Raw genomic sequence first — 139,593 nt, forward strand, 5'->3', positions numbered from 1 at the left:
ATTTAAAGTGCCTCTAAAGTAAAGCATGTTCACTGAAACCTAAATAAACATGTTGGAGGTCGACATGTTCCTAAACTGAAAATGTAATAAAATGATTTTGAAGAAAAACAGGAGCAGGATAAGCCTAGGTGAAGGTTTTTACAGTTTTATGTGACGGTTTCAAGATATTATTGTTTTCCGTCTATAAAACACCAACCACTAACCACCCCCCCCCGACAGCCTTAAATGACACATCACTGTGTCATGCCGCTGTAAAGATTGTGGATCAAAGTTACCTGCTTGAGGTAAAGATAATCCTGCGGCTTCAGCAGGTGAAACTCCTCCCGCTCGTCTTTGGACGCTCCCACCAGCAGATAGTAGAACACGTGGTAGTTCCTGCAGGTCAGAGGTCACAGGGCCCAGATACAGTCGGTCAGGGCTCGTGTTATTCACTCAACACGTCGCTGCAGGCCTGTGTTTTGAGTGAGGTCTGCTGTTTCTGACCCCTTCCACAGATCATGATGCAGGTATGACGGTGAATGGACTTTTTTTATAAAAAGGCTTATACATCTTTCAAAAGGCTTTACAGGGCATTCATATTCATATAGAGCTTTTATACGCAGCCCTCTGGTTGGTGGACGACCGGTTCGATCTCCTGAGCCACAAGTGTTATTGACAATTCCAGAATTTGTCCATTCAGACACACATTCATACAAGGCTTCTATTCATTACATTACATTACATTACATTACATTTCATTTAGCTGACGCTTTTATCCAAATCGACTTACAATAAGTGCATTCAAACCCCGAGGGTACATACCAAGGACGACAAGAATCAAGAAAGTACAATTTCTTCAAATAAAGCAAAACTACAAAGTGATATAAGTAAGTGCCATTTAAGTGCTACTAAAGTGTTAGTTTCAAAAAGTTGTTAGTTTTTTTTTGTTTTTTTTTATTCAAGGTTAAGTCGGAAGAGGTATGTTTTTAGTTTTCGGCGGAAGATGTGTAGACTTTCTGATGTCCGGATGTCAATGGGGAGCTCATTCCACCATTTAGGAGCCAGGACGGAAAACAGTCGTGTTTTTGATGAGTGTTTAGCTCGCAGTGAGGGAGCAACGAGCTGATTGGCCGAAGCAGAGCGGAGTGAACGGGGTGGGGTGTAACGTTTGACCATGTCCTGGATGTAGACTGGACCGGATCCGTTCACAGCATGGTACGCAAGTACTAGTGTTTTGAACCGGATGCGAGCAGCCACTGGTAACCAGTGAAGGGAGCGGAGGAGAGGAGTAGTGTGAGTGAATTTAGGTTGGTTAAAAACCAGTCGAGCTGCTGCTCTATCACACGCTGATCACAGTCAGGGTCAACATGGGGTTCAGTAGCTTGCCCACACATGTATTTTGCCACAGCCGACCCTTGTTGGCAAGACTGAGTAAGGTTGGTCTCAGTAGAGATTCATTTCCATGCTCAGATTTTCCGTTAAAATGTGAGTTCTTTCCCTGAGGATTTGAAATGTCACCTGTCTTCATCTTACCTCTCCGTCTTATCTCTGGACACCAGGCGGCCCTTCTCAAGTAGGTACTTTTCAATAACTGCCCTGCAAGAAATACAGACACACACAGAGGAGAGTGTCAACAAAGCCTGCGACGCTTCGCCGAGGTTGCCAACATTGACCAATTATGACATGAGAAGAAAAATTTGCTTAACAAAAGACATCCTCCAAAAATAAACAGAATCGCAGATGCCTGGAGGATTCTTTTAAAAAAGGAGCACCGGAGGTTGTGGAGGATAATAAAACTGGCCTGGCCGCCTCACCCTCTGATGACACCGCTCTCCAGGTAGTGGAGCTGGATGAACTTCCCGAAGCGACTGGAGTTGTTATTCTCGGCAGTCCTGGCGTTGCCAAAAGCCTGTTTGAAATATAGACAGCATAAGTTTCCACGGAAATGAACAGACACATTTGTCACAGACACTGGCACCAAAACCTAAACACTGCAAATGTCCGCTGCTCAGAGGAGCTATAAATTAAGTCAGTTCGGTGTGTGGATGGTGGAGCGTGTGTTCCACGAGCAAAAGAGCAGAGATGGAGTTGGGAAAACTCTCTTCATGAGTGTAGCCTGCGAAGAAACGAAAAGAGAGTGACGGATCCCTACGTACTAATAAGTATTAAGATTATACAATAGGTACGAGAATTGTGGGAAATAGAAAAATGTTGTAATAAGGATGTAAAAACATAAATCTGAAATGATATAAAACACTTTTTTCCATATCTTAAAGTTGTTTGTCTGATTTTAACAATTTTCCTAAGAACTTACAATTGAATCACATGATTTACAACCTCACCACTCTAGGAATTCACCTGCTTCACCACATCAGATTTCAGTCTTCCTGATTTGCCTTCGTGGACTGTGATGTGTTTAAACAATGCAGTCAAACCAGGAGAATCACATCGGGCACATAATGAAGTGATGACGAGGATTAAATCCTTGAAGCCTCAAAGAACTTGTGAATGAAAAAACATTTCTTTTCCGTGTGGTGGACGAGTTCACTACACGGTGGGTACAAAACCCACGTCTCAAATGTGAGGATTATTCTCTCTTCTCTCAATTAATACATTAACAATTCAGAGTTAAAAGTAAGGAAATGTAGTTAAAAACATGTGTTGTCCAATTTACATCTCAAATAAACATTCAGTTTTAATAAAATAAAAATGAGGGAAGCAATAAATAAACAATTAATCCTGAATTTCGTTTGCAATCAATGAAGGATTCATTTAATTGTTTTATAACTGTCAATTTTAAATAACTGTAATAACCAAACCATTTATTATCTGATCGATTCAGCTCAATTATCTTAAATCAAACTCCTTAACTGTGGTTCAGACTATAACTATATTTCGTCATGTTTATTTGAAGACCGAAAAACCTTGTGATTGTTTTATTAGCCCTTGAGAAACAATAATGACGGTAATCAGTCAGTGAGGCCCTCCCACAAACATTGCACAGTGTTTTATTGTACGACACACTGGAGACAGTATCCAAGGTTCAATACCAAAAGCACAGGAGACTCCACCCAGGTAACATCAGTGGGTAAAATGACACTTCAGCCTCTGCTGACTCTGGATCAGCCACTACTTCCCAAGATTGAACCTTTCCTAAATGGTAAAGAAAATTCCCAACTGAGCCCAGGTCTGTCTCCAAGCATAATCCTCGTTCTTCATTCCTGTGAGAGCTGTGCGGAGAGTCGTGTCTCAACCCGCCGGAGTAATGTCTACACAGATGGTGGGACAGGTCTGCCATCTGCACTGATCACACACTGTAAAGCTCTGAATCACTGGAATGTTCCCGTGAAGCTTTTTGCAAACGCACCGAGGTGAAGGATTTCATTTTCAACCAGCTCGATAAAAGAGGGTAGATGTAACGAGATAAGAATGAAAGGAATGTGGAGGGGAAGGTGATGGGAGAGAGAGAGAGAAACAGGTGTTTGTCAGGTCCCAGTTTGGGGACTGGTTCCTCTGAAGGACATGATCTTTAAAGAGAGGACGGACAGGCTTAGAAGAATCCTCCTGATTTACAGGAACACAGACAACAGATCATTCAAAGAGTCAAAGATTTGCATATTTGTCCCCAGAAATTCACCTGTAGGAAACAAGGGGAATACCACCAGGGGTAAAAAGGTTCCATATTACGTGAGTTTACAGAATGAGATGTGATAACTAATACTTTTTCAAACTGATTAATTAAGTTAAGGTGCCCAATAGGAAGCTTATTCCAGCTCCTCAACTGTGACATGTCTCTGTTTCATATCAACATGAATTAAGCTTTTTTAACTGCTGTCGAGCTACTTTAGATTTTTCCCAATTTCCTGATGCTTTATATCTTAAATGATTAATTCATGCACAGAATTAATCATCTATAAAAGTATAATAAAAGGTCATTGTTCTATTTAGCCCTTATCGTTACCACATCTGTTTAGCTCTAATACTCACAACTCACGACTAACAAAAAAACAAGAGGATTAATAAAAACCACTGATGGAATTCAAACCCTGAATCCACTTCAGTATTCACACACTGTTTTTCATTCATTTAGTTTGGTCCCAAACTTTTAGCTGTGAGCGATCAGCACTGGTTTCACAGGAGCAAGGCGATTACCAGTTAAACCACAGATTTATCCAGAACTTCCTGAGGCATTAAGGTTTTATAGACGACATGTTCTTCCTGCTTTTTCTTTCCCGTTCTCTGAGATCCACATTAAGACCGTGTGTGGTTTGAATAATTACATTGTGATCAAGTCTGCACATCCCAGAATCAGCACTGACTTGCTTATTATGTGTCAATACTCTATAGTTTTTAGCCAATAAGATAATTTCATTATAATTCAAAAGCACTGTAACCCATAATATCAAAACCACACCTGAACATAAACAGGTTTCACACCTATACTTTGGTTTATGTTTGAAGTGATTGAAGCTTTTATATTCTTGTGTCTTTTTGCCAGTTTAAGAGCTTTTCCCAAATGTCCCTAAACACGAAACACAAGGGAGCACTTCCTGTTCACGATCCCTCACGGGATTCATTGAAATGACCAAAATAGTTTTCAATAGTATTTGGTTCATTTCAGAAATTGTTAACGTCCACCATACATATGCTACTACACAATAAAAGTCAATTACATCATTTTACTGATCCGTATCGGTTACAGAGAAAACACAGTATTATTATCATATATACTGTAAATCTGTTATCCCTGAAGTATTCAGCTATAGAGCCTCAGCTGAACTAAATATCTTACTCACGTCATCTATTTGTCTTTATTTCTGTCACTACAACAAACCGAGGCCGACTCCTCTTTGCTTTGAGCCCAGAATAATCCCGTGTTATTCCTGTTTGCGTTTACTAACAAAGCCCGGCTCTCGTCCTCTGAATCCGACACTTGGCTGTGCCGACACCCACCAGAGCCAATGGGAGTGGTTGATTCCGAACAGTGAAAGCCTACATCACCAGTAAAGATGGCAGATTAGAAGTGACGGTAAAAGCAACGCGGCAGGCAGAAAGTGAGACTAGCTAAAACATGTCATATTATTTTTAGCCACCGAAGTATAACAGGCCCACATGGACAAGCAGGGGTTCACTGGATAGAGCTGATTTACTGGTTTAATGGAAATGCTTCGTCAGCTCAAACCTTTGGGGAGTTGATATCTGGAAGCGTAAACACTCCCATGGAGTCTTGTGATACTTCACATATATTTATTCTGGAAGATACTGGGGTCCAAAACTAAAGGTTTGAGATTATTCCCTTTGGATCTATCATGTGATCATTTACTGGCTTTGTGAATTAACGAGGATCTTGTGAACACAATCGAAGACTTTGGTACAGATTAAGGATCCTTACTCTGCCAAGGTCCAATGAAACCCTTATGAAACCACATTTAAATTCACTATTTCGCAACGTTGACGAAAGTGAAAACAAACTCCTGCACAGTCCTTGAGTCACACCGCATCACTCCACCAAGTTTTATGGAGAGTGGGTCAGTTGTTTTTGCATATTCCTGCTATCTCACATGTGGATAAAAACATAACCTGATGCAAATGCTGCAAAGTGGATTATGGGATACAGGGGGCTGCAAAGGATCCACCGGTGTTGTCAAACAAATTGAGACTAAGACAGAAGCTGCATTTCTAGCTGGAATATGTGGAGGCCATTCAAATGTGACAGAATATGCTTGTCAAAATGGGGAAAGGGGGATGAATGTGCTCTTGAAATGAAAAGCTAGGACGAATTTGAGATCTCTGGATTGACACACAGCGGGACTAAAGGGAGAAGAGGGGGGAGAAAAGGTGCTTTTGTGAGAATGGGGTTTAGGTAGAGAGCGAGGAGGTGATTTCTGCTTTGCTTTGTGGGTTTTCCCGCTAACTGGCTGAGCCTGTTCTGACACGTTCCCGTTTCTTTTCTCTCTCTGGTGCTCCCTCCAGGACAACGCCCTGCACATTCCCCCCGTGGAGCGCAGCTACAAACCTCCAGCCACCACTGCAAGGTGTCATCACTCCCTGGCTATCAAGTGCAATTTTCCACCTGGTTTTAATATCCCAAAACATACAATCAAACTTTGCATTACTCATTACTTGCATTCTAAAAAGAAGCCCAGAGTACAGTGGCAGTTTGTCTGTCACTCAACTTTGGCCAGAGCTCATTTAATGACACATCAGAGGGAAAGATAAGGAAGCTACACTTCTTAGATTTCCGATTAGGAACAAGTTTCACAGGGTATGACTCATGAATGCAAAGGAAATCCGTAAATGGCAAAGCAGAACGTCTCGAGAAACACAACAACCCAAAAAACTTCATTAGTGCATATGGAAGACGGCTTTGGATCGATTCCTCTATTCTTATTATATTCTTCCTATATATTTCTTCATCGGGGGGGCTTGTTCTGCATTTTCAATTTGCCCTAAACAAAACAAACCAGCCTCTGCTCAGGTCTAACCTCTGACTTTTAGGAGATGAGCTCAAAACAACAAAATGCCAGTGAGATCATTCTGCAGAAAAATACTTAATAGAAGGAAAAGCCTGTCCGTCTTGTTCAGAAAGGGGAGGAATACATATCTAGTTTCAGGTCCCCTGGGATTGTGTGTGTAGGGGTGTGAACAGTAGCTATAGGACCAGGATCTCTTATGTGAAAGCTTAGCTGGTGTATTGATGAAGAGACAGAGAATGGATTCAAGCACAAAACAGAAAAAAACCAGGCTCGACAAGTCTCCACGCCTTCTCCTGCAAAACGGGTCACATTTACTGGCAGATACAGTGGATTTAATTTAGGTATAAAGCAAAGAGTCACATGCTGCGCTTTCAAAGTATGAACCCTTTCAGAATTTTGTTTTTTGGAATGAAGTGAAACAAGCTGATGTTTCCAGTTCCCACTCCTTGATCTGTGCCCTGAGCAGTGAAAACAGACTGACAACAGGGAAACTGAGAAAGAAATTGTGTTTTTCCTGTAAAACACAAGTTCTGACGAGGCGACATTAAAAGTTCCCTTTAAAAAAAAACATCTGTCCTAGTTTCATGTCGGTTATTTGAACTTGTTGTGTAATTTAACCGACATCTGAAACAGAAAGCCGAGATCTGAGGGAACTGTGGCTTCAAGTTCCTGACACTGACACAGCTACTGTGGAGGAGAGCCACAGAAACAACAACGACACCATTTAACCTAAATGTAAATTTAAAGTTGTGTTTGCGTTTTGAGTAAGGTTCATTTGAGGAAACTATGAAATCAAAAAGTTGTTGATCTTGTTCATGTCTATGGCTCTTGATGTTCATCCATCACCTGTGGCAGTTTAGCCCAGAAATACACAACTACTATAGGAGTCAACCATGGAGCACACGGCAGCTTTTTGTGGGTATTCTTGAACACAATCATGTTTTTTTACTGCAGGAAGAGGAAAACACAAGGGTCTGGATTATATTTCCTGTATTACAAGAGTGGATTCTGTTTATTTTTAACCAGAATAGCAGTGATTAACATGTACGGAAAAGGCTTTGACACTAAAGTATAAACTTTATTCATGAAATAGCTTGTTTCCACAAACTCATACCACCATGACTGTATGAGGTCAGGATGGAGGTTCAGTTAGTGTCCCTCTCTTCATGTCACAACACAGTTAATCCAACAAGATCAAGACTTTTGCCATGTTTGGAAAAATCCCACGATTAACTGAGTAATTAAATCTTTCAAAATGTGCATAATCGTCAGTTAGAGCTCTAGTTTTGAGAGTTTAAAGCTCGAAATTGCCACAAAAAGGTTCCCACATTTCCCTGAGTCATCAAACTGTCTTCTAATATTTGTTTTTTCACAATCAAAAGTCGTATTAAATTACTACAATGCTTTATCACTGATAACCTGAATCTTTTGATTGATTGTTATGCTAGGAAATCCGAAACTGCGATAATCGTGTGTTTGATACCCGTGTCAGACAGCGAGAAAGTCATTCTGCAACTACAGACGCAGGGGTCAGTGGATAATGGGGTCACCTACCTCCAGCAGCGGTCCCGCCCCGAGGATGGTCCGCTCCAGCCCGGTGGAGTACGTCTTCTGGCCCAGCGCGGTCAGGCAGTGGATGAGGTAACTGCTGCTCTCCGTCTTCCCCGAGCCGATCACTCCAGATATGACGATGCACTGGTTGACCTGCCTGCTCAGCATGGTGCGGAAGGCCACGTCTGCTACCGCGAATATGTGAGGGCTCAGTTTGCCCAGTGGCTGCTTCTCATACATCTTGATATACTTGGGGTTGTAGTAAACAGGAAGGAGCTTATTGGGATTGATGGCGATGAGGATGTTTCTGGCGTAGGTGTAGATTTTGAACTTGTAGAAGCGTTGGCGTAAAGCCTCCAGAATACTCTGCTCAGTCACAGCCGGGAGGTTGCAGAGGTCATCATAGTCCTCCGTGCTGCTCACTTGGTCGCCTCCAATGGCGGCCGGCTGCTGCTGCAGGATGAAGTAGTGGCCCTGGCTTTGAGGATGCCACCTCTGTGCCTGGGTTGGCCACAGCAGGACTCGCTTCAGAGGAACGTCGCCATCTTTCAGAGGCATCTCTTCTCCATCCCTCTCCCGGACCTCCAGCAGGGCGTACCTCTGGCTGGAGTCCAGCCCCAGGGTGACGATAGCGTTGTGGATGACGGACCTGGCATTGTCCCCGCGGCTCACCTGCAGGGGACAGTAGACGGCCGTTTCCTGGGACGTCCGGGGGTAGATCTGCACGACTCGGGCCCTTCCGTCCTGCTCAGGGGCCCCGGCTCCGTCTGTAGTGCTCATCCTGATACACAGACGCAGGCTTCAGCATAACTCACTGTGCCCACTCTCTGCCAGCCTCCACTGTGGAAACACACACATAATGAGATTAAATGAAATAGTTAGATGATGAAAATCAAACTGAAATAGAAACAACTAAATCCATGCACGACCTAATTTAGCATCCGAAACCTCCTTTTTACAGTAAAATTATTATTATTTAATTCAAGATGCTTCAAATTACCCCAGTGAAACGTATCAAGCTCAAACCTTTGCTTTCAAAATACTGTAATAACTGTAAAACTGTTGAATATTATATTTTCGACTGGCCTCTTGTAAATGGTTTCTGGTTTGGATCATTCAATCCACACTGAGGTGCTTCTGTCTTGCCCCGATCAGGAGATGTGTTCTCCCTCTTTGGATATTGGACAATGTCTGCATATGGTTTTTTGGTCTGGAGATTTATGGAATGTATGCTTCTGGCTGAGAGACAAGCTGTTTTTACAAGATCCAGGATCCTTTCTGGAGTGAATAGAGGCTGACGGGGTCCAGCTAGAGAAGTTGATTGAAGACATAGAGGTCATCAACTGACTCTTGATGCACTTCCTTTTCTCTGTCTTGGTTTCTTTTATGTCTTTCTTTTTCTTTGTGTATGTCCTAAAGACTGAAAGACAGTTTTTCCAGACTACAGTGGAGATGACAGGGCCCAGATCAGCTCTTGCAAGGGGTCTACATGGTCTAACATGGTTTTGAGGTACATTAGACGGTCATTACTTCTTCAATGTGTCCCCCTGTAAATTCCTTCTGTGTACTGTACTTTTTTCTGTCTTCTCTTTTCCTGTGTGTCCTCTGATATTTATAAGTTTTCTTGTGGTTGAAAACTCTGAGACTCAGTGAACATACTTCAAAGTACGGTCATTTGGCACAAAACACATTAAAACACTTTGCTCCCCCCACTTCCACACAGAGAATCAACCTGCTGTATCAGGAATTACCAACTTTTCCATTTTTCACCACAGAAAGTTCCCACACATCCACCCAGGGGACAAATGTCCAACGGTGACATCAACAAGTGTCCAACTGGATTCAAATGTCCAGATAAAAACTCACCAGACCGCTCATTGCATGTTGAAGAGCTGGAAAAGTCCCAACGACAGCGAAGGAGAAGAGGGGAGACGAGTTCCTGCAGCTCCAGTGAAACCAAGCCAGAGAAAAACTGAAACTTCCCTCACCTGAGCCTCCAGAGAAAAAAGGTGAGACAGGAAACTGTTTCTCGATCAGTTTCAAATCCCCTCCCAGAAGCTCACACAATGCTCACACGCACATATCGTGGGAGAAAACAGTTCTTCCCTGAAATCACAGTTCTTATCAGAGATGTGGGGGATCTGACGTGTCCACCGCGTTGCTGCCCCGGGTCGAGAACTTACTTCCTAGATTTACACTCACACGCACGCATACGCACACGCGCACACATTGACGAGTTGGAAATTAAGTGATGCCTTCAGGGACCGGACAGATGTTTCGCTCACAGCAGGTACAACTGAAAAGTGCAGAGGGGTTACGCAATACATGTTGGTAAACTTCCCATTGGCAGTGAACGTCGCACTCAAGCATTTTTATTACTCAAAAATATAGAAACGTTTATTAAAGTGTTCAAGATGGAATTTAAATATATTGTTGGATAATGGAGACCAAGTATAATTCACATGACATGAAAGCAGTTGGAAAAAAATAATGTTTTCAAAAAAGTATTAAATATTAATCTTTACGGTTCCAAAATTTAGATTTTCTAGTTCGTTTCAGATAATTTCAAAGTGGACGAGTTGAGCTCAGGAAAAGTTAATAAATTAAGGGGGTGTGGACAGAAGAAGCCATACAATAAAATCCTTCTTTAACATTTTATATATAAAATTCTTAAATACAGAGACTTATACTAATGTAATAAATAATGAAAATGGACTTAATTAATGTTTGATTAAATGTGGACTTTTGTAATGTCACGACAGTTCATTATTTTCCACCACTGTTAACCTGAATGTGCTTAACAGACCAGGCTTGATCAGGGTGAGTTGAGGGCGCCGCCTATTGGAGGTTTGAGGTATTATAAAAAAACCAGCGCACAGCAACTATCTGTATTTGTTACACACAGGTAGATGTAAACAAGTGACCTCATACATATTTGTTAAAGTTATAAAAATAGATTTATGTTTTTAAACATGTTAACATGCTCTGACACTACACACAGTGTCAAACCTTTAATTTGGTTGTGATTTCCCCACTTTTGCGTGCAAATTAAAATGAAAATACACTCATGAATACACAAAATAAATATAAAAACTGTATAAAGAAGAACTACTTCTTTCATTTAAAAGTTCTATATACTAATGACAACTTAAAAATGAAAACGACTAAAGGAAGGTGAAAATGATTGTGAAAAGACAAATATCGAACACTTAGAGACACAACATGACCACAAAGAGACATAAAACCACTATACAACAAACAACAAGACACGGAAATTAATTATCAGTGATATTATTTTCAGAAATAAACCGTCTGTGGATATAGTTATCACTATTATCGCAAAACACCATTTTCTGTGTTTCCACCATTGTGTTTTTAGTCCCACAAGTTACGACAGAAAACTGATTTTTGTCAAATTGGAAACATTTTAATCCTCAGCAAGGCACAGACAGAAAAATGTCTTGACTATTGAGAGACATTCTCCACCTTCAGCTGTAAAAAGATAATTATGTGAACTGCAAGAAAATTTTATGATTGTGAAACAGAAGAAAATCACCATGCATGACGAATAAATAAAAAGTCCAATCTATTGTTTATATTCTGACACTCAGTGAAATCAACAAGAAAATTGATACCAGTTCATTTTTTGAGCAGCATTTTTGTCCATGTCTGCAAGTTTTTTAATGAAGGTGGCCCAAGGGTGGAAAGTTCTGGTTTAAGTGACACCCTGAAAACAGAGGATATGTACTAAATCGATGGTCTGTCTTGTGATGACCAGTTTAGCTTCATGCTAATGCAGCCTCCGCCCACTCAGGTGCCTAATGAGAGCAGGGGTGTCGAGCCCGTATCAAACTGTACCTCAGTTTGGTGAAGAAGCTTCCCGACACAATGACAGCTTATTATAGTGTGAGGAATGAAGAGGGGGTAAAGTGTTACTCAGCACAAATCAGTTGCTGCTGATAACGACTGCCTGCCGACGCAGCCATATTCACCCACACAGGAAGACAAATTATGAGGCACACACACACACACACACACACACACACAGACACACACAATTGTTGCTATGTGTCACAATCACAAACTCATCACTCCTGACATATTCCTGCCACAGATTTATTAAATATGTCCCTGGTTATACTGATTATTCAAATGGAGGAAAGCTGATGGAGGCCTTGTTAGCACCAATGGTGTCTTTTGGATGTCACTCTTGTTCCTGCTGGACTGAGCCAGTTCTGCAAAGACACACTGAAACCAGTTCAGTAGGCACACGAGTACACAGCCGGAAAAAATGCCTCGTTGCAACATTCCCCCAAAATGATTGAAAGCACAGAATCGAGCGAGTTATGCTTCTATTTTTAACTCTGCACAGCAAAGAAAGTGCAGATTTGACACACACAGAGTAACACAATACGGAAATCATCTTATCTCAGAAAATGTATAAATGTGCATCATACAATTCATTATAAAAGTGACTAGATCCTCTGTCTTTCCTTGTCCATCTTCATTAACTTCCCATAAATCAGGTAATACACTTTTTGTCTGGACATGCAAATCCCTTTACAGCATTTTCTCTTTGTCGTACAGTGCATGAGATCGTTCTTTTCATTCTTTTCCTTCCCTCACAGCTCTGTGTTTCGATGTCCCGGACGCTCGGGTGTGCTGGGAGCCCCTTCCTTCATGTCAGACACTGAACTTAGCCACTGTGAACAATTCCTGTTAAGTTGAATGCTCACTAATGAGCTAAGTTCTGCATCTTCAGAAAAGTCATCGCAGAGAAGGAGATCGGAACGTTGTGCTTCTCATTCTGCAAGAAAAAAAACCAACAGCCTTGTACAACTCATAAAATTATACAGATTTAAATGGAGGTGCAGTCACGTGCAGCCCCGTAACAGTGATAATGTTTATCCAAATGAGATTCCAGCTCAACTTCAGGACAGAAGTCATTAAAGGGAGAGTAAACAGATAATTTGCTAATAAAAGTCTAATATATACTGACCACTAATAATGAATGGAGACATAAGAGTAATGGTCAGCTGAAGAGTCAGACCACAGTTTATTAATTTGAAATGCAAGAAATGAGAAGCTCTTTTCATGACCTGCATGTTAATGACCATTGTAAAAGTGAAATGGCCTCACATCCCTCCTCGATCGAGTGGTGGAAGAAGTTTTCAAAACCTTTACAGAAGTAAAATCAGGAAGGAAACAATGTCAAAACATTACAAGTAAAAGGTAAAGTCACAGATTAACAGCAAAAAGGACATAAAGTATGTAAAAGTACATGTATCCACGCAGCAGAGGGTGAGTGTCGGAGTTAGATTTTTACATTAGGTATAAGTGGATTATTAATAATGATGTATAAACATGTAAACAGCATTTAATGATGCAGATAGTCAAGGTCCATTTGGAATTTGAGGGGATACTAGGAAGGAATTTGATGTTTATTAGAATAAGCTTTCAACAAATACATTTAGTGAAGTAAAAGTTTAATATTTAAATGAGAACTGAGGTGAAATAGAAATTCTTGTAGACTCAAACCTCTCCTGGATGCTGCGTCCAGCGCACGGCAGCACATCCCTTGAAAGTTCAGCTCACTGCACAGTTCTAGGAGCTTAAGAGCAGATATCAGTTTTCTCTTTTCCCATCAGGAGTCTCTACGTTTGTCATTTGTACTCAGATAATTTGCCTGAGCCTCAGGACACAGGCTCAGTTTTCTGTTACAAACTGTTAGTCCATCCGAACAGTGGAGTCATGACATCACCGTCCGCTGAAAAACAACTCACTCACGCCATTCGGCCACCACAGATCCTGAGCCTTACACAACATGCACATGCATTACTTGTCTGTGGCTTCAAATGTTCATCTCTTCACTCCTGCAAGTTGCTCTGGCTTAATCACAGTAAAACAACAAACACAAGGTTAAGTGGAGGCATTGATGAGATCATTTTGTCAGACATTCTTAAGTCCTTCAGTCTTGTTACCAAAAGAAGTCATCATCTCAGACTCTGTCCTCAAAATAGCTTTGATTTCACACTCGCAGCGGCACAAACCCTGTAAACTCAACCCAGGGGTTGGATTAGTTTCAAGGGTATCAATGTCCGGGAGAAGTTACCTGAGCTCAGCTGCCATTATGTCATTATTCACCCCGTTTCTTGAGAAGAAAAGGCAGCTGCAGCCTTTGTCATGCGGCGAACTCCTCCTCTCCTGCAGAGAAGAAGTGTGAGGATGATCCATCTTTGGACGGAATGTGCAGGACAACAAAGCGATCCACTATCACCTGACTCGTTCTCAGGGGGAAAATGGGGAAGTTCTTATGAGTGGAAAAGTGTTTGGAAGAGTGGGATTGAGAAAGAGAAAATGAAGAGAACAGAAGGGAGGTGGTGGTACAGTGGAAAATAAGTGATACAAGCAATCAAGTAGTGTTATATTCTGTAAAAACATTCCTAGAAAAGAAGAAAAGATGCACTTAACTGCGTTGAGGTATGATTCCGACACATGCATAGGATTTTCATGTTTGTTGCATCTCATCCCAAATCCACCTCTCCTTCATCTGGTTGTAAAAGCACCTGTGAAAAGGACGAGCATCTCAACTTACCTGTGAGTAAACCCAGTCTGTGGTTAATGAGACAGAAGAGAAGAGGCCCTCCGTGTTGTTCGAGCCCTCGTCGGTCCCTGCTGCTGCCCCCTGTTCTCTGTTGCATGTTCCCAGCGCTGCCTTCCACTCCTCAAGCTGCTCTGTGTGAGGTGTGAGTGAACGAGGGGGGGGGGGGGGCATGTGTGGAGAAGAGAGGAGGCACAAAAGAGGGAGGGAGAAAGGGAGGGAGAGAAGGGAGGAGGATAATCGGACAGGTGTGGAATTTACACACTCCGCTGGTGGCGTTCACTGTTGGCATGTTTGCTTCAGCGTGATGACTCATCGTTCTTATGGAGGTGGGTGTGGGGGAGGCACAGAATGAAGTATAAAGGAGTGAAAAGGTTGTTTTGAAATGAACGGGATGTGTCAATGTTTCAGGGTGTGAGGAAATACAAAGTGTTAAAGGTTTTTAATCATTCAGTCCAATTTATTATCACATCATCTGCCTCATAGGGTTTAACAAGGTGTGACATGCTCTGTTCCTTTAAACCCTCGACTAGATTGACGAAAAAACTTTCCACAAACTATTTTAACGAGTGGGAACAACTGCAGCAACCTGACAGAGACCTGTGGACTGTCAGGAGTGCAGTAGATGTCAGACTTAACAGAGCACATCGACGAAATAACAGTTTTTAAAACATTCATGAGAAAAGCTAGTTTCTAACACAAATGGAGCGGGTTTTTTTCAGAAAGAAAAGAGATTAAGGGAGAGAGCTGGGATGTGAATCAGAGATATAATCACATTGCTTAAATAGAGACATTTGAGAGTTACAGACAAACAACCAAATCCAAGCAACCTGAATACCTGATCAATCCCCTCAATTCTTCTGGAGATATGTTGGTAAAATATCAAACGTAACCTCATCTTCAACGTTTGTTTTCTTATCTCTTGCATCTTTTTGTTTCATTTTTATTTCAAAGTGAGAGCTTTGATCAAACTTTCCAAAGTGCTGACGCGGGGATCGTAAATCATACATACCATCAAGCACAACTCTACTCTGCACTGATACGCTGGTAGCCAACTTAAATACCTTTTTGACTTGTGTGAAGAAGTTATGAGTTGCAACAGAAACATAAGACAAGAAGGTGGAATAATACTCAGATTCAGACCGTGGGTGTTCATTCTTAAACTTCTGAAAAAGTATATAATACATTTAATTAGTACTTTATACAGGCTACATGAAAAGTGAAATGATAAAACTGATATTATCACCAATCTCTGGCGTTTCTCTCAGCTCAACTTAATGTCGTGACAGTCTTTGTTTTGGTCGACAGCGTTATTGTTTTGGTTCACTCCCACCGCTCTTTGCATAGTTTTCTGCCACAGCCGGCAGCTGCTTGCATTTAAAAAGCTCTAAAAACCCACTGTGCAACACTTGGTATGCACCAAACAGCAGAAAGACAGAGTTAGCCACTTGTTTGTGAACACAGACGAGCTAAAGAGCAGGATCGTCCCCTCGTCAGGTGGTGGAGACCAAAAACTGAGCTGAAAGGAATGAACATTGCATCTGCAGTCATCAAAACTCCAGAAGATTGATGATGTTGCTTCATATCTATGGATGTTTAAATAAGCAACTATGTGCTATGATGTTTGCCAAAGAAGTCTAAAAAAAGTAGATTTTCTATTTCACCGAAAAATTATTTAACCAAATGAGAGAAGGAAAGTTTACTTATCGCAAACTTAGCTATAGCTGGTGTAACGATATTACAAAATGCAAAAAACAGATTAAGATATTGATTAAATCGTAAAAAAACATTCTTGGAAATTGACTCTTGCTCTCTCATTTTGTTTCCTATGTCCAAGCACTGCTCCACTGGTGTTCTAAGCCCATTGGAGGAAAAACTTGTAAACTCTATCTTGTAACAAAGAAGAGTGAATGGAAAACGTTCACCCTCCATCACATCGGGACCCTCGTGTCAGTCACCATACCCTCCGTATCCATCCGGCCCCTCTCTCCATCAGGAGGCTTGTTTTGATTTGACGGCTGAAACCTGACACGCCGCACCCCCGTACATGGTTGGAACGTGTCACTGTCCCTCCGCAGTTCAAAAGCAGAGAAAGGAGCAGGGAGGCCGTCTCTGGAGTTGTTGTTTTTCCTCCTCTGCCTTTTAAGAGCACTCTGCAGCCCGCTCCTCCCTGGCCCCTAATGCACCCGGTCCATTTAGCAAGGCAGAGCTGTGAAACCCAAGATCACAGGCCTGGTCAAAAACAATTTCACCCTCTGATTGAGCCAATATCCACTTTACACTCTGAAATGGGAATCCGATACGTGTTACTGTACAGGCACATTACACAAGTTCTCCATTTTACAGGTTGTTGCAGCTTGTCCTCCTAACAATGTCTGTCTTGTGAAAACCTGGACATGTTTATAATGTTTCCAGATACTCACAGATCTTTAAATGACTTCAACTACCAAACACAACCCCTGTTTTTTCCCAGGGGTTGTTGTTTTGGAGGAAGAGTTCACAAAGAGATGAGGCGGCTCCTGTGTGAAACCGGATCCGGTCGAGAGTGATGGGCAGCGCATGGCGGGGAGTCCTGGATGCATTAGCCCGGGCTAATGGGCTAGCTGGCTCCGACAGGCCTGATTGTCCATTATGTGGATGGAGGAGTTTGAAGGTAAACTGCTCTTTGGCTGCAGACGTCCAACAAGTCTCTGATCATTCAATCATTTGAGGCCGACTTCTAAAGCTGTGTCGTGAACTACGATGCAGATTGAGGGTTGTGGTTCTGTTGCAGGGCAGGCGTAGCTGTGATTATAAATTGTTATGTCTGTGTTAATTTCTGCTTTCAGCCATTCTAGGGACATTATTGCTCTCGGGAGAAAAATGTCTAATTATCCATCTATCCATCTATCCATCTATCCATCTATCTATCTATCTATCTATCTATCTATCTATCCATCTATCCATCTATCCATCTATCTATCTATCTATCTATCTATCTATCTATCTATCTATCTATCTATCCATCTATCTATCTATCTATCTGTTTACACAAAGAAACAATTCTCACAGCTTCACCAATGCCCAGCAGTAAGCGTTGAAAGTGAACAAGCAGACTTTCAGACCTCACATCCAATCTGTCACTTTTATCTAAATTGACATGAATGGTTCGACATCTCAGACTGTTTCACTGATAAAGGAGACAGTTAACAGTTTGACTAAAGGTGGACAATCGAAGGACTTTTTCTGTCCTTGCGCCGAGGTTCAGGCGTTTGGCACAGCTCTGCGGGGGGGGGGGGGGGGGGGGGGGGTGACAGTTAAAAAGGCCACAGAGATGGACCAGAGCCATGTGAAGAATCGCTCTTTATGCAGAGAGAAGTGGATTGATATGCAACCTATGCTGCGTGCACAGCCAATGGGTATTTTGGAGGGAGCGAGTTGTATAAGAGAGCAGCAGAGAAAGAGAGAGAGAGAGAGAGAGAGAGAGAGAGAGCACTCAGGCGCTGAGAGGCTGCTGTTGCATTAATCAAAAGCTGGAGGTGATAAATGCCTGAATAAGACTTTCAGCTGCCAAGACTGAAAATGAAGGACAGCACTCTTGGGTCAGAAAAGGTTGTTTGACTCTAACATCCATCAAGAAGTTTGGTAACGTCATTATTTCATGTTGGATTGCATTGTATTCTAATCATAAAGGATATTTTATATATCATGTGACATATTTACACGTGTTTTGAGATGTACTGTGTGGTAATTAGTTGGCAAAAAAGTATTTGTAACTTACTCACTGTTTGGAGCTCTAATCTCTTCCTGTAAGTGTGAACTTGCAAAACTCTCAAAGATCGAGACTGCCACCTATTGATCATGATGAGAATTCCAAATCTATTTTTAAGTTGCAAAGATCAGTTCTTTAGAAAACTATTTAAACACCGGAGGAAACACCAAACAAAGAGCAGCTGCAGGATCAGTAGAGATCCAGTCGCAACAAGACAGGAAAACAACATCTGTGAACACGACTGTCTGACCTTTGACCCTCCCAGTGGTCAGTGTGGGTCGGTGACACTTGTGCAGACCAAGATGTGAGGTTGTCTGCGCCACTCGTCTGCGGTACAAGCGGTGTCACACAGGAAATGCAAGGGAGGTAATTATAGTCAGTGAATCTGAAGTGAAGCTTCAAAGGACGTGTTTCAGTTTAAAAGTAGATAAATAATCACCCAGGGACGATCTCTGCAGAGGAGGAAACGCTCTGCACTGCTTTCAAACGGTGAACGTCTCAGGCTTGAATGCAAGTCTCTGCAGAGTTTTTGTCGAACAAATTCTGCTGATAAAATTGTGTGTTTAATATGGTAGCCATGAAGTGCAAATGACAACGATAAATGGGAAAACACAACAGAATTTGTGCAGGAGGAGGAGAAGGAGGAGGAGGAGAGGGTGAGAAAATCACAAAACACAACAACAAAACATAAAACTCAATAACAAATTAGCAAAACACAACAGCAAATCCCTTAAATCCACACACAAAAACATAAAACACAACAACAAATGACAAAACTGAACAACAAATAATAAAGTACAACAGCATATTAAAAAAATCACAATAGCAAATAATAAAACGCAACAACCATCCTTGTTGATAGCTGGTACCTCCCTTCACTGTTAGAGTTTAATTTGGTCGTGCTTTATTGTGTGTTTTGATTTGTTGTTGTGTGATTTGCACTTCAGGCCCACCGTAGTTTTTACTGGCAGCTATGAATAAATACATCCTCATAAATGCTGTGGATCATAACTGTGTCCCGATGGCGCCGCAAATAACGATAATTAGTTTGATTAAGCCTTTGATTTATGAAACACTCACACAAAGAAAGATGATGAATGTGTCTGATTCTTTTCTATAGTGAAAGAAACAGTTTCTTCCTGAACTGACTCACTTGAGTCTCAGTCCCGTTGTGAACTGAGACTCCAGTGATGGCACAGAGGCCTGAGCTTGGGAGGTTTCTCGTGTGATCTCCACCACAGATCTGACAGTGATTTAAAGGACCGAAAAAAAAGCCCCAGCGTTCACAGGACAATGCTCCATGAGAGCTACGGCACTAAATAAGATACTGCCACTTAGGAAAATAAGAGACGTTGCATAGCCGCAGCCAAGATTGAGCGTGGTGTCAGCGCAGTGTGTTAAAAACCACACTCCCAGTGCCGGGCTGATCCTGGAGATGGTTCAACCGAGGTCTTGCAGGACTGCCATCTTTTTTTAATGGCTGTTTACCAAGCATAAAAACCCTGTTGACGCCTTCACTGACCGTCAGTAGCAGCTCCGACTCAGAGGTTGCACGAGGACATGTCTGCAAGCTTTCTCCATGTGAGGTCGCCAGCCTTTTTAATGACGTGTGATCTGTGCTGGCATGAGTCATGACTTAAAGGTCCAGTGTGTAGGTTTAAGGGGAAAGGGATCTATTGGTATAATTTTAATTTAAAATAATCCTAGTGATGTTTCACTGGTGTGTTTCATCTAAATTGTAGGAAATGTTGTTTTCTTTACCCTAAAATGTGTCCTTTAAATTTAAATATGTTATATTTACGTCAGGAGTGGGTGATCTCTATGGAGGGGAAGGTGAGGTGAAGGGGTATTCAGCTGCGACTTGCAACTCCACCACTAGATGTCACTAAACTCTACATACTGAAGTTTTGAGCAGTGGTCTCAGTTTTAAATGGCTCTACAGTGAATCAGAAGATGATTTTCTTTGCCATCTGCTGTACATTTTTACTTTCTACTCAATAAAAGACACTGAGCGCCACTTGAAATATCCACAAAACAAGCCCTCATATTTTCCAGAGTAAAGGTTTTTGTTTGAGGCCGATTTAAAGTCATCATTTGCAGCAGATGTGAAACACTGAGGGGCAAATTAACATTATGACTTTAGCTGGTTTCCCTGGAGTATTTTGCACATTATCTGAATTCAAGCACCACAGATAGTGAGCGGCTGTCAAGTTTAAGTGGAGTTCATTGCTATTCATCTCAGAAAATGAAGGCTGGAGGCTCGACAGCACTTCCCATTTCACAGTGCACAGTTTCCCACTTCACCATCATCTCTGACTTTGCTGTGTGAAAGACACGCAGAGCTTTGAATGGTGCTGAATAAATGACTCAGCTGTTGTTCTTTCAGGGTGGGGGTGCAAACACGAGAAATTACTCCGAACAAACGGAACGGGCCTGATCTTGAAGGGCAGGGTAATGTGTTTGGAAAGTTGCTGCAAATTAAAAAATGGGATCTGACCTTAATCCTCTGTTTAATGTGAATTACAGCAGGATTTGTGCAGTAATTATGTCTCACTGGCATCTGAGAACGAGTTTATCAAATCTTAATGTGTCGGGTCTCTGCAGAGCCTCTGATTCCCCTGATGTGACGTGATCAGTTTTAATTAACTGGATCCTTGACTCTGTCATGTGAACGAACAGATACAATGTGCTTCCCTGATTTTTGGCTTGTGATGGTCTAAAAGCACTAAAATGGTTTTAGAAGCTGAGTTTTCCAGTGATTCACTAGAAGAAAAGGAAAGATAAAAGAAAAGAAAAAGGATTCTAAGTTAGATAACTTTTTATTTCCTTATGTTAGCTGTGCTGGTAACATGTTGGCTGTGTTTGTACATACCTGGCTTCCTGGAGGATACATCTTAACGACTTCTTGTCCTATTGATTCCATCTTCAGATGAAAGTTCTTAAAGTTATAGCCTGTAAAACATACTGGATGACTCAATGTTTATATTGTAAAATAAAATAAAAAAAAAGATTGGGTTGGTTAACATCATGCAGGAAAAGATATTCATGGTTCCCAGAGGATGAACCCCAGTGTCTCCCTCAAGCTACACCAGCAGTAGAACGTTTTTTGTGTGAAATATCCTAATATCTATAAGATGGGATGGCTCCCAGAGGATAACAAATCAAAATAACTTTTCATAGCATCACCATGAGGCGTAGTGTGATTTTGAGTAATTTAGATTTCATGTTATATCTCACGCTTTTTAACGGACAGTTTGATAAAGACATTAACATTAACCTTTGGATTCAAGAACATCGAGAGTCATAGGTTTGTTATTCTCCTTCTTCACAGTTCCCTTCAAGAATCACTCAAGGAGCAAATCACAAACTACTTCAACTTACTTCAAATGGAAGTATTTTTCTGTAATATTTGTCAAGGATCTTTTAATCCTCTAAAGTTGTTGTAATAAATGGTTGAATCCTTGAAAGTTTCTCTGTTAGATGCTGACCTTTACTCTGGTGCCCTCAAAGGCGAATATCTAAATTTCAAACGGAGAGAATCTGCTCCAGTCCCTCATTTCAATAAATTTAAGAGATAAACCAAAATGTTTTGTGCAGAAACATCCATGTTACCTAATATATAATCTTGATATTGAACATTAAGTCTTTGCATAAAAGGTAGAGGAACCCACGCTTAGTCATTGAAAAGCTTGTCAGAGTTTCACTTAGTATGTTTACAAGAGAGGTATATAAGTACTCAAGTGCAATTGTAAACAAATTGTTTTACATAAAAAACCTTTTCTTAATAGGACTCATTGTAATAGATTGAACTGTCTAACTATAAAATTACAACTTTATACATTAGTTAGGCATTAGTTATTATGAACAATAAATATGCTGTAATTAAATACATATGAAACCTTGCTGATTTTGATGTACAACAAAAATATAGTTTTAATACTTAAAGTAGATTTTGTTTCTCTCCTTCCTCCCATTATCCAGAATCGAGGACAAAATATCCTGGATACCAATGTTGAAGAAATCATTTTGGAGACAGAGTCAATAACGATACATGAACTTGAACAAATACTTGTCAGGGTCAGCTGTCAATCATTTTCATTTTCAGTGTACTTTTATAACATCAAATAACTGATTACAACAGAAACCTACCAGAAAAAATAGGACTTGAAGATCCTCCGATAAGTACCATGATCTACGAGAAAAACATTTCAATGTCTACCTTGACTTTTTAGATTGTTCCTTGTCCCATCTGCTAACATGGAGGAGGCGTATACTGCAGCCAGCCTCCAGGGTTTGATAGAGACACTTTGGCTTCCCATTCTGGGAGCCATCATGTCGTCCATCTTTATATACAGCTGATGCAAAATACCTGCAAAACTATTGACATTCCCATCAGTATCCGTACAGTGGAGAATCTCCCAGATTCATCACTGTCACTGTTCATCCTTGAAACAATACAATCTGTCAATCTGACATTGGTTTACATCAGTGTCATCAGTGTCTTGGTGTAAACCACACTATCTATTGCACATGGATCCGGTCTCAGAATTACTTAACACACATTCAAGGTAGTTTTAACCAAAAACATCCACTGCTGTATGTCCTTACTTTCTGACATCCCTCCCAATCTGTCCCTCCTCCCTCGTGGCCATTTAAATATCTAAACATATATTTACACCGGCTTTTTGCTGTGTCTTGTCCTCATGTCCCCACGGTGCATCTCACCCCAGCAGGGGAAAGATTAACACACTCTCTCCTCCACTTTCTGACTCTCAGCCATGGCAACAGCTTCCTGCGAGCCACCTCTGCTCTGCTTCTCAAGGCAACACTCACTCCACTCCGTCATTTTCCCGTCCATTAGTGCTTTTTGCCATTGTCGTTTGGATTTCAGGCTTTTTTTATTTATTCCTATAACAGCAGGTTCCCGCTTGGTGCCCTTGATGCTCAGCGTGTAAAGAAAAATTAGCCGCAGCACCCTGAGGTCTTTTAAGCTTTGTGCAGGTTCACAGTATGTGCAATGCATTGTGAGACAAGTTGCCTCTTATAACTCACTATGTGGAATCGTCTCAACAACCGTTCGTCCTAACAGAGAAGATGAAAAGTAGGAAGTCACTCTTCCTCTTGTGACAATAATTATCCAATCTTGTACAAAGAGTCGACAGCAGGGATTTGATTAATATCCAACCTCGTGTCTCTAAGAGCATCCGAGTCTCAACTTCCCTTTTCCAGAAACACAAATTAAACCTTTTCTCACAAAAAATCTATCCTGAGATTTGCATGTCACAGTATTTTTTTAGTTTTTTTTGTGGCATGATGCAATTGGGTTTCCTGGCTTGGGAAATAGAAATAGTTTTATAATCCCCTTTGGAACAACGCAACCATTGTGTTCCCTTAAATCAGGACATGCACTGATATAAGATGTGACCTCACCGGGCGTTGGATCTAACAGGGTTTTCTGTCAAATGGGCCCAGCGCTGTCACTGGTCTGGAAATCTCACGGTGGAGAATCTCTTCTGAATGCAGTTTTTCTGTCTCAGTCACCTCAGTTCTGCTTCAATGGGTTTTGGACATTTAAACACCTGAATCACATGTGAAAGCCCAACAGAGAGAGAAGGAAAACTCAACTTTAACAATAACAACAAGAAATCTTGCAAGAATTGGTCAAACTCTGCTCCCTCTTGTTCTCTGAGAGAGTCGCTGGTTATTGGAGAGGAAACTTTTTATCCCGAGGGCCACATACAGAAGAAAATACGAAGGTCTGGGCCACTCACGCCGCCATGCCCCCCTGCCCTGGAGCGGTGCGTTCAAGGGTACCCGAGGGTACAAACCCCGAGCAGCATGAATCGAGAAAGTACAATTTCTTCAAAAATAAAGCAAAACTACAAGGTGCTATAAGTTAGTTCCATTTAAATGCTACTAAATTGTTAGTTTCAAACAATTAGTTTTTATTATCATTATATTATTATTTATTTCTTTTATGCGGGCCAATTTAAAATGGATGGCGGGCCGCAGATGGCCCACGGCCGTAGTTTGGACACCCCTGGTTTAGAGTGAGATAATCTATTTTGGAAAAATGTATGTAACACACCAAATACAATCACAACAGCAAGGAACAAAACTATTATCTCAAAGCATTTACTGTATATATATTTAGGGGTTTAAATCCCTGCATTCATGTGTCTCCTTTAAATGGCGTCTCTGAAAAAAGTGGAAAAACAAATACACCCCTCTGGTTTCTCCAGTTCATTTTACCACACAAGGCCCTCAAACACAGTCCCCTTTTAGTCTGAATGGACCATGTGTCCACCCTGATGACGTACGTCTCGACCAGCAGGGACTTAAAGGTGTTTCTAACAGTTTAACATCCAATCTGCTCCATACGCTCAGTCAAACACCTTAGTCACACTTCATTCTTGGCAGCAGGGGGAGTCTCAGTGACTAAGCATGAATCTTGCCAGTATTTGATATTATACTCCATTTTTGATTCAGGTATCACTTTGTTTTGGTCGTTCCTGAGCACAAAACCTATAATCTCATTTCAAGGCAGCAGGACGGACGCTGTGCTGTGTCTGTTTCATGGTGATGAGCGCTTCTAAGGAAATTGCAGTGCAATACACACAATAGGAGATAATTTGCGAGTGAAATTAGATTGACCTCATCTGCAGACGCAGGAACTATTCATCCTCATCAACCCTCTCAGTGTGCAATGAATATGCAAAATTTCAGGCAACATAGATTTTCTTTATTAGAGTGTTGCAGCAGCGGCTAAGGAGAAAGTGCAGAGAGAGAGAGAAGCAGAGGAGTGCTGCAGTGTCACACAGGTGCTCCTTGTTTTTTATGTATTCAGCTTACATTGAAGCATGGACGTGAGCCGCTGCATGAATGATTCACGTTTTCCAATTCAAGACAAGACCCTGAAAATGTTCTGCAAAGTGAATAGTGATAAACAAAAGCTGGTATTGAACCCGATCACTCTTTAGCTAACAATCAAAATGGGTCCATAGAATATAGAGTGTCCAAAACTGTCAAAAATCTCAAGTTGAAAATTAATGTGTTTGAGATTTAAATTCAAAATGTTGTATAATTTAGAAAAGGTTCATGTTATAACTGCTTTTGTTTTGGAAATATTCATTAATTAAAGGAAGAAGGTTTCGACCAACATGTTTGTGGTGTAAGTAAAATAAAGTGCAATATCATTTCATACTGTATATCTTCTTATAGGTCAGGCAGCCGAGGGGATATTTACCGGTTTTGCATTTTCAATTATATAAACACAATCTGTTCCGACAGCATTTCCTTTTACAGCACAAGGTAAAGAGTAATATTTGCTTTTCATTTCTGGTATTTTACCTTTTCTTCACAGTTCACAGCAGGGAAAGAGAGAGCAGCGGGGCTGACATGAAACAAAGGCTCTCTGCCAGCTGCATGCACGGTAATGCATGTGTGTACGAGCCCATCGGGACTCTCAATCCTTTTAATATATAGAAAGCTTCAGCTAGAACAGAAACACTGGCTCAACTCGTATAAGGACTAATGCAATGTAACTTTAGATTGATATAAAAGGACTACTAATAAATACTACTGATTTAAAGTTGACCACAGCTGCAAAAGTTATGTCTTGAAGGTACTTTAACGTGATTGCAGACCCACTGAGGGATGGTATTTAAAATTCCAGGAAAATTCATTGAAAGGAATTTAAAATCAACATAACACACTGGAAGCCGGGGTAATGACACCATAATGTTCCTGTAGAGTCTGAGTAAGTCACAGACAAAACATCCATAATATCAACTTCGATGTAACTTGCATAAATCCAGTAACACAAGGAACAATTTGCATATCGTGGGATGCTGCATCAGAGGGTAAATAGGCCACAAATCATACGACACATCCCCGACACCATACTGAGCTCCTGTTATAGTCTCATTTAGAATCATCCATATGTTCTAATTAGGTCATCTTGACCCTGGCGAGGATGTGAGAGCACGGAGCTGCGAGTGGGGAAGTGTGGCTCCCATTCTCTACTTTGTGGATGCCCCGCAGTCATGCAGCGAAGCGGGGAAGTGGGCAGGCCGACACAAAGAAATGTGATGTAAGAGCCTCACAAGCTGGGAACTTTCTGAGGCAACTCACACACACACAGACACACACATGCTACACCCATCTAAATGTATGGGTGTATGACATCTTCAACTTTTTATATTTCTAATGGAGCGTGTAGCGAAAGAATGGCCCTGAGGAACCGCTATTGAAGAAATACTGAGATTAAGATGACAGGTTGAGGTGTTCCCGAGTCTCCTCTCATCGACTTGCTGTCTGGATCGTCTGCATATGGATGAGATACAAAGCGTCAGAGTGCAGTGCTTCCATTCAGGAGTGGAAAAGAGCCTGAACTGTCGCACTCAGGTGGAAACACTGCTCTGCTGATATTTTGCTCAAGTCAAGGACAAGTGGAAGTTTTCATGAGTTAACCATGATGCAATTTCAAAAGAGCCTGTTGGGATATGTTATTGTGGGTGGCTCCAACTCTGTGTTTATTAAGAGACCATGAAATATGTACAACAGCAGAGTACTAAGATCGATCAAACTTATGTACTCTAGAGAGATGACAGGAAGCTTTTTCTATTTGGTATCTGCCTCTTTTTTAACAGTATAATTTAAAAGTTTAAAATTTACAGATTAACTGAAAACAGACTGATTGATTTTTCAAGCTGCTATGATCAATACATTTACATTAACATTCGATCAAATGACTTGTGGGATTGTTCTTGAGTTCACAAAGAAAAATCAACTGCCTCGGCACTTCGGTGGAATGTTTTACGACTTTTCAACTCCTTGTTTTGACTCCAGGGCACAGAAATTTACAGTTTAGGCTCGAACTATAAACAGAAAGAAAAGATGGATGCCATGAAAACTCACCAAAAGTGAAGCTAAAGCGACTAGATGGCCAACTGGTGGTTTAGGGCATCAATCCCGCCTCCTCCATATTAGCAGCTGGGACATGGAGCAAACTAATAGGTCAAAGTCAAATAAATTTTTCTCCGAGGCAGTTTCATTTTCATTTTAGCTAGCTCTTCAGTTCACTATGATGTGTTTGCTTGTGTTCATTATACCAGTAAGTTTGGTTTGTTTTAAGTACTTATGAGATGCTATTCAAACAGGATGAAACATCATGATTGACAGCTGAGACTGACTCAGGATCTGTTGAGGGTGTGTATCAGATATTTCCTGCAGGAGCTGGTTGAGACAAAATCAGTTGGATGATTGCCACATGAGCAGAAGCAGAACTGCAAATGAAGAAAGTGTGTTGCCCTGTAACCGCTGCTTGTGTTTGCATGTGGCCAACGAGTTAGTTTCACAACTCGTTCTTCACTTCTTCAAACAGCCTGAACGAATCAGTCACTGGAGATTTGCTGCCTGAAAACTCTGCTTACTAACTAACTACTGTTTATCAGCCTTGTTTTACATAGATTCCCATCCCTCTCCTGTGAGAATATCTTCTATATGCGTTAGGTGTAGTCGCTGCAGCTTCGTTTCATCTATACAGCAGCACTGTTCTCAGCAGCTGTGGCTGGACTGCTGCTCATCCTCCTGCTGGGATGCATAAACCCTCTTTATCTTCCTATGTTGTGATTCCCAGGAGTTTATTTATTTTTTGCAACACATTGTTTTCAAAGCGAACGCCTGGATGTCCTCCGTCGCTGAGCCGCAACGTAAACACCTCATGCTATTTTAATCTCTCCCATTCATGTAGAGATTATAGTTATGTATAGGAGAGAATTGTAATGAAATGGATGCTCAGTCCAACATGGCTTTAACGCAGGGCTTTACATTTCTGACAGCACACAAACAGCTATTATATTGGGGGGGGGGGGGGGGGGGGGCTTACTTTCCTGCTATGCTGACCAAGCTTTGCTCAACTGTTGAGGTGACATCACTTTATCTGAGACAATGGCAGAAGTGGCAGGGACCGGTTTAATCGGTGGAGAGAGAGGCAGAAAAGACTCAGAAGCTTGGAAGTGTTCCTCTCGTACAAAAGCAGTGGCTCTGTCTCCTTGACTCAGAGGGCTGCTGGAAACCCCACCTCCCCCGGTGCGTCTCTCCTCCCCTCTCCTCCCCTCCTCTCTCGGTCTCTGGCCACGGAATCCCAGACAGTGTTTAATTGCAGAGTGCAAAGGCTTTAGTTGGGCTAATGAGCGGAGGAGCCACTTCGCACACTATCTGAGAGACTGAAAGCCCCGCATGGAGTCCCTTACCGGAGGAGCCCGGACCTCAGGTGGTGGAGGAAGAAGGAGCTCACAGATCCAGGTACTGCCGAGTATGTGAGGGAATAAACCAGAGGCAAGGGACAGAGTAAGAGGTGGAGGAAAAGAGGAGAGCAGGAGAGGGGAGGGGAGGAAACGGGAAATACACTGCCAGAGAGAGAGAGAGAAAGAGAGAGAGAGAGAGAGAGAGAGAGAGAGAGAGAGAGAGAGAGAGAGAGAGACTAGAAGCCTGCAGCAGCAAATGAGATAGAACAACGAGGCGGGAGAGGTAGAGAGACAGACAGAGAGAGGGAGGGAGAGGGGCCCAGTGTAGGAGAGAGGGCTACAGGGTAAGGAAGAAGGAGTAAGAAAAAGTTGGGAGAAGTAGGAGGGCGGTTGTCCAGGGAAGGAAAAGAACTGTAGCAGAGATAAACAACTGCAGGAGAGGAGAAGCAGCAGCAGAAGGAGAAGAAGAAGGAGAAGGAGAAGGAGAAGGAGAAGGAGAAGGAAAAGGAAAAGGAAAAGGAGAAGGAGAAGGAGAAGGGAAACAACAGACAGGAAGGAAGGGGAGGGAGAAGTCTTGGGTAGAGAGAAAGAAAAAAGGAAAAAAGAGCTGAAGAAAAAGTTTTCTTGTGGGAAGGCGCAGATGAGGAAAACAGAGGGAGTGAATGACTGGGCTGGAGAGAGCAGGGAGCGGAGGAAACCAGTTGTTTTTCTGACGCCTTTTCCACACAATCCTCTGGACTTCTTTGGACATGTACACAGAAAACGCACAATCAGCGGGACACCATCGATTTCTTCAGCACAAGGGCACCCCGGCACCCTGCCCCTGCCAGCACTGTGTCCACCGTGAGCAGCCTTATGGCCATCACGGTGGGCCGGGATACCGACCAGCATCAGCCAGACAGCCGGACCACCCATCTCTGGACTGCAGGAGAGAGGTCCAGGCTCCTCGGGTTAATAACGTAGGAGGCAGAGGTTTCTTGGTGGACAGGGTAGAGCTAAGCGGTCATCGCAGCCCACAGAGGAGGCCTGTGTTTGCAGCTCCCGGCCCTTGCAGTCAATCAGACGACTTTAGCCAAGTGTGCCCCTGGGAGTTGAACCCTGCCCAGTGGAGCTACGCACTGGAGTCTGGGGTGAGACACTACCCGTCTGTCAGAGAACAGTGTGGCTGTGTGGTGCAGGGTGACACCAGGGCGCACACCTTTAAGGCTGGGACGCCACATCCTCTTCCTCATCTTCAGGTCAAAGGTCAAGGGTACAGACACAGGAGGAGCGTCAGGTATATGTGCGTGGAGGAGGGAGAGGAAGGATGTGAACGCACCCAGGAGAACCATCACGTGGAGACGCACTGTTCCCCTCCAGGTCATTTACCCGTGCCAAATGGCCACTGTGGACCGAGGCCAGTGCTTTTTGAGGGAGGGCAGGAAAGAGATAGCCATCAGGACTGGGGCAAACAGAGGGGTGGATCAGAGGAAGGTTACAACGGACGCAGTGGCTCCCACAAAGGTTTCTTCCCCACTGAAGTCCCGCAAAAACACTTGAACCAAAGCAAACGGAAGGGGCCCTGCATCCCTCCCTCTGGCATCAGCAGTGCGGAAACCTCAAAACCGACACCCACCGTCGACCACCAGCACCGGGCTTCTGAGGCGGCGAAGCCAAAGAGGAGGGAGGACTCGGTGAGGGATCAGATCCGACAAGTGGTGACAGATCTGGAGGATGTGTTGGGGGGTTTGAAGCAAGTTCACGTGGAGATGAGAGAGGTAGGAGGCTCCGTCGTTATCCTGTCATTCTGTTTGTTGAATAGATATAGATGTAAATCGGGTGTTTAACCGCGATGGTCGGTGTCAGGTGCAGATGCCCCAACCTTCCACAGAGGCTCCCCTGGACATCGTCACGTTTAAAGTGATTAAGCCGCGACGCTAACAAAAGAATCACAGTGCAGATCAGTTGGACACAGGTTGTGTGTCTGTGTGAGCATGAGAGTGTAATCTGGTTGTGTGTGTGTGTGTGTGTGTGTGTGTACTTGCTGACTGCATTGTTTGTGACTCACTCACGGCCTCCTACCGAAGCAGCGATTGAGAACGATTTGCTCTGACCTTTTGCAGAACGCTGCCTGAAGTTGGCAGTCTCCCGACCAGCGCATTAAAAAGCCTGGCTGGAGACTGTTACTGAATTATGCCTTGCTCTTACAGCATCCATTTTGCATGCAGCTGTGGAATAGCATCGATTCACCACTGAATGCATCTGTGCGAGGCGAATACACGTATAAAATAAAATCATCTCTGTAATTGGGCATTCTGACAGTTTCAAAACAAAGCAAATCTGAGAAACAGCTTTGGTCTGAAAAGGTTTGGTTGAGTTGCTGATTGTGACTTCAGTTTTAGCACAGTCAGAGCTTGTGATTGTAAATACCGTTTGGCAGTGTTGTTGGAAAAAGAAAACTCACTTTACGGGTAAAATCTTGCAGTAAAATCATACTTAAGTAAAGTAGCAGAGGATTTATGAGCTTAATGTACCTCAAGTATTGAGAGGAAGAGGACTTGTATCTTGAAATCAGCCTGTGACCGTTTGGTTTAGTCCGCTTCATCTCAACGTGTCACCTGACAAATGAGAGGTCATGGGATGAGGGAGGGAAGAGATAAGAAAGTCCTGCTTCACAAATCTGCTGGAACCACATGTTTAATCTCAACAATCTTCTGCACTTTATCATATTGTTCCTTGTTAATTCCCTTTCTGAAAAAGTTACATTCAATTAAGAGTTTCCTTCTGAAATAAAATTGAAAATAAAGCGTCACGAAATGAAAATAAAGTTCAGGTAACTAACTTGAGAACAAGTACAGATTCAAACAGTACAGAATGTCCTCAGTTATTTTCCATCGCTGCAGTTTGGACACGTATTGACCTTCTTTATTATCATTCAGGTGGTCCAGCAGATTGATCGTCTCACCGCCAGTATTGACCTCAGCGAGGAGGTGCCCTGCAGCATTCAGGGGCTGTCCAATAACTCTGACAGCTCGGCTCATGCCGGTGACACCAGGGCGGCGCTGCTGCCCAATCACAAGCCTGCTGCAGTCCTGGCTTCGCCAAACGTCGACGAGGAGCGAATCATCTTAAGGACTAACTCTCCCTCCCCAGTCCACATGGCAGCTGTGGTTAAAACCAGCCGCTTCACCAGACCCAGCCACAGTAAGGATGCCAACCACGAACGGCCGCGTATGAACGGCCACCCGCCTCACCTGCACCCCCATTCTCCCCCGGAGCCCCATCCACAGACTCTGGACCCCAAGGTCATCATTGGGAACAGCACCTCCAGTTCAAAAACTCAGAAGCCTCCACCTTACCCTCAAAACGGGCGGTGTGGCAAGGGCCCGTACCCGCCTCCCAAACCTGCGAGGACCCCTGCCTACCTCGCGAGAGGCCGCCAGAGCACCAGCATGGTGTGAGGGGGGTTGGGGGTTGGTGGTGGTCTGCCCCGGTGCCAAGGGGGCCTGAAACATGAGACCCTGCTGCAGCGGGTGGCGGTCAGACGGGACCAGGCAGGGGAACAACTCATGGTGAGCTCAGATAACAAGAGGATGTTTATTTTTCTCTCTCACTACTTTTTTCAGTGTTGATGTTTCCGTCGGTGCTCGCAGCTGATGACGTTCAGCGTGTTTACTGGCAGCGTGGTTTTCAAAGTCAGTAAATGAATTGCAGCGTTCCTCCCAGTTACAGAAAGGGTTTATTGAGTGTTTGATGTATTCGTGTCTGTGTGTGTGTGTGCGTGTGTGTGTGTGTGTGGGGGCGGGGGCAAAAAAAGGGGGGGGGATGTGTCTGCTTTTGTTGATGTCACATGATTTCCCAGTCTTCACTACACTGCGAAATGAGCCTGTTTCGGCAAGTGAAAGGAGAAGGAAGCCCTTTTTTGTAGTTCCGTTTATTTTAGACGACATTGACAATCAGCCTGGAAGGTCAGATCAGCTGAAGTGAAACACACATTTTGAGGTGATAATATTCCATCACTAAATAAACTTGATAGCATATTTTAAGACTCTCTATCTATGAGACATTCAAGTCCCTAAAACTCAGAAGAAGATAATTCTGACTTTTTTGGTTTTACAGTGTATCTTACCATATCTTGAACTTTCTGAGATTTGGCAGAAGCTCAGTGTTTTTCTGGCACAGCGAGAACCTCGAGCCACTTGACTCCAATTATGTGACACAAAAGAGGAGTCATTATGTTTACAGGATGATCACGGCTCTGACTCACAATTGGGATAATTTACTGTTCGAGGGGCGATGACGAGAAATCAAACCTTTCTTCTGGTGCCCCACTCAGAAGTATCATTACTGACGGAACTAGAAGCAGAATTAATAACAAGATGACATCTGTAAAAAACTCCCTGCAGCACAATAGGAACATGTAGACGGCACATGCATGATACGTAGTATTCCCCCTTAAAAAAAAAGTCCACCTTTGCAGATGCTGCAGAGGCTGCGTGTTTCTGTACTTCCCTCTTGTGCAGAGTATGCGTTACTGCAATCTATTTTTCTGGCCTCTCAGAGTTGGGCAAGCACAATCTGGTTTTAATCATAAAATCCCAGTGGCCACGTGCCAGAACGGAGTGAGGCAAACTCCTGGTGTATTTGTGACATCCATATAAACAGGAGCACCTCCGCACAGCAGAGCAGCTCCCCGCCACGTCGTGCTGCAGCAGAGACGCACCGGCGGCGCTGCAGATCCGGGTCGAGGCCGACAGCCAGAAGAAAAGTGCCTGATCTCCAGACTTCATTCATTTAGTGAGACACGCGTTTGATTGGCTGTTAGTGCAAAGGAGCTTGTCTCTGAGACGACGTCCTGTCTTTTCACTTTCAGAGTCTTTCAGACATTCAATGCTGCCGACAAGGCCTGAATCATCCGAATTAGTCACCCAGTGCTGGTTCAGTGTTAGAAAGGCTGGCACAACAGACTGTGTGCTGAGCAACACAGACACACAAACACTCCCTTGTTTATGTTGTGAGTCGAGTAACTGTTGTGTTTGGTTTATTATTTATTAGTTTTACAGGAGGTAACCATTACCCAAGGGTACTACACACACACACACACACACACACGCACACACGCACACACACACACACAGACTTTTATTTGTTCTCTTTACTATTTGGATTCCATTAGCTCCCCCTAAGGTAGTTCTTAGTCTTAATAATGAGTCCATCAATAAACACTGATGACCCCTTTACAGTTAATATTACGTACTATATTCTACCATATACGATTACATAAAAGGTGAACTGGCAGAAGAAGAAATTAACAGTGGGAATTTAAGATGTTGAGTTAACAGAGTTTCTAAGGTCAGTGGTATGTTGAATAAATGAGTCCAAATGCAGAACATCAGTATAAAGATGGTTGAATGACAATTGTGGGTCCAGCAGACAATGAATCAGGAAGTGAGGGTTCCAGCCGGTGAAAGGTGGAGGACAGAGAGGAGAGATGGAGGAGAAGGAGTTGGAGGAACGTGATGAGATGAGCAGTGAGCATTGCAGATGGAGAGGCAGGCACGAAGCTACACAGTGCACTGACAAAAATGCTCTGTTGAATTTACTTATTGTTTTACGTGATTGCACAAAACAAACTTATTACATATATATATATATTTATTCTATTAATTTCAGTGATTAAAAAACATATATAGGGGTGATGAAGACCTGGGGTTGAAGCACTGCTGTGTCGACTAGCTGATGGACAGGTGATTGATGGCAGAAGGCACAGTCACTGGTGCCACATTGACCAGGACAGATATATTTACATCAGCCACGATGCCACTTTGTGGCAATTTGATTTGTCTTATTTGTGATTTAGTACGATTAAATTGCGATATCAACTGAAATCATGATGTGACAGTAAAATAAAGTTGACTACCTCTGACAGACTCACTACTGACGGACATGAAAACACTACAGTAACACAAGAGTAAGCCTTCAACCGATAATGCAACACTCTGCAGAACACCATAGTTATACTGGTACTAAATGTAACTATGTTAAAATATCATGTTACATCGAACTTGGGATTTTAAGAATTGGTTTTCAGTTGTTTAATTGTCCTCTCACCTCTAATTGTTCTTCTTTGTGTTGTGTTTATGTGCTTTTATCCTGTTTTTCTGCCCTCGGCTAAGTTTCTTCCTGATACCAAGTTAATCTGGACAAAATTATAACACACACACTCACTCACTGTCTTTCTTTCAGTACAGCAGAAAGTTTAAAAGAAAAATCAGAAGCTGTGTGCACAGTATGTGATTGGGGGGAGCAGCCTTGACTTGGAGCTTGTGGAGGCTCAGCTGAGTTCTGAATTTAAATTCTTATTTTTTTACCCCCCCCCCCTCTCTGTTTTTTCTTGTTATGATATTTTCGGCAGGAGCTGATGCCGCTGAGACGAGCTGTCAGCCGATGGAAAAGGAGCACGGCCTGAAGGTGGAGATATTTCCAAAGGGAAAACTCTCCCAGGAGTCGACCTGTGAGTGAGCGAGCGCAGCCGCACGGACGAGTGGCGCTCGAACCTCTCCGACGACTTATGCTTCTACTTTGAAATGGAGCGTAGTGGAGAGTTATAAAGATAAACTGTGAACTGCTGCAAATGCCCATAGAAACATAAAGGTATCTTTTCATGCCAGTGTTAATTTATTTTTTACTATTTTTGTTAAATTGAAGAAAGAAACAGCTGTGGTCAGGCAGCTTACACCAGTCTGGATGCTAGTGACTCTAATGGATGCTGTACCATCTAAACTGTTATACAGATATTTTACAATTAAAATAATTGAGAATGTTTTTCATGTGGTTGTCGCAGGACGAAAAACAGGGACAAGACAAAAAAGCTGGAAAAGCAGAGCGGAGCTTAACCTGCAATATTTTAGATTCCTCTGCACTTGTCTCATACAAAATCAATCTGACATCTCACTTATCTAACTCCAGAGATGTTGTGTTGACGGCTGAATGTCCCACATTTTAATGAGAAATAAAGGAAATGACGCCAGTGTTTTATCAACCCCTGACTCTGACAGATGATTTGTTCGTCCTTTGTGTGGAACAGAAGTTAAAGTGGAAGCAGGAATACTTCTCGGGCCGGTCTGGAGATGGCAGTGTGTGATCTCTCGTGGCCTTATTCTGTCGGGGGGGGGGGGGGCGCTCGCTGCCGGTCGAGCCAGCGTCTGTCTTAGTGTTTGTTTAAATCTTGTCTGAGACTTTCACCACTCTTCTCTCAAAGGCCCCTGCTGCCAACAGAGTGCACCGCCTCCCTCTGAGAACCACTACAACTCATCCACCATTAAAAAAGAGCAAAACGCTTCCCTTGCCAGTAGATCTACGATAACTAGTGTTCATATATAGTATGGGATAATTTTGCCCTCTGTACGATCATAATGTCAAAATTTCCATGATGTACGATCATTTTATCATTTTCCAACACTTCGTACTATCAGCCTGATGGTAAAATATGGATCACGTCTGTGTTTACGCATCTTTTGTCACATGATGTCTTTCCAGCCAATCGTCTCATCCCTTCTCACATCTTGTAGGATCATTTCCCTCAAACTACGATCATTTAAAACTTCTGTACAATACGTTTCATACCAGACCATTTCCCCCTCCGGCAACTGTGTCTCTCTTCATGTCTGCCCCACTGATGGAGATGTTCCAATGAAGGGTGACACATGCAAACTGTCACTCACTGTGTGTGTCTGCAGGCTGGATGAGCTGTGAGAGTAATTGTGTTAGGAGGGCGAATGAAAGAGTCGAAGGAGAAACGTTGAAGGTTGTTTATTGTCAACTTATTTATTGTCAAGAGCAACATTGAAATGGAAAAATGGTTTTATTGTGCGATGATTTGATAATAGTGCAAATTTAGGCTGCAGCTAAGCAGAGAAATGGGGAAGGATAAGCTAGAACTAGACTGCTGACCAAGGTTATTTTTGAAATGATCATGACCCTGCCCTAAATCATACATTTTTCAAAAGCCAGAAAACCAAGACAAGCAGCACATAATCACACATGAGGAGCTGGAAAGTTGGAGACCATGTTTAGCACGTTTGCCTGATAAATAACTCAAAGCAACTAACTCGAAAGTAACGCTGAAAATGTTCTAATGTTTTCAAATGACTTAATAATAAGATAAACATACAGTCAAATCACTATTTTCTCAGATACAACATCACAGGAGAGGTCTGTTTTGGCAGCTAGATAAAAGTGCTTTCTTAAAGACCATTCCTTGATGTATTTTATTTGAAGTCAAACTTTTAAAACAAACTTCCGAGGATAAGAGATGTTTTCCGAGCGCCGTGTGAACCCAATCGCAAAAACAACCGTCAATCCTCAGAGTGGTCATTTGAGAATCTGTTGGCCTGGATGGTTTGGGTGCAGCACATGAAGCCTGGTGGGCTTTGACTCAGGCCAAGTCTGGGCCTTGCTCCACGCCCTGTCTGCAGGAGCCTGTCAGACAGGAGGCACACGGGCTGAGCCGCTGGTCGATCTTTCTCTGCAAATACTGGAGTGATTCTGGAATGTCAGACGGAGATTCAGACCAAGAACAGCACCGACTCTGAGTAGCGCCACTTCCCGTTTGTCTCATCCACCCAAAAATAACACGAGGAGAAGGATGCAGTTCAAACCGCAGGTGTTGGATGCTTGTCCGGCGGAGTATTTGTTTCCTGATCTGTTTGGGGTTCTGGATGGAAACACTGCAGCTCCCTGAACAACCAGGGTCTTTGTGTCTGGGGCCAGGGTCGGATCCTGAACAACATGTAGGTGCTAACAGATCCCAGCGGCCTCCAGAGCCAGGCAGCGAGAGGAACAGCTTTCAGATCATAACATGTAAAACTAAACTGATTACAACAAATACTGTGGTTTGGTTTAATGACTAAAAAAACACAGTGGCCAGATTTTGGTTATATATTAATATATTCTTATTGACATAGGGCTCTATTATTTCATTTTAACAGATTTCTAAAACATGTTTATTGGAGACCAAATATCAAATCGACCGCAGCAGAGTATCAGCCGATTGTAGATATTGGTACTGGTGTATATGTTAAATCAGAAATAACAGCACAGAGATGCCAAGGTCAAGTTTGAGATCATTTAGAAACAGGATCTAAATTACAGTTGTATTTATTCAACAGAGAGCGCGGACAAATGTTAGTTTCAAGGAAATAACTTACACTGTAAAGAGGTGTTTGACTTTCCTCTGTTTCAAGTTTCAAACTGGCTCAGTGTATCGTATACTTGTGTGCGATGTTGATGATTCACTCTAGTTGTGATGTTGGTGACATCTAGTTGCAGTGAAAATCCTTTAATCAAGATTTTAACTCGATTAAGGAGCCGTTTTTACAAAGCACAATATATCACAAAGTACACATTCAACCCTTCCCTTATACTCTTTTCTTACGTATAACATCAGAGATAAAAGAAAAATACAAGATGCTTATAGCAACTGTCTCATTATTTTAAATTAAAGTTGCATGGAAACTGAAAGAAATTCGATTTTTATGTGGACGTTACCTTGAAATACAAAAACTTTCAAACTTAAAAAGGCAACATAAACTGACCAAATGAAAATGAGTCGGATTGTCTGTTTTCTCTCTCTCTAGTCAACAAAGTTTTTTTTTACAAAGACGATCACACATGGAATTCATTGTCTAAAACTCCTTTGTGTCTCGAGGCTCTCGGATTTGACCGGCTTCTTCCCTCAAGGCCTTTTAAAGAGAACAAATCCAATTCGAGGGAAATGAATACGAGTGTTTGAAGCAAGAGATGAAACATACACACACGCACACGGTCCGGCGGATCAGCAATCAAAGACGAGCAAATCCTTTGAGCCGTCCCTTCAGATACCACCCAAGTCATAATACCACCCAGGTCGAAAGAGAAACACATTTCATCATCAGTCCCACTGGAAGATAAGTCCTCTGTGTTTTGTCTCAGAGCTCCACGTCGTTGTCGCTCTCCACAGTTGCAGCTCTGTGTCCGGCCGGTTGTGCGATTTTCCCCCCGGGGGAGAGGAAGTGGCCCAGTGTGTCTGCCCTCCACGCCCTCGCTGGTCGCCGGCTGACCTCAGAGCTGCTCGCTATCTCGACGGGATGACAGAACTGCTGAGGAATTTCTCTGCTCGGTGCCTAAACCAACCTGTCAAGATGCTGCCTTTGGGCTGAGCGTGTTCCTTTGTTACGTCCCCCGCCAGCTCTCACGTGCCCCCCCCCCGCTTTGTTGAAATATGACCCTACAAATTCCAAACCCTGCCCTCGGTAACCTCTCCCAACCCGGCCCGCCGGCCTGCAGATGCATCCGGGAACTCCTCGCCACAGTGAGTTCAGTGTGTGCTGCAAACCCGTCCTCTCCTCACCTTACCTACCTGCACGCTGGACTGTGTTTGTTGAGGCCAAGCGAAAGGTGCCAGCCGGCCTTCTCTTTTCTTTTTTTTTTGGTTTCCAGCCTTTGCCGATGCTTGTGTAAAGCCAACGCGAGACTACGACCAGATGCTGGTGTGAAGCTGCACAGCTGAGCAAACAGTGGCTGTCTTCTCTACAGCGTGACATGTTTAAAATGACACGCTGGTCCAAAAAGGAGGAGACCAGCTGAGCACTGAGGAGCAGCCCAGCCCTCGTCACGTGATCAGCTTGTTATAGAACAGGTTAAAGTTCAACGGCCTTTGGATTTTTCAAACAGACATTAGAAGATGTGACAGAAATCAGAGGATAGAGGCAGTCATTAAAAAAAAATCTGGGTCTGATTCCTTGTTATCTCCTTCAAAGTGTTTTTTATTTCATCTGTAAAAATTCCATGGAAGGGTGGGGCTTGACCCAAGGAAGAACCTGAACCCATTACACTCTGGCGTGGAGCTGAATCCTTTTGGATGATTTCTCAGAGAAGAATTCATGAAAGCAGCAATGTTTTTGGGACTGATATTTATGAGTTGGGTGCAGATCCAAATAAAAATCTGGACTGAATTTAATTGTGGTTTCGTGAGGGGACTGTTGGGCCTTGAGTGCAGGTATGTGTTTCCACTGAGTGCCAGTCTGGTTATTACTGCAATTAACTTCAATGTAAAAAAATGTGTTTGCAATCCTACAATTGCAGAATCCAGACATGACTTTTTGTCAGTTGGATTTTTACTCTGGTCCAGATGGAAAAATCCTGACAACTGTTGGATGGATTACAGTGACATTTTGTACAGACATTCATAATCCACAGACACTGATGACATCAGTGATTATCAGATTTTTCCACCCATGTCTTTATGGGGTTCACATTTTGTTTTTTTGGTCAAATATGATGATAGCTATTTGAGAGATTGCTGTGAAATTCGATTCATATGTTCATCTTCCCCTGTATCGACTTGTTACTTGACTTGACCCCACATCTAGTGCCATAACAAGGCTTAAACTTAATTTGTAATACTTCTGATCCACAGTTTGACCAAATACCTGCAAAACTACACATGAGCCTCAGGTTAACACGGCTGAACTCAGATGGTGGACATAGTAAACTGAAGAGTTTCCCTCTTGTTGGACCCAGAGAAGTTCTACCCTCACAGATCCTTTGCTCTAACAGCCACTGTCTGTAAATATTGTCCTGAAAACTCCTAGACACACAGGAAAGGAGTCGACTAAATAGGAGTTGGGGGGGATTTTCCAGACTCTCAATAACGCAGACAATGTCCTCTGGCAGGGAAGCACCTTGGCAACTTCTAACATAAACCATTTCATTTGGGCTTAATATCCCTGGTTCCCTCGCTTTCTTAAGCTGAGACTCGGCTCTGCTTTGTTGTAAGTAACTCACATCTGTGCATTTAACAGCTCATACATTGTCTAGAGGCTGCATGGTTTCCAGTTGGATTCGAAATGGCCTCACAATGTATAAACCTTTTTTGGGATTGAGCGATTCGTTTCGTTTAAGTTGAAAGAAACATCTTTGAATGAGCTTCTCTCGATTTGTGCTTTTTCCTGCCATTTCTTTGAGCTGTTTGAAACAGTCTAGTGCCTCCTGCACAAACACATTTGTCTTTGGAGATATTCTCCGTTGGCTGTTTCAAACTCCCCCCCCCCCCAAACGATGTGGTGGATTCTGGGCCGGCATTTAAGAGACGCTGCTTTTTACATGTGCCGAGGAAGAAAGGGTGAGAAGAGGCCTCCATTCATCGTGCTCGGGCTGTGTTTTAGTGGATGTGGCGCGGCTGTAGAAGATCCTGCCTGTTGTGTCTTCACAGAGGCCTGTCAGCAAACATGCCGCCAGTGTCTGTCTGCGGGCCTGTTTGTCTCTGAGGCCACCATCGGCACGCACCGCTCAGAGGGAAGCTCCATTCACAGAGAGACACAGATCACCCTGCAGAGAGACTAGAGAAACAGGCCCCATTCAAAACCTGTGAGCAGTATGTGTTCTTTAATTGTCCTTTCAAAATAAAGTGATGCATGTGGTTATTATTTAGAAAAAGAACAGGGAAGACATTTCACTCCTAAACATCTTTATTGCATCAAATTTAACAGAATAAGATAAAAAAATTCAATAATATTCAAGCAATATCAACAGTTTAACATTTCAGTTATCAACATCTTCCATTCACTTAGATATACACAAGCAAACATTTACATGAACATACACCACCAACATACTAAAACTGCTATTAGAGATATTCATGATGATCAGGTGGATAAAGGTGATATTCTATTTCTTATAAAGATTCAAATAAACGATTAACATTGATTATTGTGTCCAGCTGTTTTAGGAAAAATATTTCTTTAAAAATGTAACTTATATTTGTGACTCATTTTTAAGATTTACTTTGAACGAATGTATCGTTGGCTTTTGGTCTTTTCATGAGATTTTTTGTCATGAACAAAAATACAGAATTGTCATCCTTCATATAAAACAAATGTTGTACGTGTCATAATTACATGAAGCAGAAAAATAAGACACAGACCAACAAATAGCACCAAATAAGCAATAACACATATGCATTCAAGTGTCGAAACTATACGAACACAGTACTCGTCTTTGTTAAGCCCAAAAGAAATATGTCATGAATCAAGCCATGTAAGTAGAAATACTAATTTCTGGTGATCTCACTTGTTTCATGTACAAAATTGGTGTAAACTTTTGCATTTAGAATCAATGAATGCAACATATCGGACTTTACGGCAGCAACATTGCACAAAGTAACAGTTTATTTATTTAACTCTTTGGCTTTTACACTTGTTGTTATCAGAGTGTTGATGCTGATGCAGATTTCAACCCCTGGAAAGATAGAAAGAAAGAAATGAGAACGTGTTCACACACAACAAACAACAAACAATGATACAGGATCCTACACCTGCAATCAGACTGTTTACAACTTCTATACATTCACTTTTTAATCCAAACTAAAATAAAGAACCATATTTCCAGCTGTTTAAAAATGGATTTATCAGATTATCTAAAAGGTATGAAAAGGTTTTTTCGGCTTCCTAATTAAGATAATTTTATGAACTATTAAATACAATGTTTTCATTAGCAAATGGATAATTATGAGAGTGTTTAAGCTGTTTAAATAAAGAATAAATCACATGCAGCGTTGCGTTTCATATAATCTCTCTACAGTACCTTGCTACTCGGCAGTTCCGCGTCTGAACATAAATTCCTGTGTACGTGATATCACATCTCACTACGTTGTTGGTGAAGTCCGACTCCAAGACGTGGAAATTGGGATTGACAGTGACCTGGGAAAAACAAAACATGAATGAGAGTTTGCTCTGCAGGAAGGTCAGTAAAATAAATCTCCATGCTGAAAAATCAAAATCTGAGAGATGTTCTGCAGTCGAGGAGTTGATATAAAGTCAAGCTGACACGTTGCTTACCTTCAGGATATAGTTTCCTGGAGGAACATCAGTGATGTCGATCCACTGACAGTCGATGTTGGCTGCGTAGACGTCGTGACATCCTGGGCTCAGGCCCTGAAAAACACAACATCCAAAACCATGAGCGTGGTTTGACGACTGTTTTCCTGCAAGTGCTGCAAATAAGGCAGATTTCAGAACTAAGTTATACAAACAGTTCTTGGACGTGAAGCTGTTACAAGACACCGGGACTGAAGAGCGGAAAGCCAGAATCACAGAGCTCAGACCCAGACAACAGATATAATAATATTCCAAATGTCTTCAGGATGTTTTGGGGATAAATCTGTTTTTTGTTAGAAACACTGGTCTCAGACGTGGAGCTGGAACATTTCTAGAAAAAACTAACAAGCTCTGGAGACTCTGATTGGTCCAAATTAAATATCTTCACTGTTTTAATGCGATAAAATAACGTTAGATCAAATATTTTATTTTAGTCCATTTCCCCATGAGTGTCAAATTAACAGTAAGAATTAACCTTTGTGCTAAAAGTTTTCACAACTACTCTGGTAAATCATCATCCATCTATCTATCTATCTATCTATCTATCTATCTATCTATCTATCTATCTATCTATCTATCTATCTATCTATCTATCTATCTATCTATCTATCTATCTATCTATCTATCTATCTATCTATCTATCTATCAGTCTATCCTTCTATATATCTACAGTATCTGCTACCTTTACCTGTGTGTGGGATGTGCAGGCATAGCGCCGCCTGAATCCAGGTTCACAGCCGGTGTCCTCGAGGCAGAAACTGGCCTTGTGTCCCTCGGCCACTTTACGTCCAGTAATGGCGTCCAACAGGTCGTAGTTACTGAAGGCGTCCATGCTGTGGTAGTGCCTGAGGACATAGGATGGATAGATTAGGATGGGAACTTTCTTTGAGACCAAAACTTTGACTGAATTTTGAGGGTGTGGTGTTTCTCTGTTATCAGATGAAAGTGGAGCTGTGCTAATCACAACATCTGGGTCCTTTCCCTTCATGTCCGGCTGTGTAGACTCACTGGTGACAGCTGTGCCAGTCCCACTGGTATCTCGGCTTGACGGGCAGGAAGTCAGAGGTACCTTGATTCTTCACTTTCTGGGGGAACCTCAGGAGGACTCTGAAGTCGATGTCTCGCACATCGGGTCCATAAGCTGACCTTGGATGAATCACAGGAGGAAATCGACGTATAAGCTGCGTTGGAAAGTGCTACTGGCCGAGCTCCCAGGGAACCAGTTGTTCCATTGCACTTAATGCTTTGGGGAAAACCAATCCAGAACATTTTTGTCTTGGCAGGACAAGATGTTGGAGAATCACTGCTCCACAATAAGGTCAAACAGGTTTTGTAACTCTATCAACTTAACATTTATCCTCAAGGACACTGAGATAATTCAAAGATATTCAAAACCACCGAAGAATTCTCCTCAATCCAATAAAATGTATCTTCGCCAAGCAGTAAAAACAAAGGAAATACACATCTGTGTGTGTAACGTCTGTGTGTGTTACTGTCTGCTTCAGTGTCTACGTGCTGTTGTGAGCGTGCTGAAGAGGTGAATCACTCCTGGCACCACAGATTACCTGGCCAGACAGTTCTCCTCAGCTGCACAGCGGAGCGCGTACATCTGCATGCGTTGGATGTAAGCACCTGCTTGGATGGCATACGGGTCCGGCACAAGGTCGGGGAGTCCTGCAGGAAATTAAAGGGACAATCCAAGTTTGAGATCTTGACGTTGAAACACACTCTGCTCACACTGAAAATAAACCGGTAAATTCAAGCAGCTGTTTGTGTTTTGTTGCCTTAATTCAGCATTTTAAATTCCTGAAGTGTCATTCTGGGATCAACTGTACCAACAGGATTGTTCCCGACTTGACATGAATCTTTTATCTCTCAGTGAGTGAGACAAATGGAGGAGATGAAACATTAAGAGTGAGGCGGTTTTATCCTGACTTATTCCCACTCTGACAGTGGTGGAGGAAGCACTCACACATTTTACTCAAGTAAAAGTTACAAATATATAGTCAGAAATGTACTCAGGTAAGTAACGGTACAACTTTAACTTTTCTACTCTAGTAACAGTAAGTACCTCTTTTTAAATATATACTTATTTTTAAAGTAAAAGTACTTTCAAAGTGTAGTCCATCCCCGAATGACTACCTCTTTACCAGTGAATGCTACACACAATGCATTGTAAAAGAGTAGTGGAGAAGAAAATAGAGATATTTGTATTAGTGGAGTAAAAGCCTGAAGATAAATCCACTTATATGCAGTACTAATACACGAAAAATGCAGTAATGAAGTTAATGTCCTTTGATCCATCCAACATCTGCCCATTGGACCATCATGTTAGTCTAGGATTTGAATCCATTGCTAATTAACAAGGATAAACTTAAAAATGTGACTCTTACCATTATGGAAATATCTTGTTCCATATCCCGAGTCGGGTGGACGCTGCGCCCCTGCCCTCTCTCTGCTGGGATACAAGTTGTAGAAAACTGAATTCCTGTGGTTTTTAAACGGGTTTCGAGGGTCATCGTTAACCATGTCGTCTCTGTTTGTGGTCGCCTCGCTGGAAGCATCCTCTGAGGGTGCAGGGGCCGGAGCGGCACCTTCAGATTCTCTCTCCAAAGCTGTGGGATATCCTGAGATGGATTGACCTGTCTGCCGGAGGATAGGAACAGCCTGTGGCACCGCGCGTAACTGTGGTGCACCAGGTCCAGGTTCTCCTCCAGCAGTGCGCAACGCAGGAGAGTCCACCCTCACACCTCCTCTTCTGCCGGGGAAATCAGCTGAAGACCCCGGTGTAGAAGCGTTGATGCTGTTGGTTTGTTCAGGGACAAGACGTCGTGCAACTGGATAACCTGCAGCTCTTGTTCCTTGAGGACGCTCCGGCTGCTGTCTGGCCCCTGACGCATGAGCATTAACCGGCACGAACGGTCTACCATCGCGCCCTGACGTATATGACCCTGCTTCTACACCTGGATCGGTCCTGATCACTCTGGACTCACCCTGCCCTGTTCTTACAAGCATCGTTCCTCTGTGCGCTCCGGACATCTGGCTCCTGGTGCCGTCCCTCCTGCCGCTCACATAAACCCTCGACTGGCTTCTGGAGCGAACCGGAGCCTGGTACTCTGACCCAGTGCTCATCAAACTGTAAACCTGTCCGTTGTTCTGCCATTGAACCCGGTGCCGCCAGGGCCCAGCCGCGCGCAGCTGCCCGCAGATGAGGGGAAGTAGTCCTTGGAAAACGTATAAAAGTAAAAGTGATCTCGCCATGGCAGTAAAAACTAAGTGAAAGTGAAATCCCTTCAATAAGTTAATGGGAAATAAATTAATGACATGTAGTGCACGCACGGATGTTTCTAGTTGGAAGGTGGATGGGAAGCAGGAGTGCGCTCTCAGCTCCTTTTACGCAGAACAACACAGCAGTTCTCAGGAGAGGAGACGAGAGGAGAGGAGGGCTCGAGTCTTTCCCCCAAAACTCATTTATCTAATTCAGCCCAGTTACTGATGCAAAGTCGAAGTTTCTCTCAAGAAGATTTAACCCTTCCCTGCCCGGGTTTGGTCCCGTTACACAAGCCTTACACAAGGGAGTTTGCTGAGTAAACTTTACGCACGGGTGTGAGCTGCAGTCATCTGAATGTTACCAGTCAACCTGCTCGTCTTCAAGGAGCAGAACCTCTCCACTGCAGAAACAAAGAAAAGGGTTTCTGTTGAATAAGGTTTTTAACATCGCTTTCACATCGGTCGTCTTCTAAATTAGAATCTGCAGAGAAACAGATTCTTTGAGTCTTTGATGTATAAGACTGACTTTGAAAAATTGGATTTTATTAGTATTTGGTTTGACCTCGTATCATTAAATGGTCTGAAATGAGTTTCAGTTTATCAAAATCGAAAAACACAAGAAGTATCTGATGATGCGTTTTAACAATTCTACTCGGCTCCACGGTCCCATGCAGGACTACATATCCACCACACGGTGGCAGGCTGCATCTACATGTTACCCTCCCTCGGTGGAGCGTTCATCGTCAGTCCTACAGATCCCATGAGTCCATTTAAAGAGATCCTGTAGTTTAAGGCTTCACTGACTCTGTAGTGAACAAATCTTGTTTCACAGTCACACAGTCCAACAATGTTTTTATTATTTCTTTATATGTTCTGGCCCAGTTTCAATGTTTTAAACTGAACAATGCAAACAAACTCCAATGTCATTTTAAAACACGAATGTTTAAAATGAAAGTTTGTTTGACCTTCATTTCTTCTTTGATTTAGTCTTTTTGTAATTACATTTTTGTCTCTAACTGAGATTTGTTGACATCAATATAGATATAAATATTTGTCCTTCCTTGAAATACAGAGATTGTACTTTTATGTCTGTTCCCAGAATCCAGTCACTTATTATTCATTGACCATTAACAGGCGACCTCATAAAGTTATACAGATGGAGCTGTTGAGGTTTAAAGGTCAGTTCACTACGTGCAAAAATCCACGTCGACACAGTGAGAACAGAATAAAACAAAAAGTGAACAGGTACTTTTAATCACTGGCCCCTTAAGAACCATATTTTACTATATTTCTATGTTTCTATGTTTCTTTTGTACAAAACAACAACTTCTTACCCTGTTAGGATAATGATGCATCATATTTTATAGGCTGTTATAGTTTCTGCATAGTAACTCGAAGTTACAGCTGCCGAACAGACAATGTGTGATACATGTGGAGCAGAACATGGTAACAGCACGTTTTACAGCACTTTGCATGTAAAGTGCTTTATATAATACATTGAAGCATTTGAAATGAGGAAAATGACAATTAATAGAGCAGTACAAGTTAAAAACAAAGAAATCAAAAGTTTAGAAACATATAAGTACACAACAGGAGGGTTCTTCAGTGTGGTGACCTCGGAGATTTCAGATTGAGAGTTTGTGCAGCATGTTGTGTATTTAACCGAGCAGCTCAAGTACAAACATTACTTTAACTGAAGATTAAAGATTATTGGCATGACGCTGCATGGTATGGGGTCACACACACAGAGGAGAATCTACACCCTCTGGTCGACAGAGGACTCCAGCAGAGCTCTGTGGTTGTCACCTCTCACATGCAGAATCACGGGGAGTGTTTCCTCTGCCAAATAGGGCAACATGGTGGTGAGGCAGCGTGCTTTTCTATTCTCAGCTGAAAAGAAACCCCACCCCTGCTGCAGAGCTCGGCTCCGCCCGGCTCCAAACCAGATTTATAAGAGCGGCAGATCCTCGGTACTGGTTTGGCACAAGACTTCCCGAGCAGGACATGTAAACCACAAAATTTAGCGAGTGAGTATTAACGTTGAATTTAGTCTTTCTTGTGTGTCTGAAGTGGAAGTAAACAAATCACAATAAATGTTGCCACAAAAAAAAAAAACCTTAATGTTTTCTGTAAATTAATGTTGCTTGGAAATAAAATAAAGTTTCTGGTTGTTTTCATGGTGCTCAGCAGCAGCAGCAGCAGCAGAACTCTCCCTGAGTGAAAGACTAATTCTTGTACGCTTTGAATATATCTGATCCCATGAATCTAGGTATCCAGGCTTTGCTTCTTGTGAGATTAATCGAAGATGATGGTCTTAAAATGGTTTTACCACAAGAAAGCTTCTCCTACAAGGATTATACCTGTTGTCCTCCCCCCCGAGGCCTCACACTGCCAGTCTGAGGAGTAAAATGATAGATCCTGAAGCTTTACCACAGATCATGGGGAGACAAGACAGGTGAGACGCTGACAAAAATGTTTGACGAGTAAAAATGATTCATCTTTGGACAAATCTCAACTCATGTGGATACTTAGGTTCCATCCTGAAACACGGTAATGGAAAAACGTTTTTAATAAAGCTGAGCTGATTTTTGCAATGTGACCTGAGTGGAAATAGAAAAGTGTGATGAATGGTGAATTTCATGTGGTTTGGCAGCTGCAGCTCGGCTCATCCTCAGGTTTCTTGTGACCCGTGTCCCGCTCCTGTTTGATTAAGCTTTGCCAGAGTCAGCGAGGTCAGCTCTCCTCACGTTTCAGCTCCGAGCAACATGTCACTGTGTCCGTCCTCACGCTTTCATTTAACTACACGTGACAAGTTAGTGTTGAGACCACTCGACACGTGAACCACCGACTCAAACTTTACACAAATTCTGTCAAATGTCAAATCCGACAAGTCTCGGCCTTAAGTTTTGGGACGTGGCATCAGTTGTGTAAGTAACTAAGTACATTACAAAAAGTAATACACCAACAAATTCAGTTGTAATATTGTACATTAATGCAAAATATGAAATAATATGATATGATGTACTAAAATGTAAAGTAATATCATATAATTTGAAATGATATAATATATAATATTTTAATATAATATAACTTAATATAATACAATATAAAACGATATTATAGAATATATTAGAATAGAATAGAACAGAACAGAATAAAACAGATTAGAATAGAATTATGTTTTGAGACCAAACATTTGGATAATAATGATATAAAAAAAATATTTTAAGTAATTAGGAAGGCTAGACAATCCTGAAAGCAAGTTGATATTTAACTTTGTGTTATGTTGATTAAACAGTTAAACTGTCAGTGTGATTTAAGACCACCCTCAGTGGGTGTAGTTTATATATGTAGCACAAATGAAATGTGTTAAAATTATGTTTATATACTGGGTATGAATAATATTTACGAGGGGGGGGGATTCAAAGTCAAGTGTTGCACTTTAACCAAGTCACTTGTTCCTGTTTGTCTCAGTGCGGCAGCCATAAATATTTCTGTGGCACATTCACAACTGTTCACATGCCTCAGGGGTCCTCACTCACTCATATGAGAGGGGGAGGACATGTGATAGCCACTCATCTCCAGGGTCACTGCCTCACCACCCTAATCCTAATATGGAAACCCCAGTTTTAACTTTGGGGGGTTTCCATGGTGGCGGGTGACGTGGGACCACATGCCGCCCCACAAGGTTCTGCCCCCCCGCCTTGAGGTGGCGTGAGGGGACTGGCCCCTGAGTCAGACCCGGCTGTGCAGCGTCAAGTGGGTGTGTGTGTACTCGTTAAATATACTCCCCTGACACCCCAGACCCTTATCCCAAATATAAACTGACAGAGCTGCTCCAGGCCAAAGTGCTGGCATGTAAAAACTCTCAGACACGTATCACAAGACCCCGACCCCCCCTGAACACACCCTTGGCCCCGGGATCGGGTAGAGTACAGTGAGAGCTTTTCAGGGATCAGAACAAACTCAGATTCAGAACAGTAATAATAAAGAGTAATAAACTGGAAGAGTATCTTTGACTGTATCTGCTCGGATTATAAAAAACCTTTGATTTGTTAATCATTTGTTTTACAGTTATGAAATGAAACCCTCATGGTCCCAATATAATATATATAATATATAATCTCAAATATCAATAAAACTTGTGGTTCTATGTCTCATGTGCCGCCTGTACATCAGTGTGGGTGACTTTATAAAAGGACTTTGGAACTTTTGAGGAAGTTGTAACTTTGGAAACAACAGTTGGAAAGTAACTAAGTACTTGATTATTATTTCCATCTTACAAAACTTCAATCCTTTTACACACTCAAGAAGGAAACTTTCAATTACCCTGTTTCCGGAGTTTGTTTTCACATTAGCAGATATTAAAAAGAAACACAAGATAAGCTTATAAAATACATTGTTATACTTTGTTATGTTACACTAATATTATTAAACATAGAGTCGGTCGACTTTTGAATTTCCACTGAAGAACCATTTCACCTGTAAACTTCTTGGATGGATTTTATACTCAAAGTAAAAAGGTTATTTAATATAAAAGAAATATTAAGTTTGATACAAATTCTTCATTTCCCGTTGATCATTTCGTTTCCCGGCCGCTCGGTTAGGACCAAGTGGATGAATCTACTTTAAAAAGTAGGTCAAGCTAGTTCCACCTCGAGTGACAAGTGCAAATAAAAGCACTATATGTTGATTGTGTGGCAACTTACATACAAGAGGGTTAAGGATTAGTTCAGGGCTTAATGCAAACCCCACTGACCAAGCTGCAGCAGGAAGAATAATAAACTAATCTAATGTTAAGTCTTTAGTCAAAGCTCACAACTGCTTTCAACGTATAATGATGTCAACTGTTTATCTTTACTTTGTCTTTAAGTTCTTAATAAAGTGTGTTTGAGCTCCTTCTAATAAAAAGAACAAAAATCGAAAAAATAAAATCCATTATCGTCATTAATCTGTAAGCAGCAACATGAGAGTAAATCCAGTCTCCTTTCAAACGACTGGTTTTCAGTGTGGATCGTGAATGTCTTTAACATTGTGACATGAGGTGTTTTGAAACTTATTCACTGAATCCTTTGAGAAATAATTCATGGATCTTAATTAACTAAATCACGTTCTTCCATGGGACTGATGTTTATGATCGTGTGGGATTTGGTGCAGATCCAAATAAAAATCTTTCAAATTTGACTGTGTTTTCATAAAGAGACATGTATGCTCCCTGCTGAGTGAAGCTCTTATCACGTTTATGTTTCACATTGTTTCAACTGACATTTGAGTTTATGATTTTCCTTCCTGTTAAACAGTGTCTCATTGTCTGTTCGGAGGAATTCTTCTATCTGAGCGCTGTGTGTCAGAAGCTTTTTATTGTGGCGGTTATCTTTGTGATAAGGAGACTCGGTCAAGAGCTGCAGGACGTTGTGAGTCACCCTCAGTGTTTGTGTTGTAAAACGTGAGATTTATGACCCTGGAACAAAACATGTGAACAAAGTGAATGAGTGAGTTGAGAAGAAGAACAGGAGCCATACGGTGGATTCAGTCATTTCTTTATGTTTAATAACACAAATCGTTCCTCCCAATGGGGATTTTGACTTCAATCTGATTTGATATCTGCCCCTGATGTTAAACACCGGGGGAGTCAAGAGGTGGTTCATCATTTTAGAAAAAGTTACAGGATTATAGAAAACAAAACAACTTCTGTCATTAGTTCTTAATAAGTTACATGATTGACTATTTACAGATCAGACTAGAAGAACCGAGCTGGTGTTACACATTTACTTTAACATCATATTTACAAGTCTATACACAAGTCCGCAGATGTCCCCGTCCGGCTGCAGAGAGAGAAGAGGAGAGGAGTTACACACTCTGAATAACACATGTGTTGTTCAGCTGTCACAGTCCATTCATCTCAGGATTCCTTGTACCTATGATTTGTTGAGCAGGGAGTTCTGAATGCTTTCATAGACGCTGTTGTAAATGGCTTCAGTAGATGTCGTCCCGTCGAGATACTCTGTGCAGAGACAAATCAGAAAACGATTTGAAACATTCTGCTTTTATTCTGACGTCCAGGTTCGTTGATAGGAAGATGGAGTAATGTGTGAAACTGACATTTAGTTGTACAGGGGAATAATCGGTTTAACAAACCTAATGAGTCGCAGTTCCTTTCCATCTCATTCCTGTGTTTCAAGAACATGGGCCAGACGTGGCCGTCGAACAGGCCGGGGGGGTCGGGGACTGTGTATGACCTTGTACTGCGGGAAACATAATAGATCAAGTCATATTACAACCTGAACTTCGTGTCCAACACTTAACTGGTAGTTGTTACTGAAGAGCTCGTTACCTTCTCCTCCTTTTGCACTCCTCACGAGGAATGGCAATGTAGTAACATTTGTCAAAGGCGTCGATCAGAGGCCTGCAGGGAGGAGCTCAGGTTAGTGAAAAGCTTTAGAGGTCAAGATGTCAAATCTTTCAGTGTTAGTGAGCGGGACACACTTGTAGTTATAGATGAGGAACCCCTCGATGATGAGGATATGGGTCCCCTTCTCCTTCGAGTCGGACTCCTCGGCTTCAGGTGATAGGCTGACCCCGTGCGAGCGGGCGAACTTCACCGGGTTCTCCTGCCAGCCCTTCACTGTGTTAACCATCGCCTCCATGTCCAGGGCGCTGATAACTGGAGGTAGAGAAAAGAGAGGATCTTCACCACACGTGCAACCAACGCTGCTCTACAATGTGCTTGACACTAGTCACCAGCAGTGAATGGCTGTAGCATTCACACAATAGATGACATTTCCAAAGTTAGTTTTTTAAGAAATGTGCAGGAAAGAAAAAGTACATTACGGCATGGTTTTCCTACACGGGAAATCCATTCTTACCATCCCACTGTCTAAAGCCGTCCTCCCCGACTTCTATTTGATCGGGTTTCTGAAACAGTCACCAATAAAACATTGCTGCAACCTAGTAACCAGTTGGAGCTGATCACACCTGGACAGGACAAGTGAAGGACTCGTCTCCACCTAAAGGAGCGAACGCTGACGAAATTTTGAGTTTATCCTCAATAATGTCCTTAATGTATTTCAAAAAACTTTGCTTAAGGGTGGTGAGGCTCTTTATAGGACTTTGTCGGAGAACTATCGTATTTAATAACTAAAACTAATCTAAGTCTCAAAATCCTCTTTGAGACTTAGATTAGCGATCTTCTTTTTTTTATTTCGCTTTTATTTTCTTTCCCGAGGTCTGCAGATCCAGACACCACCCTTATTCTCTTTCTCTCCATTTTATATAATGTGAAAAAAAGTCAGTGGTGTTGATGAGTTGTCGACCGTCCCTGAATGCATCACGAAGAGATACCATTTTCTGGCTTTTTTAATAATTGTAAAAAACTATTTAAAACCAAATTGTGTTTATAGTCATGCAAAACGTTGGTTGCACAATTTGCAACGTGAACGGACTGAGTCACTTTAAGTGGGGACGCTCGGCCCTTTCATTGGCTGTCCAGGAAACAATCAGCCAGAGGCATTACTAGGCTACTGCGATGGCAGCACATCTCAGACTGGAGCACAAAACGTCCTCAAGGCTACATCTTATTTAACAAATGAAATATATCAAAAATACTTCTCTTGTTAACTGAAGCTTAAATTAACAGAATTCAAAATAGTAGTTATCGTAGCATTGAATTGAATGTTTACTGATTTTTAAATCTGAACTAAACGGTCATTTGAATGGATCTTACCTTGAAGAAGTCATCCTGATGCACGACACAGCAGTTAGGTAATGTCTTTAGAAGACTGTTTGTCAAAGTGGTCTTCCCACCGTTGGTCACTCTGCAATCAGAAAAGATTTGATGCCATAAACACGAGTCACACGTTATTGTTTTTTAACGAGCAGGTGAATCGGTGAAATGACACTCACCCTCCGATGCCGATGATGAACTTCATTTTCAGCTGTTGTGTGTGTGTGTTGGTCACTTGTGGAATTCAGTAAATAAAAGAAGGGAACCCGGCCAAACCAAACAGTCTCTACCAAAGGCTTCAATTGAAAACCTTCCCCTCGCTCTGTTCCACAGACGTTCCCTCCTTTTACTACTTCATTGATAGACAATCTCCTCGCCGGGTATATATATGGATCTGATGCAGCGTCACGCCCCCCCCAAACCAATCAGGCCTCTCCGTCCTGCAGCCAGTCAGCTGACGCTCAGCCTGGAGCCCCAACGAGCGGGGGAGGGGGGGGGGGGGGGACGAAGTAGGAGCGTCTCATTTGCATGAAAGCGGATCCCTGCTTTTCCACCTGCTGTCCAGGGGGGTCATCGTGAACACTTGATAGATTGATAGATCACACACCCACCAGAGTTCTTAGACGATTAAAGAGAAACCAGTGATGTGACCGAGATGTGAAACGTAAAGTTAAACCTTGTGAGAAGCTTGACTCCCACGTGGTGCGCCTGCAGCTGTAGATGGGTGACCACTACAGTCTGGAGCTTCTGCGATCATTGTGAATTTGAGATAATTCTGAAAAACTCCAAGTCTTTAAGACAAAGAGATTTTGTCCAAGAAAAAGTTTAATTTAGAAATGAGGAAAAAGTCTGTGAACAGCACAATCACTAGGATTCAGTGTGGTACAGGCCCGGGGTGTGTGAGTCACACCTTGTCCCTGACACATCTGTATCACAAAGAAACACAACCTGGGTATTTGGCTTTTCACACGGAAAAAGTGTCCGTGCTTCGACAGCTCCAGACGGGTGAAAACCAGAAGCAGCCGGTTATATTTAGACGGCTGTTGTGAGTCGGCCTACTGTGTCACACACATATTTCTGATGCAACCGGCCGGAGAGCATGGCCGCCAGCTGTGTGACCACGAGTCACGGCCGCATGTCTGATAGCAGCTTTTCTTTGAACGTGCAGAAGCCCACTGCTAATCTCTCGCTTTCCCTCACACACCTCACCGGATGTGTGCGGTCTCACCTTGTGTTGTGTTACAATCTTTTTTACGGCCTCTTATCTCAGTAAGCGTAGGTGTGAAGGAGAAGCTGAACTTGTGTTTCACAACTCAAGACACTTTCACATGAGTAGAAGTGATTCGATGAATAATTTTTCCCTCTTAGATAAAAGTGGTTGTCAGTCATGAGGTTGTTAGTTGTTGGTAAACACAGGAAGTTACGTGTGGGTAAAGAATTCAGGATAATAAAACTGCCCTACATACGCTCAGACACACTATAGGACCCCAGAGCATGTGATCCAGTATGTTCAGCATGTGGGGAACATTCTTCTTCCATCTAAGACCAACAGGACAAACCTTCACTTGAGCCCTATGTTGACGTGTACATTCAGAGTTTGACAGTCTTATCACCCTGTTGAACTGGGAAGTTGTCAAATTTTCTTGATTTCCAAGCCTTAAAGGAAAAGATTGACATTTTTTGAGGACAACATTTTCACAGACTCTAATAGGACTCTCATGTTTCTGCAGTAGTAAGTAGTGAGACTGTACAGTATATAAATATGGACGCTGTTACAGTGAAGCCAAAGTGTCTCCATCGCCCCTTTATGCCTGGCTGCAGTAAAGGTCATAAACCCCACCTCCTCCTTCTTAGTCGATGTTGGCTTCATTACTGCATAATGAGGGTAAATGAGCTTATCTTAGCACAAAGGTGAATGGAAACATCCAAACCTGCTAATAGCTCACTAATTAGGATGCTCTAATTTGTTGTTTTAATCTTTCAAACTATTATTCCGTCTACATTGTTGTGGTTTTTATATTTCTGTGCACGTACACATGAACCCAGGTGTGAGTCAGTCAGCCACAGAGGTGTTGGTGTGTGTTTTTACAAACTTTAGTCACAGCCAGGAAAGATGTTTCCCCTGTTTCCTGCCTTGATTCTAAAATAAGACGTTGGCCTCCAGCTTCTGGCTCTGTGCTGGAATGTATGAGATATATATTATGTGTTTTTCTTTATAATTATTCACATTAATTATCAGGAAACATACTTTTGTCTATTTTAAGATTTTTGTTAGAATGCTAATATTATCATAGACTGAGAGACGTTATTTGATATTAACATACCAATCAATCAATGGTTTTTTGTAATGATAAATTTTGCACAACAGACCTTTAAATTACACACAGAACAACGAGTGACATATCGTCCTCATAACACTGACCTTGCAAATAAAAAGTAAAGTGTCCCTTCGAGAAGTCCAAATGATGCAAAGAACATCAGCTGTGATGACGCTCATAAATCAGAATTATGTCCTTTCATAACTCACCAGGACGTGTCCAAAACATGCAGGAGCAAAGTGGAGCGAGAGGCAGTAAAAGGGATTAGATATAAGCTGTAATGTATAGGAGCAAGACTGTTTATTTATAATGTAAAGCTATCATTTTTAATGTACATGGTTAAGGTTGATGCTCTATATTCGTCTCGTACATTAGCACTGCTGTTAATTATTTCATGCATACGGGGAGGCTGTGTATTTGTAATATATATATGGGCATGGCTGACCATTCGTAATGTACACAGAAAAAGCTGGGTGTAATGTATATGTAATAGACTAGGCTGTACATTTGTAATGTATATGGGCAATGCTGTCTTATTTTATGTATATATATATTGAGGGCAAAGCTATATATGTGTAAGATAAGATAATTATTTATTAGTCCCACAATGGGGAAAATTGCAATATTACAGCAGCAAGTGTCAAAAAAGGCATCAGTGAGTAATAATAAGTATCATGCAATACTTGAGTAACAGGGATAATAATTCTTAAATGCATATGCAATGGACTAGGCTGTTTATTTTGAATTTGTATTGGCTCTAAGCAGTGTATTTATAATGTATATGGACTAGAAGCTGTGTATTTGTAATGTATATTGACTGTAGTTTTTATCAGAGGTGGAGTCATGACAAAGTATGTTTTAAGTTCACTCATTTAATTTTTTTACAAACAGTAAATGGCACATTTTCATAAATAACACTTATAGAAATGAATTAAACTCTCCCCTTAAATAAATTTCATTGTGTTCATCTGCATCTGTCTTGTAAAAGTATCTTTTAAAACATAATGGCAAAACAAACGTAACATGTGACGGAGGATTTGAACGAGCATGCCAACTGCATATTCAACTCTGGAAAAACTTTGAGAACTGCAACACGTTTGCATCTGTAACATCTAACTGTCGGTCTAAGAACAATATCATTGCACATTATTTTTCAGTAAAACTTCACGATACCCATTCCATATCATCCATATATATCTGTGCAAACACCTTTCTCAAAAATATATATCAACAATTATTTACACAACGTTCTCTGTCGGAAGATGTTTGAAGGTTCATCCGAGTCCATAGATGTTTATACGATGGAAGTCATGCTGTAGATGAAGCTCACCTCGTCATGCAGGGAGCAGAAACAACTTTTTGGGGGATTTAGTTTTACGTATGTGTGTCGATGCCTTTGGTGCAAATGAACTTTCAGTTATAGGCGCAGCGAAGGACATTTTGAAAAATGATTGTCTTGCAGCCAGTGGATCCAGTCGGGACTGATTTGCGAGGTTCTCCTGCAGTAATGGATGAATGTTCCCCCGTCGGTTCTTCCATCTCAAACCCTGCAATGCAAAATACAGAAGGTTTGACTCACACAATTTAAAAAACTCAAGTATAAAGATCTGGTTTGGCAGCGGGTCAGTCGGCACTAAATTAGATCCAACATGACACACAGGAGGTTTGACTCTTCATCTTCCTCCTGCTTCCTGCGCCGGCCTCCGGTGAGAGACGCTGCCTGTGGACATTCCTGGGATGTCGGCCAGTCTTTTCGTGCTGATAGCTCTTTTGATATATGGAGGTTGATAGGAACAGTCAGCAGCTCAGGTCAGAGCTTGTGGGGAGGTGTGGGGGGTGGTTCTAAAATAACCCACCTTTCCCCACCCGGGCCTGCTGCGGTGGGTGGGTCGTGAGGCGCAGATCAATTTGCCAGACCCCCTTGTGCATCCCCATTAAAAATAGAGTCGATCGGTTGTTGCAGCAGCTTAACGAGAGGAGCAGCTGTGCTTTATGTAACAGAGAGTGGACGGAGGGAATACGGTGTCCGGGATCAGCTGACGGTTCTGGGACTTGGTTCATTCTGAATGTAAAGAGCTGAAACGTGACTTGGCAGAGGCGAAAATGAGCCGGACTCCAGGATTTCACAGTGATCATCTGAGATGTTGTTTGTGCTTCAGGGTTTCAGTGAACTCAGTTACTACGACCAGGAGGAAATAAACACTTGTTTTCAGCTTTTTATAAACGATGGGAGGGAGAGAGAGGGGAAACACAGCCAGTGGCTACAACCGCAGACTGAAGCCTCAGTTTCATAACCTTAAGCCTATTAACCCTAGCCCTTGATTTCAATGCAATTTGAATTATACGATTACAAAACATCATCATTTAAGAAACAGTTGTACCATGACAAGAGACGTACTTTAAATTGGAATTAAACTCTAAAACTCTAGTTGGATTTTATTGAACATATAAACATCATCCGGTTTAAAGGTCCGACTCATCCCCTCGTTCGCTCTGGTCGACTCTTCCAAACTGGGAATTGGATCTTTGGGTCCCTGCACTGAGAACCGAACCCTGGGACCTTTCAGTGACACAACACTGCAGACAGGTCATCATCCATCATTTAGGGGATTTACTCCATCGTGAACCTTCTGCGCACATCAGCATGTTTATGTTTGTGTGTGTGTGTGTGTGTGTGTGCGTGTGCAGAAGAGAACATTGCCTTGTATGTTGGAGATTAGTTACAGTGGCTCGACATTACAAACCAGGCTGTGTGAAGCTGAGAGGTACTTGAGTGAAGAAGATCCCTTACCTTAATGTCAGATGTCACATCCAACATCTGCTATCATTGACTTTGGCCTGGAAATGACAAATTAGAGACAAGCCTTGAGTACATCAATACTCTGCTCAGTCATCTCTCCTATATTAGGCTGAGCTGTGTGTTGCCAAAATGAGTCTGTGAAGCTGCTGCTGTTATTCCACCTAAAGAGAAGAGTCACACACAAATGGATTTTCCATGCAGCTACTAATATCCCAGTTTACTTCTAATGAGGAGAACGGCCTTCTTTCATAATCTGAACTGGTGACATGACACAAAAGGAAAGAACTGACATTAAATTCAATGGCTTCAGTCTAATCAACACTCTTATACAAAAGAAACAAGTGAAGTTTTCCATACCAGCTGTTGGAACTGTGTGTATATTACTGCATGTACTGCAACATGGAGTCACCTTTCTTTAGCTGCTGTTGAGTTGTTGTGCTGCTGATCTTGCTCAAGTCTGTAAGGAAGGAAGGAAGGAAGGAGCTACTTAATAATTGCGTGCAGGAAAATGATTTAAAAACCAAGTTAAACCTCAGCTCACCTTTCCGTCTGTGCTCTTATCTTCTCGTCATCGTACCTTGAAAAGTGGAGGATGGTAAACTGTAAATGATGTGTAATTACACACATAAAATTCTCATCGGTGGCAGATAGAAGATAAATAAAAGATAATTTCTGCTCTTATTCTGTGGCCTCATTTACTGTGTTTGTTCATTCAACTCCTCGCTCCATTGAAGCTACGAACTTCCAAAATACAGCCGCCTACAGTTTGCTTCAAAATCAAATCAAACAGAAATTTTCTCTCTGTTGGACTTTAATCTGAGAGTAGTTTTAAGATGTCTGTTGTTTGCCACAAAAGACAGAAAGTCATAAAAAATGAATGTTGATCTCAATTCGTTGACTTTTCTGTCACTGCCAACACATTGCACACCATCCTGATCCCACACTGTTTCACCCAAGAACATGCAAATAAACAATAACCCCAGAAAAAACACACATTCAGTTCATTCTAACTGTACATGCACCATGCCATGACACACACACACGTGTAGTAACTCAACGTTGACCCTTGGTGGCGCAGAGTACTTACTGCAGCACACACTCTGGGATCTGCACATGCTCCATGGGGATGATCTGACTCAGTTCCGTCAGTGAGTGAACGTAGCGGATTTTATCCATGAACTTCACACTGAAGAAAACATGGAAGCCACATGTAGTTAGTGCCACAGATGCTCCTGAATGGTTCTGTAACAGCAACACTCTTATGTACTGTGTTGGCTTCAATGTAAATCCATTTATCTTCTGTCTTCTCTCTGTTCTTTCAGACTCGTGAGGTCATCCTCACCTGATGAAGGGTCTTGAGATGGCGAGGACGGTGCGGATGAACCACGTGGGGTGAGCGATGATGAGACACTTCAGATTCTTCCTCAGTCTACAGGAGACATTCACACGTTTCAATCTTAACATCATCGATTCCCTTTCACCAACACAACTTAACTATTTATTAATTTCCCCCCGACAGTTGCCCAAACTGCTCTGATCTGCCTTACTTCCTGTCGATCATCTGGTAGCATCTCTTCAGCCAGCTGATGCCGGGCATCTTCCTGCGAGGAGTGGCTCCGTTCAGGTAAACGATCATGTAATCTTCTGCCACCAGAAGCTCCAGGCTGCTCACCACATATCTGACAACAGAGCAGACAAACTCACATCTGACTCGGGCATGAAAGAAAAATAAGTGAGGGTTTGTTAAACTGATTCATGTCTTATTTCTGTCATTTAAAGTGAATCTTTTCAGACACGATCTGACATGCTCGTTCCATTGAAGCATTTTTCTCAGGTCATTTCCTTTGAGGGAAAACAAGAAAAGAAAAGCAGAACAATGAAAATATTCTAAAAACGTGTTGTTGTTAAAAGAGAAGAATGAATCTCACAGGAAGAGGTTCTCCATGATGTACGTGTAGTCCTCACAGTTGCTGTCAGGAAGGCAGCAGGCTGCAAACACGATGATGGCGTTCAGACCCTCGCCATAATAACCTGAGAGAGGAGGGAGACGCCCGCTGGTATCAAACACTGATATCAGTCAATCAATCTCAAAATGATCCTGCTTGATCCTGCTTGACTGTAAAGTGAACAGCTGGTAATGCTGGCGCTGGACATCTAGCTTTAGTAAAAACTTACGAAAAGCAACTTTAAATCTGAAAAACGCATCAAGTAAATAAGAGATAGTAGTTCCCCTAGCTCAAGACCTTTTGGACGGACCCTGCAACACACACAAACACAGACACACAGACACACACACACACACACACACTCTAACCTCCATGTGTGACCACCCTCAGGTACGGCCTGATGACCTGCATGTCGATCCTCTGCTCCTGGTCGCCGATGATCACCGTTCTCCACAGACGACCCGACGAGTCTCTCTCTTCCTCGCTGTCGCCTGGAAGACGTTTGGCCGTGGCCACCGGCGTGTCGTCTGGATTCAAGGGTGACGCAAGAAAGTTGTTGGTCAGTTTGTCTTCTTGTGACATTTATGAAGACACATGAAATCCTCATGAGGTAGATGAGGGAGTTGGACATTTCTAGTGCTTGGGACACTTTCAACCTGAGCAGTACCTTTCTTTCTAAATATGCTGGAACATTTCAGTCTAATTCAACCTCTGTCTGACCTTCCCACTCCAGCTCGTTGCCGTTGTTGATGAACTCCAGCGAGTCGGTGTCATCGGGGGTCTCGATGTCTTCCACGTTGATGTCCAGGTCGTCGGGCGTTTCCAGGTAACTGTCAGAGAGCACGGAGCCCTCGCTCTGATCCAGGGACAGGTTCATGTCGGGGGCCACCAGGGTGCGACGCTTATGCTGCGCCACGCTCTCGCCCACATTCAGAGAGGCGGGGGGGTCTGGAAACAACAGAACAGGAGAGTTTAGATACAAAGTGAAGTAGCAATTTGGAAGGAATATCATATTCAATGCTGTGTGTTAAGTTACATTTTCTGTTGTCGGTGAGGCCACATGAAGAATCAACATCTCCATCTTCTGGTAGAGGCCTGCAGGGAGAAACAGGTGAAGGACAATAACAACAGACATTTTTTTCCTGCTGCTTAGTCAAAGGTTACTTTAGCCTTACTGATTACAAGTATTTTACACTGTAATAAAAGAGGGCTAAAATAAACTCTACATTTCTCTCGACAGTTTGCTCTTTGTGTTTTGTGTTTTTTCTCGGGAACGACACCAGTAATTACCATAACCTCTCCATCAAGACAACTGGACACACAATGCTGGGGGATGAGGACTTTATTTTAGTATCACACACACACACTCACACAAAACACACACACGCCCTTTGACACTACAAGCACGGGCTTGTTGTTGGAGTAATTGCTGTTATTATGTTGTCAGTGTCTTTGTGGAGGTAAGCTGAAGGCGCAACCAACAGACATTAAGGAAGTGGATGAAACAATGGAGCTGAGAATGACTGTTCCTTTGTGTTTCTGTTTGGCAACAACTTTGAAAATAACTGAAACTTTATTCAATAAAACACACAAACAGAAATATAAAGTTCACATTAAGTAAAACAAGAAAACTAGAAAAACATGATATTTTAAGTTTTTAATTCAGTTTTATTTTATCGAATAATAAAGTAATGTTATTACAGCTTGTGAAAATGAAGCTGTGTAAATATGTTGTGAATGATTGTGAACAATCCATTTCCCTCTGTTCATTTTTCCCACACACACCGATTCCCTCTGCGGTAGAGAAGATGCTCGACAGTCAGAGAGTAGGCGGAGGACTGTTTCAACAATGGAGCCTGATGTGTTTGACTTCTCCTGTGGTTTTTTTCCTGCCTGTTGTGCTGCTCACGTAACACACAACGACATCCAGGACAGAACACACCTGCCGTCCCTCAGCATTCAACACACACGACTGATCATTGCTGTGGCCTGTTTGTCAAAGCATGAGCACAAATCGGACAAAGTGGGCACACACACACACACACACACAAACACACACACACACACACTCACACACACACGCACACACACAAAGACGCTCTATCTCTCCTTCACCCATTCAGACGCAGGATTACCTGGGGAAGTCCTCGTCCTGCCACTCGTCCTTGACCTCCATGCTGTCCATGCGTAAAGTGGCTTCTGCTGTGCCCATCCTCGGCCGGGGAGGACAGGCTTCAGCTCGCTGAGGCTGACAAACATGTGAAATAAAAGTCATTCAATGGACACCAGGGAGGAAGACACACAGTGCATGACGCCGCCGTGGAGCAACACTCCACCCATTCCAGACATCTAGTGCAACTCTGGTGATTTCATCAGGATTAACTGACTTCAGAGGGTGTGGAGGATGGAAAGATGAGGGTGTCTACCAGGCAGGGAGGGAAGTAGAGAAAGAAATGATGCAGTTGTATTCTGGGAAATGTAGGATTTAGTATCACCTTGGGCTCATACTTCTCCCATCAGCCTCTGCTTCATTTCTCAGTTTGAGTAATCACTTAATTTGTCCCTTGAGTAAAGTAAAAGCTGACGTATGTTGGTTTCTGCTGTAATTAGTTCCTCTTGGAAGCAGCAGCACAGCACCGGTGTTAGGAGGAATCAAACCAAATATAACAAAGGTAAAATAAAGTACACAATCTACCAATCTGATTAATTCCAAGTGCATTCTTACTGTGGGTGAATGTGCAGCAGAGTCATAGTGACAAAAATTAGGCAAAACTAAACCCCACATGGTTTGTTTCCCCCTCGTCCCAGAGGCAGGAGACAAAAATAAAACTCCACATTGCTCACACAGCCCCTCAGGGTGTACAAGCAAATCAGAAGTGATGCACAAAGCAGATAGTGATCATATTTTACATAACCAAAATAGAATGGCTCTCAGTAGAGCTCATTCCTCTGCCAACAGTCAAATATTCAAAGATTTAACCCCAGAATTTCTAAATTGTTAATTGTCTTTTATTAAGAACCATGAATTATTCAATTAGTGATATTGTCCAATCTCGCAATGATAAAGAAAGTGATGATAAAACGTTCCTGGATCTGCACGAGAATCTAATGTGTTCTTCTCTGACCCAGATTGCATCCTTCAAACTAATCCGTCCAAACAAACCAACAAACAAAAGGACAGGGTTGAAAACATGACCTCCTTGGCGTTATTGAATCAGAGATGCCAGAAGGCTCCATCTGAGGTCGCATGTCGTTTCCTGACATGTCACGTAAAGCTTTACGGAGTCGCATGGGGGAACTGTCAGACATCATATGGCAGCCCTGTGTCAGAAGCGTGCGTATGGGGGGGAGGAGGAGTGAACCTCCTGCATCCCTGTCCCAGTCAGAGTTCACGCTGCAGCAGACGTTACCACAGTCCATTTGTCCACTGGGACGGCACTGATGTGCTGTTAGCGACACACATCAGAGCACATATGGAAAAAACTGCAAATGTGGACTAAAAGGAGCAGAGGGCCTCGGGCTGCAGGGGGCTGGTGCTGCTGTGACGGGAGCACTGATGTTTCCAGAGCGAGGAAATTCATTAACTGCTACTTTTATAAGACCCCTTTTGGTTATATCACACTTTGAGTAATCTTCCGCTGTTCTCACACAAGTATAATCTTTTAAGAAATCACCATTAGAGGAGATCGATCATCATGAATGACGATGGGGTTTGACTGCAGCTGAGAATCAGGACAGAAAGTTCCCACGGAAGCTGCAGATCAGTGCGTGAGGTTTGTGGTCGGTGCAGATGTCTCTCTCTCTCTCCGGCCGAGGCTCAGCTGCTCGCACACTGAACTGCACAGTGATGAGTTGTGTTGCAGCAGCACGGGTTTGTTGGGGATTTGTGTCCAGATGGCAGCGCTGCCTTCATTTACACAACACTGACTCGTGAGGACGGACTTTCACCGCTGCTCTGCCAGTCAAACCTGAGAGTGGACATTCTGCCTCAGAGAAGGAAAGACAGCGGCTGTAGATACCAGAGAAACAGAAACTACACTTGCATGTGTATTTACTATAAATGCATTAGTTACCTTCACTAAGGAGGTCATGTTTTCATCTGTGTGTATTTGTGAAATAGCAAAATTATGCAATAACTAATGAAATGTTGTGGTGGGTTGGGAAATGACCAGAGGAGGAACTGGGTGAGCAGATCCTTGAATGTTTTCTTCACTTTCTTTAACATTGTGAGACAGGATGTTTTTCAAAATTTGACTTGATGTCTCAACGTATAATTCATGGATCTTGGTGAAAGAAAACTTGTATGATAAAAGGACTGGTATTTACGGGGCTGCTCAATTTGTGGCAGATCCAAATAAAAGTGCAGATCCATTGAATTTAAAAAGGTGAATGACTGTTGGGCCTTGGTGAAGTTTTGGTGTCATTAAATCTTCAAAATAAATCCCATCATGATTGCTCTAACTTTGAAATAGAATTTCAGACACACACACACATTTCCTTCTTTGCCTTGTGAAGTAACTTGCATGACTTGCAGCGTGCATGAGATAAGCATCAATAGAGCCACTGATGACGAAAGGTAACAGAGACGTGATACAGTAGCTTTCCTCAACTAGTCTGACTAAAATGCACAGACACAAGGTCAGTGACATAAACAGACTTTAAAGTAAGCCCCTGAAAACACGGCCTTTCTCTGGAACATTAAATATTCATGAAGAAGTAAGTAACAACCAGAGATGCACTATATATATATGTGTGTCTACATGTGTGTGTGTGAATTATAATAATAATGAGATTTGCTTGCTGAAAGACCGAACAACCCCGACACTTTCATCAGGGTCAAATGTGGCTAAATCTTGACCCCATCACCTCAATGAATCAATGAGAAAAAGTACACACAAATACAGAATAACATAATTGTCTTGCAGTTTATGAAAAAATTACATAAATGTGTTCTAACACTGACAGAAATAAGCAGGATCCCATTACTCAAACCAAGAAACAAATTGAGAAAGTGAATTTCACTGCCAGACATTCCTTCACAAATGGATTCACATTCTGAAGCAGAATGAATCTGATCAGAATGTGTCGTCCAAGAAGAAAACCCTCTAATCCAGCTGTTAAAGTGAAAAAAGAACAGGTTTTACTCACATGATGCAGTGAGGAAGGACTAACTCTTCAGTGTTGGGAGAGCTTCCCTCCTTCTGCTTTCAGATCCTTTTATTTTTTTATTTTTAGATCTTCCAAGTGAGCGTCATCACTGTTGACACCTGCAGGTTGCTCCACACCTCAGGCTTGATCCTGATGCTGCTAATGGAGGCTGAGGGACGAGCCGAGCTGTCCTCCTGCAGAGAGGAGAGGAGAACCAGGGTCGTCACACATCAGACACCATCCTGCTCTCATCTTTTCACTGTTTCCTCCGCCGGTCAGATCCTGTGCTGATTTGTTTTTTTGACTAAAGATAATCCTCACCCAGAGCTTTTAGTTTGTCTCATGATGATCACTCCCTCTCATTTATACTCCTCCCCTCCTCCTTCTCCTCCTCCTCCTCCTCCCTGCACAGACTCATAATGCCTCTACCCCAGGGCTCTAATCCCACTGTGATGATGTCACCCGGGTGGGAGCTGTGTTATGGCGGTTACATAATCACACATGCCTACCTTCTCTTTGGTTCCCTGGAGGCCGTCCGGAGTCACAATCAGCTGTTTTCTGTTCCCTCACAGTCGGTCCGTGGTGCAACCATCGTTTCCAGTCAGATTATTTTCATACAAACTGGAAACCACTGGGTTTTCCACTTCTCAGCTGTTACCAGGCAACAGCATCTCCCCCCCTTCTCTCCCTCTCTCCCTCACACAGCTCCTCTCTCTCTCTCTCTCTCTCTCTCTCTCTCTCTCTCTCTCTCTCTCATAATTTTTCTCACCATTTATTCTAAGCTATCTCGCCCTTGATGAAACCCCTCCTCGTCTCACGATCTGTGATGCTCACCCTCTCCTGCCCCATTCCTCCCCTCCTCTCCCTCTCCTCCCTGAACTGCATTGAGATCAGCCCCATGTCAGTAAACACAGACTGGATCTCTCTGGCATTGCACTCAACACCCAGTGCAAGGGAGCAGACACACTTTTCATATTCTTCTCCCGGCTCCCAGATTTCTATTAGCAACGTTAATTTGCACAGCAGTAAAATACTGAAATATGCCGACATGTGACTGGAAGCATTTGTTTCCCTGCAGGTCCAGTTCAGCTGACTGATGCAGAATTGAGACTAGACAGTATTGAGTGTTTAAAAACATATAAACATTGTTTTAATGTTTTATTTAAAGTAGATCTTGTTTCCAAGAAAGGTTCTCTGAACTTTGAATTGTCTTGTTTCGAGTGCTTCACTATCAGAAGATGTTTTGAATCGTCAGTAGGTGAAAGGATCTTCTCATGTTGAGTTTTTATTCAATAAACCAGAATCTTTTTGCAGAGTAAACACACACACCACAATAATTTCAGTTGCAGTGAAGCATTGTGCTGTGTTTGATTCCATAAAATGTAGCACCATAAAATATTAAACAGTTCAATATAGGCCTATATGAATAACATATGTAACTGGGTCACTGACATTCCTACCACCAGGTGGTGGCAGAGTGCTCCCTGTGAAGAACCCTGACCACTACAGTGAGTTATATGCTACGTTACACAACAGACTTTAGATAATCATGGCCAACAGACTGCAAGTTGCTCAAAAGTGAAGCCAAGGCATGTCAAATGAACACAAGTCAAATATAATTTTCTCCGAAAGTCTGCTTTGATTTGGTAATTCAAACCAGGAAATCACGAATCATGAGCTTATAGAAAATGATGTTGTCAAGTATCATGAAACTCATAGATGGAGGTTTTCTTCCATCAAACTTTCTCCTGCAGGCCCGGGGTTCTGCAGCTCACGTCTGGACAGATGCTGAACCACACCGACACCAATACAGTCTCCCAGTACGTTGGTGGTTGTCCTCAAACGATCACTATCAAGAAACAAACATGAATGTCTCAGGAGCTTGACCAACGGAAAAAAAGATTGATTTCAAAATGTTTCAAACTATTCAATTTCCTCAAATGGTTTTTTTGTCTTTCTATTCAAAACAGGATCAACATGTTCACTCACAGAATCCAATCAACCATGATAAGCAGTGAGATATTTTCAGTGGGCAGTCCAGCGGTTGACAACACTATCATCAGGGTTACCAGTCCAGCCTGTGGGATGCCTGCCCCACCAGTGCTCGCAACTATAACAATCAAACTGGGACGAAGCATTGGTTATCCATTTATTGGGGTATATCCAAAACAAGCAGAACATCATTTGCACTGATCTTAGCATCAGCCAATTATGATCAATCAATTACGTTTGTGAAGTCGCATTTAAAAATGTTTATATGCAAGTTCAACCAATCACCAAGAGCCAGGACAACCTTATAGGAAACTGGTCCTGTGCTGTTATTTCTGTTCTCTACTCACTTAAATGCTAATGACTAATACAAGTTGTTTAGTGTTATCAATAATAATAGGGAGCAATAAAGGGAGCAATACAAAATTATTTTAAAAAGTTATTTTAGTAGTCTTGTATGTAAATATATAGATACAGACAGACCTACATGGTCAAGGTTTCTAAAGGAACTCACCTGAGGACGATGATTCGACCCAGGTCAAAATTCATATTATGTAGCTGGGCTATGAATAAAGCTGCCACTGCTTCATAGAGGGCTCCACCATCCATGTTCATTGTGGCGCCAGTAGGAAGCAAGAAGCGGGTCACCCGTGTGTCCATGCTGTGATTGACCTCCATGCAGTGAAGAGTTACAGGTAAAGTTGCAGAGCTGTGAAAACACAGAAGAGCAAAGACCTTTTAACTGTTATGCATTCATGTTTGGTATTAATGCACTGGCTCACCTTGATGACGTCCCAAAGGCGGTGGCGAGAGCCTGCAGAACACCACTCATGAATCTGAAGGGATTCTTTCGTGTGACAGAAAAGTAGATGAGGGGCAGAGTGAGGAAACTGTGAACCACCAGGCCAGCAATCACAGTGAGAGTGTACATCCCTACTTCCTGGCCCATCGCTCCCATATCTGTCATCTTCACAACCTGCCCTGCCATCAGGAAGAAGATTCCCACAGGGGAGTACCTGTGGTAAACAGAGGTGACACACATTCGTCTAGAGAAAATCAAAGAGGCTCCATAAACTAGAGACAGGTGAAACACATCAAGGCAATAGTCTAAGTCTAAATGTGAGATTTCCCTGCTTACCAGATGAATATGTTGACCAGATGCATAATAGCTTGATTGAGGCAGTCAAAGAAATCCCTCAGAGGTTTTCCCTGAGACCCCATGCCGCCCAGAATGAGGCCGAAGGCCACGGAGAAGACCAACAGCCCCAACATATTCATACCATCTGACGAGCCCGGCACTGGTACAGTGTTGTCTACAGGGTTCAAATGATGACAGTAAAATAAGAAGCAAAATTATATTGTATTAATGTTGATAGGAATAATTAAGGTTGTGCCTTGCAGGTAGATAAAAAGAGGAGTCTCACTGTTCTCACCGGCCTCAGTGATATTAAATCCTGTAGAAACACTTCTGGAATAAACTGTTTTAAACTGGAGAACAAGCAAATGTTAAATTCAATGATGATATGTGAGATTATCAATATAAAGACAAATCATATCCACTGCAGATCTTACCTTTCTGAAACAAGCTTCAACCAGATTGGAGGGGATCATGTTTCTAAAATAAAAACATATTTGATGTGTTTTTGGAGGCTGATATCCAACTGTACCATTACACATCCCTCTTAGTTTATAATTATCACCACACAAACCTGATTAGATCCAGAACAGCGTCCACATTCTGCACAGCCTCCGTTCTACCACCAGAGGAGGCCGAGGTGTTCCTGGACCAGTTCCCTGGCTGGATGATGACGGCTAAAAGGATACCAGTGACTGTAGCAATAAGTGTGGTGAGCAGGTAATAGCAAACCGCCCTCAGTCCAATTCTCCCATAAGCTTTCCTGTCAAAAGACGACGTGCCTGATGAAAAGAGAAGGGGCAACAGGTTCACATTCATATACTGTATAAATGTAAATCTGCTGGTACAATCAGTTGTTTATTGGGTTAAAAACCTGATTCACAAATTCAAATACAAAAATATAAATATAATTCTATACAATCTATGAAATCATTTTATATTTATTATAATTCAAACGTTTTTATAACATTACAAACACAGAGTATCAAAAAATAAATGAGATAAAATAAAAACAGCTTAAATATACAGTTAATTTTTTCCAGTTTCATAAAGAGTAAAGAAATCTGCTATTTTATAGCACAGTACAGAAAAATCTAATATTTATATTTTTTAATGTGAAAACATATAAACGTTGGAGGGAAAATATGAACAGGAGTCTATACTATATACTAAAGTCTATAAATTTATATGCAATTTTAGAACAGCTACCATCATCAGTTCGACACACAGACGACACATGTTTATCCACTGTGTTCATTATTAACAGGAGCTATTACAACATGAAATGTGGGTCAAACCGTGTCTTTGTCCAGAGCCGGAAAATCCATCTGAACAGGCTGATGAGTGCATCTCACCTGAAATCAGACTTGAAACGATGAGAGGAAGAATCAGCATCTGCAGGATTCTCAGCAGCATCTCTCCGGGAAACATTAAGTATCTTACATCCCTGTCTGACATGTTAATGGGTCGTAGAGCAAAGCCCAGACCAATTCCTCGAAGAAGCAGAAGCACAGGCTGGTCAGTTATTGTGTTTGTGATAAGGCAGAGTTAAAACAAAAACATATGTTACAAGGAGAAGTGATGGAGAATACAAACAATAATATAAAGCAGCAGGTCCCAACGTGTCTTGTAAAACAGATCAACGGTGGATTCAAGTAGAATTCCACAGTGAAGTATGTTTGATGATCACTTACCTGATAGAACAGCTATAACTGTGAGGATAACAAAAGTGTTTCTCTTCAGGAACGCCACAATATTACATCTGCGGTATGTTTGAATTTCCTGAGGTTCTTCCACTTTTACTGAGTTCAACTCAGACTGAGGACAATCTGTTTCCATCTCTTTGGTTGTTGGACCTCAAAGACTGTGAAGAACGACGGAGACAAGTGTTTGGTGTCTCCATAGGACGACAGGGCTGATATGACTAATTAACCCTACACAAGTTTTTCAGGTTTTTCAGAGCACAATTTCCCAGGATACGTTCTTCTTCTTCGATGTTGCGCAGGCGTAGTCCATCCTCTTGGCACTGGAATCCAGGAATATTGTGTTTCTCCTTGTCTGAACGATCCTTGAACCGCCTAAGGAATATTTGGTGCCTAAGGAATGTGTGACGTCATTTTATCTCTAGGTCTGTAGTAAACAACTCCCCTATATAATGCCTTGCCTTGCAGAGGTAAGTCGGGATTTTCACTATTCGGGTGTGATTTCGCCTGGCATACCATGGTGCCCGTATGACCTGTGAAACTTCTGTGTAATAGATTCTGTTATGCTGCAAGTTCTGGGTCCTCGTCTCCTCTCTTCAAACACCGACTTCGACAAGACACTGCGGCTTGAAAGATACGATAGATTGACTTCACGACAGGGACGAGCTGTGACCTGCTGCACCTCAAACAGCTTTAAGCGGTGTGCATTTCTCATTTTGACTGAATGCTGGCTCGTTCACTGTTACTGTTCTGTGTCTGCTGCAGGTCACACCGTTAAAAAAACTGTTTTTGGGGATGTGTCTTGTTGTGTTGATGTGTGAAGAGAAGATCCGTGCTAAATTAGATTTTATTTGCGAAGAGCACGTCACAAATTAAAAAGGGGGAAAGGTGTAACATTAAAAAAGGAATGAAATAAGGTAAAGACAGAACATAGTTTAGAATAGCTTAAATTGTAAAGATGACGTGGTAAATCGGTGCAAAATTAAGAAAAATGGTACCTCAATTTCTTAATGGTATGTCACGGTAAGACCATTGTGTTACAATCTGCTAAGGCATGGACAGCAATTTAGTTAAACAGAAAATTTGGGATAACCTGGGCCCAGGTCAATTTGAATAAATAAATAACAGTAAAGTGGTAAGGAAGAGAAATAAAAAAGGAAAATAACAGTAAGAATTTTATCAAAGAGCCGCAAAAATCTGGATAGTGGAATTAAGATAATGGAAATAAGGAAAAAGCGGCAGATAGCGTTCGTGTGTGGCTGGAGCTCCTTGGCTGAGAGAATGTGTGTGCGTCTGTGTACAGGGGGCCGTGGGGATGTGAGTGTAACAGGAATAGCCCCCTCTCAAACAGTGGTTTGTGTGTATCTGTGTGAAGAATGGGATTATTACAGTGTTTGAGCTGTGTGAGAAAAAATGGAGAAGGAACATGCTGTGTGAGTTGAATAAGCAGTGTTTTTTGGATGTGTGGTTTATTTTGTTGTTTCCCGGCCGGAATTTTATAAAGACACGTGTGAGACTAAACAACAAGGTGACGCACATACATTCTACCTTTTAGATTAAACTCTAGGAAGGAAAAGGTTTATATTAATATATATTATATGTTCGCCAGCCGCCTTCACCTGCCCATAACTAGCTTGGACCATCCTCTCTCGGTGACGGCCCTCGATGGCAGGCCCTTGGGCAGAGGTACGGTAACCCATATTACCGCTCCTGTTGTTTTGTCTATTTTTGATATTTTTGTTTTGAGAAACATTATGAAAAGATCCAGCTTATCCACTCTCCTGAGTTTCCGGTTGTGCTAGGATTCCCTTGGTTGTCTCACCACAGTCCTCATATAAATTGGTCTTTGGGAACGGTGGTCGAGTGGGGCCCAAAGTGCAAATCTTCTTGTCTCCTCAATAGAGCTGTGGCCTCAGTTCCTAAACCTCCCAGTCCTCTGGAATTGTCCCAAGTCCCTTCCATTTACCATGAGCTGAGGGTTAGCAAGAAGAGGTATTTAGCAAGAAGAGGGCAACTGCCCTGCCCCCTCATAGGCCTTTTGACTGTGCTATTGACCTCCTTCCAGGGTCCTTCCCTCCATGTGGAAGGATATTCTCCCTGTCATCCACAGAGACTCAATCTATGGAGGACTATATCAAGGACTCCCTGACAGCTGGAATCATTCGCCCCTCGTCTTCCCCTGCCGGTGCCAGATTCTTTTTTGTTGGGAAGAAGGATGGCGGTCTCAGACCATGTATTGATTATCGGGGCTTGAACAAAATCACGGTGAAGAATCGTAACCCCTTGCCCTTAATGTCCACAGCATTTGAACTCCTACAAGGGGCAACTATCTTCACCAAATTGGACCTGAAATTGTAGGGTTCCAGGTCTCTGAGGTATCCTTTCTGGGCTTCATCCTTTCCAAGTGGAGACTTCTCACAGATCCCAAGAAGACTCAAGTTGTTCGGAATTGGCCTCGAACATCCTCGGTCAAGGAGGTGCAACGGTTCGTTGGCTTTGCCAATTTTTATAGGAAGTTTATCAGAAACTTCAGTGCTGTTGCCGTCCCTAAGACCGACCTCACGAAGAAGAAGTCTGGCTCCTTTAAGTGGTGTCCAGAGGCAGAGCGGGCCTTTCATGAACTGAAGGTGAGATTCTCCTCCACCCCTCTCTCTCCTTTGTGGTTGTAGTAGATGCATCAGTAGGGGCAGTGCTTTCCCAGTGGCCGGCGGATGGAAAACTACATCCTTGTGCCTTCTTCTCCGCTCGCCATTAAAATGGCCTTGGAGGAGTGGCGCCACTGGCTGGAAGGGGCCCAGCACCCTTTTGTGATTTGGACGGACCACAAAAATCTTGAGTACATTCAGAGGGCCAAATGTCTCAACCCCAGGCAGGCAAGGTGGGCTCTTTTTTTTTATAGATTTGATTTAATTTTTTCCTTCCACCCTGGTTCGAAGAACCAAAAAGTTGATGCACTCTCTAGACTCTTTCAGAGACCAGGGGTTGAAGCAGTTCCAGCATCCATCCTCCCATGCTCGAGGATTGTAGCTCCTGTCCGATGGGGAGTCAAGACATTGATGCGCCAAGCTCAGAAGAGGGAGCCAGATCCCGGGGATGGACCCTCCAACCGAGTGTATGTCCCCACTGGGGTGCAGACCAAGATTCTGCAGTGGGAGCACTCTTCGTGTCTGACCGGCCACCCAGGAATGGGCAGGACTCTGGAGTTCATCAAGAGGCGGTTCTGGTGGCCGGGAATGAACATGAATGTAAGGGCCCTGTCTGTGCCCGAAGAAAGAGTTCCCATACCCCCCCCCAAAGGTCTCCTACACCCTCTACCCATCCCAAAGCGATCCTGGTCCCACATATCCTTGGACTTTATTACAGGTCTTCCCCTCTCCCAGGGAAACACTGTTATTTTGGTTATTGTCGACCGCTTTTCCAAGGCGTGTCGGTTTGTCCCCTTGCCCAAACTCCCTGCGGCTCTCGAAACCGCTGAGGCTGTGTGTGAGCATGTCTTCAGGGTCTTCGGTCTTCCCCTGGATGTGGTCTCGGATAGTGGGCCCCAATTCACGGCTCAGTTTTGGAGAGCATTTTGCAAGCTCATTGGGGCCACGGTCAGCCTCTCCTCTTGGCACCATACAAAGTCCAATTGACAGACAGAGAGACTGAATCAGGCCCTGGAGACCACCCTCCAATGCCTGGCCTCCTCTCGTCCTTCGTCTTGGAGCAGGTATGTGATCTGGGCTGAATATGCCCATAACACTTTGTGTTCTTCTGCTACAGGACTCAGTCCCTTCGAGTGCCAGTTTGGGTGTCAGCCTCCACTCTTCCCCGACCAAGAGGTAGAGGTTGGTGGTCCCTCGGCCCAGAGCTTTGTCAGACGGTGCAGGATTGTATGGCGCAAGGCCCGGTCTACCCTGCAGAGGTCTGTCAGGTTCGAATCCTGACAAGCCTTATAAGGACATACAGGAAAATCCCTTGAACTGGTGTAAACTGGGATGTGGATCTGCTTAAGATGGCCGTGAGGTGGACACTTTCAAAGGTCACTATCAAATCATAATTTGACTTTAGGGCATCAACCCAGGTGTAGTTTGATATTTGTTTTTTGGAGTCAGTGGAAACCAATAGATAAAACAAACACACAAACCAATGGACAGGGGCTAAAACACAACCTTCTTGGCAGAGGTGATCACCGGGGACGCAACAGACCATCATCCTGAAGGTCTATCGCCCTGCATCTTTTTTTACAGTCTGACAGTCCATTGTCTGTCAGCTGCCAATTATGAGCTTAGCTCTTGAGAGGTTTTCCTCCGGCCACAAGTTATTGATACAGTCTGATCATCTCGGCACACAATAGCCAACGTTTCACTTTGAGAAGTCTGAATAGTAAGAGGCTCTTGATAATTTCTTGTCTTTTACGTTATACTTCTCATGCAGCCATCGACTCCGCTCATCCCTGCAGGACTAAATAACATCTATTTGAAGAGAGCTGTGGTGTTTCACATGAATAAAACGTTGGGGGAAAAGTTGAGGAGTTTCATCGGAGGAGGAAGATGAAGATGACGAAGAAGAGGCGGTGGACTAGTGGCAGAAAAATTGGACCATGGGCAGAAAGCTTCGGACATAGGACTGGAAGGTCTCTGGTTCGACTACCTGGATGGACAACACCTGTACCTGTTCCAAAGTCAAAAGAACACTCTCCCTACCCCCACTGTCTAAGTGCCCCTGAGCAAGGCACCTTACTCCCCCAACATCTGCTCCCCGGGCGCTGTGCATGGATGCCCACTGCTTTGTTTGTCCTGCTGTGTTCACCAGATGGGTGAAAAGCAGAGGACAAATTTCCCTCATCTGCATGTAGTGTGACTGTGCATGTGTTTGGGATCAATGATAAAATTATAAATGTATCTCTAAGCAGAAACACGTGGGAAGGAAACCCCAGAATCCAAAGTCATATCCAGGGAGGAGTTTGATGAAAGGTTCTCTGAACTTTGAATTGTCTTGTTTCGAGTGCTTCACTATCTGAAGATGTTTTGAATCGTCAGTAGGTGAAAGGATCTTCTGATGTTCAGTTTTTATTCAATAAACAAGAATCTTTTTGCAGAGTAAACACACACCATGATAATTTCAATTGCAGTGAAGCATTGTGCTGTGTTTGATTCCATAAAATGTAGCACCATAAAATATTAAACAGTTCAATAAAGGCCTATATGAATACAATATGTTGTATTCATATAGGCTGAGTGTTGGCAGAGTGTTCCCTGTGTAGAACCCTGACCACTACAGTGGGTTATGTGCTACGTTACACTACAGACTGTAGATAATCATGGCCAACAGACTGCAAACTGCTAAAAAGTGAAGCCAAGGCATGTCAAATGAACACATGTCAAATATATTTGTCACAGAAAGTTTGGTTTGATTTGATAATTCTGCTATCACGAATCATGAGCTTACAGAAAATGATGCTGTCAAGTATCATGAAACTCATAGATGGAGGTTTTCTTCCATTAAACTTTCTCCTGCAGGCCCGGGGCTCTGCAGCTCACGTCTGGACAGATGCTGAACCACACCGACACCAATACAGTCTCCCAGTACGTTGGTGGTTGTCCTCAAACGATCACTATCAAGAAACAAACATGAACATCTCAGGTTACAGCAGGAACTTGACCGACGATATAAAAGTTTGATTTCAAAATGTTTCAAACTATTCAATTTCCTCAAATGTTTTTTTTGTCTTTCCATTCAAAACAGGATCAACAAAATATAAAGTTTCTACACTTTAATGTTCTTATTTCCAACCCTTTAAGTCGAAACCTTAAACAACCCTTTGAAGAAATGTTCACTCACAGAATCCAATCAACCATGATAAGCAGTGAGATATTTTCAGTGGGCAGTCCAGCGGATGACAACACTATCATCATGGTTACCATTCCGGCCTGTGGGATGCCTGCCGCACCAGTGCTCGCAACTATAACAATCAAACTGGGACGCAGCATCAGTTATCCATTTATTGGGGTGTATGCAAAACAAGATCCAATCCAGATCAGTCAATTACATTTGTGAAGTCGTACGTTAAAAATGTTTATGTGCAAGTTCAACCAATCAGAAGGAGCCAGGTCAACCTTATAGGAAACTGGTCCTGTGCTGATATGTCTGTTTTCTACCCATTTAAATGCTAATGACTAATACAAGTTGTTTAGTTATATCAATAATAATAGGGAGCAATAAAGGGAGCAACACAAAATGATTTTAAAAAGTTATTTTTGTAGTCTTATATATATATAGGTAGATACAGACAGACCTAGTTCTGCATGGTCAAAGTTTCTATATGAACTCACCTGAGGACGATGATTTGACCGAAGTCAAAATTCATATTATGTAGCTGGGCTATGAATAAAGCTGCCACTGCTTCATAGAGGGCCGCACCGTCCATGTTCATTGTGGCGCCAGTAGGAAGCATGAAGCGGGTCACCCGTTCATCCATGCTGTGATTGACCTCCATGCAGTGAAGAGTTACAGGTAAAGTTGCAGAGCTGTGAAAACACAGAAGAGCAAAGACCTTTTAACTGTTATGCATTCATGTTTGGTATAAATGCACTGTCTCACCTTGATGACGTCCCAAAGGCGGTGGTGAGAGCCTGCAGAACACCACTCATGAATCTGAAGGGATTCTTCCGTGTGATAGAAAGGTAGATGAGGGGCAGAGTGAGGAAACTGTGAATTAGCAGGCCAGCAATCACAGTGAGAGTATACATCCCTACTTCCTGGCCCATCGCTCCCATATCTGTCATCTTCACAACCTGCCCTGCCATCAGGAAGAAAATTCCCACAGGGGAGTACCTGTGGTAAACAGAGGTGACACACATTCGTCTAGAGAAAATCAAAGAGGCTCCATAAACTAGAGACAGGTGAAACACATCAAGGCAATAGTCTAAATGTGAGATTTCCCTGCTTACCAGATGAATATGTTGACCAGATGCATAATAGCTTGATTGAGGCAGTCAAAGAAATCCCTCAGAGGTTTTCCCTGAGACCCCATGCTGCCCAGAATGAGGCCGAAGGCCACAGAGAAGACCAACAGCCCCAACATATTCATACCATCTGAAGAGCCCGGCACTGGTACAGTGTTGTCTACAGGGTTCAAATGATGACAGTAAAATAAGAGGCGGAATCATATTGTATAAATGTTGATAGGAATAATTAAGGTTATGCCTTGCAGGTAGATAAAAAGAGGAGTCTCACTGTTTTCACCGGCCTCAGTGATATTAATTCCTGTAGAAACACTTCTGGAATAAACTGTTTTAAACTGGATAACAAGCAAATGTTAAAATTCAATAATGATATATGAGCTTATCAATATAAAGACAAATCATATCCACTGCAGATCTTACCTTTCTGAAACAAGCTTCAACCAGATTGGAGGGGATCATGTTTCTAAAATAAAAAACATATCCGGGTGTTTTTGGAGGCTGATATCCAACTGTACCCTTACACATCCCTCTTAGTTTATAATTATCACCACACAAACCTGATTAGATCCAGAACAGCGTCCACATTCTGCACAGCCTCCGTTCTACCACCAGAGGAGGCCGAGGTGTTCCTGGACCAGTTCCCTGGCTGGATGATGACAGCTAAAACAATACCAGTGACTGTAGCAATAAGTGTGGTGAGCAGGTAGTAGCAAACCGCCCTCAGTCCAATTCTCCCATAAGCTTTCCTGTCCACAGACGATGTGCCTGATGAAAAGAGAAGGGGCAACAGGTTCACATTCATATACTGTATCAATGTAAATCTGCTGGTACAAGCAAGTTTAATGGGTTGAAAACCTGATTCAGACATTCAAATACTAAAATATAAATCTGTACAATCTCTAAAATAACGTTGATATGTATTTACAGTTCAAATAACAAACACAGACTATCAAATAATAAATTAGATAAAATGAAAACACCATAAATATACAGTTTATTTTTTCCATATCATAAAGAGTAAAGAAATCTTTATGATTTTGGATTTTCACAATTAAAGAAAATCCAATATTTATATTTGTGAATGTGAAAACATTTCAACTTTTGAGGGAAAATATGAACAGGAGTATGTCTATACTATGTACTATAGACTATAAGTCTATACGCAATTTTAAAGCAGCTACCATCTTTGAGAGCCTCAGTTCGACACACAGACGACACATGTTTATCCACTGTGTTCATTATTAACAGGAGCTATTACAACATGAATTGTGGGTCAAACTGTGTCTTTGTCCAGAGCCTGAAAATCCATCTGAACAGGCTGATGAGTGCATCTTACCTGAAATCAGACTTGAAACGATGAGAGGAAGAATCAGCATCTGCAGGATTCTCAGCAGCATCTCTCCGGGAAACATTAAGTATCTTACATCCCTGTCTGACATGTTAATGGGTCGTAGAGCAAAGCCCAGACCAATTCCTCGAAGAAGCAGAAGCACAGGCTGGTCAGTTATTGTGTTTGTGATAAGGCAGAGTTAAAACAAAAACATATGTAACAAGGAGAAGTGATGGAGAATGCAAACACTAATGTAAAGCAGCAGGTCCCAACCTGTCTTGTAAAACAGATCAACGGTGGATTCAAGTAGAATTTCCACAGTGAAGTATGTTTGATGATCACTTACCTGATAGAACAGCTGTAACTGTGAGGATAACAAAAGTGTTTCTCTTCAGGAACGCCACAATATTACATCTGCGGTATGTTTGAATTTCCTGAGGTTCTGCCACTTTTACTGAGTCCAACTCAGACTGAAGACAATCTGTTTCCATCGTTTTGGTTGTTGGACCTCAAAGACTGTGAAGAACAATGAAGTGTTGGTGTCGCTATAGGACGACATGACTTACATGAATAATTCTCCAGGATAAATTTATGAAAATGAACTTGTAGTTAAATAATGTCACCAAAAAGTGACAATCAATAACATGACAGCAGTAACTAAAGAGAAATACTAAAGGTGACATTCTCACATTTGGTTGATACTTAAATAACTAAAATAAACAATTAAATTAATAAATACATGTTGTAAAAATCACCTTTTGAATTGTTAGTCCTTGTAATGCATGAAGTCCAGTCACCCGTAGGTCAACGTAATCAATAGGTCGGAAAGTCCAGTTGTTCTTCTCTCGGCTGATTTTAAACAAATTCACTTCACTACATTAATCATCAACTTTGTGTCTTTGTCAAATGGTTAATTTATTCATTGTACTCTCTTTTCTTTAGCCTATAGATTTTATTTCTGTTAAAGTTACTATATAAAATGTATGTTTTATCATTATTATAATTAATCACAAGGTTGCCACACCTTGTTAAAGTTGAATAACGTGGCTTTAGTCTGTCGGAAAATAATTCAAACAGATACTCTGTGATTATATGTAAGTCCTGAAAGCTTGACGTACACAGCCTTATTAGTTCTGGGTTGGGTACAAAGGTTCTAGGTCACTGAGGTGTTAAGTCAACTGTGTCCTTAAAACACTGAGTCTCATGAGGACTATATGACAAAGGTGGAGGACTCTGGAGCTAATCAGGGAGATTTTAAGTATCTTAGTGCAACTTGAGTGTGTTTAAGTTACAGAGTCAGCTTACGTTATAGTTACAAATCTACAAGTGACAGGATTCCCATCAGGACATACAGGAAAATCCCTTGAACTGGTGCAAACTGGGATGTGGATCTGCTGAAGATGATCGTGATGTTTAAAGTCACTATCAAATCAAATTTGACTTTCAGGCATCAACCCAGGTGTAGTTTGAGATATGTTTTTTGGAGTCAGTGGAAACCAATAGATAAAACAAACACACAAACCAATGGAGAGGGGCTAAAACACAACCTTCTTTGCAGAGGTGATCACCGGGGAAGGAGACAGCCGCCTTCATCCTGAAGGTCTATCGTCCTGCTTCTTGTTTACAGTGACTCTCCATGTCTGTCGGCTGCCAATTATGAGCTAAGCTCTTGAGAGGTTTTCCTCCGGCCACAAGTTATTGATACAGTCTGATCATCTCGACACACAATAGCCAACGTTTCACTTGGAGAAGTCTGAATAGTGAGAGGCTCTTGTTGTTAATTTGTTGTTTTTCATTACGTTATACTTCTCCTGCAGCCACCGACACCCCTCCTCCCTGCAGGACTAAATAACGTCTATTTGAAGAGAGCTGTGGCGTTTCTCATGAATCAAATGTTGGGGGACAAGTTGAAGAGTTTCATCAAAGGAGGAAGATGAAGATGACGAAGAAGCAGAAACACATGGGAAGGAAAGCCCAGAATCCAAAGTAATATCCAGGGAGGAGTTTGAGGTGTACCAGAGGAAGCTGGTGGAAGAAAAGTGAGTAAGCTAAGATGCTAATAGGACGACTGGCTACAGTGCTAATAAATCATATTCATGAAGTCCAGCTTAAAATCAATTGTGCACCATGAATATGTCTCTATGTAGGAAAATGTGTTTTTTCTTTTGCACAGCAAGAATCTTAAATAACATTAAACTGTCTAAATTGTTTTGTGTCTTTCACTAGAAGGACTTTGTTTGAAATAAAATTCAGAGATATTGATATTTCATGGACAAAAGTGTGCATTATTAGTGTGCTAATGTTCTTTGTGAATTGCTGAGAGATAGCATAAGAAACATGACCTACATATCCATAAGCAGGGATTAGCAGGTGTGATAAGTATGACTTAAAGGTGGCCCCCGCTTCATGTTTGTCTCAGAACCATTAATATAAAAACAAACAAACCAAAAAGTCTAACTTCTTCACATACAATATGATACATCATGTATTTTAAAACATATATGACTACAACTCTTCTTGATCTTTTTTTAGAAAACTCCTCCAGATGTGGTCCATCTGCAACACAAGACAATAAACTAGTGTGTTTAGTGAACATTACAATGTTGTGACTTGTAATCGAAGAAAAAATATAAATAATTTCCCTTATACATAAATACTTGAAAAATTACTTAAATTCTATTAACTTCAAGCTGTGGATAATATATATCAAGATGATGAGCGTTATTGATTTACCGGCAATACAGCTTATAACAAAGCCACAACAACTGAGATGCATTGATTGACAGTTCTTTATATAAGCGTGCGGGCGTGCATTAGGCAGTTTGAACTAGCTTCCCTCTGCGGCGTCATGTGATGCGTGTGTGACATCAACGGATGCGAGCCAGGCTTAAAAGGTAGCTTTAGGTGGGGGTTTATTTCCTCGGCGCTCAAATTAGCCAGTGAAGCAGATTAGGCTTGTGAGCAATAACTGGTCAGGGCTCAGATTCAAGAAGCCGCCATTAAACACATCTCTTAGGCAGCACGCTTTAAAACAATTATTATTTAATCACCTTACACACTCAGGGGATGCAGATGTGCTAGTTGTCCTCAATTATCAAGTGAAAAGCAGATTTAAATGACGTCGGTGTCTCACTGTCCATGAATGAATGAAAGAATGAAAGAATGAAAGAATGTGAACTGAATGACATGTCAGTCATTTTTGTAAAACATCACAGAGACCCAGAATTTCAATAAGTTTTTTTTATTGTTTAAGATTCTATTTGACTGTTATTCAAGCTTTATTCCAAGAATAAGGTACATTAGTCCACTTTTTTTTTTTTGTGTGTGTGTAAGAGTCAGTATCTAGGTCTGTGACTGACTCACAGTTCACAGTTCCAGGTCGTCCGCACTGTCCACACAGTGATGACCCCGCTGGGCGGCACAGGAGCTATTCATGCGTTAGCTGTTTATGGTTTCTATGGTTAAACTAGAATCTATAAACTGTTGAAGCACAAAACGGTGTCGTAGAGATGGTGTTCAGCACAATGTGAAGGAGTGCCGCCTTGTCAAAGAACCTACAAGCACCAAGTAACTGCAAATCTGTGCCAAGCTGCAGCATTCAGATAATCTTATCTTATTAAAACAGAGTCGGGGCCTATGCAGACCACCCTTAAATAGACATGGGTCAAGTCTAGAGTAAACATGGAAACTAACTTACACTGCAAAATGCCCAGGGAGATAATGTGAGTTTTGATCTGATGCTTTACAAATAAAAATGAATTCAATTACTGATGGAATTAAATAACCTGTGTATCTTGATGCGGAAGAATGTTTCAGCTTGAAATAAAAAAGTTGGCTAAAATGCAACTACTACAATTAGTATTAAAATGATTCAAATAACTACCTCTGTATGAGTATGAAAAACACAAGTATATAAAGATGCCTTCATTGCTATAATTAAAATGCAAATAAAAAACGTATAGAGATGTGTTCCGTCAAATCCAGGTCAGGGGAGATTTCAAACTAAACCCTGCAGACCTTTAGTTGTAAGTTGTCAGTAAACCTTGAAGTACTCAAGGTACTTCAAGGTTTACTGATATTCAGTCACAGCGCCCCCGTTAGGTCAGTCTGTGCCAACATACAAAGACAATAGAACTTTGTCTTCCTTCATTACTTTGGGAGTAGAAATGAGGATAAACTGTGAGTGTGGCAAGGATGCAAAAGAAAACAAAAGGTCTTAGTACTGTCTTATTCTCACAGATCCACACATAGAGTCATACAAGGATGAGGACCAGTAAACAGCTTGATTAACCACACCCAAACAGTTACGTGTGACTAATTGATTAGATTAATAAGATAATGTTTCATAGAGTGAGCTCATTGACTCCGCTCAGGTGCGGCTGGAGTCAATTGTTTTCCCTTGCTAACAACATTACTGTAATGTGGTAATGACTATGGGTAATGCTGCTGATGATAAGACACTGATCTTTAAGGAAAGCTTTACTCAAAGCCACCTGCTTCTTTGTCTACCCTCTAACCTTTTAATACACTGTGCTTATGCGTGGACACACTTGTTTGAGCTTAGGCTTCCTGGACAAGGTGGAGTGAGGATAAAGAGATTTACGACACATGTAAATGTGCGAACAATGTGCAAGGAATGTATGCATCAAATCAGATGGATGGATGGATTTAACATGTTTATTAAAACCAATAAAGAACAAAGAACTTCTTCTAAAATTCAACATGCATTGCCTTTGTCCAGGAAACATCCCTGGTTTGTAAATATCATTCTAAATGTAATCACGTTTAACGACTCATTTCACAGAGCGCTCAAGACTCTGCCACACTTCAGACGGCCGGAGATGAGATCGACCTCCCAGAGGACTTTGCAAAAATAATGGATGAAGATGAGGAAGAGGAGACTGATCAGTCATTCCCCCATAGGCTTCAAAACATGGATGTAGATAAAAGGAAACTGCAGAGGAGAATAAGACTCCCCCCCCCCCCCCCCCCCGCTATCGAATATCAAGGGTAGTAAGTTCTAAATGAGGAAGAAGAAGAAGCAATAGGATATTGAAAAACCCAGTGGATGACAGGAATACAACTTGATGTTGGTTGCCACCTGCCGATTAACCAGATGAAGAAGAAGAAGAAGACAATAGGGCAATGAAGGTCCTGTAATCTGGATGAATGTAGGCGGGGGGGCTGTTGAGACAAACTAAAAGATTAAAAAAAGATATATACCTGATGCTCCAATCATATATTTCCCCCCGACCTATGTGTCATTGTTTGCAATGGTTCAAATACTAAATAACCAGATTTAAAAAAAAAGCATTGAAGTAGGACAAATGCAACAGATTAAAATACAGCATGTCCCCCCCCCCCCCCCTTGGTATGTGTGCACCTTGCTTTGGCAGCCATTTTGAAATGCTTGTACCATAGAACACCTTATAGGACATACTGCATAATCTAGGATTAGACCTTCCACCCTGATACCAGTTTGTCCTCCTCTGTTCACTCTCATATCTGAATGGTTTTGGTTGATATTTATTTGCTTTTAAAGACATGAGAGACATATTTTTTTCCTTTTTGAAATTAGCTTCCAAGCAGCGTCAGCATTGAATAAAGATTCCGTTTGAATTAAAAAATAAAGAAGATATTGATGTTGAACCGGCACATCTACGACTGTACACTATGTTACCCAATGAGCTTTTCCTTCACGTTTAAAATGATCACATGACCAGCGTTTTACCCTCCCTTTCCATTGTCTCCCTGTCATCCCCCTGCTGCTCACCATCCCCCTTTCCCCCTTGTAAGCTGACACAGCGCCTTTAAACATTAGCCGCTTTCTTTCTAATAGGATGCCAGGGGCTTAAATTGTCATCTGATAAAACTAAGGAGCTTGATGGCAATGCTGCACCCTCTTAACCAATTTGTACTCAATTAGGATAATGGGGAAACAGGCAAAGAGGGACAGCTTTAATATATCAATGTGATAAAATGATTATCAAGTCGCCTCATCTATGACTCGGCTGGTATAAGGATCAGGTCTTATATTAATATTTTTCATTGACGGAGTCCGCATCAGAATATTTTTAATTGGATCTGAGAATTTATAACCTGTCTATAGTGTCATATCATTTCCAAATACAGATGCAAGATCTGACATTTTGACCTATTTAACGAGTTTAAATCACCACGGGTCATCATAAGCTGAGTCCCATCAATGTGTGAGTCACTAAGAGGCCGGAACATGCATTACACAAGCTAGCACGCTAATGGGACTGAGCCATTAATGAAGCTGAACCACTGATATACACCAGTGGTTTAATAATGCATCACCAACATGCTTCATTCAACTGAGATGCCAACTATTCTATATATACAAATGATTGACCTGCACTGATAACATAGATATCAGTGCCACTGTATATGATTAATGAATATAATATGATTAAAAACTTCAAACTCTTCTTTTATAATGTGAATGCTGTACACACACACACACACACACACACACACACACACACACACACACACACACACATCTGATAATTATAGCCATCAATCTCTTGGTGTACAAATGAATGGACAGAATCACAGTGAATATTCTCACCTCCTTTACTAATTATCAGACTAATTATCATCCCCTAAATCCATATGATATCAGCTTACTAAGGCAATTAATGCTCCTCTCAATGTTTTGCAAGATATTAAAAGTAGCATTATTATCTTATTAATTGATGAATACATCGTTATGAAAATTTGTTGTTTTTTCCAGGGGGATTTTGTGCATATAGTTAAAGTTGGAAAAAGCTGACTCAGCAAAAGAACACCTTACATGGCTGGACTGTCTTACCGTCGTCATATGGTATCAACCTACTTCACAGTAAATCCTGCCACAGAGGCATCTTTAACTTCTTTACTTCATGTGTCTGATAGGGAAGCGTGTGGGTCTCAGGCAAAAGTAAAAGGCCTTGCAGTTTCTGCTCTCTTGGAAAACAACCTTGAAAACCATGAAAAGGTGTAGGGCCAAAGCCACTTAACCCATAGGCATTCTGCCCATAGAAGCATTGGCAACGCAGCCCAGTGTTGCCAGATGGCTTTAAACTTGTTGGCGTTTAGAATTCCTCAGCTGCTTAGACATATGCCCTCTTCCTAGGAAGTGTGAAGACGTCTTTGTCACTCTGATTTAGAGAAGATGGTGAAACGATTGACCCTCGATCCTTGTCTAAATCCAGAAAAACTCAAATGACGTTGGTATAAAAAATAAAACATGATCTTTAAATGATTTGATGCTCTGATGCTCGAGACTTTACTCAATGCTTAAAAATGTACAAATTTGTGTTCTTGTGTTAGATATGCACAAAAATTTGGCGGCACTCTTCACGTTGGAGTTTGTGTTTGGCGTGCAAAGAGCTCCTAAATATATCTTCCACATAGGAGGAGTGAGGTCAGAGGAAATCTCTAGTGAAGTCTTTAGGCTCATTAAGGACGGGATTGATCTCTGCAACACCTACTGGAGCTGCCAGAGCTTCGGTTATGCCAACTGGCCAAGTAGAACTGTGTAGGCTGCAGGATGCAACACCCCCGTTGCCCCCAAACCAATTCCACTGGGAACCATCGGAGGAAAGCACAACAAGTTCACAGTCTGACAGCCCACGCTATTTGTTTATTTATTCAACCCATGAAATCAATATGATTCTGAGTCATAGTTGCAACTGAGACATTTTAAAAGGATAATTGGGAACAGGTTCAACATTGGTTTTGTCCACTAATTGGTCGCGTTTGAATTAATTAGGTTAAACTAGGCTAATTAGGTTAAAGTAGGTTAGCGGATTGTCCATTTATTACTTTGCTTCTCTAGACCTGCATTTTAACTCATCTCTCATTTGCCTTGTTGCTGCTCCTCCTGATCCAACCAGGAAACGTGCAGCATCCGTCGTCTGTTATTAAAGTTCAGGGGCATCTCATTAGTTCTGTGCTATTTATAGTAACCATAAAAAATAGATTTGATAAACTCCTTAATTAGAGAACCACTATAACGAGAATAAGCCCCTTCCCTTTCCCCTACGAATCAATGTAGTGTAAAAAAAATTGCTTTAAACCGTGAGTGTTCACCTCTTTGTTTCATTTCATTATTAAAGTCTGCCGCTCCAAACGCAGTGGTGCCCATAAAGAATCAGGTGCCCACTTGAATTAAACTATTTTATGAACAGTGTGTAGCCATTCAAATTAAAAGTCCATCTCTGTGTCTTTTCTCCCTTACATTGTCTATAATGAAAGGATTAGTGAAAACTCTCAGTACGAGCCATTATCTTTCAGACAATAGATTTTTTGAAAGAAAGTTTTGTGGAGGCTTCATTAGCAATGACCTCCCTCTGTGGTCTGAATGCAGGACACATTTGGAGCAATTACTTGACCAGAAAACAACTGTCAGTCATTCTTAAAGGGGAAGGATTCCAATTAATAAACCTCTTAAACCCTTTGGTTTTACGACCATTCCCCCGCAAGCTTTGGTGTCTTGTGTGGTTAAGGAGAGTTTTTCCAGAGGAGAACAACATTATCTGTGCTTGTTGCTGAGGGCTCCCAACAGACGCTCCTTTGCTCACTTGTGTGCAGGGGATTTCAAGGACTTAACTGGGAGCAACAAGTGCCTACACTACATGTTGTTAGTGTCATTAGTCGACTTATGGACTATGTAGACACCATGTGCGTTGCAGGAACCTGAAGAGCGGTAAGTTTACTTAATGTTCATCCGTGGGATTTCTGTTAGTTCTGAGATTTTCTGATTTAAAAAGGTTTCTGTAAGGTTCATTATTTCATTAAAAGATTAAAAAATATATAGAAAAAATGCAGCTTGTATTTTGCAGCCTGTCAAAAGGCTCAAACGTCTTTGGGTGTATAAACCAACGACTCTCAGCTGAAGTAACTCTTTTAACATGTGATGAGTCAAAGTAAAAACCAATGGGAAAACAATTTGGAAAGATAATTTGATTGCTACATGCTAAATTATATTTTCTTTCTAACTTTATCTCATCAACACAAGTTTATGGCTGTAATTATCAATAGTAATAAGAATTATGCCTAAACAGAATTCCTCTGTGACCTTTCTTATGGTTGAGAGTTACGAGATTAATGGAGGATATTCACATGCATTATTAAAGCAGTTTATTTTAAACAAAACATGTCAAACTGCTCTGTAATACAGGTATCATGTCTAATTTCTAAACAGTTTGTTCAGAGCACTTATAAGTACTTTTTAAATGTAAATTCACAGCTGTACTGTATTTGTCTTTTCACTTGCAGCCGAAGATGCAAGTTTGCTCTGCTTCTGTGGAAACACTGTATTGAACATCACAGAAGTTATCCTTAAAGGATACGGCCCCTATGCTTCACATAAATCTGCCCCATCGCACGTGACGCAGAACCTAAAGCGCTCGGTTCAACAGCTGCTTTGCTTAGTCCCACTTTGTCACATTCCAAGTTTTTCGAGGAGGAGAAAAAGTGTTTACAAAGGATCGGATGCATTTGTCAATGGAGGCCCTTGGAATAGTGGACGATAGTTGCCTGGACAACTATGAAATTTCAAAAAATGCCGGGTCGAGCAGTGGAGGCAGGGTCCACAGTATCGATGTCATACTGGGATTCACTAAAGACCAGGACCCTTTACTCCATTCGGTAGGAGATGGTGACGAACAAAAAGCCAACGGAGAAGACCTTCATCACTCTGAGAAGCAGGTCCAGCTCGACCCGTACGGGCACCTTCCAGAACTGGGCGACAGCTCCCAGCATTCCTCCTACCATGGTGAGTCTTTTGAGATTTAAAAAAGCTATTGTCGACAACAGAAACTCCAGTAAATGTCTTTGAAGTGTAATAAATTCAGGGCATATTGTCTTGAACCATGCAACAAGTGGAATTGGAGCGGAACTAAGTTAGTCAGAGAATAGAATACAATACTCCCACAAAGTGTTCCCACTGCTTCGGACGAGTGCTCTTCCATTAATAAGTTAAATGCCATCTTATCGCAACCACTGTCTTTATTGGTCATTATGGCTTGTTTAATAAAACAGTAACAACATTCAGTGGTGTTACAGTATATTTGTGTACATCCCTCTAAAAAGATGCAATTTTGGTTTGAATAATATTTACATTTGAGGTAGCTACTCTAGAAAAACCTCGATAGCAAGGCCAGTCGGTGGAAGAATGATGGATTATCCACTAATGGCTCTGAAGCAAACTTGCTCAACACCATGATATAGCTTTGCTCTTGAGTGTCCAAGCTAGGCTGTTGAGTCCTGACTTTCTTCTCCCATCTCTAATACGTTGCTCTGAAATTAGAGAAAACGTGCCTGACTAAATCACATGAGGATTCTCTGTTGACCTGCTCTATATCTATCGAGAAGAAGCCAAGAATGCTTTGTACATCTTATTATATACATTTCACTGGCATGTCATACCCGTATGGCAGCTGATGATGAGTTAGCGACACACCGGACTGGCAGGGAGCGAAGGTTAATGTCATTAGCTTCACTTGTGCTCTTGTTGTTTAAATGATGATCATGAGAAAACTCCATTCGGCCTAATTTATCTGTTGCTAACAGGGAAACTTAGAATTGATCTTCTTGCACGAGTGAATGTGGACCAACAGGTGACTCTGGCTGAAAGTAAGAGCTTTGGAGGCCAGTGGTCGTTTATATCATTGCTACACACTGTAAATCAGGGATGTTAATAGATACTATGTGGTTGACACGATCAACTGCTGTATGCAATCTTATAAACTTATACTATGTTATTTGAAATATTTCATGTAAATAATGCCGTTTTTGTCTCTTGAAATGTGCTTAGCTTGGCTATAGCAACAATAAGAGCAGTTAAAGCACTGTAGAATCAAGGATACCATCAAATCCACAAGTGATGCATTACTCATATTGCCAGATTGTGGCCTGGTGTAAATTATTCAGCCTAAATAATGTCATATGCATCATGAGGACCCCTAAAAACTGAATCTTCTTACCTGCCACAGTGTGAATATGAAATGTTATCCACGTAAGCGGCAAATATACACAGCCGATTATCATAGCAGAAAATGACTTTATGCGAACAGTACAATAACCGTCAGACTACAGTGAAAACAACTGACAGAAAATGGTGGGTGAGCTCGGCTGGAGCATTTGAGTCCGATGGAGGACCAGGATATTGACAGAGGAAAGAGACAGGAATGATACGTTTCTCCTTGGATTCCACTAGAGAAATAATTCGAGTTGGCCACAGAATCTGATTTCAATGGAAACACGTGAACATGTGAAGAAACTTAACATTTATATCACCACATTTGCTGATCAATATTTGCTCCTGATATTGCAGGCTTCAACCCACTATGGGGTGAATATTGTCTTGTCACACCACAGGTGGGACCACATGCAATGACCGTAGTTCAGGAAGCTGCTGATAAGGAAAACATGTGCTGTCATTCAGAAGAATCCATCCTATTCATTCTATATTCATGTTTATAATAATCACGCTTTCAATATCACAACAAACTCTGACCACAAAGCTTTTGCTGCCAGATGTCCTTCTTATTACAAACCAGTTATGTGTTGACCAGTGATGTGATAAGATTAAAAAGTATTGGTGCATCACACACGCACACACACACATGGCTCACATGCTCTACATCAATTTCTTGGATCACACAATATGGCTCTTTACTCCACCTGTGCAGAAGCCAACTTAAGTCCCTTGTTAGATTAGGGGAGGCGGGCACTCGCAGCTTTAACTGGTGGCATCTGTTACCATGGGATTACTGCAGGGGAAGAATTCAGTGAAAGAAGTTGTCATTTGGACTCACGGAACCCCCGGGGTTCCCAAACCATCAACCCTATAAAGGCTCATCAGTCATTAAGCTGTTTTATCGTGAGGAGAGGAGTTAACGTTTCACTTTTTGATCAGATTGAACATCCCAAAAATTACTTTTATTTTGATATAATTCACAATCACACGAGTAAAAAACGGTTTCTCCTGGTGACATATTTTTGCCCCGAGCTAGATCAAATACAATATGATGTAAATCAAGTATAGAATGTAATAAGAAAGCTTTTGGTCTAGTGATCATAATACTGTTAAAGTCTTCATGTTCACGAAAAACGATTTATAGTCGGATATCGTCAACAGCTGCAAATCAACTTCTGGTGACAAGGTGTCAGGTAACTTAGGAAGTTAATGTCTGTAAAGTGTTGAATCCCATAGATTAATTAATATGTGATGTTATTGGTGGGGTAATGCACAGGGAGGCCCCTAAACTGATGGATTTGGCTTTGTGGTTTAGGTCGTAGCCTCCGTATACTTACTTAGATCCCTAATTGCTCTTTTAGCTCAACCTTGCTCTGCCCTCACGTCATTGGCTTTACTCTGCCAAATAAGATTTGTTAACTTGGCAGTGTTGCCAAATTTAAGGGCTGCTTAGTGGCTTGATACCAGTTGCACACCAGTTGGTCGTTGTTACATCAATTCTGAAAGGTGTTGATGGATGTAAATCCCCAACAAGGAAGATTAACAAGTGGGTGTCTGTTGTTGTTATTTAAGACACAAGATTTCTAAATCATTTATGTTTTCTCTTCTTCATTTCAGCATCTGACCTTTTCTCAGGTGACAAGTGTGATGGAGAAATGAGCGACCTGCAGAAGAGCGTGGACGATGGCGAGGGATCTCCGGAGACTCTAAAAGAGGAGGAGCACACTAAGAAGAAACACAGAAGAAATCGCACCACCTTCACCACCTATCAGCTTCATGAGCTGGAGCGAGCCTTCGAGAAGTCCCACTACCCGGACGTCTACAGCCGCGAGGAGCTGGCGATGAAGGTCAACCTGCCCGAGGTCCGAGTTCAGGTAAAGATTACAAAACCGCCAAAGTGACACATTTAATCAATTCATGCTTCAGAATCCAATAAAACTAGAGTGACGCTCAGATCGCCACGGCCCAAGAGTCCCCCTGAATTCAATCAAGCCACGCCGAATTGAGAATTGAACACGGTCCCTTACATGTGGCTGCCTTTGTCATCAAGATCAGTTATTCTTCACTTGGAAATCTGTGAAAATGTAAACAAAAACAACATCAACAAAAAATACCCTATCTCACAATGTTAAAGAAAATGAAAGATAAAATAATCCTGGAATCTGTCTTTACACAACAGAATATAACCGTTTCTTACTCGGCCCATGTCTCATTCTGTCTCAACCAAGTTTCGTGGAAGCCCGGTGAGACGATTGTGCGTAATCCTCCTGACAACAAATAAACAAACTAAACCACAAACAAACAAATTAACAGGGGTGAACAACATAACCTCTGTGACGGAGTGGAATGCGGCCGACTTCTTCACTACATAATGATAATAAAGGAAAATACACAGTGGCACACAACACAATCCCCTCTTATATGTATTTGTCTCATGATTGTATTCCTTCTCTTCTGTCTCAGTGCCATCACTGCATCTCATCTCATTTCATTTGTCTCTGGCCAGGTGTGGTTCCAGAACCGAAGGGCCAAGTGGCGACGTCAAGAAAAGATGGACACGAGCACCATGAAGCTTCACGACTCCCCCATGCTCTCCTTCAGTCGCCCCTCCATGCCTCCCAACGTTGGTCCCGTGGGCAACGCCATGCCCCTGGATCCCTGGCTGACCTCGCCCATGTCCAGTGCCACTCCCATGCATAGCATCCCAGGGTTTATGGGTTCACCGCAGGGCTTGCAGCCCGCCTATCAGAGCCATGGCTTTCTCAACAACCCGTCTGGCATGGTCCAAGGTATGCAGCCCATGGGCCCACCTGCTTACCAGTGCCCTCCCAGCTTCAACGATAAATACCCAATGGAGGATGACAGGAGTACCAGCATCGCAGCACTCAGGATGAAGGCCAAAGAGCACATTCAGTCGATGGACAAAACCTGGCAGCACATGTGATGTGGCGCGGCACTATGGAAGGTTTTCTGAGCTGCTCCCGTGAATGTTTACAAACTGCTTTTAGTTAGCGTTAGTTTCATGTACCGATGAAGAGGATACAGTACATGACACCAAAGGCGTTTGAGAGGCTGCTATTTTTTTTTTAAACGAGGCTAACAAGCAACTCTCAAATTGGATTTGTGATTTTTTGGGTTTTAAAAATTCACTTTAAAAAGTTATTAATTTTGACCAAACAAGGTTTTTGGTCTCAAGGAATAATGATCAAATCTCTGGTGGTCATTATTTCGGTTGAGCACGAGATGTTTGGGAATATTCTTTTTTTTTTGGAGTGAGAGGAAATCTTCAACGTGAATGTTTTGACACTTTAAATTAGTGTCCTTGTTAATTTTGTATATTTCTGAACAGTTTCAGACATTTTACTGAAACAATGAAATACAGTATAGTATATGAGAGACTAAGTAGAGCCATGTGGTCAGTATTAGCAACATTTTTCCATTTAGAGTTATAACTTACAGATTTCAAAACATTTATATAAGTTTGCTGTCTTAATCCAGTGGCGTTCTGACCTTTTTGTTGAAATATACTTTAGAATTTCTGAAGCTAACTCTCAGGTACCTGAGTGTCAGATCTTCCTGTTTCCCTGAAGTGATAACATGAGGTTAACATTAATGGCCACTGAACTGCACTTTCAGGGTGTTCGTTGGTATCTAATTTTCAAGAAATAGTTACTGTTGGTATAAACTTGTTTTTTCCCCATGTAAATCTGATTAGTTGGCTTTTTCACTTTGTCCATTTATTTTTTTATTTTTTACTGTACTTTCGTATGCAAGAAAGTTTCATCTCATTATTGTAATTTGGGTTAAAAAGCAATATGATTGCCTTTTTTAAAGCATCAAAATGGCCTTTTGGAGAGCATGGAGTTTGAATGGGGGAGGTTATCGGAAGTCAGAGAGCATAATCTGGTTCGAGGGCTAATTTAAACAGACAAGCATACCTCTTAACACCTAATTACTGCTTTTAAAGCGATTAACCCCGGATTTTCAGCCATAGACAGCATGCCCTCAGATGCCCCTGAAAACCCCTTTTAATTAACCCCCCCTCAAACTTGCTCGTTTATTTTATTTCTAATTTACAGATACAACACTACATACCAGTGTTATTCTTCTATGGTCTGGATCTTCATCCTTATTGGTAAAGGATGCTTCTTATTACATTGTTGATACAATAGTCACTTGAGTCAAATGGATTTAAGTTGAGAAAGTTAATGGATGCTGGCAGCCCCTCGTACCTCTTGAAAATAGCACAGTCTGATAAAAACTGTTGGACCACAAATGGGAGGAGATGACAACGTGTTTCTTTTTTATGTTTATGCATTAAACTGATGTCGAAGGCTGCTGTGTTAGCAAAACAACCTTTTTCATGATTAGGATTTCTTCTGTGGCTCTAAATCAATAAATCAAATTACGTTTTGTTCCATGGACTCGAGGGAAAAGATCTTGCTGCGCGTCTCCCCCATCCTTTTATCAAAATGTGTCATGTCGTTAAGTTGATCAATACCTGAATCAATACGACTCCATCGATAACACTGTCCTCAATTGTCTGTATATCGCAGCCTTTAGAAATGGCATCATCCACAGTTGTATAGGTTTTGCTGTTTGTTTTGTTCTAATCCCTGTTCACACCAGTGGACGAAAAGGCCAAAGAAATAAGAAGGAACTTTTCTTTTTACTAGAAGAAACATTTATAAATATTTGTGGATGTTTGTTATTTTTTTCATCTGTTTTCAGTATCATTGTATACTAATTTCTAGTTCTTCCAGGTTTTTAAACTGTGATATCCTTTTTTCCATGTGCAAAACATAGAATAAAGTTACAGTAGCACTACTGTAGAAGCACTTTGATTGTAGACCTTGTTTTTCTTTGCACACATCCATTAGTGAGCCACCAACATGACTTAGTGCCATTAATGAGCGCCCACATACAATAGGCCATGTAAGCTGTGACAGAGCAAGCTGGCCTGATGGAGGCCTGTTGTGTTCGCCCAGGCCTGTGGAGCTTTGCCAGGCCGTTAGGCAGATGAGGCTCCACTCCATCAGGCCCAACCAGGGGTGTCAGGAGGCCCCGCCTGCTAGGCTGCAGAGGCCACAAGGGCTCAAGCCTTAATTGCCCTCCAGTAGCCTGTGTGGCTTAACTGCCCCAATTTATTTTGGGATAAAGGTTTGAGCAGTGGTCTTTTTTGCAGCATTTTGCAGCAACACATGAGTAACAACTCAATCTATAATATTCAGCAATTTAAGTTGACATAAATTAGCTGCGTCTGTCAGATACTTCACTACTTCTATCAACTTCTTCTATCTTCAAATAAATTAGAAAAATGTTAACGACAGAAACAACAGGCTGAATAGGTATGTGTAACAGTGAAGATATTAAAAGTAACAATGGCGTGAACAGTTCATCTGAGTTGGTGATAGCAAAAACAAATATGTCCATGGTTACTACAAAGAGTTATTATGACTATATTTGATTAGATAATGTTGCACAAAAGCTGTATTTTACTTTAGATGCAAGTTAAGTATTTTTTAAGAGTTAAAACCTGGATGTTTGATCTTTTAGAATACAAATCAAAAAATGAAAAAAGGTGAATGTATGTATTTAACCCAATGTCTATACTGTATGAGCAATTTTAGACAGAGACAAGAGTTTGTTTCTTGCTCCCTCCGCCCTCCTATTATTTTTGCAAGGAGAGAAATCACTAAGGTTTCACACCATTTTAATGCCTGAGCAGTTTGGCATAATAAATCAGCAGAGGCATGTAGATGAGAAGTGTTTGACCATGCTATATTTAGTGATAACCTCTCTCACCACACCTTTGTCAAAAAGACTCAACGTAGCAACATCCTGAAATTACAAGAGACGCACTCAGACCTCGTAATTATTATTATGTTATTTTGCTTGGCCAAGCATGACCTTCGCTGGGGCCCGGGCTCTAGTTAACAGGCTGACTGGCGGGACGTGGTCTATGGTGGAAATAATAAGTGAAAAGAGCGGAAATAATTGGGTTTGATTAAGAACACTTTTCAAAGGGACACCATTTTCCCCTCTTGACATAATTGCAGAGTTTATGTGCGTGCGCATGTGTATGTGTGTGTGTGTGTGTCCGGGGGGTGGGGGGATGGGGGTTAATGGCTGGCGCCAGTTGCTCGTCTTCATCCCACTCTTTACTTTGAGGAGGTGCACATGTCACTCAAACAGTTACTTGCCTTACAAGCATGGGCCTGACATGCACCAGTGCCTGTGTCAATGGCTTAAGGGTCCAGTGTTTAGGAATTAGGTGAGAGGGATCTATTGGCAGATATTTAATATAAAGTAATTCTAGTGATGTTTTCCCTTATGTGTGTTTCATCTAAATTGTACAAATTGTAATTTTCTACATCCAGAATGGGCCCGTTATTTTAAAAACTTTATATTTACATCAGGAGCAGGTCCTCTCTACGGAGTTTTAATGACGACTGAAGGCTGCCACAGGTTCTCTGTCATGTTTGGAAGGGGAGGGTGAGGTGAGGGGTGTTCAGCTGCAATATGCAGCTTCACCACTAGAAGTCACTGCGTTTTACATAGTGAAACTTTAATATTGACTTGACCATTCACCCAATAACTCCTGATGACTCATACATGTTCAACGAACCCTGATACTCATCAATATTCTTGTCACTCATTTTGAAAAATTCTAACTTAAAATTCATATTTTAAGTAGTAGTAGTAGTAAATAAAATAAGGTCTTATATATGATACAATATAAAAGGTCTTATAATATATCCATGAGTGTAGGCCACAGGTTTTCAAAGTGGGAGGGGGCTCGAGGCAGTTTCAGGTGAGCCTCGTTTAATGAAAGTTAAGGTTTCAACAGGAGAACTGGTTCACAGTTCAGAGATCCCTTATGCTTTATATCTATGAGTCTATGAGACAATACAATTGGGCAACACACAACAATATGCAATGTGCACACTTGTAAATGAATTACACTTCAGGCAGGGACCCAAATGCTAGTTATATTTAACTTTTGAGCCACTATAACAGTAATCAAGCTTCTAAGTGGCTCATCTAAAAGTAAAGGCTAAAGGTCAGAGCTGTTAATAATTAGTACAGCTCATTATGTCTGATTTCTATCTTACCCTGGATGTCAGCTTTGACTTTTTGATAACCCAACAGAGGCTAAGCTAACATCAGGGACCTTAGTATTTGGCGCCCTCTACCGACTGTCTCCCACAACAACACGTTGGACATAACACAACCGATTCCGGATCAGTAGACCGCGGAAGACATATGTTTCGTGGTCTCCTGTGATTGGTCCAGCCACGGCGCGTCTCCGGCCAATGACAGGGAGACATCTGTTCGCTGGAGCGACTCTAAAATCCTCCTTCTCTTCCTCCTCTCGGTTTTCATCCAGCAGAGACTTCCCCGGCAGCAGCAGCTCGCGTGGGGCAGAAGAACGATGAAGGTCCTCGGTGTAGCAGCGGTGGTCGTGGCGCTTTACTGTGCACATGCTAAGGTGTACCTGCGGGAAGAGTTCCTGGACGGTGGTGAGTTCCCAGTTTGGTTCTGCTCAACACGAGCTGGTTTGGGGTTAAAATCCAAATCGTGTGTGAAATTCATTCCTCGCATTTAACCTGTGAATTGTTAATTTGTGTTTGATATCGAAATGTCCCTGTGTTCACGGAATCAAGTGTTAACACCAGACGTCTAATTTTCATGCGATATCTAGTCTGCTAGCTAGCTCAATTTAGCAAAGGCCCCGAAGCTAGCTAGCAGACGCGACGTCCCACCCAGCTGAAGTTACACGTTCCAGTCCCAAGTTATGGAGTCTGCATGTGTTTTTATTTTTTTTTAAATGGGTTAAACCTGCAGGGAAGGTTGTATTTGTTGTGTGAGTGTTATCTTGAGGTGTCTGCGTGTGTCTGGACGCTTCCTCCGGGGTTTAACCTGCTCCTGGTGTGTGCAGATGAATGGAGAAGTCGCTGGGTGAGCTCCAAACACAAGTCTGACTACGGAGAGTGGAAACTGACGGCTGGGAACTTCTACGGAGACGCAGAGAAGGACAAAGGTAAATGAGGTTTTACTCCACGTATCTTCACACGATAATCAACTGTATTTGCATTAGGGCCTCAAAGATCCGTAAAGGTATTTTGGGGTAAAGTCTGAGAGATCAAAGTATAAGAGCTCAACAAATCCAATACACTTCGAAGTCATCGAAAAAACATAGGTCTGTTAAAAACATTTGGATTTAGAGATAAATGCAGTACAAAGTAATAGATAATAGAAAAGTAGACTATAAGAGAAAGTGAAAGTAAGTTGAGTAAAAACAAAATGGCCTTATCTGTGAAATAGATGGTAAAATTATAAAATTGTGAAATGCTTTATGAACACCAGAGTGAACAGGTGGGTTATTACATTTACATTTCAAATTATCAGTACAGCATTTCCGTCTCCTCTGATCTTTGGAAGAAGTTTGTTTGTCAGATGCGACTTGATTCTACAGCTTTAGTATTTACTGAATTAAACAAGACACTTAACCTCAGTAACTGGTTTAACTAAATGCCCAACCCAGAATTTTCCGGCAGCATCAGAGGCATTCCGACGCTGTTATCTTGGAGTTTGGGAATATTTGTAACGTTCGCTAAAGAGAACCTGTTTTGCTAAATAGTTCTTTGTGTAACTTGTATTTCAGGTCTCCAGACCAGCCAGGATGCTCGGTTCTATGCCTCCTCTGTCCGATTTGAGCCGTTCAGCAACGAGGGCAAGTCCCTGGTCATTCAGTTCACTGTGAAGCACGAGCAGAAGATCGACTGCGGCGGTGGCTACGTGAAGGTCTTCCCTGCCGATTTGGAACAGACTGCAATGCATGGAGACTCTTCATACTACATCATGTTTGGTAAGTGGTGATGTTCACAGTAATGATAAATAAACTGAATAGTTACAATTACAAGATTTGCTAAATGTTGTTATTCAATTTATTTCCCTCAGGTCCTGATATCTGTGGCTACAGCACCAAGAAAGTCCATGTCATCTTCAACTACAAAGGCAAGAATCACCTAATCAAGAAAGAGATCAAGTGCAAGGTAATTCAGACTTTTAAATTAGTTTTTTATAAACCTTAATAAAATGCTAAATGCAATCGCCTCTGCTCCAGTAGATCCATCTAATCACATCTTTTTCTTGCAGGATGATGAGTTGAGCCACCTGTACACACTGATCCTGAATCCCGATCAGACCTATGAAGTGAAAATTGACAATGAGAAGGTGGAGTCTGGCAGCCTGGAGGAAGACTGGGACCTCCTGCCTCCTAAGAAGGTTAAGGACCCTGAGGCCAAGAAGCCAGAGGACTGGGATGATCGTGCCAAGATCGACGATGCTGAAGACGTCAAACCTGAGGTAGATGAGCTTACTGTTGTAATCATGCATATCAATCTGAAATGTTTACAGGGTTTCCACTGGAGTCCTGGGCTTTAAGGAGCTTTCATTCACAGTTGTGTGTTTTCCTCTCTAGGAGTGGGACAAACCTGAAAACATTCCGGACCCTGATGCTAAAAAGCCTGAAGACTGGGACGTGGACATGGATGGAGAGTGGGAGCCCCCCATGATCCCCAACCCAGAGTACAAGGTAGGTTAAAATAATGTATATGAACGTTCTGAGAAATGCCAAAAATTACAGTGTTAATGACTCACAAACATTTATTGTTACAGGGAGAATGGAAACCCAAACAGATCGACAACCCCAACTACAAAGGAACATGGGTGCATCCCGAGATTGACAATCCTGAATACAGTGCAGATTCCACCATCTACAAGTTCGATAACATTGGAGTGTTAGGTCTTGATCTGTGGCAGGTGAGAGAGAAAGAGATCCTCTTTAGATAGTACTGTTAGTGTTTCAGTGATATGTAACACCAGTTTAACACGTTTTACTTTTCATCTCAGGTGAAATCCGGTACCATTTTTGACAACTTCCTCATCTCCGATGACGTGAAGGAAGCAGAGGAGATAGGAAACGAGACATGGGGTGCCACAAAGGTAGATTGATATACATTTTGTTATATACACAACACATGAAACTATTGTCGGAGAGAAACCGAATACATCAACCAGGGACACGGTTTGTAATTATCTTAACTTTCCTCACAGGAACCAGAGAAGAAAATGAAGCAGGAGCAAGATGACCTGAAACGTAAAGAAGAGGATGCGAAGAACAAAGAGCAAGATATCGAAGCGGAAGCTGAAGAAGAAGAAGCCGCAGAAGAGGATGAGGATGAAGAGGAAGAAGAAGATGAGGAGGATGAGGAAGACTCAAAGGATGCAATGGAAGAGGCACTTTCAGAAATGGATGAAGAGGAAGCAAAACTTAAAGATGAGCTTTAAGGAGTCAGAGATTTTCTGTCCCTCCTTTTTAGAAACTCTGTCCTGTATTCCCCAGGGGTAATGTGGCTGCTGTGCATCCTTTCCCTGAGATCTGGACACGACCCAACTTGGGGGGCAAATGTAGTGAAGTGGGGCAGGTGGGTGTTAACGGACATAGTTTCTCTTTCATTTTGGTCTTGATGTTGCCCTGTTGATTTATATGGTTTTTCTGATGACAAAGTCCATCCCTCGTTTTGTCAAAACAGAAAACAAGGAGGCACTGACATCTTCTGTTTTCTAGATTTGTTTTCCCTTGATTTACACATTCATGTTATTTGCAGATTCCCTTTGCACACTCACTCATCTGTGATTTAAAGTTTGATATGGCAAATTGTGATCAGCGGAGAGTAGAGACAATCATGTGTTGACTTAAAAATTCTTTTCAGCTTGGCTGAAACAAAAAAAACTGTAAAGTTTACAGTAAAAATAATCACAAAATACAGAATTCCAGTCTGTAGTGTAACTTATTTTGGTTATGTCTTTGGCACTGAGTTTTTATTTTCCTTTCTACACTCTTTAAGGCACAATTGAATGGTATCCCAAGTGTAAATGTTTTCTTACATTGAAATGAATTCAACATGTGATTCGACATGCATTGTTTCCTGTAAGTCTGGAGAAACGGAAGTGAGTGAGCCCATGGTATGACACGTGACATCAATTAGGGTCAAACCTATTTTTATTGGACAGAATGTTATTGATACCAAAGTTTTTATTAAAAGATTATAACCATATTGCCTTATTGTCATGTTTTTTTTTAATTATATGCATGTCCAGAAACCAGTCAGTAGCGCTGCTGCAATACCATAATCGGGTTGTTTCTTGACAAGATGCAACCTCACTAAACAATGTCATTAAAAACAAAATATTGACAGAAAAATAAATGTACTAGGACTGGAGCGGTGAGAATATCCCAAAAAATTTGAGGGCCAGCTGCCCACGCTGCTGGGTGGGTAATTTGACCTCTGTCTCTGTTGCTCAAGAGCACAGATTGTGTTTAAGGATGGACTGTATGACGGCTCCCCAAAAATGAAACCAAAGCTTCTTGAATGCCCCCTGGTGGCTGAATGAATGAAAGTTGAATGCATCAAAGTGAAATAATACAAAAGTGCACTTCTTCAACAATGGTTGTTTAATCCTCATTGAGTTTAACATGCTCAGTAGTTAAAGCAGGCTTGCGGCCAAGTCAAACAATACTTATCTCTTCAATGTAAAAACTTTACCTTTAGTGTTTCAGTGACTCTTTTTAAACATGTAAAGACGCTGTAGAAACGTTACTTGAAGGTTGCATCAACTTCAACCACAAATAAACTTTTCATGTTGAATAACAACATAAAGTAGTGCAAAAACAAAGTCTGAATTATACGTTAACGAGTCCAGAGATCAACTTACAAGACAATAACACACACGTCAATTAAAAAGGGTTGTAAGGAAAGATTGGAGACTTCCTGTCTTTGATAAATATTTTACGATATCTATTATGCATTTATTACTCACTCCTATCTGTGGAATTCCATGGCTTATGTGCAATGCATTCCACTGTATATATTCTGTTTCAATTTTATATATAATTTAAATTATATTTATTTTATACTTCCTTGCTCTTACAGAAGTGAGAATAAATGTCAGACTGATTGTTGTAATGAATGAGATTTAAAGATGTAATGATCAGGTTATTAAGGGATGTGATATTTTTGAAAACACACATACTTCTGCTAATGAATGATGTGTGAACAAATTACAAGTTAATACTGACACAATGTATTAAAAATATAACATATACAACGGAAAACATGTATTATTATATTATTTAACATTTCTTGGTAACCCCAAGTGACTAACTAAAACTCTAAATATCCTGGAGAAGTGAATCCCTCTCAGTCCACTGACTTCTACACACTGGATCCAAAACTCGCCCAGTGTGTGAGAAAGTCTGAAACAATCCCAGAGTGACCTGCAAGGAGTGGCTGAAAATTCCTGGAATAATAACTTAATATTTCTCTGTTTTTCAAATTTATGGAATAAAAAGTCAAAGCATAAATGTTTTCTGAGGGACTGGCCCCAGTAGTTACTCATATACTCTTTTTGAACAGTGGAATCTCTGAAACTGAGAGGGTTTGATTAGATGAAATGAGGATAACAAAGTTACTGTAGGTTTATTTCATTGAAGAGGGAAGCTACATCTGTTATCACAGGGACGCTAATACCGTGAGAGCCACCTGTTTGTAATCGTTAAATTTGAACAAAACATGTGGATACATTTGTAATTCCTCCGGTTGAGGTTTTTGGAGAAAATAAAGAATAATAGCAACATTTTATGGACGAAACGATCTAGAATGTAATGAACAAATTAAATAAAATGATGATAATAAGTAGTATTTGCTTCATACAATACATTTGGATCCATCCCTATTGTATCACTTGTTTGGCCAAAGTTATAAATATGATAACAATCTAGTCTTTTTTGGGGGGGCACAATGCAAGTTAAACAGCAACTGAATCACAGCTGTCAAGAGCTGGAAGCGGATTCCAGCTCTTCCAAGTAAAATCCCATTTAAACAAATTTTCCTTGATACTGGTAATATTTTTGTTGGCTCTGATTTGGCTTTATTGTTCACTTCGTCCAAGCCCCTGTCCCGGTTAGGCCCGGTTAGACCCGGTTAGGCCCGGTTAATCCAGGTCAGTGGCCCCAGGTGTTGTGACTCAGACGGTTCCCTCCCGGAACCTCTCCGCCCTCTCCCTCCGCTCGGCCCCGCGTCTCCTCGCTTAAGGGGCGTGTGCGCGCTCCCGAGACACCAGGAAATATGGCGGCGCTCATGACGCTCAGTCAGGTAAGAAGCGAAATATGTCCATTAAAGCCTGTTAAATGAGAAGCTACTCACCATCCAGGGACATGGACAGTGTCCCTGGACTGTCCCCTCCCCGCTGCTGGGCGAACCGCGGTGAACACCCAGCTGGGTACCCGTAACAGGGACGTTTCGTTGTGGGGGGGAAAGAGTTGGTTGGCTCGTTGAAGTGAAGATAACAAAGTTACTGTGGGTTTCTTCCATGGACGAGGGGAAGCTACGGCTGTTAGCACAGGGAAGCTAACATCTAGAGGGGCACCTGTTCGCAATATCGTTAAAGTGGAACAATAGCCAATGAGCAGCTAGCTAACGTTAGCTTTGTTTATCTTCTTCAGTGTCAAAGAGTGCGAAGTAACAGCTAAAGTTTGTCTACTCTCTCGTTGTGACTCAGCTGCTGTTGTTGTGTTTGTCTCTCCCATCTTCCCTCTGCAGCTCTCGGGTGGAAACCCAGCCTATGAACACTACTACAGACAGGTGAGACGTCCACTAGCAGCTGCTGTTCACTCGGTTCTATCGCTGTAACAAACACAAGTTGTGTCTCCATGTGTCCACTTCATGCTTGTGTCTTTGACTCTCTTGTGTAGCTGGATCCTGGGAACACAGGCAGAATATCAGCTGTAGACTCGGCTCAGTTCCTTAAGAAGTCCGGGCTGTCGGACAGCACATTGGGGAAGGTGGGTTTTGAACACATGAACACATGAACACATGAGACACGTGTGTATATTTAATCTATGGCTTCTAGATTGTGTTGTTGTTGTTGCCCTTAGGTTTGGGATTTGGCAGATTCGGAACGTAAAGGATATCTGGATAAGAGGGTAACGCTGGCTTTCTCTGTACATTTGCAGTGATTGCTGATGCTGACATGTGCGTTTAACACCCTCTCTTCCTCTTTTGTAGGGTTTCTTCATCGCTTTGAGACTGGTGGCCTCAGCACAGGGGGGAAATGACATCAGCCTCAACAACCTCAACCAAATCCTAGCGGCACCGAAATTTGTAAGTGTTGAAATGGAGTGTTTGACAGAGAGACAAATGGCAGCTGGGGAACGGTCCATTCCTGGAGCTTCCTGCATTTGTTCCTTTTGTTTGTCTTGAAAATGACCTTATTCTCACTTTATCTTTTACAGAAAGACAGCAGCAGCCCATTGTTAAGTGCTCCCACGACAGCGCCTGACTCGCAGTGGGCAATAAGGGTGAGTTGATAGTATTTCATAATTAATAAAACAAACATTATTGAAGATATAAGAAAGTAAAGCTCGTCATATAATCTTGAGTTTTTTCTTTTCTCCCCCAGCCTGATGAAAAAGGAAAGTTTGAGGGTATTTTTGAGAGTCTGGGTCCTGTGAATGGTCTCCTCCCCGGGGATAAAGTCAGGCCCGTTCTGATCAACTCCAAGCTACCTCTGGATGTGTTAGGAAAGGTGACATGATCCCTTTAGAGTGGTTATACCCACTAATAAGACATTTTTAACAATTCAAAGCAGCTAAATCATCTTTATTTCTTGCATTTCATTACTGTTTCCATAGATTTGGGACCTAAGTGATGTCGATAAAGATGGACTTTTGGACAAAGATGAGTTCACAGTGGTAAGCTAATAGAAAAAATACTTTATATCACAGGAAAATTTAACATTTAATCACATAAATGAACAGATTTTCCGTTGTCTAGGCCTTGCATCTGGTGTACCGAGCCATGGAGATGGAGCCCGTCCCAACGAGCCTACCCACTTCCCTCATCCCCCCTTCCAAAAGGAAGAAGTCTGCCGGTGCCATGCCCGGTGCTGTGGCTGTGCTGCCGGGTCTCGCGGGGTTTCCATCCGGCCACGGTCTTTTCAAAGACTCCTTGCGAAGCACTCCTCCTCTGAGCAGCCCTACTCCCCTCAGCGTCAGTGCCGTGAACCTCTCTCCACAACACTCCTTCAAATCCAGCACACAGGTCTGTCCCCTCCTCACTTGGGTTTGTCCTGAGGTGCTGTTAGGAATACATTATGATACACCCCAATATAGAAACAGTCTGAATTAATGAGACTAATGTTCATTGCAATGATAAACTCCATAACTCGAATGTACTTATTTCTGAATCGAAGCACTCAACTTATTTAGTCAAAACAATTTATAACATATCACAAGTTCACAAGTGTTAATAGGGCACTCTCGCTCTCTCGCTCTCACTCTCACTCTCACTCTCCCGCTCTATCCTTACTTCCAGGCAAAACTATTGGTGTCACTTCTTTTATAAGCTGTCTGATGTCATTGGTACAGATTCCTTACTGATTGGATTGATTGTTTCAGAAAAAGAAAACATCCTTCATATATATCTCTAAATGCAGTCCAGGATAATCCCATGTCTATATTAGGATGTCTGTTTCTACACATAGAGTGTTTCTAAGTAGAAATACAATGTGAAAATGTTAAATAAACACATATCCTGCTTCTCATCAAAGAAGTGTCAGAAGGGCAGGACCTGGCATCTCAAAGAAAACAACATATTATGTATTGATGCTCTACTATTGCTAATGGCTGGACTTGTTTCGCCACATTGCTCCAAGCATTGTGAAGTGATCTTTCACCCGCGACTCGGAGGAACAGGTTTCCCTGAGAGTGAAGGGCAATGATGTTCTCTGCTCACAGTCTTACCGCAATTACCTGACGTGGCTCTCATGACATTTTTTCTCAATGAATGTCATTTAAAATTTTCTTTTAAAGCTATTTTTAACCTCACTAAGGTGGTAAATTCTCTCTAATAGCAAAAACTAAATGCCATATTTTGTAGGGATCCTTGTTTAAAATGGTACTGTGAAGGTTCTTGTTTACTCACTGTCAATCTCATTAGTTTATTTAGTGACGGTGATCACATTTTCAGTATGGGTGTGAACGTGTGTTACAAATCATCAGGCTGTTTGTGGGAAACGGCTGATGTGCAAAGCATTGCATTTTCATCAAAGGGAGGATTAATAGTATTATTTTTAAATTTAATATTTTTAATTTCCTTCCTAAAACAACATTGGACTTCTTTGCCACATGTTATTTCAACAGCCCTGTTTAGATTAAGTCCAGTACATTGAAAGTCCCAGGATGTTTTGAAATCACCTAAATGTTGTTCTTGCTCGTTCCAGCCGGCGGTGAACTGGGTGGTGCCGGTGGCCGACAGGGAGCGATATAAAGACATTTTCAATCAAACAGACTCAGACGGTGACGGCCTGGTCACTGGCACAGAGGTGATAGAGATCTTTATGCAGTCCAGTCTTTCCCAGACAATGTTGGCGCAGATATGGTGAGACCACATCTTAAATCTCTCTGTCTTTCTCTCTAGCTTGCACCAACACAAACCAACACTGGATAGACACAACCTAATTTGGACCTTGATTTGTGTGATTATTTGCATATAGAGTGGGGAGGTGCGATCCAATCACAAGTGCTGACTGGAGACACATTCAGGACACATTTTAATGCCAAATGTGAACAGACGAACGCCGTCCACTTGTCATCAGATCAAAACTAAAATCCCACATTTTGTTGTCCTGCCTAGAAAAACTACATTTATTATCTAAATGGCAATTTCATTGTTAAGATAAAATAATCCAATCATACGCATGCTGTCATACCTTGGTACTTGAAAAGGGCTCAGTGACTAATTCACATGTGCTCCAAGTCTGATGATGTTCAGTACAATAGCACCATCTTTTGGACAGTTTGAATCATGACATTTTCTCACGCACAAGTGTGCAACATAAGATGAAAACTTTGAAGTGCCTATTAAGTGCAGCAGTAGAAATGGTTAAACATGCTCAGATATTATTATTATTATCTCACAAAGTGGTATATGGTATATGAGTTTTCTGAGTAAAGCTTACTCTTCTGTCTGCAGGGGATTGGCTGACACTAAACGGACTGGAAAGCTGAACCATGAGCAGTTCTCTCTGGCCATGTATCTGATTCAGCAGAAGGTCACTAAAGGTGTCGACCCACCCTCCAGTCTCACCCCAGACATGATTCCCCCCTCAGAAAGGACTGGAACAGCAGCAACGGTTCCCGTGAGTCCGGACTTCAGCTCACTCCTGCTTCGTCTTTATGTTTCTCTGTTTATTCAAATTCTGTCTCATTTCCAAAGCAAATCTTGTCCCTGTCATCTGATTCTGTACCTTAGAGTCTGTGTTTCCCTGCAACTACCGCATTTTGATTTCAGACTTTTGCTCTCTGGCCTTTTAGTCTCTGCTCTGCAACCCTGCTTATATGCTTTTTCTGTGTATGACCTCTTCTCTATCCAACCGAACAGAGCTATGGGGGCCTTCTGTCCTCTGTGAGGCCTGAACCTGCTGCACTTGCCAGTATGCGCAGAGTGAGTAGTTTAGCTTTGTGTCACAAGGTGGCGCTCTTGTACTATTGTCATATTCTCCATCTCTGTCTGATGCACAGGGTGTAAACACCTTGTTCCTTTTTTGTTATACATCAGTTTTCCAAGTTATGTTCCCAACAGTAGGAAGCACAGGACGTCTTAGGTCTTGTTCGCTTTTGTCAAAATATTTTGTTGTTTTTGTGAATTTAGTTTAACTTGCGTTTATGGTTCACACTGCCACCTGCTGGAGCTTCACCCACAATGGCCCATCACTGCACCCAGTGTCAACATGTGTCCAGCATGACGTGCTTACCAAATCCAATATAACAAGTAGTGTGTTTATAATTAAGTAACTGATGTTAAGAATAGAGTAAAATACAATTCAGTCTGAGAGATTTCAAAGGACTAGAATTACATATACTTTTGTAAATCTTTCACAAATGCTCTCACTGAGTTTTTTTTTTATTGAAACTCATTAATTTGTTATAAGCCTGATGTTGAACACTGATGGATGAGACCGATGCCTCTGTGGAGTTACATTCTTCTGCATTGTCCAATGTGCACTTCTGTTTTTCTATTGTCTGAATCTCTGGCTCCCTCCCTAGCTGTGCGAGGTGTTTGTATTTCCTTCCTGTCTTTTGTTTTGTTAGACTGATCAGTGGGGAGCTCCTCTTCCCTCCTGCATACCTCTCCTTCTCCCCTCTGCTCTCCTCCCCGCCCCCCCCTTTCCCCCCCTTTTCACATGAGAACATTTCTGCTAAAATCTTAATCGCATCCATTTATTAATTCTTCTGTCCGAGCTGCTGTTTGCCACTCTCTGTTTCTCGGTTCTCACCCTCCCATCACCCTCACATCCTACAGTGAACCCTCTTACCCTGTCTTCATTTTCTCTTACTCCTCTGCCTCAATGTCTCTGTCCTCAGGACAGCAACAGCTCCACAGGGTCGGCCGAGCTGACAGGCATCAGAGAGCTGGATGACCTCGGTCAGGAAATAACTCAGCTGCAGAGGTGAGCCCCTGCACCCTGAGTATAAGGAGGAAAGGATGGTTTTGTTTCATTTCCTCTGAGAAAAAGGAAGAAAGGTTGCAGTGAGGTGATGTTGAGGCTCAGGATCAAAGCTCTTTTAAAACATTAGTTTTTGTTTATTTAACCAAGTGTTCCTTGGTGTTTTTGTTTTTTATTCCTAGAGAGACTCTGCAAAGAAAACAATATCACCATGAAGCTTTACTGATACTTTGTAAGGCTAACAACAAAGTTTGAAAGTTTCCGTTGGACTTAATAGAGATTTACATTTCAAATGCATACAATTATATACTAAATATTCTGATATAATTTAGTGCTTTATGCATGAGTAGTCCATGGACATAAGGAAATAAAAGAATACTGATCAGATGTTTGCAACAGGTACCGCATCTTTTGTGATTTCAAGGTTGAAAAGGCATTTCACATCATAAGGGGAGAGTTGGCTTTTTTGATAACAGAAATTCTTACTTGATTCCCTTGCTCTCCTCCTACGTGTTTCACCGACAGAGAGAAATTCATCCTGGAGCAAGAGATCAGGGAAAAGGAGGATGCCATCAAGCAGCAAAACAGTGAAGTTCAGGTAAGGATAAGCAGACGTAATCTATAGTCAAACATCAGTGAATTCGTATTTAACGAGTTGCAGTTCATCTCAGTGCTTGATTTCTAAAACTCCTGGTTTGTGTGTTTTGTTCCTCAGAATATGCAGAATGACTTGGACAGGGAAGGCAGCAGCCTGCAGGACCTGGATTCCCAAAAGCAGGATTCCCAGGAGCGTCTGGAGGAGATGGATCAGCAGCGCTCCAAGCTGGAAGGGATGCTCAACGACATCAAGATGAAGTGCCAGGAGGAATCTCAAATGGTCAGAGGCTTATTAAAATACATAACAAAAATTCTGTTGTGTTAAATATTCTGCTTCTGGTGATATGATCATACACAGTTGTCATCTTACTGTGTTGAAATCTCTTTTCCAAGCAGAGAGTGGTTTATTTGGAGTCAGGTTACAGATATTAATGTTCATTCATTCTGATTATTTTTACACCACATGAACGCACTGTCACGCTCAGTCAAGCATTTAGGTCAGTCGAGGATACGTTTTTATTTTTAAACAGTCACTGAGTGTTTTACAGTTTAAGTGTGGTGTGTAATCTCTTTGTGAAATTATAAATATATTAGCACATGAAGCATTGCACTTCTGATTGATTGATTGATTTCAGTCAAAGAGTATAATGATCATCATCATCTTACTGTACAAAGGTTTCTTTCCTGCTCTTGAGAGCCAACTTAAATAACACTAAATGCTACTGCTTTAATTTGTCCAAACAAGCAAAACTAAATTAACGGATCAAACTCAAATTCAATCAAACAAGTCTACGTATTTTAAGCTTCTCTCTTTCGTTCTGCATGCACGTATCAGATATCGTCCCTGCAGAGCCAGATCCGCTCTCAGGAGAGCGACGTCCAGAGCAGGGAGGATGAAATGAGCCGCACCAAGGCAGACCTGAGCCGGCTGCACGATGAGGAGGTCCAGCTGGAGCAGAGCCTGCTCTCTGGTCAGGTCCAGCTGGACAGCATCATCAAGTCGCTCAAAACCACCCAGGAAGAGATCAACCAGGTCAGTGCAGATGTGGAGGCAACCTGTTACACAAGGATTGTTCAAGTAACTGATTAACTCACTGTTTTGTAGCATAAAGATAAGATTGTAAAGTTAGATAGGTTTAGTTGTTCGCACAAATATTAGCCCTGGATACTCAATCATAATGCAGGACTGGAGGTAGAAAGGTTTTTCATATTTCATATACTATCTGCAACATGTGTTATTAAGCTGGAAATCGTGTTGGGAATGCTGCAAGTTGGAAACATAAGTTTTACTTTCATTTCTCCGATCATTGTCCTGCTTATGATTCATTCTCTGAAGCACACTGAAATGAAACTGCTGGAAGCTGCTTCCAGACATGCACTGAGACCAGGATATTTTCGGTGGCGCTGCATGTGAGAACACGAATGTCCGAGCGTCATTTCTCGAGTTTTTCACGACAGCCGTATTGTAAAATGGCGGAGTTTGCCCATCTGAAAATACAGCAGGAAAATGAGAATTCAACGCAATTCTATATAGGATCAACACAAAGTAGCCTGCTTCCTATATGACCCACCCAGGCTTTTTCCTTTGGGTTTCTCTGACCTTAAGAATCTACTGCTGCGTTTTTCATATGAAAGGTGAACTCCAGAAAATGTCCAGACCCAATTTTCTGGACTTTTCATCTCTTTTTCAGCTACAAACCACTTACCAGTAGAAGCCTGATTTATACTCCTAGCATAAATATACCTGTAGCTAAATAAATCAGAATTCATTTGAAAGTGGGATAATTCTGCTTTACTTTAAAAATATTTGTATATTTGAAAATGTGGCATGTGGCAAATTTAATCAGTTTACTAACTTCTGCCAGGTGGGAAATCAAATACGTTAACTATACTAAATGGAATCGCATACTTTTTACATGTGCTCAGGCTCGCAGCAAGTTGTCAATGATCCACGAAAACCAGAAGGAGATGACCAAGACCATTGAGCAGTACAACAGTGCCTTGAGCGACATCAATGGAGGAAACTTCAGCAACCTGCCGGACTTAAGTGAAGGTTTCGACTTGAAGGAGAACGGTGGATTCAGGGGCACGGTGAGGAGACGATGAAACCTGTATATATTCTTTTCGTCTAGACCTTTCCACATGAAAAACCTAACTGGTTTTGGTGGCTTGCACTCAAAAACCCAGACAGACTGGAGAAAGTGGGGAACATTTCAATCTTCACAATTACCCTTTTTTTTTTGCCACTCTTACCCCTACTTTACCTGTTCAGTGCGACTCAGATGCCAGAGTTCAAAAACAAATACTCTCTTGAAAGCTTGTTTTCATAGTTGGACAGCACTCATCAAACTTTTGAGTTCCTGTAATTTAAAGGTATTTTTGTTGAATGGGGCTATAAGTCATTTCTTACAACTACAGATTAGATATTCTGTGTTTGTTCTCTTTCTTTTTGAGTTAGTGTGCACACTTTCCTTCATTGTTGTCTCTCTCTCTGAACTCGTGGTGGTTTTTCTGTTTTCATGCACCAGGATGATTCTTTCAAGTCGAAAATCGCCATGTTCAACACCAGCAATGCTAAAGAGGCACCAGCTGACCCCTTCCAGACAGAAGACCCCTTTAAGTCCGACCCCTTCAAAGGTCTCCAACACATTCTTGAATCTCTCTATTATTTGCATCTATATATCTGTGGGGATGAAGATAAATCCTCTCACTTTTCCTTTTACTACCGGAGTAGGTGCTGTTGTTCATGTGTTGAAAGAATACAAATAATATACTATATTCATTCAGTATCTTGAATTGCACTCAGTAGAGCGTGTACATTCACCATGGCCTAACAGGCCTCTCATGAAACTACAATTTAATTCTGTAGATCTGGATTTTTATTTGAATCTGCACCAAATTTCACATTCTCATGTCTCTAAAAATGCCTGATCTTCTTTATCATGATCTATGGAAAAGAAACACAAGCTCTGTAATCATTTTTTGTCCGAGGCTGAAGATAACTGTCTCTTTCCAGATCCATTTGGAGCAGACCCTTTTAAGGAGAGCGATCCCTTCAAAGGCACCTCATCTGAAGATTTCTTTAAGAGGACGGATAAGTCAGACTTGTTCGCATCCTCAGAACCCTTCGGAAGAAAACCCTCACTGCCAGCCAAGGTATCAGACGCCTCCTATTTTTCAGAGATCGAACTCTGAAATGCTGTTTTCTTTTCTAGATTTATTGACTTGCTGTGGTGCTGATACTGTAGAAACAAGCCCTGACGTGTTTTCACCATTGTGTGTACGCGGTTATGTAGATGTGGTCGTTTCGTATGGATTTGACAAAAGATCCATTGAATAGCTCACCCGCTGAACTTGTGCTTTGCTTGTTTTTCCCAGCCAAGTGCCTTCAGCGGCGGTGATCGCTTCACATCAAACAGCCCGAAGCCAAACGTTTCAGGTACTTTGCTGCACACATTGGAAGTCAGTTCGCAGAGGATGATTAACTTCTATTTATTCTTCTGTTCATGTTTATCCCTGTTGTTTCTGAGACAACAGGGATAAAGTCCAAAACTCTTCATTTTCCTGTTAAATGAGTATTTAGGCTGTTCTGTCGTTTTGTATTTGTTGTTTTTCTTTTCACACGGAACAAAAACAGGTTGTCAAAGATTCCTTTGTATATTATTTGAAGTATTTCTTACTACTATTGTTGTAATCAGGAAGCTGCTATACTGCCGTAGAAGGTACTTTACGCTGACTTCCTGCCATGGCACTTGTTCAAATAGAAAGAGCGAAAGCCTCGTCGTCCCCGTGCTAAATATGTGCAGATTTTCCACGCAGGTTTCCCACAATGCGACTCTATTAACAGAGGTCAGAACGTGAGAGAACGTCCCCGTTGTGAAGCTCATCTCAAAGAGTCCTTCTTTGCTTTTCTGGGTGACGTGTTAGATTTAGATTATGTTTTTGGGGGCATGAGGGGCAAACAATTTTTACTCACTGTGGCTTCACTTTTTCCTGTGGTTTTGGGCTATTTTTAGTTGAGCACCTACGCATTTAACTACTGGCCAACTAAAAATACTCCCCCCTACCCTGGAAAAACAGGAGGCTCGCAGGATCCAAGCATAACAGAAACTCTGTGACTGCTGGTCCTGCTCTACTAGAATACACTGCCACTCCTTTAACCAGTTCATTCCTGCTTCTGTCCTGCCTTTATATCGGCTGCTATTGACTCGCTCTGCCTCATTCAGAGCAGAAGTTGTTTTAAGTTAGTGGCCGGTCCTGGCCAGTGCTCTGCAGCGCTTACACACCTCCACCAGAACACAGAGGCATCTGTAGACGCGAGCCCAGTGACTGTGAGTAAAAGAAAACACCGCGTAGCTCACATGAATGGGGTCTCTTGTGGTTGCACATGCACAACAAACATATTCTATTACAATGTTTTGTTTTGTCACTGTAACGATCGGCAGTTTGCCTTTTTTTTTTTTTCATTAAGCAGCATACCACTGAGCTTCAAAACAAGCCGGGCACAGTTCTGGTTAACACTGCACCAACTGACGCCTCTAATTAGTTGATCAGATACATACGTCAGGTTAAACAAAACCTCTGCGTTCCAGGTTTTTTTTCCCCGAAAAATGTCATGGAAAATTAAACGGTCATGCCTCATTCCCTCCCCTGGAAATCATACGCAGGCCTTCTCAGAATAGGCCCGAGATGTAGAGATGCTTTTGAATGCGTGGTTCAGGGGACTGAACTTCATTATAGTTTCTGGACTTTTCCATAAATGTATTCAAATGTTCCAAATGCCTCTCAATGTACTCTTGTCACAGAAGTGTTTGGGAAAGTGGACCCTTTTCGAAGCCAGTCGTTTGGAGGCAAAGGAGGTGGTTTTGCTGACTTTAGTCAGATGTCAAAGGTGAGTTATGAATCAGTTGCACCATAAAGCATCATTTTCCACCAACGCTGTAGAAAACTGTGTGATTTATTTCTTAAATAAATTTAAACTTTTTTTTTTAGCAGTTTATTACGTTTGTGAAAACAGTCTCTCTGGTAGGAGGCCAGAAGCTTTAGATCTTGGCTGACATTTCTGTTGGCGTCATCATGCTGTGTGATAGGTGAGGGATTTTCTTTGTGTGTGAACAGAAACCAGACAACCCAGTGCTCCCATCAAAGAAAAGTGTGCCTAACCGACCTGCACCTCCCTATGGTAAGAGCTGAATTTATGTATCTGTTTGTTTGCTTGCCTCAACAGGACCGTGCTTGCTGCTTAATTTGACATTAATGGTTTATTGTTGTTCATAACCAGCATGTATTGTTTGTTTAAACCAATTGAATTTGATGCAAATTTATGATTTATCATGCTGTTGTTGTCGGTACATCTTTAGGTCGTCCTGTTCTACTTCTAATGGCTGCGACTTGTCACAAAAATGTAGCAGCAACAACATGTTGTACATAAGACAGGGATTTTTATGCCCTGATGGTATGAGGAAAAAAAAACACTTCCCTGTTGAGCTGTGAGGGTGCAGGAAAAGTTTCTGAAGTTAGAACAGTAAAGTTGGTTGTGGGAGGATATGATCCTAGCATGGGTTTCTAAAAGTAATGTGTAATAAAGACAGTTTAAAAACAGTATTTCTGTTTATGTAGCTCCATGCTGTGTGAATTTACTGAGAAAAAAACTCTTCTCAGTTATTTAACCTCCTGACATGTTTACCCTCTTGTTCATCTCGTTCAAAGTCACACACTTGCTGACAGGACATGCCCAACACATGCCCTTCCGCTGTTACCTTGCACTTATTCTTTTAGCAGAAGCCACAGCGTGAGAATGTTGGTGTTCCCCTTTGCTTAACCACACAGAGAGTGGTAGAGATGAGTATCGGCTGCTAAATAGCGAGCCAGCACCAGAGATGTGTTTCGTTCACGATGGGGAAGTGAGAAGCCCACACTCCGAGACGTGGGCCACTCTGAAGGTTCTGCATCACAGGAGCGAATGTGGAACCAGTTCTGGTCGAGTCAACCGGTGTAAATTAACTTTTGCATTGAATTTTCAGGCATTTGTGAAGCAGTGTAACGAGTAAATTAGTATTTCATTGGAGAAATCGAAGCCCTGTGAGTTTGCTGATGCAGCCTTTTTGTGTTGGTGGTTCAAGTTTGAAAGATGAGGAAAAAACAAAAAAATCCTGGGCAGATAATAATACATCATTAGAGGAACTGTATTCAGCGCTAACTGGAGACGAGGGGGGGTCAATCTTCTTCAATTCTCTTTTCCAGAAAAGCAGCACTTTGCGATGCATCAGTCAGCTTTACTCAATAAATGTGGTTAACACCTTCTTTAAACAGACATCACCCATGGGTAACTGCAGAGCTTCAAGCTCTGGGCTTCCTGTAAAAAATTGTGCAACAGAATACGTCCCACGCCTCTGAAGTGTGAGGTTATTTTCCCAGGAGGGCAAAAAGTTGTTATTCTCCATAGAGTCAGGCCTCCGAAAAAAAAAAAAATGTATGACATGGATTTGGTATTTATTTAAATATCTTCCCTCTCCAGTGGGTGTGCTCGGTTCGGGTGCGTCAGAGCCGTTCCAGAGTGTTTGCTCCGCGGCCGACAGTAAACACTCTAATGTTTCGGCAGACTCGAGTAAAACATCCAAAGACTGTCCTGTGGGTTTTGCACATTTTGACTCTGTAAGTGTAGTCTTCTTAAAGTTCCTTCCATCTGGTCACGTCCCTTTTTGTCTGCATGAGCTGCCGAACCCTTCCATCTCCCTCTCTGGATTCTGGAGCTGCAGGCTCTCAGGTGTCGGCTGCTCTCTCTCTGGGCCTCATTCTGTTAACTCTGCCTCACACGGGGACTTTAGAAAGCAATCACAGGACTGCTGGTTTCTACCGGCTGTCAACTAACAACTGACAGAACATCTCAGAGCTTGGAATGAAAGAGAGAATACGTGTTTGCATGACCGACTTGGACGGTTCCTGTTAACTTGCAGACCGTCTGGTACAAGGGGCTTCGCATGCTCGTCGTCTTCGTCTCAGACAGGAAGTCAGGATTCACACACTGTTAGTAGGCGAGTCTGTGAACTTGCCCGGTCAGGCAGCACTGGAGGAGCATTTTTCAAGTGTTGATGAACAAGCGTAAGGCTTATTTTCTGTCAAAGCATGATATGCCTGGAAGCGGAGCACAACAGAGTAAATCTGCCTCTTTGTGCTCCACCTTCCGCTTCTCTGCTCTCGTGTAAAGTCTTAACAGCTGAGCGTGCTCTCACGTGGGAGGTTGATGCATGGCAGTTTCATTTGATGTGACATGAATTTGTGTTATCCCTCCTGCCAGCATGACAGTTGTGAAAGGGATTTGTGTGGTTTAATTTTTTTTGTGATATCGAGCTCTGCATTGTAATCTTTGTTTCTCTGCCAGGATCCGAACATGTCAAGGTAAGACTGTGCGAGGGTGTGGTGGTCAATCCTTTGCATGTAAGAAAACCTGTCCGCACAGCAGAATCTGAGTTGGGTGATTCATCAGCACGGTTATTTTCAATGTATCCACAGTCACATTGATCCAGCTCTTGAATATTTATGTGACCAGTGATTTTTGGCACCGCTGTAGCTCGAGGTTTTGCGTAGAAATCCTTTTAATTAAGCTTTTAGTGCTGATTTCTTTGCTGTTTTGTGACGTCCCAGTGAATTATAAAGTCCTGATTTATGCATTTATTTTTCTCAGCTTACCGTCGTCTCTCAAATAATTTCTGTGTTATGTGGACATTACCTTTTCTGCCAAATTAGGCCTGATTTCAAATTTGCAACCACCTTTCGTTTTACATCGGCTTTCGTCCAGTGATTTGTCTCTTTTTTGTGTTGTGTTGACATGTCAGGCTGCATTCCTGCATTTTGTCCACATCTAACGTTTGTTTCCCTGCTCTAGTTTGGAAGTGAGAACCAGCAGCTGGAATGGGCCAAGCAGGAGAGTCAGCGGGCGGAGCAGGACCGGCTGAGGAGGCTCCGGCTCCAGGAGCAGCAGGACCTGGAGCTCGCCATCGCCCTCAGCAGGGCCGACATGCCCAGTGCCTGACCAGGCACGCCCCACCGCAGCTTTCCAGTCCTCTTCCTCTTGCCTTACAATCCTCCGTCCTCTGGCGCAAGACAACAGCACCGACGCTGGCCCGACATGACTAGCCCCTGTTACCAATTTGTGCAAGACACCAGTGTTTCCCCCCCCGTCAAATGACTCCACATTTAGCCACCGGTTAAGGTTCATTGCTCCCAAACTACATGGCAACTATAATCAGGGACAATACGGAGCCACTTGATTTAAGCCTGGCTTCATCCTGCAAGACCAGAGCGATTTAACGAAACCCAAACCAGAAGGCTTCTCCACTACAACCTAAATCTAGCTCCATATCTCGTCATGGTTAATCACCCTGCCTTAACCAAAAGCCTGTATGTTGCAAAAAAAAAAAAGAAACGGCAATCTTAAGAATATTTTACCATTTTTATTTGTGTACAAAAGCAATGAATCTGTTGAGTATGAAGGACTTGCAGAGTGCGCTGTATAAACTGTTTTATATAACCTTTGATTACTCCGAAAAAGTAATATTGAAAGTCAAACCAATACAGGCTAACAACTCTGTTGGCGTGAGTTTGTGCGAGAGTTCTGTTCATAAACTGTAAATATTGATAGTTTTATTTCCAAGTCCATCTCACAGGACTAGATTTTAGTTATTTGGCATGAACATGGCATGATTTAGATTTTCATTTCAAACGTTACAAGTGTTTCCTTACAATTCAAAATGCATATCTTATATTTATGGCCTTAGAGTCTGTGGATTGAAGAAACGTTTGAAAATAATCAAACCGGAACATACATGTCAATGTAGAAGTTGTGATGATTTGGGAAACTGATGAGCATTTTATTCCTTTAGCAAAGCTTCAGCTAGTTAACTTCTTGTGTTTAGAGTCATTAGGACGGTAGAGATAATCATGGAGGTCTTCCTTTCTCCTGAATCCAAGTTCAGTCGGTTTCCCCTGGAGCGCTGTTGATCCGCCCCCCTCTGATGTCAGCTGGTTTGTCATTGGCTGCCTTGTTGTAACGCCCAAACAACCTGCACTCCCATACAACTAAAAGCCTCTATCAAATGGACAAAGTGTAAACCTACGTTGTTTATTCTGGTGCTGTTACATTTTAGATTTATCCTCTTTTTACATCCTTTTCTTCTTCTTCTTCACATCATGCACTCATGCACAGTAAGGTCTGCTCTTTAGCAAGTTTTTAGCTTTTTGCTCCAATCAACCATTGGATTGTTATTTTTAAAGCTCTGTGTCTTTTCTGTGCATTAATATCTAACGATCCAGTTGAGGGACATTTGTGTAAACGCCCTTACACGGCTTCCTTGTAGTTATCAAACACTAATCAGGTTTATTCGGCACATGATGTAGGCACTGTATATTCCAGCTCCTACTGGACAAGGTGGCATTGCCTTATTTATCCACATATCAACATTTTAACGTTATATTGCAAAGTATGTGATGATGATATATATATATATATATATTAAACAATTCTTAGAGCTGCTCAGAAGTGTACTAGCTTTTAATTGAATAAAAGTGATTTTTAACATTACTGGAATATTTTAAGTGTTGTAATAGCTGTCGCAGAGAGAAAGAAACACGAAGTAATACATTTATTTTGTAATATAAATTAGTAGTAGATTTGGATATATTGTGTCAACTTTAGTTTTAAATGGTAATCTGCTTCTTTTTTTAAATCATTTGCTTGTAATTCAAGATTATTTGTTGACATATTTGAGTTATGCATTGATATTGTGATAAGAAAAGGGAAATGAGAGTGACACATTTGCATCTTCCAGCGTGGATATTTTTGACCGAGTATGTGCTTCCTCTTTTTGTATTGAATTGCAGAGGAGTTTTATACCCACACATCTACAGTCACGGTCTCTTACTCTGTGTATATAACTGTGCACCAGGGTGGAAAAACTTTCTATCAAGTTCTGTTTAAAATTGATTAATCACTAAAACCATGTACTAGAAGAAGAATGTTAAACATTTATGAACTTTTTAAAAAGTTGCCGTCTGGTTTTGATACATCCACTCACATCTAGACCATTTGATGCTGGGGAAACAAATACTGACACCACGCAGACGTATTATGCACAGACCCTGATACTTTGAAACTGCAGTGCGGAGTGACTCTGTGTAATTGTAGTATTAAGGCCCTTTGATGTCCCACTATAATTTCTAGCCATCAGAAAGGGAGTCTAAGGGCTCCCTGATGAGGGTTTGCTGTTCCCCTCTGTCCAGACGGCTCCTGGCTCACTCTGTAATTATGGAGATGGAGTGTTTGTATTTATAGGCTAAGCCCACAAGTGGCTGCCCTTTTTCTGTCGTGCAGCTGCATAGCATCACAGTGGAAATCAAGTGGCCATATTTTGAAAAATTAAAGTGTGTATACAAATGGCTGCATGTATAACCCGTTTACTGTCACTGGTGTGATGGTGTGCAGGTTCTTGCTGCGCTGCACCCGATGCGGCTGTGAGCAGAGTATGAAACTTCCAGTGGGCGCATGTGGTTCATTGAAGTCGAGGTGTGAACCAGAGGTCGCTCAGCACGAGCGAGAGAGAGAGAGACCGAAGCTGTGACGTCATTTCAATTTCATTGATTTTTAATATTTACAATAAATACACATTTTACAGTATAAAATTCCATTTACATATTCTTATAAATTTAAGTAAAAAATAATGCACAGGACATCAAGCCCTGATAGTGTACACAGGGGCTGGATCCGGGAGTTTCACACCACAGGAGACAGAGGTGACTCCGAGCAGGAAGAAGCAATAAAATACAAAAACAGTTCAGGCCATTTGGACATTGAGGCAGTTTAAATAAAACATTGTCTTTGCACACGCTTTTGGCAACTGCACGTGCATCTCACTCCCGTCGACGAGGACATGTCCTGTTTTGTGGCCATGTCTTTCTGTCACTGAAGAGTTTTTACAGTAGCACAGTCATGAGAGAGGCACTTGTGTCAAACACCGCATTCCAGTTGTGTCAAGGAAGAGTAGTATATACAGGGCCAGCCCCTTCTTGGTCTGCCTGCTCTAAAGCAAACAAAGCTTTTCTAAAGCTTTCATAGAACCAAAGTAGTACCAGCTACGTCATTAGAAAATAATAACACTAAAACTTCTTTTTTTTTAAATTCAATATTATATATATATAAAAAAAGACTTTGGTCATGTGGAGAACAACTTAAATAAAAACATACATCAGTTGGATCACAATAAAAACAACAACCCCCCTCCCAACCCCCCCTGAACCCCAGGTCCCTATGGGGGGGTCCCCTCACATGTGCCTCTTCATGTGAAGGGCCAGGTGGTCGGACCTGGAGAAGGCTCGCTCGCACAGGTGGCACTGGAACGGCCTGTGTCCGGTGTGTTTTCGGAAATGACGGGTGAGCTCGTCGGAACGGGCGAACTTCCAGCCGCAGCCCTCCCAGCTGCAGTGGTACGGCTTCTCACCTGCGGGGACAGAAAGAAGGGACATGGTCAGAATGTGCTGAGGGAGACACAGGGCTGTGGTGCAGGGAAACAGTCAGACTGGTGGCGCTGGGTGTGAGCTGTGACTTACCGGTGTGCGTCCTGAGGTGAGCCTTCAGGTGGGAGCTCTTGGTGTAAGTTTTGCCGCAGCCTGCGAACGTGCAGGTGTGCGACGCCGTGCGCTTCCTCGGCCATGTGCGTCTGCCTCTCTTGGGTTTGGACTCCAGCAGCTCCAGGGGCGAGGAGGGCGGTGTGAGCATCACCCTCTGCGCGCCGGGCTGCAGGCTGAGACCCTCGTCGTACATGCCGAAGGCGCCGTGCGGGTTGTGGTAGGACATGTGCAGCTGCGGTGCCTGCTGGTGGTGCGGGAAAGGCACCGCCGAGTGATACTTCTGCTGGAAGTTCATGGAGTGGCACATCTGCGCCTGGCAGTCCGAGGCGCCCTGCTCGTCGGGGCTGAGCGGCGGCGTCATGTTGCTGGCTGACCGCGGGGAGATGGCCACCCGGGGCTGCTCGAAGGACATCATGCACGAAACGTTCCCCTCCTGCTTGATTTTGCTGCAGCTCTGAGGCACCATGCCCACGATGGGCCCGTACGCGTCCATGGATGGCTCCACTTTGATGTTGTCCAGGCGGGGAAAAGGTGCAGTGTTGACATAAAACCGCCCCTGAACGCCGGGGTTGCGCGTAATGCCATAGTTGTTGGTTCCTTCGGAGCGCAGCAGCTCGGTCATGAGGCTGACGCCGTACGGGGGCGGCGGGGAGCGGTGGTCTTCTGCCGGGTAGGATGGCACCGAGTGTCCGCTGGTGTACATGTTGGGCTCCACGGTGCCCACGTACTCCGCCCCACTGTCGGAGCCGGTCGTGTTGGCGAGAATAAAATCCAGATCCAGATAATTACTCAGATCCTCGTCGTCCTTTTTGCTGTGATTGTCCAGGTTTTGTACCATTTCAAGCATCGAGCAGCTGCTGGAGACCAGTTTGTCCATCTCTCCTTTCCACCGCTGAAAGTCAAGAAACACCATCAGTTCACTGAGCCGATCAAAACAACTTTAAGTAAAAATAACAAACAATTTTTTTAGTCTCTTAATGTGATAAACTAAGTGTGCATCTAGTTTTCTTTACGCAAATTCCTTGTTTCAAACTGCGTAAAACAGGTGAAACAAATAAAGTAAATCTGATTCACCACAGATTCCAAAGCACACAAATCGTTAACTCACGTTTTCCCAGGGTTTCTCTCTTTGGTTCGTAAAGGTGGCGAACGACGGCAGCATCACTCCGGATAAAGCCATCTTCTGGTCGGTGTAATCAAACTGGGTTACGCGGAGTCCTTGGAGTGGTTGCGCGCCTGGAGTCCGTGCGCCCGCTGCTTCACTGTGTCTCTCCACAGGCATGAACAAAGTTTTTGAAAAGTGGTAGGAGGTCCTCCGACCTTTTAACTCTCCGGGCAGTTCTTGCTCGGCCAATTGTGAGCGCTCAGGAAACCACGTAGAGTTCGGTAAATATAGCTCTTTATAAAGTGGCTGCTGCAGGCAAGCTCGGCTCAGTGCAGCGCCGTGTGACCGGCACCGAGGCGCAGAGCAGCCTATAAAGCGCGGGCCCTCCCCCGCACGCTGACGCACGCCACGCACAGACCAACCTGAGCCGCGGCTGGAAACAAGTTGCAGTCAAATCACAAACACACGGGTGATATAGCAACCGTACATTCTTACGTAACGTGGTGAAATAGAACAAGAGTTTAATGACAGGAGAGCTCCCGAGGCCATGAAGCGGCTTTAATAAGTTCATATGAATGCTGCCGGGGCCCCTGTTGATCATCAGCACGGATACATATTAATATATACACATTAATATATACAACTCAGAGCAGTGGGTCAGGAAACACGTTGAATAAGAAGCATAACAGTCAGGATCAGTTGATTTCATTGAATCTCCACTTGGTTTTATTTGTCAGTTTCCAGTTTGTTTCTTTACCTTCATGATAATGACTCTACAGCACTCGCTTCATTTATACCTTCAGATCTGAGTCTATACAACCTCTGTATATTAAATGCATGATCCTAACAATTCCGGATATATAAAGATGTCTAAGATAATCACTGCTGTGTGTGTGTGCGTGTGTGCTACATGTGAATTGTAGTTATAAAGTTTAAGGTTAGACATGAACTAGTCACGATTAAGTTAGAGATTGAAGATGCATAGACGTCAATAGAAACAAGATGTTAATTCGAATTAATATCAATTATCTTAATAAGGAGGGCTTTGCAAACCTGTTTGTGTGTGAGAGTGAGTGAGTAAGTATGCGTGTGTGCGTGTGTGTATGTGGGTGTGGGTGTGCGTGTGTGTGTTTGTGTGTGCGTGTGTTTGTGTGTGTGCCTCCACCTGTTGGACGCGTCTCGCTCTCGCCTCATTATCATTAATGGAGGACGGGTTTTTGTTCCTCCACAGCGGGCTTGTCCAAACAGGCGCCATGAGGCTCGTCTCGGGGCGGTTTGCTCGGCCCCCGTCTTCTGCAGCGCTCCCTGCGCCAGTCGTGATGTAAACATGATTCCAGGTAACGTCCCATTCAGGTGTAAATGACGGCCAGTGTGTGTGGACTGCAGGAGCCACATTTACACCACAACTCAGCCGCCTCCTGGTTAATGTGTCGTCTGCGCGGGTCTAGTTTCTGACGTGGAGGGGTTTTCTCTGCAGGGACCCTCTGGCTCCAGGGGTCAGAAGGTTAATTGTGACTCTAAAGCCTTAAATAACACTTAGATCATATTGTTTCTTGACGTGACATCACTCACCTGAACTTGAATTTTGATTGAGAATACAATAGAATGTCTGTAGACTCATTACAGTACAATGGAATTAAAGGTTATGTCCTGAAAAGCAAATTGATTTAAAGAAAAGTTTAAAATCCAACAAAAGATAATGAATATGAGACTAATGAAAAACAGGAATGTGGACATGTCATATTTATGAATATTAAAGAGATCTGATGGTCCATAAAGAACACATCATTTATATAACACAAGGAAATCCTTGTGAAAATACCCAATAAATACATAAAACACATAAAGGGACCTCAATCCAAGGTTTTCCCTGATTTCAGTTTATTTAAATGTCCCAGTCATCAGCTTCTTGGCTCATGAGATAAGTAGCGATGCCACAATGTGAATATAATAACATTCCATTGAAAACAAAGGTATTTGATTCAAAAGTTTCTTCGAGCAATATCAGCAAACTTTACTTGAAATGTCAAAAGTACTTATTATGCAGAGAGTACAGCCTGTTTTACTATTAGATCATTATAACTGATGATTTTCACATGTAAATAGTAATTTACACAAAACATGAGAGAAGTAAAGTGACAAACAACTAATGTATATATTTAATATGTGTAAAAAGCGAAATAGTTAAGGTGTTTACTTGTCTTTTTATAACTTGGAGAGACTGGAGCCGCACTTGGATTCCATACCTCCGCCAAGGCCCAAATTTCACACCCTGTAAATGTGCCTGGTTGTTTTCCTTGAAGAATGGTGAAGATGTTGAGAAATCTCACAAGGTTAAAGAGAGTGAAAAAAAAATCCTGGATCCTCACAGAAACTTAAAGGTTTTTTCCCCCGACCCCAAGCTCATCCACCAAGTCCTGTGGAAATCCATTCAGTAGTTTTTGTTTAGCCTTGCTTACAATCAAACAAACACCAACAAACAAAAGCACCCCACTTTAAAATGTTATATCTTGGATTCTATGTCTGAGATTCATCAAGTATTCACGTCATAGCAGCATCATATGATCCCCTGCTGAAAAAGAGCGGAGTCAGAGTACAAAGTGGGAACAGTGGTTACAGTACAAGGACGTCAGCATGTGAGTGGAAGTGTTTTAATAACCACTGATTAAAACACTGTGTTCTGCACACACCTACAACACACACTCTTTCATCTGAATCCCCAGAGAGACACACACACACCCAGTAAGTGTAATGAATGTTTGAGGAGACGCATCAGCTCTCATCACACTGTCATGTCCACGCTGACCAGAGAGCAGCCCTGTCAGTGCAGCTGTGAGCTTTCCCCTTCCTGATCCCTGATCTGCACGGGGTGTTCGGTGGAAAGTGCGTCACGCGGCAGCAGTCCAGTAAGGGCCTGGAGAGGAAGTGTGTTTTTAGTGGCAGCCGAGCAGCCGGCCTGATGTGTGAACCCCTGACCGCCCGCTCTGACCCCTGCTCCGTGCAGCGCCTCCTCCTCTGCTCGGCTTCCAGAGAAAAGTGAGAGCTCTTTCACTTCCCTGTTTACACTCAGGTGCCCTGAAGCTTTGTCATGGTCCAAAGTTTTAATATAAGGAACTTAATTTGGTCACTGTCACTGAACTTTTCATAACCTCAGTGACTTGAACTCCGTTTTAAACTTTGTTGGGGTTTTAATTTTTAATTTGTTGGCACTCTGGTGTCAAGTTGGCTGTGTCTGAGGTCTGTAGAGATGTTCGTTTCGACCTGAATTTAACTACAACACAAATAAATCAACCCTATCACACAATATTCTTTATTTATCAACTTTTACTTTTACTACCACAAACCAAAAGCCACTGAGCAGAACTCTACCCTACAAGGGAAGTTCCTCACAGCTGGTTTATCCATTATTTGCTCACACACTCAGTGAAACGTCGTGATGCAACCGGACCAGGTTAACAGGACATTTGCAACAGAACTGCGTGAAGACTTTTTACTAGACAATCCTGCACCTGGCGGATTCGGATGTCAGCCAGAGAGGAACGAAGCCTTTTGCACTTGAGTAAAATGAGATCATGTGAAACCGCTCGCAGCGTGCAGAGCTCTGTGAAGAGGGGAGAGGGGCAGACGGAGCAGGAGAGCTGGAGCTGGCAGCTCGGGTGTTTCCTCGGGAGGGAGAACTCCCTAATTCGCATGACGTTGAAGCGGCAGGTTTGTGTTTCATTCTGATCCGTCACTTCCTGTGGAGAAGTGTACGTACCCGACGAGAGAATTTCATCTCGGGGCAAATTGGGCCTCACTTGGGATGGGGTGGGACGCCTCTGACTGCAGAACACATTTCTCAGTTTAAGTCAAGGGGATCTGTGAGGCGTCCATAAAGAAGTGGGCCTTGATGGATTCCTGTAGGATCCCCGTCCACACAGAGGTCAGAAGGTCCACAGCAGGACGGACACTTGGAGCTGGTCTGGATGCAGCGTCCTCCTCAGGTGCTTGACCCTGTGTCCTGAAGTCAGACCCCAGTCCCCCGGCCTGCAGCCCCTGGTGAGCCGAGGAGGAACCAGCGAGTTACCTGCTCCTGGATGAGCAGCGTTTCCTCAGAGGCCTTCTGAGAATCTCCTTCCCTGAATTGTGATTTACACAATAGATTCGCCATTAGGCAACTTTTCATTTCACAACCACAAAGATTGTGTGGCCGTCTTTTGTGTTTTTTTGTTGTTTTGTCAACGAGTCACAAAGTTGATGACATGTTCTTACACCAGCAACAATGAGTCTAACTTTTATCAAATATCAAATGACTCTTCTACGGAAACTTTCCTATGTTATTACTCATAACAGTGATGTTGAGATTCCATTATTCTCCTCTCATTTTGAAATATTACATTAATTATGTAAATCAGAAAATTGACTCCCCACTGAAACAGAAAGAAGAAACAAGAGGGATCGACCAACACACAAAGGACTCAATACAAATCTGAGAGAAGGTAGAGCAGCACGACTCCTAACACGTGAATCAATATCCTCCCTTCACTCATAGCTACATGTTACACTAGAGTCCTGGCCTTCAGTGTTTGCATGTCAACACCTCAGTCTTTATTGTTGACAGACAAACAAACAGCACATCTTTCCTTCGACATGTTAACAGTGAGTCTTCAGAGACTTTCACCTCAATAGATCGGGTTAGTTCATTGTACACGTCTCATATTCTCCATGATGGGCTCCTGTGTTGTCCCCTACGAGTTGTTATTGAGCTGTCAGGGACATGAGAACAGGGATTGCATCGTGTCTGTAAGTGTTCCGTCAGTGCGGTGGGGATCTGGACACATCGGCTCTGCCTCGTGTGGCTCGCTCCAACAACTTCCCTGGAAAAAGTGTGTCTGAGTGTGAGAGGCAGCGGGGCCTGCTCGGGACGTCCCGGCCCAGCCAGAGCCACTGAGAGTTTGAGAGTGAGTGGGATCCTGCTCTGGGCTTATATAGCTCGGTTATTTTTAACCACCCGCCCCCTTGCTTATTACAGCGTTTCCCCCCCGGACCACTCAGGAAGCACGTTTTGGCTCCTTTTCCTGCTCACACGCGGCCAGATTCAAACAGAATCAAAGAATGATACCATTGAGGCTCGCCATCCCCCCTATTTGGAAAAAAAGACGGAGGGGGAAGAGAAATGTTTCGGCAGAAAAGGTTGGCACGCGTCGCCGGAGTGACATTCAAAGAGCTGGCTCCAGTCCCACTCCAATTTCAAGAAAAGGCCTCAAACGTCGGTTTAAGAGAAACGGGGAGAACGCAGTCATACCTGCTGAGAGGCATTCAACACAGTATCTCCAGGGAATTAACATAACTACAGAGCAGTTGAGTTTCACTGTTGAGGATAACTGTCACCAAACAGAGCGGCCCACCGACCTGCAGTATATACAACAGTTAATTACACAGCGCTCATTTGAATAATGTGTTGCATGACACTGCCGGGGCTTGTTTACATTGTGGGGATGTAAAGTCGAAAAGAGTCGATACCGGAGAAATCATAGAAACCGACTCAGAATCCAGGTGATCGGCGTCAACCACACAAAACATGGCTTCAATATTTTGGATATATTTTTAGTTAGAAATGTGTGTTTTTATTGAGTGTGGTAACAAATGTTTTGTGAATATAGCACATATATAAAAACACGCAGATAAGAAGTGTTGTACAATAAAAGCAGACACAGTGCAAAATACAAGAAAATAATAAATTCACACGAATAGAATGTAGTAAAATTATGTGGATGATTAAATCCTTAAGTCAACTTATTCGACTTTTCCCCGAGAAAATAATGCAAATCCTGAAACAGTACAAACACAACTTACAAACAAACAAACAAACAAAGCAACGAACAAACAGACTGAGGTGAAAATGTCATCACGTCTCTAAAACAGTTCCAACAACTTCTGAACCTTAATTGCTTCTCGTTTGCTTCGATTCCTTTTAGGCAAATACCCCGAATTTAAATTGCCACGTCAGTTGTGTTGTGTTGAAAAAAAAAAACGATTGACAATGTGGTGAAATCAAGAACTCCTCCATTCTAGTTTTTTAGCGAGAAAAGTTTTAAAGGTTTGTGACTTTATCCAGGTAGTAAACCTGTTTATCGCACACACATAGCTGTGGTGAGGCTTTGGAAAACAAAGGCTCCACACTGGGTCCACGCTGCGTTCCACAGCACCTCTGCATTAAAACAGCAAGCGTCTGGCTTCCACAGAACCCAAACATGTGTCTGGACAACCAACGCAGCTTTCAGCAAGTGTTATGGAAACCCACCTTTTCAAAATATGCAGCCCACTCGGGCTAACATGGCACGAATAATGGCTACATGTGGATATAATTGAGCCAGTAGAGCACCGGGGGGATGGGCCCCCAATTTATTAGCTGTTAACACCAGGAATCATACTGGTCCCACTCATCACAGCACACACACACACACTCACACACACACACACACACTCACACACACGCGGCTTCTCTGACTGTGAAAATGTTTTTTCTCTCCAAAGTGCAAAGAAAGGTTCTTTTTATGTGATAGATGAGAATGGGGCAGGAGCGCAGGGGCTTCGAGTGGCCGCTCGGAAAGTACAGGACGGTTTTCAGCCCGGCCGTTTGGACACTTGATGATTCAAAGAGCTGGTTGTGAAATACAAGTTCGTTTTTTTGTTATGTCTCATTTTCTCCTTGAGTCGTATATACTCCCGAGTTTCCCACTCCTACACTTTCCAGAGGTGTCACCCGGGGTCTGGCAGGAACATTTCCAGAAAATGGCCGTAACATATGCGTACCCACATTCAGCCCCTCTGGAAATTTTCAGGAAACTGTCCGGAGTTCAGTGTGAGTCTGAAAGCAGTAAGTAACACACTGTATCTTGTGAGTTTAATCTATATGTGCTGTATATATACAATATGTATATATGAACAAGAGTTTGTGTTGAAAATGAGTGTACTGAGCTGTCGATTAAAACATAATTCGGCCTTTTTCCGTTTTGTTTTGCATTTTCTGACCCGTCCAGTGTCGGCATGTGAGCTCCACTGTTGGAGCAACACTTTGATGACACTGTATAAAGTAGAGTCTATCCAGCTGAAAGCAGGGGGGGGGGGGGGGGGCTGTGTTTTTTCCCTCAGTGTGGTACGGCAGCCTCACACCGGTGCACATTTGAACATGCCGAACTAAACTGTGCCAGCTGTTCAAATAGCATAACCCCGGCCCCGACACAGGTTACCCATTGAAGCCGCGCTCGGGTTGATTGAGTGATCCAGCCTGCAGTGCACTTTATAGTGTACACACCTCGAAATGGCGACATTTGTAAAAAAGGGCTAATAAAAACATTCCTGCAGCGGAATGCTCCAGGTATTTCCTCCCCTGCACCTGGTTACGATTCCTTGAGTGCACTCGCCTGTTTCCAGTGAACCCCGCTCTTTCAGAGAGTGGATATTGATCCTGTACCCGTGAGCAGGGTTGTGTTTGAGGCTAAATGGATGACATTGAAGGGGTGCAGGCCTCTTAAAGGGCCAAAGGCTGATGTCATTCTCGGGCCCCAAGCGGTCAGGGCTTTATTGCTGAGTTGTTTTGCAGTGACTGCGGGCGGAGACGTGATGGGGAAACTGATGAAAGGTCACAGCGAGTGTCATTTGTCGTGTGTGAAATCCAGTGGGAGGCAGTGATGGGTCATCGGCTGGAGGGTCAAAAGGTCGGGATGCGCCTGTGTCAGTGAGTGGAAACCTGACACTGAATGTGACGCAGGACCACTACGCTGGTTTTACACATGAAGCTCAGTGTACGTGTCGTTCTACCTCGCCTGTAAAAAAACAGCTGATGTATACGAGGGTTCCTCAGAGAGCTTTTTAAAAGTTTCTCAATCGTCTGCTTGCAACAGAGAGGCTGTGTTCAAGACGAGGGAGGAAGTCCAGTTAGCGTTCAGCCGTAGAGTCCAATCCAAGACTCCAAGCAGAAGAAAGCTGGGAACACAACACTCTTATCTAGATGATATTGTGTATTTAACAAGTTGTTATGGATCAACATTATCATTCAATTGGATTTATAGTTGTGTAGTGAATGTAAATACAGTAATCGCTCTGATTTAGCCCCGGTTTTGTTCTTTACCAGTTCCAAAGGGAAATAATACTTTGACCTCCTCTGCCCTAAGTTGCAGGTCAGAGGAGGTGACATTTGATATAAAGCTCTTTTAAAGCCACATAAAGCTGGAGATGTGGCTGATAAATGTCAGAAGATGCATCATAGTGTTTGAAATATTGACTATTGCTGCTTTAACGCTGTACAGGCACAGAAATATTGTTTGTTAAGTCAGTAAAGTATAGTAACAAAGACAATCATCTAGATTAGAGCCCAGGACCACTTTGCAATGAGGTCTTTAAGAAGATTAGTAGTTTATTTAAATCTAGTTTTAAACCTGTTTTCCAATTGAATAAAGAAAACACATTCATACAGCCACCGATTTGGAATTTGATTATTCTCCTGGATTTATCAGCCCTGGTGAGAGAAGTGACAGAAACTCAAATCCACTCCGGTGAAGTCTGTTTTCCTCTGGGGGGGGGGGGGGGGTCATGAATTTACCTGCAAGCCGTCCAGCCTCCAGTGAGCGGACAAACTCCTCGAGCCGTGGCTCTTTGGGGGTCGGACATGTTTCTCTGCACATTGCAGATGTTATCTCAAAGGAGCACAGGGACATTAACCCAGAGTCAAACTGCCATAAAGAACCCTGCCGCTCTCTAAGCGGGTGAGGGGTGAGGAAAGATGCTGACGGATGCTTTCTGGTGTAGTTCCCTCAGTATCACTTCATTTCTGTTTTGCAACGTGTAATATTTAAACTGTATTTTCCAAGAAAAGTCAAGATGGGGATTTCAGGGTGCAACAACTGCAGAAAATCTGTGTTTTTTCGTACGTTGGACAGTTGGAGCAGTTACAGGGAGTGTTCAGGTGTGGAGGGTGTGTATCTGCTACTGAGTAATTTTGATTTCAGGGTTCGGTTGCAAAAAGGCAACGACGATAGTGATCTGTGGTCGACGAGCAAACGAGATCCGGTGCTCGACGACAATTTGGCACGTGTCGCTTTCAGATTCTGATGTGTCGCTGTTTCACTCTGAGGCTGCTGACAGGAACTGGTGTTAGAAGTGTGGTTTTGTCTGCTAACCAGGTGGGTCCACGGTGCAAAGAGCGGCTCCACACCACTGCAAAAAGTGTGCTACCTCAACGGAGAGAGTGGTTTGACGAGCCACACGTCGGTTTCCTCTTCAGCTTTCTGCAGTTTCTCTCTGTGGCCGTGTGTGATCCACGTATGAAACCTGATGTGAAAATAACGCTGTCAACAGTTGGAGGATTTGCATGGTGGGTTACTGCTGTAACAGAATTTTTAAATAACCGCACAGTGCTCAGCATTAAAGGCTGCTGCACGCTGGAGGATGATCGGGCAGATTTTACACCCGATCTTCCCCTTGCGACAAATCGTGGGGGCGCAGGAGGTTCCGATCATCTGCCCAAATAATCCTGAAGTGTGAGGGATTTACAAGAGGAGGAAGACGATGACTGAAAACCATAAATAAGTCTTTGTGTGTGTAGTTAGTTTTTATGCCATTTTAGATGTGTAATTTCATTTATATAATTTTGAATTCATTTTATTTTAGAACTGAGTGAAACGTGGAGTTAATCCGAGGGTCCAGTCATAAAGTGAGCAAAATGTAAATCTATTCTTTATCTTAATATGAGCGATCAAGTGAGAGCACCCAGCTTGCATCCTCAATATCAGACTTGTTACATGAAACGTATAATCCGGCCATGATAACATGCACACTTCTATTCAGTTATTTGTTTTTTCTCTGCAAAACAGAACTCACAACATCATGTCCTCCTCCATGATTGTTTTCCAGGTTCAATAAAACGATTCTATTCTCGTTGATGCACCTAAAAGTTGTTTCTAGAAGAAGAAGAAGAAGTTTCTGTGAGATATATCAAGTCTCTGGCCAAATCCTCCAGTGTGTGCTGTCTTGGTTTTTCTATTAAAATCAGTTCAATCTGTCATGAAGTCTTTTTTTTAAATCGGTCAGGAGGTGAAGTCCTGTCGTGTGCGGCGGGGGGGGGGGGGGGGGGGGGGGGGGGGGGGCTGGGGACTGAACGGGCCAAATGGCTTCTGAAGCCTCGGACCTAATTGATTTATTCACCACACCTGGCTTCAATAAATGGCTCCAAAGCGCAGGTTACTCTTGTACTTAACACTTCAACTAAGGTATAATTAACCCAGTGCAACGGCTCAGGGGCCTCACTCGACTGGTTAACTTCAAACCCCCTCCCCCCCCCCCCCCTCCTTCCCGCTGCTCTTTAATAACCTGTATCTCTCGTATCATCAGTTCCTCGCCACTCGCTTCCTGAATGGGGGCCCACCATTGATCAGGCTGTAATTTATGGGGCTTTCTGTGGGGGTTGGGGGGGAAGAAAATAGACGGGGACTGGTTCTTATCATGGCTCAGATCCTGGGGGAGGGAGGGGGGAGCTGAACTAAGGGCACGGATGAAATCTAAAGTAGGATGACTCCATCTGACATGGGAGTGATGCTGATTCCAGGACTGTATAATTAGCCGGTGCGTGGCGATGGTGCTCCAGCGACACGTCAGGGTCAGGGATCGGCCGGGGCTGTGACTGCAGCGAGGGACAGCTGACGCAACCGCACCGTGGCGTTGCATGAGCGAGCCTCTTATTCATCAACCCACTGTTTGCAAAATATGTGATCGCATTGTGAATAGTGAGTAACACGCTGCACACACACACACACACACACACACACAGTGCTTAGCAACGTTGTGTTGCTCTCACAGAGCGACCTCTCCCTCCTCGACATCTGAGCCCTGTCCCCACGTCTCTGAGGCGTCCTCCTAGGGGGGGTCAAAAGTCAAAGTGGCCGATTCTCTGAGTCCAGGACCTCTGGAGGGTTTGAGGTCCCGGCCCTCTCAACCTTGACTGGCCACTTTAAAACTCACCTGATCTCCACTTAGGCGCTTATCAGGCCCATCTTGTTTGCAGGCTCAGCTCAACCGTCAGAACCTGTTTTCTCGCGGCGGCCTGTCACACCTGCTGCCTCAAGCGGCTCAGCTGATGACTCCCCACTCTCAATTAATGCCCTCCCTGGGTTTTTGTTCCCATCTGAGCCCTGGCCACTGCCGGCGTGCCCGGACACTTCCCTGCAGCAGCGCGGGTCGTGCACTTCAACCTGCGGTGGGCTGAGGGGGGGTAAACACGCTTGATCCATAAAAAAATGCATGTGTTCTCATCTGGAAGGAGAAGCCTGCAGCTCCGGGTGACATTCTCAAAACGCAGCTGCTCTGTTTAACCTGAGGCACAGACACTGGGAAGGTAGAATAAGCCTTTGCTAATCTACCTGCCTGGCATATTATGCAGTTCAGACATTCTTTTGTTCCTGGGATCGAGATGCTCTTTGACAGAGGCCCGAATGCATGTGAGCGAAAACAACTTTCTAATGAGAAAAGGGCAGCTTCTTTGAGGAACTGCATTCCAGCGCAAATGAGTTCCCCTTGAATAACGCGTTCGTTTGAACATTCATCTGTGTCTTGAATAAAAAAAGTGTAGTCGTAAGGAGGTGGTGAAACTGCTCTCTCGGTTCTGCTTTGCACAAGTCACATAGTAGGTCGTCAGTGTATTTTCAGAGTCAGTATTACAGCCTCCTCTGGTTTAATGCAGCTGGTAACCACTTCCTGTTTTTCGAACAGTGAATCTTCTCACAGTTTGGCCATCGTTTCCTGAAGTGTGTGTTTGGTGTGCGTGAGCGTTTGTGTGTTGTGGGTTCATGCACCCTGGGGTGGCTTGCATGTTTGTCGATGAACAATCACGGCTCCTCTCTCCTCGACGTGTTTCTGCAAAACGCTCTGTATCAGACATTTTTGGCAGGAGTGCACCGCTAACGTTCGGATCTGCGCCCGTGTGCATGTGCAGTTTCTCGTGCATTGTGCAGTTTCATGTGTGAATGTCGTTGCGTTAATGGAGCATGGTGTGATGGAATGAATCAAGCAACACATTATGACATGACATGTGTTGAAGCGTCTTCGTTGGAAACCGATGTGTCACCCGCCTCTCGTCACTCACGCTCTAATCTCCCTGCTCCTTTTTAAGCCGCGGATGAAAAATGAGATTGTGTGTTCACGTTGTCTCTGGATCTCTTCATCTCCCCTTTGTGCTCGGCCTGCGCTCGGCCTCGGCGGCTCGGACCTCACGCAGCACATTGTCGAATGTTGTCTCTCAAATCAGAGATTAACAGCAACACATGTCCGCCAGTTGTGTATATAAAGTGCGGCTGCGAGCGAGCCAAAGGGAACTGCTGGCCCCTGATTTGTTTTCGCAGACTCCGAGGTCGAACCGTGTTAAGATTTATACTCATCTGACATTTTCTCGCCCCTGCCCCATTGCGTCGCTCAGGCCTGACTGATCCACTGCTGGACAGGAAACACAGGGAAGGGACTCACAACTTGTTCTGTTCTCTGCGACTCACAACACAACTTGTGTTTATAATCCAGCAGAAATACATGGAAACTCACTGTCGAGGTTGTTGTTGCCTCAACACCGCCATGTTTTCACATCTGTTTGTTTGTTGGTTTGTTAGATGGTAAACAGGATTATGCAAAAACAACACTCAACCGATTTCCATGAAATTACATGGAGGGGTGGGAGGGGTCATGACCCAAGGAAGAACACTTTAAACTTTGGTTAGTTTTCAATTTACTTAACATTAAAAGAAAAAGGATACTATCAACATTTCAATTCCTCTCAGAGATTAGCTAATGGATAAAGCCCCACATGTTTACGACTGATATTTGTGAGTTTCAGTTCAGATCCAGATAAGAAATCTAGTGAATTTAAATGTGGTTTCATAAGGGGCCTGTTGGGTTGTATGCTCTGCTGAGCACTCTTCTAGTTGGTAAACAAATTGGTTGTATGAAAAACAAACCAACCTCAGAGCAGAAAAAAAGAGAACAGATAATCTCGCAGCTGCATCACATAGGTATCAGCACAGGCACCGCAAATTAGAGAAGTGGGCCCGAGCTGTGGAGGAAGAGGTTCCCCACTGGCTCCACGCACACAGATAAACAGCAGCTTCTTTTTCTTTTGGGCTGAAAATAGATCCCCTTCATCTCGAACTTGACCTAGAATTTGTGCGACCACATTGAAGGTCTGTTCCAGCCAACCCTGCTGTTACCTGCTCAGCGAACAACTGAGGAGCAATCGGAGACGCTCGAGACACGAGGAGCTCCTCCGCCAAGCCGGTAACCCCAAAACCCCAAAGGGTCCCTCACCCCAAATCAGATAATACGTCCTCCCGCGTCCTGAAATATCCTCATACCGGGACAAAAATGGAGTTATAATAGAAATACATGGCAGGGTGTGTCGCGCTATGAGAATCCCACAAATTATGGGCTGGTGGGGGAATTGTTCTAATCCAGCAAACCGATGCTGCGGAAACAGAGCTGCCATTTTGGAGAAGGGGAAGGAGCCAGTTATTTCCTGAGTCCATGCGGGCCGGGATCTGATGGATCACGGGGGGGAAGCAGAGCCGGCCACTGTGGTGTGTTGTTGGGGGGGTGGGGGGGATGGGGGAAGCCACATTTCTGAGGGTCTGGAGGTTTTGCTATTCCGAGGGTATGAAAATACCTGTCAGGGAGGTTATGAAACCGAGGTTATAATTAGGATCTGTTCTTATCCATAAAGGACTTACACCCGAGCTGGAACACCGGTCCCACATAGCGTCTGATTTCTCTGCTCCGGCCTCGGTGTCACTCTCTCGCCGCCGTGTTTCATTCGCACTGGCTCGGCCGAAGCTTTCATCAGATGTTTGAGACGCAGCGATGTCCTGCATCACGTTGTGTTTTCGTGGGACGCGTTGCTTTTCTTGGAATGTGTGCGCCGGGCTCTTTGATTGTTCTGTTTCCTGTGATTTCAGAGGCCCTTTGTCTCCGTGAGGCAACTCACTAATCAGGGAACTCCGTCACAGGGCCCGCTCTCCTCTCATGTCACCCCCTCTGTGGAATGATATTTTTGGCTCTGCTCTCATGCCTCCACCGAAGGAGAAGAAAAAAAAGAAAAAGTCAAAGTTGGCAAGAACAGTCGCCTTCAGGAATTTGCGGGGTAAAAAAAAATGACTGTGGCATCGGTGGCATCTGAGGGGGGCAACTGCTCCGTCACAAGGGCCGAGCTCCAAATGTGAAAAAAGCTCCCAGTAAATCCCTCGTAATGGGACTTTCCTCTTCACCTCCACTCGCCTGTTGGCCCCCGTGTGATTCATGGTTTGATACATCACATGCTTCTGAGCCCATTGAGCGTATTTCAACCTGCGTATAAAGTTTGGATTGAATTCATCGTTCATGACGGGAGAATCATAATCATCAGTTTTTTATATATTTTTTTGCAATCTGGGTTCCCCCCCCATCTTCTTTTTGCTTAGACTGTGGTTTTGTGATGTGTTATGGGATCCATGAAACAACAATGAAACCAGATGTGCTTACTAATGCCTCCGTTTACAGTCCTCGCAACTTTGCAGAAGTGGAGCCGAGTGCCCGCGCCATGCAGTCGCTGTGAGAACCTCGTGTCGTCTGCGCTTTCTGGAAGGACACTTGTTCCCCTTTATACCTCCTCCTAAAATAAGCCCCCTCCCATTGGCCGAGAGCGGCCTGGTCATTGAATCACATCAGGCCAATTAGAGAGTAACACTTCCTTTGCCGTGAAAGATGTTTCCTGTTGATAGTAAATGTGCGGCCTGCAGAGGAGCAGACAAGCAAGGGGGGGGTTGTTGAAACACTGCCAGTGTTTCTCTGACCTTTGAGGCCTCCATGGCGGAAAAAGTGACGCTGGTGATGGGGAGAGGTGTGTGTGTGCGTGTGTATTCATTGTGTACATGTGTTTGTGTGGTGCACAGCAATGGTGGAAACTGGGTGCATCTACTGTGTTCTTCACTAGAGTATTTCCATTTCATAGTACTTTATACTTCACTACTATATCACATGAAATACATGTATCTGACAGCTGTAGTTACTACGTGTCGGATGAGGATTTTACATAGATGCATGATTAGATTATAAAATGCTTCTACATCAAGTTACATCAATGGCTCTAAATGAAGTGAGAGTGAAAGTAAGGGTTAATATCCGTGTTCCTTGTTTTCATTCCGGTCCCACGCACCCCCACAGGTATGTGTGTACCTGATGTCAACTTCTGTGAGCGAGTCTACTCTCACCACGACCAAGCGTATGTGAGATTTCTCTCTGAGACTTGGCCCCCCCCGCTGGGTACTGGGTTAGATCTCCTCGCGCAGCATCTCCAAAAACAAGCGTCCACGTTTTTCATCTTGGGCCCAAGGGACTGGCGGAATTTATGAATTATTCTTAAGTCACATGCAGAGTCACCTGACGTCTCCAGGCTCCTCCGGCTCATTTGGTCTTTTCATCCAATCACAACCTGACACGCTCGCATTGAGCCAATCAGCTGTCGGCTGTCAAAGTTTAAAATCTCTTCTCTTCTGTCAGTTATTCAGACGGCGGTCACCGAGTGACCCACCTTCACCCCTGTACCATCTCAACTGTGAATACCAGATCATCTCCGTGCACACCGTCCAATCAGAGGCCTTCATCAGGCCGCTCATCTTCATGTGTCATCACCTTCCATCTAAATCAACTAATTCATAGGAGCTGCTTTAATTGCTTCCTGGTGTCTAAGAGCTTTATCACTTTCACAAAACAATGATTGTAAAATGATTCTAAACTCTACACATGGGTTCATTTAAATAACCTAAAACTAGCCCTCATTTACGAAAGAAAGCCAAAGTAGAGAATATTTATTTAGACCTAATGTAGAAGAAGTTAGTTTCTCCCCATTAATCATCTCATGACCCTGGTGATTTACTGTGTGACTCCTCTGAGACCTTTTTTTTTACTGCGGCTCGTCCGCCTCCTGCCGCGTCACGTCTTCCCCACGTGCCGGTGCCACCCTGAGGACGTGCCGTGGTTTGCTCCCTGTGGGAATCACGGCTCCGCTCCGATCAACTCAGGCAGACGGCGATCCAGGGTTGTATTTTCAGCAGCCGGCGGATCTGGTGCTTGGCTCTTGGAGGCGCAGATGTGTTTTCACAGCCATCTAAACAGACAGAACCACCAGGGATCATCTTTTCCTCCCTCTTTTGATGTCTGTGAGAAAATCCGACGTATTAAAGCTTTGGGAAACGCTTGAAGCCTGTATCCTCCCATTATCTCTCCAAACTTCAAGTGAAACTTTTCTGTCTGTGACCTCTGACGGGGCTGCAGTGACCGGCCTCAGCCCTCACGCCCACCTGCTTCTGTGGCCTGCATAGACTCCCGCTTGTTTACCTCTAATGGGACTGTGCTGCGGAGGTAAGGCCGAGGGGCCCGATGGCAGCGGCCGCAGGTCGGAGGAATGTCTACCGTCTGGACGGGAAAAATGTAATCAGCTGAGATCAGCAAAGTGGAGGCCGGGTTCTCTTTCTCCCCTTCGCGCTCTCACTTTCCCTCCATGTGCTTCTCACGCATGCAGGCACACTCACTTTTACTCGTTCTCACTCTCTGAGTTGTACACGCACACCCACACACACACACACACACACACACACACACACGAGTGAAGAAAAATGACACCTTTTCTCTCAGCTATTTCCTCTGTTTTTACATACCCGGGCCCGAGGTACAAGAGGCAACCTTGTGTTTTCATGTGACAAAACACACAGAGGCCTGTGTGGATTGGGGAGAGGTGAATAGCCTAATTCATCATTCGGGGGTTAGGCCTGTCTGAGCCTCATCTGGGAATATCTCTATCTACACTTAGAAAGTGGGACTGTTGGCGCTGTCTCCCGAGCTTCGGGGAACTACAGCTCAGTCTTGTCCTGCGTTTGACTGATGACTTCTCTGGAGAATCAAAATTCCAGAGTTAAGATGTGGTTTTACCTACAGGCGGCTGGAGTTTCTCCTCAGAACTCGTCCCACCCAGCGGAGGAAACAACATTTCACCCAGATATTTTCATTTTGGCTGTAGACGCACAAAAGAACAAACATCAACGGTGGAAGAAATGTCCAGAGCCACTCTTTTAAATGAGACATATACACATAAATGTTCTTTTATACTCAGATCCTGTATGTGTAGATTTTAAATTACATTTTGTTCAGGAAAAAGGACCAAAAGGTAAACTTAGGCCATTATGAATTATTGTGTGTGTGTGTGTGGGGGTGTGTGTGGGTGTGTACCTACTTGTGTTTGTCACATCTTTGGGACCTTTCCCAGCTTTAACACTGACCTTGACAGGCCCAGGCTACCTCATGGGGACCAAACACTGGTCCTGATGAGGAGAAACGTCATTTCGTAGGTCCTGGTTAAAAGTTGAGGGTGAGGTGTGACTTGTGGTTGTGGGTTAGGATTTATTTAGGCAAGAATTGGTCATGGTTAGTTGGGGGATTAGATTTTGGCGCAAATAAACTTCACAAACCAGTTCATACAGTTGGGGAGTCTGTCAGTTACAACAGCAAACATAAATAAAGTGTTCTTTGGCTGGCTCTTCTCAGGGATATCCACTCTCTGTATTTCTATTTGTTATTTCTCTCCATGGTAGATTTCGTCATTCCTGGTGAAGTCACAAACTTCAAGAAACATCTGCTCTCAGAAATGTACACAATGTCCCTTGGCCACTAAAATCCTGCATAAAAAAACCACGTCCCACATTACAATGCTTCACATTTCATAGACGCAACAGCAGCGTTACACAACAGCTGTCAGTGATTAGGTGAAATGACTAAGATTCATATCGGCACCATATCTCAATTTACTGGTCATTCTGGAGCCGGTGCACGGCTGAGTGCTGCACAGG

General features: G+C 42.7%; 11 protein-coding genes, 1 long non-coding RNA gene and 1 pseudogene across 26 annotated transcripts in view; 6 read left to right on the forward strand and 7 right to left on the reverse strand.

Moving 5' to 3' along the window:
- Positions 1-10,173, reverse strand: part of myo9b (myosin IXb) — a 26,539-nt gene extending 16,366 nt beyond the window's left edge. For 2 of the 3 annotated variants that reach the window (XM_062403978.1, XM_062403977.1), the window contains exons 1-5: positions 9,873-10,171; positions 8,010-8,846; positions 1,794-1,888; positions 1,513-1,575; positions 276-375 (exon numbers count right to left, since the gene is read on the reverse strand). In XM_062403978.1, the coding sequence (XP_062259962.1) occupies positions 276-375; positions 1,513-1,575; positions 1,794-1,888; positions 8,010-8,786 (1,035 nt within the window). In that variant the 5' untranslated portion in view covers positions 8,787-8,846; positions 9,873-10,171. Of the gene's footprint in view, positions 1-275; positions 376-1,512; positions 1,576-1,793; positions 1,889-8,009; positions 8,847-9,872 lie in introns of all 3 variants that reach the window. The other variant, XM_062403979.1, reaches the window with a different exon arrangement.
- Positions 10,174-28,528: 18,355 nt separating this feature from the next.
- Positions 28,529-35,629, forward strand: LOC133968935 (uncharacterized). Its single transcript, XM_062405194.1, has 3 exons — positions 28,529-30,365; positions 31,527-32,159; positions 35,003-35,629. Exons 1-2 carry the CDS (start codon positions 29,358-29,360, stop codon positions 32,046-32,048), a joined length of 1,530 nt encoding a protein of 509 aa, XP_062261178.1. The 5' UTR covers positions 28,529-29,357; the 3' UTR covers positions 32,049-32,159; positions 35,003-35,629.
- A 5,460-nt stretch (positions 35,630-41,089) lies between these two features.
- Positions 41,090-45,908, reverse strand: LOC133968552 (protein-lysine 6-oxidase-like). Its single transcript, XM_062404659.1, has 7 exons — positions 44,897-45,908; positions 44,069-44,177; positions 43,512-43,649; positions 43,192-43,348; positions 42,465-42,560; positions 42,211-42,326; positions 41,090-41,865 (listed from the first exon to the last, which is right to left on the reverse strand). Exons 1-7 carry the CDS (start codon positions 45,762-45,764, stop codon positions 41,859-41,861), a joined length of 1,491 nt encoding a protein of 496 aa, XP_062260643.1. The 5' UTR covers positions 45,765-45,908; the 3' UTR covers positions 41,090-41,858.
- Positions 45,909-47,720: 1,812 nt separating this feature from the next.
- On the forward strand, positions 47,721-61,799 carry LOC133968076 (uncharacterized). The gene is made up of 6 exons (XR_009924092.1): positions 47,721-47,800; positions 48,043-48,228; positions 59,937-60,006; positions 60,134-60,238; positions 60,951-61,119; positions 61,294-61,799. It is a non-coding gene; the product is annotated as an uncharacterized LOC133968076 (long non-coding RNA).
- On the reverse strand, positions 51,297-53,841 carry LOC133968075 (nicotinamide riboside kinase 2-like). Its single transcript, XM_062403893.1, has 8 exons — positions 53,676-53,841; positions 53,497-53,587; positions 52,640-52,688; positions 52,260-52,437; positions 52,108-52,179; positions 51,912-52,018; positions 51,692-51,777; positions 51,297-51,598 (listed from the first exon to the last, which is right to left on the reverse strand). The coding sequence occupies exons 1-7, from the start codon at positions 53,699-53,701 to the stop codon at positions 51,692-51,694; spliced, it is 609 nt and encodes a 202-aa protein (XP_062259877.1). The 5' UTR covers positions 53,702-53,841; the 3' UTR covers positions 51,297-51,598.
- On the reverse strand, positions 56,671-66,377 carry atcayb (ATCAY kinesin light chain interacting caytaxin b). Of its 4 annotated transcripts, XM_062403891.1 has the most exons (14): positions 66,218-66,377; positions 65,709-65,902; positions 62,696-62,808; positions 61,597-61,655; positions 61,281-61,508; positions 60,929-61,087; positions 60,543-60,645; positions 60,162-60,293; positions 59,957-60,043; positions 59,702-59,800; positions 59,156-59,191; positions 59,024-59,071; positions 58,606-58,652; positions 56,671-57,361 (listed from the first exon to the last, which is right to left on the reverse strand). In XM_062403891.1, exons 3-13 carry the CDS (start codon positions 62,770-62,772, stop codon positions 58,613-58,615), a joined length of 1,068 nt encoding a protein of 355 aa, XP_062259875.1. In that variant the 5' UTR covers positions 62,773-62,808; positions 65,709-65,902; positions 66,218-66,377; the 3' UTR covers positions 56,671-57,361; positions 58,606-58,612. The 4 variants fall into 4 exon arrangements, 3 of the variants coding, with proteins under 3 accessions (XP_062259875.1, XP_062259874.1, XP_062259873.1); XM_062403890.1 differs by lacking the exon at positions 66,218-66,377 and having other exon boundaries at positions 65,709-66,029; XR_009924091.1 differs by lacking the exons at positions 65,709-65,902; positions 66,218-66,377 and having other exon boundaries at positions 58,972-59,071; positions 62,696-63,163.
- Positions 66,378-66,853: 476 nt separating this feature from the next.
- LOC133968072 (excitatory amino acid transporter 1-like) lies at positions 66,854-70,977 on the reverse strand. 3 transcript variants are annotated; one of them, XM_062403887.1, is made up of 10 exons: positions 70,527-70,769; positions 70,188-70,325; positions 69,407-69,614; positions 69,270-69,312; positions 69,131-69,185; positions 68,836-69,010; positions 68,480-68,713; positions 68,212-68,406; positions 67,698-67,832; positions 66,854-67,557 (listed from the first exon to the last, which is right to left on the reverse strand). In XM_062403887.1, the coding sequence occupies exons 1-10, from the start codon at positions 70,669-70,671 to the stop codon at positions 67,422-67,424; spliced, it is 1,464 nt and encodes a 487-aa protein (XP_062259871.1). In that variant the 5' UTR covers positions 70,672-70,769; the 3' UTR covers positions 66,854-67,421. The 3 variants fall into 3 exon arrangements, with proteins under 3 accessions (XP_062259871.1, XP_062259870.1, XP_062259872.1); XM_062403886.1 differs by having other exon boundaries at positions 69,122-69,185; positions 70,527-70,767; XM_062403888.1 differs by lacking the exon at positions 67,698-67,832 and having other exon boundaries at positions 69,122-69,185; positions 70,527-70,977.
- A 4,578-nt stretch (positions 70,978-75,555) lies between these two features.
- On the reverse strand, positions 75,556-80,163 carry LOC133968251 (excitatory amino acid transporter 1-like). 2 transcript variants are annotated; one of them, XM_062404191.1, is made up of 11 exons: positions 79,568-80,160; positions 79,159-79,328; positions 78,819-78,956; positions 78,040-78,247; positions 77,903-77,945; positions 77,754-77,817; positions 77,468-77,642; positions 77,118-77,351; positions 76,850-77,044; positions 76,359-76,493; positions 75,556-76,131 (listed from the first exon to the last, which is right to left on the reverse strand). In XM_062404191.1, exons 2-11 carry the CDS (start codon positions 79,301-79,303, stop codon positions 75,996-75,998), a joined length of 1,473 nt encoding a protein of 490 aa, XP_062260175.1. In that variant the 5' UTR covers positions 79,304-79,328; positions 79,568-80,160; the 3' UTR covers positions 75,556-75,995. The 2 variants fall into 2 exon arrangements, with proteins under 2 accessions (XP_062260175.1, XP_062260176.1); XM_062404192.1 differs by lacking the exon at positions 76,359-76,493 and having other exon boundaries at positions 79,568-80,163.
- Positions 80,164-80,376: 213 nt separating this feature from the next.
- On the forward strand, positions 80,377-84,467 carry LOC133968384 (complexin-4-like; annotated as a pseudogene).
- Positions 84,468-87,413: 2,946 nt separating this feature from the next.
- Positions 87,414-94,612, forward strand: rx2 (retinal homeobox gene 2). Its single transcript, XM_062403662.1, has 4 exons — positions 87,414-87,528; positions 88,101-88,599; positions 91,423-91,679; positions 92,312-94,612. The coding sequence occupies exons 2-4, from the start codon at positions 88,317-88,319 to the stop codon at positions 92,747-92,749; spliced, it is 978 nt and encodes a 325-aa protein (XP_062259646.1). The 5' UTR covers positions 87,414-87,528; positions 88,101-88,316; the 3' UTR covers positions 92,750-94,612.
- A 2,556-nt stretch (positions 94,613-97,168) lies between these two features.
- calr3b (calreticulin 3b) lies at positions 97,169-100,931 on the forward strand. The gene is made up of 9 exons (XM_062404145.1): positions 97,169-97,328; positions 97,748-97,849; positions 98,474-98,677; positions 98,770-98,864; positions 98,968-99,177; positions 99,293-99,406; positions 99,490-99,633; positions 99,724-99,816; positions 99,928-100,931. The coding sequence occupies exons 1-9, from the start codon at positions 97,241-97,243 to the stop codon at positions 100,159-100,161; spliced, it is 1,284 nt and encodes a 427-aa protein (XP_062260129.1). The 5' UTR covers positions 97,169-97,240; the 3' UTR covers positions 100,162-100,931.
- A 2,049-nt stretch (positions 100,932-102,980) lies between these two features.
- LOC133967955 (epidermal growth factor receptor substrate 15-like 1) lies at positions 102,981-118,558 on the forward strand. 7 transcript variants are annotated; one of them, XM_062403687.1, is made up of 25 exons: positions 102,991-103,028; positions 103,476-103,517; positions 103,628-103,717; positions 103,811-103,858; positions 103,941-104,036; positions 104,168-104,233; positions 104,335-104,460; positions 104,567-104,626; positions 104,709-104,975; positions 106,156-106,313; positions 106,908-107,073; positions 107,316-107,378; positions 108,299-108,384; positions 108,907-108,979; positions 109,097-109,258; positions 109,814-110,011; positions 110,905-111,069; positions 111,507-111,615; positions 111,995-112,134; positions 112,357-112,417; positions 113,784-113,869; positions 114,097-114,160; positions 115,496-115,632; positions 116,360-116,376; positions 116,864-118,558. In XM_062403687.1, exons 1-25 carry the CDS (start codon positions 103,002-103,004, stop codon positions 116,931-116,933), a joined length of 2,577 nt encoding a protein of 858 aa, XP_062259671.1. In that variant the 5' UTR covers positions 102,991-103,001; the 3' UTR covers positions 116,934-118,558. The 7 variants fall into 7 exon arrangements, 6 of the variants coding, with proteins under 6 accessions (XP_062259667.1, XP_062259671.1, XP_062259670.1 ...); XR_009924081.1 differs by having other exon boundaries at positions 115,496-116,376; positions 116,864-116,996; XM_062403686.1 differs by lacking the exon at positions 116,360-116,376.
- A 1,038-nt stretch (positions 118,559-119,596) lies between these two features.
- klf2b (Kruppel like factor 2b) lies at positions 119,597-122,048 on the reverse strand. Its single transcript, XM_062403690.1, has 3 exons — positions 121,709-122,048; positions 120,580-121,492; positions 119,597-120,470 (listed from the first exon to the last, which is right to left on the reverse strand). The coding sequence occupies exons 1-3, from the start codon at positions 121,880-121,882 to the stop codon at positions 120,295-120,297; spliced, it is 1,263 nt and encodes a 420-aa protein (XP_062259674.1). The 5' UTR covers positions 121,883-122,048; the 3' UTR covers positions 119,597-120,294.
- Positions 122,049-139,593: the final 17,545 nt, after the last annotated feature.

Source organism: Platichthys flesus, chromosome 14 (genome assembly GCF_949316205.1).
Source record: "Platichthys flesus chromosome 14, fPlaFle2.1, whole genome shotgun sequence".
Lineage (NCBI taxonomy): Eukaryota > Metazoa > Chordata > Actinopteri > Pleuronectiformes > Pleuronectidae > Platichthys > Platichthys flesus.

Excerpts from the sequence above, each read along its gene's own strand:
- atcayb (XM_062403889.1), bottom strand. The coding sequence starts at position 62,835 with ATGACTTTTATTTCACATGTTTGTCAGCCTCAGCGAGCTGAAGCCTGT. Across the intron at positions 60,294-60,542 it reads ATCATGGAGAACCTCTTCCT|ATATGTGGTGAGCAGCCTGG; the intron begins GTGAGATTCATT and ends CTCTGTTGTCAG. Across the intron at positions 59,801-59,956 it reads ATCTCAAGACCCTTCATCAG|TGTGAAGTTCATGGATAAAA; the intron begins GTGAGGATGACC and ends TGTTTTCTTCAG.
- LOC133968251 (XM_062404191.1), bottom strand. The coding sequence starts at position 79,303 with ATGGAAACAGATTGTCTTCAGTCTGAGTTGGACTCAGTAAAAGTGGCA. Across the intron at positions 77,946-78,039 it reads GCTGTTCTGGATCTAATCAG|AAACATGATCCCCTCCAATC; the intron begins GTTTGTGTGGTG and ends TTTTTATTTTAG. Across the intron at positions 77,643-77,753 it reads CACTGAGGCCGGTGAAAACA|ACAACACTGTACCAGTGCCG; the intron begins GTGAGACTCCTC and ends TGAACCCTGTAG.
- rx2 (XM_062403662.1), top strand. The coding sequence starts at position 88,317 with ATGCATTTGTCAATGGAGGCCCTTGGAATAGTGGACGATAGTTGCCTG. Across the intron at positions 88,600-91,422 it reads CCAGCATTCCTCCTACCATG|CATCTGACCTTTTCTCAGGT; the intron begins GTGAGTCTTTTG and ends TCTTCATTTCAG. Across the intron at positions 91,680-92,311 it reads TGCCCGAGGTCCGAGTTCAG|GTGTGGTTCCAGAACCGAAG; the intron begins GTAAAGATTACA and ends GTCTCTGGCCAG.
- LOC133967955 (XM_062403683.1), top strand. The coding sequence starts at position 103,002 with ATGGCGGCGCTCATGACGCTCAGTCAG. Across the intron at positions 103,718-103,810 it reads CGGACAGCACATTGGGGAAG|GTTTGGGATTTGGCAGATTC; the intron begins GTGGGTTTTGAA and ends TGTTGCCCTTAG. Across the intron at positions 112,418-113,783 it reads CCCGAAGCCAAACGTTTCAG|AAGTGTTTGGGAAAGTGGAC; the intron begins GTACTTTGCTGC and ends CTCTTGTCACAG.
- LOC133968552 (XM_062404659.1), bottom strand. The coding sequence starts at position 45,764 with ATGGCGAGATCACTTTTACTTTTATACGTTTTCCAAGGACTACTTCCC. Across the intron at positions 44,178-44,896 it reads AACAAGATATTTCCATAATG|GACTCCCCGACCTTGTGCCG; the intron begins GTAAGAGTCACA and ends AATTTCCTGCAG. Across the intron at positions 43,349-43,511 it reads GACTGGCACAGCTGTCACCA|GCACTACCACAGCATGGACG; the intron begins GTGAGTCTACAC and ends CTATGTCCTCAG.
- calr3b (XM_062404145.1), top strand. The coding sequence starts at position 97,241 with ATGAAGGTCCTCGGTGTAGCAGCGGTGGTCGTGGCGCTTTACTGTGCA. Across the intron at positions 98,678-98,769 it reads TTCATACTACATCATGTTTG|GTCCTGATATCTGTGGCTAC; the intron begins GTAAGTGGTGAT and ends TATTTCCCTCAG. Across the intron at positions 99,407-99,489 it reads TCCCCAACCCAGAGTACAAG|GGAGAATGGAAACCCAAACA; the intron begins GTAGGTTAAAAT and ends TTATTGTTACAG.
- LOC133968075 (XM_062403893.1), bottom strand. The coding sequence starts at position 53,701 with ATGAAGTTCATCATCGGCATCGGAGG. Across the intron at positions 52,180-52,259 it reads TTCCTCATCTATAACTACAA|GCCTCTGATCGACGCCTTTG; the intron begins GTGTGTCCCGCT and ends TCCTCCCTGCAG. Across the intron at positions 51,778-51,911 it reads AAGGAACTGCGACTCATTAG|AGTATCTCGACGGGACGACA; the intron begins GTTTGTTAAACC and ends GTCTCTGCACAG.
- LOC133968935 (XM_062405194.1), top strand. The coding sequence starts at position 29,358 with ATGTACACAGAAAACGCACAATCAGCGGGACACCATCGATTTCTTCAG. Across the intron at positions 30,366-31,526 it reads TTCACGTGGAGATGAGAGAG|GTGGTCCAGCAGATTGATCG; the intron begins GTAGGAGGCTCC and ends ATTATCATTCAG.
- klf2b (XM_062403690.1), bottom strand. The coding sequence starts at position 121,882 with ATGCCTGTGGAGAGACACAGTGAAGCAGCGGGCGCACGGACTCCAGGC. Across the intron at positions 121,493-121,708 it reads GAGAGAAACCCTGGGAAAAC|CGGTGGAAAGGAGAGATGGA; the intron begins GTGAGTTAACGA and ends CTTGACTTTCAG. Across the intron at positions 120,471-120,579 it reads TCACCTCAGGACGCACACCG|GTGAGAAGCCGTACCACTGC; the intron begins GTAAGTCACAGC and ends CTGTCCCCGCAG.
- LOC133968072 (XM_062403886.1), bottom strand. The coding sequence starts at position 70,671 with ATGGAAACAGATTGTCCTCAGTCTGAGTTGAACTCAGTAAAAGTGGAA. Across the intron at positions 68,714-68,835 it reads CTGGTCAACATATTCATCTG|GTACTCCCCTGTGGGAATCT; the intron begins GTAAGCAGGGAA and ends TGTTTACCACAG. Across the intron at positions 67,833-68,211 it reads GGTCGAATCATCGTCCTCAG|TTTGATTGTTATAGTTGCGA; the intron begins GTGAGTTCCTTT and ends GCTTCGTCCCAG.